This window comes from Macrosteles quadrilineatus, unplaced genomic scaffold, assembly GCF_028750875.1.
Source record: "Macrosteles quadrilineatus isolate MER2022 unplaced genomic scaffold, UCM_ALF_1.0 Scaffold_1__1_contigs__length_201487025, whole genome shotgun sequence".
Classification (NCBI taxonomy): Eukaryota; Metazoa; Arthropoda; class Insecta; order Hemiptera; family Cicadellidae; genus Macrosteles; species Macrosteles quadrilineatus.
Window position 1 is genome coordinate 155,830,893 of NW_026542594.1, and position 144,179 is coordinate 155,975,071.

The 144,179-nt window shown below is 35.7% G+C and overlaps 4 protein-coding genes and 1 pseudogene across 4 annotated transcripts; 2 read left to right on the forward strand and 3 right to left on the reverse strand.

Moving 5' to 3' along the window:
• Positions 1-7,939: 7,939 nt before the first annotated feature.
• On the reverse strand, positions 7,940-8,117 carry LOC128983780 (U2 spliceosomal RNA; annotated as a pseudogene).
• An 11,337-nt stretch (positions 8,118-19,454) lies between these two features.
• On the reverse strand, positions 19,455-35,277 carry LOC128988059 (uncharacterized). The gene is made up of 8 exons (XM_054409247.1): positions 35,076-35,277; positions 34,766-34,872; positions 33,841-34,056; positions 33,386-33,540; positions 32,292-32,457; positions 31,089-31,283; positions 27,285-27,496; positions 19,455-19,729 (listed from the first exon to the last, which is right to left on the reverse strand). Exons 2-8 carry the CDS (start codon positions 34,847-34,849, stop codon positions 19,510-19,512), a joined length of 1,248 nt encoding a protein of 415 aa, XP_054265222.1. The 5' UTR covers positions 34,850-34,872; positions 35,076-35,277; the 3' UTR covers positions 19,455-19,509.
• A 1,707-nt stretch (positions 35,278-36,984) lies between these two features.
• LOC129001839 (uncharacterized) lies at positions 36,985-37,557 on the forward strand. The gene has a single exon (XM_054429297.1). It carries the CDS (start codon positions 36,985-36,987, stop codon positions 37,555-37,557), a length of 573 nt encoding a protein of 190 aa, XP_054285272.1.
• Positions 37,558-41,199: 3,642 nt separating this feature from the next.
• Positions 41,200-42,732, forward strand: LOC129001850 (uncharacterized). The gene has a single exon (XM_054429309.1). It carries the CDS (start codon positions 41,200-41,202, stop codon positions 42,730-42,732), a length of 1,533 nt encoding a protein of 510 aa, XP_054285284.1.
• Positions 42,733-45,541: 2,809 nt separating this feature from the next.
• LOC128988067 (hexosaminidase D-like) lies at positions 45,542-68,832 on the reverse strand. The gene is made up of 7 exons (XM_054409260.1): positions 68,602-68,832; positions 68,107-68,264; positions 67,460-67,789; positions 51,640-51,888; positions 50,118-50,359; positions 49,343-49,646; positions 45,542-49,218 (listed from the first exon to the last, which is right to left on the reverse strand). Exons 1-7 carry the CDS (start codon positions 68,822-68,824, stop codon positions 48,871-48,873), a joined length of 1,854 nt encoding a protein of 617 aa, XP_054265235.1. The 5' UTR covers positions 68,825-68,832; the 3' UTR covers positions 45,542-48,870.
• Between the last annotated feature and the right edge of the window lie 75,347 nt (positions 68,833-144,179).

The window sequence follows — 144,179 nt, forward strand, 5'->3', positions numbered from 1 at the left end:
ATAACGTAACGTAACTTAAGTAATCCTATACTAATGACATTAACATATGGTTTGACAGTAATCAGCGCACTGTAACTGCTGCAACATGAATAAAACAGGATTCTGGTTTTCCAATAGTAAAATAAGTATATTTTCAGAGTTAAAAGTCAAAGGCGCATGATTTGCATCTTGTTGAACATATAATTATTAATTCTAATATTATTTTGAGATAGTGATATTTTGACATCTACATTAATGTTATCACAATATGAATATGTTAAATCAATTACATCAATATTATCATCGTGGACGAGGAACTAACGGAATATATTGATTATTGTTATTCTTATTACAAGCGAATCATCGGTCTCAAGTATGAGAGTTGGCTCTCGGCTTTTTAAATAATAATTGATAATTTTTTTACAATTTAAATTAATAATCATACCATTAATAAATCATGCTTCAGAAAACATGAGAAGTATTTTTGCAGTATTCAAAGTCTATGACGTATTTTTGCGCAGCTTTAAAAATCAAATACCGAAATGAAATCTACTCTTCCTGATGAGCGGATAGACCCAAAACTTCTTACGTCATAAAATCTAGACAACTAAAAAACTGTACACGTAGATTTAGATTAGTTTTAAGAATATTTGTTTTAGCATTTTTAAATCGGTAGGCATTTGAGAGCGTATACGGTAATCTATTACAGTAACCACTTAAGGGTAATATGTGTAAAGCTATGAAATCGAAATCTTTTGGTAGAATAATGATATCTAATTTGATTAGAATAAATGATTATACTTTGTAGTGTATTCATTGAACTAAAAATTAATATTGGACTACCTCAATTACAACTACGTTAAGTATTACGTGCAAGCCTTAGCTTTTTATAAGCCAATCATCGGTCTCAGGTAAGAGACACGACTCTCGGCTTTTTAAAAAATGTAACAATTAGATAGTGATGCGAGAAGAACGGTGAAAGTGTGCTGTTGTACGGAAGTCTAGTACGAGCTACCTGAAAATCACTGCGAGTGTTAAATTTGGCCGGGGCCACACTTGTAATTTTTAACCAGCGAGACTGTTTTTTCCGTTTTCACGTGCGACGCACGTGAAACAGTTTCCCCGTGGCCACACTCGTCTTACGAGATAGGTTTTTTGGGCAAATCAGTGAGACTGATAGAGCATGCCACACTGGCAATAAAAATCGTCCGTGTCCGTGATACTCACTCCCCCCCTTCCACGCTCTCTGTACAGGTTAAAACTAGAAACGTCCGTGGAAAAAGTTCAGCGAGATAAGATGAGTGTGTTCACTCCCATAAGCCGCAATGCCCCGCGACTAGTTTTACGTGCAACGCCCGTGGAACGTTAGTAGAGAATACACGTGCAATTCCGTTTGTCAGTCTCGCTGGTAAAACCAGTGAGACTGACAAACGCGTTCACGGACGTTTTTAATCTAGTGTGGCCTGCCCCATATACCGCAATGTATCTCTCAAACCCACGGGTAACGCCCGTGGAAAAAATTCAGCGAGATAAGATGAGTGTGGCCCCGGCCTTAACTGATTAAAATGTATCTTTGTCAAATACCAAGGCTTTAAATTTTAAAAAATATATATTTAAAACGAATAGCTGACTATTTTTTATCTGAATATATTTTGTTTCTAATTTTATTTCGGATCAAATTGTTAAAAATATTAGTAAATAAATAAACAACGGTGGATTAAGTATATCCGATTGCAGGGACATCTAGCGGTGACTCGGTCAACTGTTGCGAGCTACGTCGGTCGGTAGTGACATCTAGCGGTGTTTAACCGAACTATCTTATCTTTAGTTAGAATAATTTAGTTCTGAGTTTTTTTTTATTTAGAAGTTAGTTCTTTAGTTTAGAACTTATCTTTAGTTTACATTAGTTGAGGTAGTACTATCTAAAGTTATCAAAAATTTTCCCGTGGATATGATAGTTTGGGGATGATAATGTAACGGTTATGATAGCTTCCACCCAAAGCAACATTGGTTAGGCTATGTGTGTAAAACACGGATAAACCTGTACTCATTTACTAATTTGGTAATAGTAATAAGCAAGTGCTTAAAACGGTTATATATTCTCCAACCGCTTTCTCCCTACTAAAAGCTACACGTGCTCGAACTCGCCTATTCTGTCTAGCTGCTTGCTGTCACTACATTAGTACCCGGGGCACACCTCCTAATACAACACACCACTTTGTATTGTGTTGTGATTGAGCAAGTCATTAGAGATATTTTTAGTTGGACCGGCCCCCTCGCCTCTTTCTTGCATCATTCATGAGTTTTGTTATAGGTGACATGCCTTATAATTAAAATACTCCCACCACAGCAAACCTGCAAACTAAGCGAATTTCCATTTGGATGATTTGATTCTCCCTTAAATCTATTTTAATAACATTAGGTTTAACGAGGACCTAGGTTTGCTGCTACCCACGGGGCGGAGGGTGGTAAAGTTTTTTTAGTAAAATATTAATAGCTTAGTATAAAATAAGGTAATTGACGAGTTTTGATCACTATATATCCATAAATAAGCAAACTGTACCTAGTCTGGTAGATATAGGCCTTGAGATACAACAAATTCCGTCACCGTCGTTTTCCGTCGTTTTAATTTTAAGACTAATAAGGATGTGAATTTTCAAAACTATTACAGAAATTACAGGAAAATATTTAAAGCTGTTTGTGATAGAGCCCGGAAAATGTTAAACTGTAAGGTAATAACCACAGCTGAAAACAGGAGCCAAGCAGTGTGGACTGTTGTCAAGTCTGAACTTGACATCTGAGATCTAAAGATTTGGACTTCCCTGATTTGTGGTCAGGCTATTTCTAACTTTCTCAATGTCAAGTTTGCAAACACCTCTAAAGACATTAATTGCATACCCTGTTTAGATACTGCATCCAAGTTAGTGAATAATTTTATGATTAATCATAGAGTTAATTTCAAATTCAGACATGTATCTGTATCAGAAATTAAAACTACAATAAAAAAATAAAAAAATAAAAAATCAGTAGGATGGGATGGGATTTCAGTTGAAATAATAAAAAATATTATGCACTTTATAGCAGAGCCACTTTGTCTGATTTTAAACCAATGTTTTGATGAAGGAATTTTTCAATACCAATTAAAAAATGCTGAATTGAAACCACTTTTCAAAAAAGTTTCAGTAGAAAACCCAGAAAACTATCGTCCAGTTTCAATTTTACCAACTCTATCAAAGGTTTTTAAAAAAATAGCATATGAACAAATGTACTCTTTTTTTGAAAATAATAATTTGTTTACAGATAATCAATTTGGCTTTAGATTGGAAAAAAACACAATATCAGCTGTCTCTGATTTCATCGATCGTGTGTCGGGGGGCTTGGATGGATCTCAGAGTACTGCAGCAGTGTTCTGTGATCTGTCCAAGGCGTTCGATTGTGTGAGCCATGATGTATTAAGTAATAAACTGAAATATTATAACTTCTCTGATCTGGCACTGTCTTGGATACAATCTTATTTAAAAAAACAGGCAACAGAGTACTGTCATTAAGAAAAATGGTAAACATTTCATTTCAAAATGGCAAACCATCAATTGTGGTGTACCCCAAGGATCAATTTTAGGTCCCTTGTTATTTTTAATATTCATAAATGATGTTCCTAACAATGTATCATCAAACCTAATATTATATGCTGATGACACTTCAGCTATAGTAAAAGCAAATGATTTACATACTCTTAGATTAGAGCTTGATCGTTCCATTGTAGACTTAACTAGCTGGTTTGCGGCGAATGGTTTAAAACTTAACAATTCTAAAATACATATTATGCAATTCCAAACACTACAAAATAAGCAAAACATAATTTTTGAATTACCATATGAAAATGATATTTTAGCTTTTGTCGAACAAACAAAATTTTTAGACTTGGAAACATCACATTGAAATATTAGCTAAAAAATTACATACAGCTTGTTTCCAGATGTATGTTTTAAGAAACATAATAGATTCTAAAACAAAGGTCATAGTTTATTATGCCATATTTTTTTCCATTATGCAATATGGTATTGAGTTATGAGGCTCAACATCATATGCCTCAACTATTTTTAAGATACAAAAGAAGTTTTTAAGAATCTTATCATTTACACGCAAAAAAGTCATGTAAACCGCTTTTTGAAACATATGGAATGTTAACAATGCCTTCACTTTACATTTATAAAATTCTGGTATACTTCAACAGTAATGCACAATTATTTATAAACAATCAATTTATTCATCAATACCAAACACGTTCAAAAAATAATTTGCAGTATCCATAGACATCGGCTATGCCTGTATGAAAGATCGCCATACTACATGAGTCTGAGGCTTTACAACGGTCTACCTGCTCATTTTAAAAATATCAATAGCATTGTAAAGTTTAAGAAAGAATTAAAAACATTCCTTATAATACCCCCGCCGCAGCAAACCTGCAGACTAAGCGAATTTCCATTTGATTTACACTGAAATGTCTACTTAAAAATATAACATTTATTCCCGATTTAAATAGAATTAGTTTAAAAAGTACTTAGGTTTGCTGCATCAGGGAGGTAAAACTGTTTTTTTTATGTTAATAGTTAGTAAGAAATAAAAACATTTTTCAAATTTGATCAAAATATGTTCATAAACAAGCAAACTACAACAGTTTACTTATTCTCCATAAGAATAACATGAGAATTTTAAATTTACAATTTGTTGGAATTTTCTCCGTAACCATTAGACGCATAATAACGCTTCAATATACTAAATTATTTGTTTTTTTAAGCTCTACAAAATGGTTTGGAAAGAAATTGCTAAATTTTATGTTTTTTGGGTCAAAAATGTGAAAAACCTATTTTTACCCCATAAAACCCCCCGTAAACCCCCGTTCCCATGGTCCGATCATGCTGGATCGCGAACTCGTTCGAATAAACGTAGGTTTACACGTTTGTGCCGAATTTCATCAAAATCGGATCATTTTTGCTCGAGTTATCGTGCTAACGGACACACACACACACACACATATATATATTATATTTGTATTATATTATATCAAATTTATTGTTCCACCATTAGATACAGCACAAGAAAATAAACAATATATATATATATGAATTTGAACGGATGGTGTTTTTGGTCTCTAGGGACCTCGAAACGAAAAAAAATCGGTCCCGCGTCCAGGTCTTACCATGAGTACTACGGTAATAGCTTATTCCCTATATGGGAAATTCGCTAAAAAAGAAATATTATACAATAGAAGAGTATTTAAATTACTGTTTTTTAAAAAGTGACTGGTTTAATTTTAATCCTTAGTTTTAATTTTTATTTTTGTTAGCTAAGAAATGACAATGTCATCTGTTTCACCAGCTTTGCTGGAAATGTGAAATGTTTTATGACAATAAAGTGATATTATTATTATTATTATTATTATTCTAATAAAACATTTTTCAACGGTTTTTTGCAGTAACAGGTGTAGTAAGTGCCATAAACAGTCTACCAAAATCGGCCAACCAAAAGTTTAAAATTTCCAATGGTCGCCGTAAGGCCCTCAAATCTACAAGATGACTGTAATTTCGTTGATTTTTAGTTCAGAATTGACCAATTTCCACGAAAATTGGTAAAAAAGTGTAAAACTATATTTTCAACCTTCAATATATAAACCAGGTATTTACCCAAAGATGGAATTTTGGGGGTGTTGTGTGCTAAATAAAAAGGTTTTTTGAACTCAAAATAAGTTTTACAAATATTTTGTACAACTTTTATTATATTTGTATTATATTATATCAAATTTATTGTTCCACCATTAGATACAGCACAAGAAAATAAACAACTTATTATATTGAGTCAATTTGTTACAGAGATATTGAAAGTAAGAACTAGAGTATGTTTACTTGCTGAGATAAACTCAATGTTAATATTTAGAAAATAGGCATAAATATAAACATTAATTTTCACTAAACATATATGAATAAGACTAATTTTCTGTTTTCATATTTTTTTACTACTTATAATTCCCATTGAAGCTTACCATGGCAACAAACCTACGTATTCGGTTCCTCAATGTTAATCTTAAAGAGAATACGCAAAAATCTATTTCTTATTAGTCAGATGAATATAGGATATGGCTTTAGGAAAATTGCAAGACAACTTTTTGGACATACCACGAACAAAACAACCTGCACAGAAACGAAAAGATCACGTGGTTCGCGCCGGTAGGTGTGGCGTACAATTCAAACCTGCGCGGCTCGAAACGTCCCAGGGTTCTTTTGTTTCTGGTATTACTTTTTATATAGTATTATTTTGCAGTGTTGGGTGTGTGGAGTGAAATACCTACTAAAAGTTGCCAAAATCGACCCACGGGAAACCCTCTATATTTACGATTAAAAATGGTGGGTTTCCCAACATTCAACATATTTTGAAAAAAATATATACCACATGTATTATTTTTGCAAATTTTTCTAGATATTGACTTGGAACCAACACCGATATTTATTGTGTAGTTAGTACTTCATATCGATTGAGAATTTATGTTTAGCAGCCATCTTTGGTTGGCAAGCAGCTGTTTTGTTTTCTGGACTAAATCCTTGCGTGGGAAGGTCGTCAAAATATTGTAGTGGTAGTATGGCATAAAATGTTATTACAGCATTCCACAAATATTGGAACCGACTCAGTATTGATTATAAACTTAAACTCATAACGTAACGTAACTTAAAGAATCCTATACTAATGACATTAACATATGGTTTGACAGTAATCAGCGCACTGTAACTGCTGCAACATGAATAAAACAGGATTCTGGTTTTCCAATAGTAAAATAAGTCTATTTTCAGAGTTAAAAGTCAAAGGCGCATGATTTGCATCGCGTTGAACATATAATTATTAATTCTAATATTATTTTGAGATAGTGATATTTTGACATCTACATTAATGTTATCACAATATGAATATGTTAAATCAATTACATCAATATCATCATCGTGGACGAGGAACTCACGGAATATATTGATTGTTGTAATTCTGATTACAAGCCAATCATCGGTCTCAAGTATGAGAGTTGGCTCTCGGCTTTTTAAATAATAATTGATACAATTTTTACAATTTAAATTAATAATCATGCTTCAGAGAACATGAGAAGTATTTTTGCAGTATTCAAAGTCTATAACGTATTTTTGCGCAGCTTTAAAAATCAAATACCGAAATGAAATCTACTCTTCCTGATGAGCGGAAAGACCCAAAACTTCTTAAGTCATAAAATCTAGAGAACTAAAAAACTGTACCCGTAGATTAGTTTGAAGAATATTTGTTTAATAGCATTTTTAAATCGGTAGGTATTTGAGAGCGTACAATCTATTACAGTAACCGCTTAATACTGAAATGTTTTGGTAAAATAATTATTTCTAATTTGATTGAAACTAATTAGTTGCAGTATATTATATTCATTTAGATAATAAAAAATACCACCACGATTACAACTACGTGAAGTTTCGAAGAGCTGGCGCAAATAAGCCAATTATCGGTCTCAGGTAAGAAAAGAGACACGACTCTCGGCTTTTAAAAGAATGTAAGAACTTAAAATTGTGAATAAATCAGCTCAATTGGTGCTGTTCTACGGTAGTCTAGTACGAGCTACCTAAAAATTACTGCGAGTGTCAAATGATTAAAATGTGTCTTTGTCAAATACCAAGGCTTTAAATAAAAAAAGTATATTTAAAATGAATAGCTTAACATTTTTTATCTAAAAAGAATATTTTGTTTCTAATTTTGATTCGGATCAAATTGTTAAAAATATAAGGAAATAAATAAACAACGGTGGATTTAGTATATCCGATTGCAGGGACATCTAGCGGTGACTAGGTCAACTGTTGCGAGCTTCGTCAGTCCCCAGTCGGTAGTGACATCTAGCGGTATTTGGCCAAATTATTATCAAAACCTCTTGCTCTTGGTGAAGGTAAGGTGAACTGCTGGGTCAACCCGTGACAGAGGTAGAACAAGCTCCTACCTAACACTCCGTCGATTACCGGATTACCAACAATCAGTCAAACAAACTGGTCCCTCGATGAGGGACGTATCAGATGCTAAGCTGATAAGAACAGATTGAAAACTTTACCGCAACGATACGGTGTAAAGCCATTACATCGCCTTCGGTGGTATAGTGTTTAGTCGGATAGTGTACCGGGCCAATGAATACAGTATTCATTGACCGGGCTGACTAATTGATGGTAGCCGGATCGAATCCCACCGGTGCCACTAACTTATTGTCAAAGATTTAGATTAGAATGCGATTACTTTTTGTTACATTTTTTGTTAGAATTTGAGGCATTTATAATTTTATTAGATGAATTGAACAGAACAATTTTTTCGATTACCGGTAATAAACCTTCATTTGATTTTTTTCAATATCAGCAAGTTTGGTTAGGTTATAACAGTTTAATTAAATTTAATTTAAATTTAACCTACAAATGATACGTTTTGACAGTGACAGTGATAGAGATAACAATTTGCCGCTGCCGCAAACAGTTTGGCTATGCTGATGCGCCGATATGATTCGGAAGTGACCGGCATGGCGCGGTGGTTGGGGGGTGTTTAGATCGGGAAGGTCTCGTCCTCTTCCTTCTCAAAATTGTTGTGTAACTAAACTGGTGGGCGAACTGGCACTTGTTGCACACGAGAGAAATGGTTACGCACAAGCCGTAGGCGAGTGTGTAAAGTTTCTTGAGTGCAGTAAAGGCAGTTTGCACTCGCGTTACACATTATATTTTTCCTATACAGTTACTATCAATCATATAAAACATTAGGCTTTCAAATACTGTACAACACGTTTTTTTTTAGGTTAGGTTAAATTCAAAAACATTGAACGAAATGGGAAACGATGCACCAGCTGATCGTAGTCGTAGTATTTTTTTTATATTCTATTTTCAAGCTACAAGGAATACGTGCACAATAAAAGCCCGCTGTTAGCTGTTTTGTGTTGTTTGGTTGAAATACTGGTGTGCGTAAAAACTGTGTGACAAAGTAAAACGTGTGCGCCAAAGTAAGTAAATGCAGCAATTAGCACTATTAGCAGCTTTCTTTATCAGTGCAAGGGAGCTCACTTTGTCGGGCGACTGTAGAAAAAATAATGCAGTACAAAGCACATGAAACACAGAGAAACATGCTTCATTTAAAATAGGACCATTACTGTGTTAAATGGACTATAATTTACCTGTCAACCTGCGATAAAAAAATTAAAAAAAAAATTCATCCAAAAAACAGACGTTCTACTTATACTTCCCTCCCTCTTCTTCCTTAAAATTACTGGACTTGATTGTATATTCATCCAATAAACAGACGTTCTATTTATACTTCCCTCCCTCTTCTTCCTTAAATTACTTGATTGTAAGAACATTTTTACCGTGAATTATAAAGCTACATATTGTGTGATTCCAAATCAAATTACGATAAGATGTTATTTAATTATCAAATTCTTTGTGGTTATTTTTAAAAGATCAACTGATCATTATGATCAATATATGAAGAGGCTGAATCTTCTTTTAAGATCAATTTGGGATTTATTTTTTGTTTGGTAATCTCTTATCGTATGAATGCATATTTCACCCTATTCAAAGTGAGTGGTCAGATATAAAACAGGCTATTATTATTTAATAGGCGGAGTAAATTATGGTTTAATTAATAATAACTAGTGTCCCTGTTGCTCGAGTATTACAGGTGTTATTTTAAAACGAACTTCAACCAAGTCAGCAAATATTTGTAGCAAACTGTTTTATTAGCAAACTTATTGACTGTTTACAATTAACCTTATGCTCTTCTTCTCACTTTTGATTTCTGACAATAGCTGGAGTTTCATAATAATTTTTGTTTCCCATGTTAATCTTATGGAGAAATAAGAAACTTTAAAGGGCTCCAGGGCCTCACTCTCTTTATTTCCCTAAAAAGAAAGTTTCCTGCACAACTTCACGCTACGCTCTTTCCAATGACACCAAAAACATGACAATCGGTTCAGTAGTTTCGGAGGAGTAATTGTCACAAAAGATCTGCTTGCGTATTAAATAAGTACTAGAGTTCGCCCAGTGGTCGAAAATTCGACCAAAAATATGAAATGTGCAAACTTTATCATGACAAATTAAAGTATGTTTTGTCAAGGATGATAATCTGACGTATTTTGGCGAAATGTTTTCAACTTAACTAAACATTTCTAAAAATGCTCAGGCTATATAAGCTGTACAATGATTTTATTGACAAACAAACCATACAAAAGTAATTAATTGACATTTTAAATAATTTTACCATTTCCTTGTAATGAACAATTTATTGATACAAATAATAATTAAATAAATCTATAATGAATACATTGTATTATTTCAATTTTTGCACTATTTAAAACCGTACAATTTCAGTGTACACTATGTTTTTTGTAAAAGTTCTGTTGTCATTCGCTAAATTGCCTTGGCCACTGTTATTGGAAATATAAAACTTCAATCCACTGAATGATTTTACCCGACTGGAGGCAACATATAGCTGTCCATGTGCAAACACAGGTTGTCTTAGTAGGATACCAACGTTATCAAAGGTTTGGCCTTGAGATTTGTTGATCGTCATGGCAAAAGCGTGTATGACAGGGAATTGAGTCCTTTGAAAACTGAATGGCAACATGGTTCCTGAGTATGTAAGATTTAATCGAGGAATCAAAATACGACTACCTTTTGCTGTTCCAGATAAGACCTCGCAATCAATAGTATTTCTATGCATGGCTTTGATTCTCATCCTAGTTCCATTCACTAATGATTTTGATGTATTTAAATTTCGAATTAATAGGACAATGGCATTTATTTTCAATGACAATTTATGAGGTGGTAAACCACTGACATCTAAAGAATTTAAGAATTCGATAGGATAATTATTAACGTCATTCAATTCATCACTGATAATTTTGTCATAACTAAAATACGTGTTTTGTTCACCAGGTATTCTATTAAGAATTTCATTGTTGATCATGGAGCAAGAATCATTAGTGGGAGCCAATATAACGGAGTTCAACATCCTTACTGATAAAATATCATCTGCAATGTTTCCAAAAATGTCATCAATTATTTTTGTCTCTTCGCCAACTAATTTCTTTGGAATTTCAATAATATCTTCACCAAACTGTGGATATTGAGCTGCTTCTCCGTTGCCTATTGTTTTAAGGAATTCTACGAACTCTACTTCTTCTGGCAGTGCTCGCATATTTTGGGTTAATGTCAAGTGATGGAACTCAGGAAATACATTCCAACTAATAATGCAATTTTCTATTAGTGTTGAACGTGAACCATGGGGAATAACCGGTAAAATTTGACGGAAATCACCACATAAAAGTACTGTTTTGCCTCCAAATACTTTATTTTTCTCGTCTCCATTTATACTTAGATCTCTGAGCAATCTATCGATAACTTTTAGTGCTTGGAGTGGACACATAGATATTTCATCAATAATAATTAGGGAGGCTGCATTTAAGTATCGACCATGATCACTGTTTGGGGTAACATTAGCAACTGATGTTTCTAATAGTGGTATAGGCAGTTTGAAAACATTATGCAAAGTTCTTCCTCCAATAAGTAGCGTTGAAGCAATCCCACTGAATGCAGTAACAATACAACTAAGATTTAGTGAGCGAACTCTGTGAATAATAGTGGTTTGTGTGAACGTCTTGCCACAACCTGCATGAGCAGTCAAACAAAATACATTCGAACCTGTATCATGATGCTGAACTTCACGAATAACTAAATCAACAACATTGCGCTGTTCAGCAGTTGCAGATGCGTAAAGTTCACTAAATATTAATAGTTCATCGTGTGGGTCGAACATTTCGACTGCATCATCTTCAGGCAAGTGTATTGGGACTGGCAACCCAACGGAGGCACATGACATGTTATGTGATGATAAAATTTCTTCTATTTCTAAAAGCACTCTATTAAATGACGTATCTTCATCATATTCTCTTAGAAAGTCTTCACTGAGAAAGTTTTTGAACTCATTCCATAATGCTAATGCATTTGTAGGAACATTTAGCGCACAAATGAAGCCAAAGAGTTCACGTAATTTTCGTGGCATATTGAAGTCCTTAGCTTCATTTAAACATTCTCTCCACTCATTGTCATTCGAAGCTATACCACGAGCATGACACGCTTCGACAAAGGTGTTGTATACAATTCCATTGTAAGTCCTAACGTCTTCAAATGATTTTGGCCCTTTAACATGTAACAGAAGTATTCTCAAATGGAAAAGTTCAATGGCCTTTGGAGATACTGAGTACAATCGTGATATGACTTTATTACCTCCTATAAGTCTTTTCTTCCATTTTTTCTGAGTATCAACCCAAACATAATGCACAGGAATCTCAGTGTATTTGTAATCATTAGCTGACTCATCAGTTTGATTCAATTCAAAAAAAGCTAACAATTTAGTTTGTTTGATATTCTCAACTGCTTGACGCTCATGCCCTGGTCTGAAATATACAGTTTGCTGACGTGGCAAGTGAATATCAAGTCTATAAATTACGTGGGATTGAAAATGCATGGGTATTTCAAAAATTCGCCACACAGCTTCTGTTGAACCAACATATCGTCCATTTAAAAAGTCTTTAATTTCATCAATTTGAATATTCTGAGCCGCTTCGTTTGGTACTTGCCCTAATTCAACTGTTGCACAATCATAACCTTTATACACGTACTTGTAAATGTATTTTACACTTTTAACAGTAGTGCAAACCTCAACATTTATGTGGCAATTAAATTTTGCCAATAAATATGGGTTGTATGGCACAACAAATCTGTTATCAAGTGATGATCCTCTGACTTCAGCACTATCGCCACTGTCGCGTCTCCTGTACACAGGAAACCCTTTTGAAGACTCTCGAGTCGATTCATTGAATTCCTTTGGGAAATTCTTGGAACACTTCCCATCCCTCATACAAACGGCATTTATATTTAAATGACCACACGGTCCATGCATCATATGTTTTACAACATATTCACGCAATTTTGGTTGTGTTTCGATGTTTGGAAGCTCAGCCATTACAACTTTATCGATATCAGTTGCATTGATAATTCTGTCATTTTCTTCTAGAGTGAGCAAAATATGTGCATGGGGCAAGCCCCGTTTCTGAAATTCAACAGTATAGATTAATGCTTTGACTTTGCCAAATATTTCCTTCTGTGTGATGGCTGCAATTAGCTCCTTCAATTTAGCATTAAATACACGTACAACAATTTCTGGACGATAACTTGCCGATTCCGCTGTATCACCTAATATTCTTGTGATTTCCGGCCATTTCGGATTGCAAGTCATTGTGATGAATAAAGTAGGTTTGCCGTGAACTTGAACTATAGCCATCGCATCTAAATAGTTCTGGAACATATTTCTTGGGGACCCAATAAATGATGATGGCAAAATTACTCTCCGTCCTATATTCTGTGTATCATCACCACCGATGTTAGATTCCAAAAAATCTGTCACATTGTTAAACACGTCTGATCTTATAGTCTTCTGATTCTGCCTAATAAAGTGTAATCTGGTTCCTTCTACACGTACATACATATCAACAACCCATTGCAAAAATAATTTCTGTGATATGTGTAACCAACTAAAGTCATTTCGTATCGCTAGTCTATAACACGCATATTGCAGCATCGTGACCTTATTCCTGGGGGCTCTTGAAGTGGAAGCTACTACTTGGTTGTGGTGCGTCATATTGACGTGCCATCCAGAGTCTCCGTTTGGAAATAACATAGGGTATGCTAACGGATCTAATGATGCGTCTAAAACTGATACGGTGCGTATGTTACCATGTGTTTTAGAAAATGTAATAATGTTGCGATCAAAGGGTGGCTCACCATCGAGTGTACTGAAAATTACAGCTACGTCTGTTTGGACTGCATCATTGTATCGTCGAATATCTAATTCACGATTTACTTTGATCTGTAAACTAATTTCTTTACTTTCATTTCCAGGAAGGCTACAGTAGTTTTTCATTGTTTTAAATGAACGAACATAAGGGTTCACACGTTCCAATTCCAATTCAATTTCACGAATCAAGTGCCTATTGCATGAACTGTTTGACTGGTGACCAGCTCTATAATTTACCGCGGTGTCAACGTCATAAAAGTACAATTGAGCATACACAGGAGTATGGTTGTTTGAAGTCGTCATAGGTCCCGCCCTGTGGTAGAAAGTATCATGGATTTTAAAATGATATGGTCCATTCTGTGCATTATTTGCAATTTTAGCCTCAGAGCTTACCATTGCAAAAGATGAATTAAAACTTCGTATGTTTTTAAAAAAACTTACGGACCGTTCTTTTAAACCTCTGATTGCAGAAAAAAGGCCGTCAAAAAGTGTCTTGAAAAAACAATTTTGTGTCAAGGGCTGTAAAACAATTTTTCCTTTGTGGCAACATGATGTGAATGCCGCCGTATCACGTCGTGTGGCTTCAGACTGGAAGTGTTTCGCATGGCAAAATCTGCATTCTAGGTTCATAAATCCAATGTCTGAGCCACAGAACTCCCGAGGCACTTCTCTTAGGGCACATTTAAAACTGTCTGTCAAATTCGGTACATCTTGTTGATTGCCTCTCGTATTATAAAGACGGTTACGGTTCCTTCTTTCTACCCGGCCAGTTAATGTTCGCCGTAGAGGCATTTCAGAATTTGATAATTGAAAGTCACTTAAGTTTATAATTAAAAAACACAGTAAAATGATTGACATTTCCATAAACAGAAAGCAAGTATATAATAAACGATCATATCACACACAATACACAATCAGTGCAAAATCGGATTCACCACCACTGAAAACTAAATGTTTATGTTATTATTTTGATTTTATATTTTAGCTGATGATTGTTTTACAGCTGATATTATTAATGTACACACACAAACGTGGTTTGCAGTGCATTTCATACAGTACACATTTTACAGTATGCACTTGTAATATAGCTATGAATAATCGTAAGTCGAAAGCGAAAGAGCAAAACAATTATTAAAGAACATGTTTGCCTCATAATAATTGTCAACCATGTTTATTTATATATATATATGAAGTAAATTTTAATAATGTTCATTGAATACTGTACTCATATTTCAACCCACACTGTAAATAAAACATGTGATTGGCAATTCATCTATTTGTTTTGATTTTCTGTTTATATTTCGTTGTTATTTCGTCACCAGCATGACAACCCATAAAGCCCATGTTAATTTTATTCAAATTTCAAATTCATTTTTTGTGCTTATTTCTGAGCCTATTTTAATTTTTAAAGGGATTCTGCACACCTACAGAAAAATATCTTTCGAACGGTATGCGTAGATTTTTCCTGTGATGCACACGAGCTGAGAAAAAAGGTTTTAAAGAAACATGCTTGCCTATTAATATATAGATAGATAGATAAATATAGATGCAGTAAATATGATAACAAATTCTCTGAAACAAATTAAATAGGCTAATAAAAAGTACTTAGTAAATAATGTTTTCTTCTAAAAAATGGGTATTGCTTAGTAAGTATTACATCAAGGCTGTTAATAGATTAAACTAATGGTTTGAACGTTTACACCATTATTGTTTACCTATATGACATAACATATACAAATTTTATGAAAAAGATCATTGGCTTGCGGTCTCCAAGGCCCTCTTCACTCAGCAACCGCCGCACACGTTGCTCTTCGGATGCAGAGAGGAGTTCAATCAGTTTCTTCTTTAGATGTCCGTATTTGTCGCCTTGGGGAGGGTTTGTTATGGAGTAAAAATTTAAAAACGTACGTTTTCAGGAAAATCACTTTTAAAATTTTTTGTTCTGTTTTTTGAAACATTTTTATTTTTTTTATTTCATTGACATTTGACGTTTCATAAAATATCCATTGTAACGCAATGTCTTTGGTGATTTTTTATAGATAGAGCATCTTTGATGGAAAAACACGAAATTTTGTCACGACCATCACGGACATAAAACTGAATATTAAAAATAGTTAATATTATTTTTATAACTATGTTTTGCTATAAATTAGTTTACTTTTATGGCCATTATACAATAAACAGCTCACTAAGCTTTTGGTATATTTGGTCTTTCTAGAAACAAATATAAAAAACTAAAAAAAATTGATAAAAAGCCAATAAAATCTTTTAAGTTTGTATAACTCCGAAAAAACTTACATGAGACCCAAAAAATTGTTATTTTTTTTATAGAGGTGTGCTTCTTTTGTGTATAAAACATTGAAGTATGATGATATTTTAATTTTTTTAATTTTTATGATAGAAATCATCAACGTGATGGTCAGGGACAAGCGGTACGGTCGTGAATTGTCTGGAATAATCTAAATATTTCTAAACAATCCTTCAATTATACTGTTAATAAAAATATGTGTTTCAATTGAATTAAACTGTTCAATTCACAATGATATTTAAGTTATTGTCACGACCAAACACAGTATAATCCATAAGGCTGGATTGGTCGTGAAAAAACCCGCGATGGTCGTGAAACTTTGGTCGTGACATTATGTGTTATTTGGCTCGGTTCTGGCGGTAGCCCTGCACCTCATGTTCGAGGATACAAAGTGGTCTTCTAGGTTAATGTAGCAATTGCAATATCATATCAACAAAAATTAAAACCACGTCTACTTCATCAAATGACTACTTACTGTCATGGACACACCAAAGTTACAAAAAACACAAACTTACCTCTATTAATCTTGTAACTACTTTTTTCAACACAAAACGACCGGCACAACAAACTTGACATACACACCGAACTAGTCTCTAAAACGAACTGACGTAATCGACGCCAGGCTTGCCACTGTAGTGCTCCAAAGTTGCAAATTTTTCCCAAATGGTTGTGACGCCAAATCGAGGGACAGACTTATTTTGTCATGGTAGTCAGTTTGCAATGACAATAAAATTATAATATGCTCCTTTTTTGTAAGTTTAATAACTATTGATGACATAAAAATATGGCTTTATATATTTCGGCATGAATAATTAGTCTAAAAACAGTGTGAAAGTTGGAAAATGTACCCTAGGGACACGTCATGGTCGTGAATTTCGAGACTTTAAAAATACGAAAAAAATACCTAGAACCTATTTAAAACCAAATAAATGTGTGTAACATGTTGCCCCCGTCCCAAAATATATTAAAACACATAATAATAAACTACAAATCCAGTATCTACGAAGTAAAAGGCCAGGGACATGAAAACGTACGTTTTTAAATTTTCACTCTAGATGTCTTTGACTTCAGCAGCAATTCCTGTGTCCAATTGCGAGACCACGTAGTGAAATTTGGTATCGTCCTTGGTAATTCCAGATATAAGAAATTGCAAGTCAACTTGACAGAACCACAGACTTGGTCTTTCAGGCCAAAAGGGCAGAATAAGTTTGATGGCTACTCTGTTGACCGACATGTTTTGAGAAGTGTTGGGTTGTCCAATTCATTGACGCAGTTCTTCATTCGCAGTTCTAAGTTCGGCGAGTTGAGTCTGCAGGTCTTCTAATGACATCGTTCGTTGTTAGAGGAAATACAAAAGGTTTAAACTCTTCAAAGAAAATAGTCTTTAAATAACGGTTGTAGTCGGGGTCACCATTTTGGTCATGGTTGTTTGTGTATTTAAATAAATTACGACCAAATAAGTAAGAGAGAAAAGTATTTTTATAGAAGAGTTAAATTTGTACAAACTCTAGAAAAACAGTAACCAGAATAATCATAATGCGTTGCTATGTCAACATCAGCTGACGCTACAGACATTTGCAGACCAGGATGATCTGACTATGGGGACGGGATTTTATGGGGGTAAAAATTCTCATTCCATTCTCAATGTATAAGTAGTTTTTTTCTTATTTTCGACTATAAAAATTTATAATTTCCCAATTTCTCTCGAAACCATCTTGTAGAGCTAAAACACCAAACAATGTTTTGTACCTCTAATGGTTACGGAGAAAATTAAAAAATCCACAAAACATAATGGGTTTGGACCGCTTTCCCTTAAAGCATTATTTGATGTAGACTGTGCATTGACTCTACGACAGAAATGCTACTGGCGTCGACAAAAAGAAAAAAAATTACCATAAGAGGAGAATAAGTAAAGTTTTTTCTTATGGAGAACGGTTGTAGTTTGCTTGTTTATGGATATTCATATAAAACTTGGAAAATTGACATTTTATTAAAAAACCCACTATTTTACCTTCCCTGAAACAGCAAACCTAAACAGCTAAGTTTAGGTTGTTAAACCTAATTATTCAGCTGAGCAAGCCAATAGGTAGGTTTTTTCAGAAAACTGTCGCTTAATCGTTTTTGATATAGTTCACGTGTTGTTGTTGTCTCTTCTTTTTCTTGACCTTCAAATGTGTGTATGTCGGCATACCAAAATTTGTTAGTAATTAAAATTTCAACCGGTGTAGTATGTATCAAGAAAACTCTCCAATAAGCTAAAGGGTGTCAAATAGGAAGTTCAAGATAATGGAGTTTGGGATACGAAAGAACAGTGAGCTAAAACATCCAGATACTGTATAGGGGTGCTTTCCAAAAGTAAAAGCCTCCGATGGGCAGGCTATGCTTGCTGGGGAGAAGATACATAAACTTTTAAAAGCAGTGTATTTCAAGGAGTACCACAAGGTAGGCGACCTCTTGGAAGACTGAAGGAAGTGGAAAGACCAAGTAATGAAAGACATTATCAAAGAAATAGTTATGAAGAGGATTATGTATTTTAACTATGGTACCTGCTTGAAAATGAACCTTTAGGTTCGAAACCTGGGTCGCTGACCTATATTCCAGGATCACTGACAGTACTACAGGTATTTAACCTTTTTATCAAAGAAATAGGGGGTCATGTGACATTGGTTTACAAGATTATTTTCCCCATTAAAAATTCCAGAATTTGTCTTTATGCATGTTTTAAATAGCTGTTTTGAGTTATATTCAGTTTTAATTGACTTCTCGATTCCCGTACGTAGGTCGGGCAAACAGTTCTCAAAATACGTAAAACATAGTAGTTGTACCGAAAGTCACAATATTATGTACAGACAACAGAAATGGGACTGCGATGGTAGTCCTTGTCAGGTATACTGCCTTTTCAAATAATGTTTCTTGTGAAGTCACACTCACATGACAAATCTGGGTTGTACAGTATAATGGGATAACTTGCGGTATTTGACTATCAAGTGCATGGATTAGACTAAAATTTTTACTGTTTAATTGTTGGAATCCTTCAAGCTCGTATATCTTAATAAAATGGGCAATTTTCTTTTTGGATTATTCATAATCTATATCCTTACTCTAACAGATTACTGATAATGGTAGAGGTTATAGTCCTCGCCACCCTAACTTGAGACAGCCCAAGGCCGCACGCCGTATATCTAGTGCGGCCTTGGGCTGGGCTGCTTCAAGTTAGGGTGGCGAGGACTATAGTTTTGTAAACAGAAACTTGGGATAAGGCAAAGAACACGTTATGAAAAGTGTATTTCAAATAAAAATATCTAAAAGCTAATTGTACACAAACTTATTTATAAGTAACCCAGATCGACGAGTTCCTTGACAAGTTGAGTCATGCGGCGTTGGCACTCTGGGTTGTATTGGGAGCAGAACGGAGTGACAGACTCGTGCTCCTCTCCCTCCGCCTCATACAAGTCCGGAGCCAGCGCCGAGTCACACGTAGAGATGGGGATCATGTCTAGTGCAACTCCTAGACCATACAGGCTGTGGCGCTCAACCTCCTGCTGGATACTGCAACATAGAAAATAAACGTTATCAGCTATCTGACATTTTTTTACATTCTATTTCTTGCCGGTTAAGATTCATAGGAAAATCACCATCAAAAATAAAAATTTCCACAAAATAAAATATAAAATGCCTTGAGAAAAGTTACCATGAATTATTACCAACACACCAGTCGGACCACATGTGTGGTTTGTAGCTCTATACACATCTACACAGACATTAGTAGAACCCCGATTAAAAGTCACCCTTTTAACCATCCCTCTCTGTTATCCGTCACACTGTTACAGTACTTAGATTATTTAAATGTGATTTTATTTCATAGAACGAACATTGAACAAGTACAACATAAAAATAACAGTTCTGTATTAGTAATTCTTTTGTACAAGGTTCAAAACCTTTTAAATCAACCTACGTACAGGTTAATGCCAATGCCATAATTTCTGTTATCCCTCCATTCGCTTAACATTCCTGGTCCCGAGGGTGACGGTTGATAGAGGTTCTAATTTACTTCAAAAACAACTTTTTTGGGTTCAGGGGGGATTTAAAAAAATTTCCACACAAAACTCAAACTCGAGAAGTTTGACAAAAACAATACTCTCTGCAATAATAACTGATTTTCAAAGAAAACTTTTGAGGAAATTCCAAATTTTACTTACTTTTACCATTTACTATTATAATTGGATACTGAAGGAGACATCCCATCAATATGTACAAAATGATGACGATTTTTATTAAAAAAGAACATAGTTTTGAGAGCTGGGCACAAAATGTCCTAGTGTCTAAAATTCTAATTTCTACCTTATTTTTTGTTGCTGCCCAAGTTGATGGGTCATATAGCATTTGCTATAGCTCACAATAAGTAATTCCATTACCTAGTTAAAATTGGTGAAAATGTTTGTGTATTCTACAGAAATTAGTAATTTAGATCAGCATAATCTGCCGGATGGCTCACATGAACTACAAGAATTCAGATTAAAAATCTAGCGAAAGATTTAACATAGGAATGGAATGTCTAGTTCAGTTGCATCAGTAGTCAAAGCTTCTACTTGTTTAATTTGATAAAAAGTAAAAAGTATTTTTTAACATTCAAGTTGTTTCTCTTTATTCTATAACTGTTTACAATCAATATCATTGCTTAATTATTATTGACAACATATGTTAAACAAATTATTTTAAACAAAGACTTTTAAGTAAGTAATATACAAACATCTCCCTTTTTTAGCCGTCTTGACTGTCCTTCTTTTTTAACATAGATTTAATTTTTCTTATATGGTGTGTGTTTCTTCTTAAAACAACATTACTTTCTAATTTTACCAAATAAGAACGAGGTTCCGGTAATTTTTTAAAAATCACACCAGGATTCCAAAATTTGGTTTTAATATCCTGTACTAAAACCTCTTCTCCAACTTGGAATTCATCTTCTTTTTTCAAGGCTGATCTGTTATACATTTGTTCTTGATACCTTTTGCTTTCATTTATGCTTTCATGTACCTCAAAAGAAACTGTTTTAGGCTGTAAATAACTGTTTGGTATAGGTAGTTTTGATCTTATGTGTCTGCTGTTTAAAAGCTGAGAAGGTGAATAGTCCAGGTTTGCAACAGGTGAGTTTCTACAGGGTGAGTTTTAATTGTCCCCCCCCCCCAACTTTTTTCTATATTTTTTTAAATATCAATCCCAGACAACTTCCAAACATTGTTGGGTAGTAAGTACTTCATTTTGACAAGGTAGTCATTTCCGGCCGCCATCTTGGATCCGCCATATTGGATGCAAAATTTTTTTTTCAAATGTAAAGGTGGGGTTGTGACCCATTATTTCGAACTAAATTTTTACCCTGATTACAATGCCGCAAACCGTTTTTAGAAATCTTGATTCATTCTAAAGTTATGAGGGCTTTTTAAAACTTTATTTTTAGCCCATTTTTAACATTATGCATTTACAAACTAAGACCATAATCTCAAAATAGTGCTAGATAAAGATAAGTATACACTACCAGTAATTGTCGACCTATTTTCACTTGGTTATGACTGATGTATTTTTTTCGGCCGCCATCTTGGATCCACCATTTTGAAATGTGATAAATTATTTTAAATATGAAGGGGGTGTTGTGACCCATCATTTTGAACTACTTTTTTAAGCTAAACTCAATGCCGCAATCTATTTTTTGTTATCAAGTTTTATTTATGAAATATTGCATTTTTTTTGTTAAAAATGTCAATATTTCAAAATCAAAAAATGAAAATGAAAAACGAATCACGGAATTAAGTTTAGATTAAAAAAGTAGTTCGAAATGATGGGTCACAATACCCCCTTCATATTTAAAATAATTTATCACATTTCAAAATGGCGGATCCAAGATGGCGGCCGAAAAAAACACATCAGTCATAACCAAGTGAAAATAGGTCGACACTTACTGGTAGTGTATACTTATCTTTATCTAGCACTATTTTGAGATTATGGTCTTAGTTTGTAAATGCATAATGTTAAAATGGGCTAAAAATAATGTTTTAAAAAGCCCTCATAACTTTAGAATGAATCAAGATTTTTAAAAACGGTTTGCGGCATTGTAATCAGGGTAAAAATGTAGTTCGAAATAATGGGTCACAACTCCACCTTTACATTTGAAAAAAAAATTTTGCATCCAATATGGCGGATCCAAGATGGCGGCCGGAAATGACTACCTTGTCAAAATGAAGTACTTACTACCCAATAATGTTTGGAAGTGGTTTGGAATTGATATTTGAAAAAATGTAGAAAAAAGTTGGGGGGGGGGACAATTAAAACTCACCCTGTATAATTTAATAAGAAGAGTTCAAAATCCTGTTTACTTTCAGCACTCTTCTGTAACATTTTCTTTACAATTCCTACAGCCTTTTCTGCTAGTCCATTACTTTTTGGATAGTGAGGACTTGATGTGATTATTGTAAAATTCCAATTTATAGAAAACTGTTTCATTTCATAGCTATTAAATGGTTGATTATCAGCCACCAAATACATAGGGATCCCATTTCGACTAAATAGCTCTTTGAATTTACCAATTATTGTATTACTGTTTTTACTGTTCAACTTAAATACATCAATCCAACGTGAATAAAAGTCAACAGTTACAAGATAGTATTTACCTGCATATTCAGCAATATCAGCTCCAATCTTGATGAAGGGTATTTGAGGAACACTGTGAACTTTTAAAGGTTCATTCAATTTTGAACGTTGGTGTTTCATACATATAGAACATTGAGATACTGTATTTCTTATGTCTGATGACATTCCTGGCCAGTAAAAAAATAAATTGGCAGTTTTCAATATTTTAGTTGTTCCCAGATGAGTCTCATGCAGGTGTGACAGCATAAATTTCCTCAGTTTACTTGGTATTATAAGTTTGTCATTCAAATAGAGTAATCCATCTTGATGAGTTACATCATTTCTCATATTGAAATAAGTCTTTAGATCACCATCATTAACAGATTTTGGCCATTGGGTTTTACAAAATTGTATAACTTTGTTTAAAACATCATCATTTCTTGTTTCCTCTTTAAATTCCTCAAGTCTTCTATCACTAAACTTCACTTCAGAAGATTCAATACAGTGCACAATACCATCTAAGGGTTCATGCCATTCAACCTCATCTTTAATACCATTCCGAGATAAAAAATCTGCAATATGCATGTTTTTTCCTGGCAAATATTTTAGTTTAAAACTGTATATCATCAATTTAAGTCTGAGCCTTCTTATTCTGTTATTGACAATTTTAAACAATGGCTTATTAAAAATTGACAACAGAGGTAAATGGTCAGTAAAAATTGTTACATTTTCATTTCCATATATATAGTTGTGGTATTTCTTGCACGAAAAACAAATAGCTAATAATTCTTTTTCAATTTGAGCATAATTAACTTCTGCTGTGGTCAGACTTCTAGAAAAGTAACTAACAGGCCTGCCATTTTGCATGCAACAACACCCTACAGAATCCTGTGAAGCATCACATTGTATTTCAATAGGAAGAGATGGATCAAAATTCCCTAAGACCTGATTACTACAGAGTGATTGTTTGATTTTTTTAAGAGCATTAGAATGATGTTCATACCATTGCCAAGGAACATTCTTTTTTAGTAAATCTCTAAGAGGTGATGCTATTGAAGCCAAATTAGGGACGAAATTTCTGATGTAATTTACCATACCTAAAAATCTTTGTAATTCTACCTTAGATGTAGAAGTTTTAAAATTCTTTATTGCTTCAACTTTTGAAGGATCCGGTTGCATCCCTTGTTCACTGAATATAGCACCAATATACTTTACCTTATTAACACAGTATTGCATTTTACTATAGTTAAATCTAATATTATACTGTTTTGCTCTTTCCATTACCTGCTTTATAATTTTATCATTTTCCTCTTTAGTATCAGTAGCAATGCACAAATCATCAAAATAGATTGAAAGACCTTTAATATCTTTGAAATATTTGTGTACCAATCTTTGAAATATTTCAGGTACACAAGAGAGGCCAAAAGGTGCCCTCAAAAATCTGTAAGTTCCAAAGATTGTGCTGAATGAACACATTTTACTGGATTCTTCATCTAGTTTTATATGATAAAACCCGTCTTTCAAATCTAAAATTGTAAAGTATTTCTTATTACTTAAGTTTGGAGCCAAGTCCTCTAGCAAAGGAATTGCATACCTCTCTCTTATGATATATTTATTAAGTTGTGTAGGATCAATACAGATTCTTAAAGATCCATTTGGCTTTTCTAGTACTACAATATTATTGACCCATTCAACCGGCTCTTCAACTTGCTTAATAATTTCATTGTCAACCAGCGAATTTAATGCCTTTTCAAATTTATCTTTAATTTTGTATGGTATTCTTCTAGCAGAACTTACTTGTGGTACTGCATCTTCCTTTAATTTTATCTTACAAATGTCAGGGAAACAACCCACACCATCAAAAACATCTTTATAATTGTTATAAATTTTTAATTTTTCTTCATCTTCTTTTACTGATAAACCATTAGCAACAGTATCTACCTTCTTTATTAAATTTAAACTTAGACAAGATTTCAGCCCTAGGATTGGAGTACATTCTCCACTGACCACTACTAACTTTACAACATCCATTTTATTTTCTGTCTCAATCTGTGCATCTATGTATCCTACTGGATTTATTTGAAACCCCCCGAATGAAATTAGTTTGTTTAGGTTTTTCTTCATCCTATTTTGTAGTTTATTTAGTTTTACAAAGGAATATGGGACAATGTCTACTTCAGACCCAGTATCAAGTTTCATTCTTACATTGAACCCTTCAACTTTAACACTTTTATACCAAGCTTTTTCTTGATTCCCAATGGAATCAACTACACAAACTGTGTTAATCTCATAGCCTTGGCAATTATGCACAAAAGAACTACTACTTTGATCAGTTACTTCGTTACATTTCTCATTAGAAAGAATATTTAAGTTTGTCCTACACATACTTGCAAAATGATTTGACTTTTTGCATTTACTACAGATTTTACCCCAAGCTGGACATTGTTGTTTTCCATGACTACCACCACATCTGTAACATTTAAAACATCTTTTACCTGTTTGGTCCTCCTCCAACTTACGTGTCCCAGCAAAGGTTTTAGTTACTTGATGAACTTCTTTCTTCTCATCATGAATATTTGTAATTTGAAGTACCGGTACTTCTTTCTTCTCATTGATTTCATTCATATTTTGTTCAGTTAACTCCATCGTTTTGCAGGTTTCTATTACCTTTTCCAATTTTAGATCTTCTCTCAAAAGTTTTTCTTGGACATTTTTTGAACTTAATCCCAGTATTATCTGAGCTCTCAACAGTTTTTCCTCTTGTTCTTCAAATTTACATGGTTTGACTAAATTTTTTAGGTCCGAATAGAATTTATTAAATGGTTCATCTTGTTGCTGCTTTCTTTTGACAAACTTATAAATATCCATGATTTCATTCCTCCTTGGCGTGCAATACTTCTCTAGTGTCTCTAATATCGTTTTTACTGTTTCTGGTTCATCTTGTTTGAAATCTTTATAAATTTTCAATGCTTCTTTTCCTAGTAGGTTTTTAAGCCTTGCTGCTTGTATAGAGTTAGGTTTCTTTTCGGTTTCAGTGGCTATAAAATATATCTCCACTTCTTCTTTAAATGTCCTAAAATTTTCCTCCAAGTTGCCTTCAAGGCTTAGGATATCCGGTTTGTTAAATTCCATTTCTGTGTATATTCTTCTGATATAATTCTTAATCAAATCTTTACCGACTGCGCCATGTTTAATTTGATAAAAAGTAAAAAGTATTTTTTAACATTCAAGTTGTTTCTCTTTATTCTATAACTGTTTACAATCAATATCATTGCTTAATTATTATTGACAACATATGTTAAACAAATTATTTTAAACAAAGACTTTTAAGTAAGTAATATACAAACACTACTCAAGCTACATTTTAGGACAGATTTATATTTTCCTCCATGTTTCTACTCAACAAATTATTACAATCTTATTACAGATACCATATCCCTACACTACACTACACTGTCCCTACCCTATACTATTAATAACCGGCACAGGGTGGTTGTCATGGTAATGATAATGATTTTGATAATCATATTCCAAATTTTAGATGTCAGCCAATGGAAGAAAAAGAGATAATTGCCATCCCCCCCATCCCCCAAAATATTTTATATTTTATTAGCTTACATAAATACTATTAGCTTAAGCATATTTTAGAACTCAAATACGTATAAAAATACGTTTTTAGGCTTTAAATTCCACATTTTTTCTGGGGGATATTCCATACCCCCAGAGCCCCCGGTTGTCACCCCTCCCCCCACCTAAATGAAATCCTGGGACCGCCACTCTCCATATTTGATTAACTCAAAAATAAGTGGTCTAGTGGCTATGATGGGGTACCTGTCAAAAGTACTGTAACACAATTTGTTAGGGATCCACTCATCAAGCCTTTAATTAATTTAGTCAACACTTTGTTCATTTCAGGAAATTTTCCAAAGCAACTCAAAATTTCAAAAGTTGTACAGTACTATTCTTGAAAAAGGAAGATGACACAGAAATTCAAAAGTATCGTTCTATTTCTATTTTACCTTGATATCAAAATTTTTTTAAATGCCATGTTTTTAAGGGTGCGCTTTATCTGTCCGCCGCACGCTAATAGACGGGTTCAGGATCTCCGTCATTATTGGCTTGGTTCTTACCCGATTGAAAATATATTTATGTTAATTCATTCATTTCTTATTTTTGTAGGCTTGTATTGTTTAATTTTTTTGGAAATAGTAGAATTTTAAGTGGCAAGTGACTGGTAAATACTTCTTCACAAGTTTTTTTTATAAGGCACTAGCTGGCCCGACATACGTCGTCCTGTCCTAATGTGGTTTTATGTCAAATGCTCGTTCATTTTCAAGATGAGCTAACGAATTTAGTTAAAAAGATATCAAGCCGTTCCCAGACTTTTTGTCACCATGTATATAGAAGATTTTACACATATAAATGAATTTTTTAGGTGAATGTCACTTAGATTATGTGAATATTTAAGCGATGTTTAACTCACAGTTGGGGCAAAGAGCCTTCGTCACAGTAGGGGGCGCTACAAGAGTCACACCCCATTGAGGTGAGGGATGTAGACACAGCTGAGCAGTACTGAGCCATTAGATCGGAGGAGTGAGCTGTCCTTACGTCACTGTCCACACACGAGTACAGGAAGTTGACCAGGTCCAACGCAGGAGATCCGTATCTTGCACATTGAAAGTCCACAAAACATACCTTCAGCAATACAACATACAGTCAGTTCATGCTAGTACACTTATAGAGTGGATGATTCAGTGAAAGCCGCTAGGACTTTACTGAGAATTGAACAGTAGAACCACGGCCACCTTCAACTACAGGCTGCGGCCTGGTAGAATTGGCAAAGTCGAAGTAGGGTTGTTTAGTGACAGATGTCTCATTAGATAACATGGCAGACAGGTGACATCGGCTCATTAATTCACACTTTAATGAATTAAATTTAAAATTATGAACATAAATTTATTAAAATATTGAAATTAAACATACAGAATTTTAAACCGAAACAATATGAATTAGAAATATATATCTGTACATTTTAAGCGGAGTCAATATTGTCATAGTCCAGCAGTAACCAAGCTTTCATAAATACACAAATACCATTAGCTGCTCCCAGACAAAGCAGGTGTTACAACCCCTCTTGCGACGTTGCCACTTCAAAGGCCGCGGCCTGGAGTTAAAGACGGCCGTGGTAGAACTCAATCATAGTAATACCCTTAGAGACCTATATACTCATTTATAAACTAGTAGTACGCGTATTCTGCGCGTAACGGGATGAGTGAACGTGAGAGTACACCCGCACCTAGCCTACTTACCGGTGTCATTGGTGAACAGAACACAATGTAATTTGTATGGGCAAATCAACCAAATCTCAGTCGACAACAATCCTAACTTCTCGTTCATTAATAAACCAAAGTCATTGGTTGCAGATGCATTAATCTAACTGCCACCAACGGTTCCCACACACCGCACTGCTCGCCTTGACTACTTCCTTCACCACCTCCTACGTCTTGGACATGTTTCCCTCCCTTCCTATAGCATTTTAGTATTGCAGATACATTAATCTAACTGTCACAAAGGGTTCCGACATTCCGGACTTCTCGTCTCGACTACTTCCTTCATCACTTCCTACGTCGTAGTTCTGCTTCCCTCCCTTCTCATAGATTGTAGATACATTATTCTATCTGTCACAAAGGGTTCACACACTCCGGACTGCTTGCCTTAACTACTTCCTTCACCACTTCATTCGTCGTGGACCTGTTTCCCTCCCTTCCCATAGCCTTTTAGAATTGCAGATACATTAATCTAACTATCACAAAGGGTTCTCACACTCCGGACTGCTTGCCTTTACTACTTCGTTCGTCGTGGACCTGTTTCCCTCCCTTCCCATAGTTTGTTTTTATTGCAGATACATTAATCTAACTGTCACAAAGGGTTCCCACACTCCGGACTGCTCGCCTTGACTACTTTCTTCACCACTTCCTTCGTCGTGGACCTGTTTCCCTCCCTTCCCATAGCTTTTTTAGGTTTGCAGATACATTATTCTAACTGTCACTAAGGCTTCCCACACTCCGGACTGCTCGCCTTGACTACTTCTTTCACCACTTCCCACGTCGTGGGCCTGTTTCCCTCCCTTCTCATAGCTTTTTTAGAATTGCAGACACATTATTCTAACTGGCACTAAGGCTTCCCACACTCCGAACTGCTCGCCTTGACTACTTCCTTCACCACTTCCTACGTCCTGGGCCCGTTTCCTTCCCTTCCCATAGCATTTTGGTATTACAGATACATTAATTTAACTGTCACAAAGGGTTACACTCCACACTGCTCACCTTTACCACTTCCTTCACCACTCCCTACGTCGTGGACCTGTTTTCCTCCCTCGCATAGCATTATAGTATAAAAATAGACTAACATCTTTGACTGTCTAATAGTCAATGCCAACATTAAATTGAATAATATAAAAAGCTGCTTTGTTCTAAATACTGTACAGATATAAAATGTGAATTTTAATACTGAACATAAACTGTATATAACTGCGACTAATATTGTTAAGTTCAATTTAATATTCTGTTAGTTCTAAAATTATAAAGATATATGATATTCATAGACGTCAAACTGTTTACTCCATGAATGAAAGAGCTTAGAGTAAAAGTCGTTCTCTCTGTCTTAAGTAGAAAACAAAATTGTTGGTCACAAAACGTAAACAAATAAAAAGAAGAAGAAGGTAGCCTCTAATGTTATTCTTATGGGACAAATTTAAAAATTTATTTTTAGTGTTTTATAATTACTACTGAGCGGAATCGTCTAAAATTTTAATGGTGTCTTTACACTGGTGCCATAATTATTTGTGCAAAATTTGAACGCTGTAAGTGCAACGGTTCCTGAGTTTTAGGTGCGAAAACAGTCACACACACCCACAAGCGGACAACTAATCTCTGACTCCGCTATACACGATACATAGATTCGTTCACTTCGTTCACTCATCTACTATCTTGCTTTAGGAAACACTAGATGTGTGCCCGTTCTACGCACGGGGCTCTTATAGTAGTCAGTTGAAACCTTATATTAAGAACAGCAGCAGGTTTGCATATTTTCAGATATGCTGGCAAAACTATTATTATATATAAACCGATTTATATTTTCTTGATGATACCAAACTCGACTATACTTGCTGTTTGAAAATTTCAAGCTATTAGGACCCCCGCTACCCCTAAGGGCAAAATTTTCAAAACTGACCATAATTATTTTAGCCCTTCATATCCAAACAAGTTGCCGCAAACCGATTTCAAATATGTCAAATATTAAAAAAGTTAAGGGGGGTGCAAGTAAATTTTCAGCCACCCTCATTGTTATTTGGAATTGAAACGTTTTAGGGCGACATTTCGTTATTAGTGGGCCGATTTTGGTTTCCTTTATGTCAATTTTTATGTTTTGTCAAGACCTGTAAAATGATACTAAACTCGACTATAATTGTCGTTTGAACATTTTGAGCTACCCCTACCCCCGGACCCCTAAGGGCAAAATTTTCAAAATTGACCAAAATTATTATTGTAGCCCCTCAAACCTAAGAAGGTAAAAAACTAGCAAAGAAATAGAAACTAGCCGCAAACAGATTTCAAATAACTCAAATGGTTGAAGAGTTAAGGGGGGTGCAAGTTACTTTTCAGCCACCCTGTATTAAATACACAAGCAGTGCACTGCAATAGACTTGTTTTATTGCTCTGCCTAGCAACTATTTATTATTTTTTCTGCTCATTATATCTTCACATAACCTTAAAGTTAGTATTTAGTTGTGTTGACTATTAGTGTGCATTTATTGTATAAATTTTCTCAATTATGTATAGTGTGGTGAAAAATAGTGTTCGAGCCACGGCCAGAAAGGGCTTTGCTGCTCTCTATCGTTTTAAATTCTCTACTTTGTCTTGAACTTAAAAATGATCTCGAGCCAGTAAAATCTTATTTTCAGCCGTAGGTACGAATTATACTAATAAGACTAAGAGCTGGGATTGATTAGTTCTATAACCAGATTACTATTGTCCCTAGTTGTAAGATAATCTTTTTGTTTTTTAAGCCCTCGATTACTGATTATTTAAATTTTAAATCATTGTTAACAGAAGACAGATTTTTTCACGCCAATTTAGCTATTGAAATTTATAAGGAGTTGAGCCTGTTGACAGTCTTGCCTACTGATTCATTTTAAGATGCATATCTTTAGTAACTATTTTTTTGACACTTATGGAGTGTTTTAAATCCTGACGTCGTAGAAGAACTATTCAATGCTAGAACTCACCTCTTCAATCTCCCCACTGTCAGAGTATCTAAACATGATATTGTTGGTCCAAAAGTCACCATGAGTAAGCACAGCAAGAGGCTCCTTCGGTTGAGCAAATGTAGTCATCGTCTTGAAGAAAGTTTTTTCGTCAAGAAATTTCTTCAACTTGTTCAGGTAAGTAAGCTTTTCTGTATTTTCTAGGCCAGCATCTACCTATTTGTTTGCATGATATTTTTTAACAAAATTATAAGATTAAATTGCACATGTGTTATATTTTCAGGGCTCAAAAAGAAAAAAGAAGATATGGTCCAACTGGATTTTCTCAAAAGGTTTAATTGGTTATTGGATTGTAATACGTCTTGGTCGTTTTGAAGCGATTTAATGATTTTGTAAACACCTTTTTTATTCAGAAAATTGATAAGAAAAATGTTCAGATAAACTCTTTTGGCATAAAGGTTTATGCTTCTAAGTCAAAGGAGGTAGAAGTGGAAGGTGTACACAAAGATGTAGTACTTGATAAGTAGTGTCTATAGGTACTCCTTTTATCTATGGTAGAACCTCACTGATTCGAATTTCAGAGGAAAGACAATATATTTTGAATCACAGGAAGTTTGAAATATAGACAGTTTGAACTATAGGTCAGAATAAATAAAAATCAAATTATGGAGGTATCATTTTTATGTGTAGAGAGTTTGAGGGAACGGAGACTAATGAACATATTGTGGGAACATCAATAAGAGCGTCAGTTCATGTTTCAACAGGCGTATTTTTTGTTCTAAATTCGAATGACAGTGGCTTACAGTAACGCAGTTCGAATTGTAGAGGTTGACTTTGAATTTTTGAGGTAACAATTTGAATTATGGCAATTAAATTCTAATTGTAGAGGCTCAAGTATGTGGAAATTCCAATTGTAGCGGCTGCATTAAGCGTAAAAATCACTTTGAATTATCGGTATATTATTTTTTGAACTTTAGAGGTTTAGGGGTTTTGTGGGGAATAGACAAACATTACTAATTATAAAGGTTTTAGAATTATCGAGGTTCAAATTAGCGAGGTTCTACTGTATTTAGTGAAATTTTATGTTCAATATCTCAACATTCAAATTAAATTAATACTAATTGTAATAAAATATAATGTGATGTTTAAAACTGTTTACATTTTTTTTGGGTCTGGTCTGTGAACAGTGTATTCCTAAAATATTCAAGTTCAACTTATACTTACCATAGCTAGGGCATTTTTGATCAAGGTGCAGTAATAGTCATGATAGTACTCTTCGTTCTGATCAGTAAAAAATGTTTCTCGGATTTTCGATGCCACTTGCTCTTGAAACAATGTTGGCTCTTTACTTTTCATAGCAAGTGATAGAGCATGAAATCTTCCAATTTCTCTGAAATTATTTCGTTGTTTATTCAAATGATGAAATTTTAATGCAAAGTGAAACTATAAAATTGGATTGTATTGCTTTAATATAAATTGTATAACGGACCTCATTTTGACTTTAGATATACTATATACTGTAGCACTTAGCTTAGGGATGGGACCAGTGACTGCACTAACTCATATTCTACTTCTTCTAGTAACAAACCTACTTTGTATGGTCACGATTTAATATTAAAGTATAAAGTAAAGTAAGTTATAAAGTAAATACCTGATGGTATAGACTCTAACTGACTGATGTGGTCAGAGAAAGAAAGACAACCGTCTAAAATGACAACTTTTACTTTAGTCCCTAGTTAAGATTGGTTTACCATTTTCTAGATGATCAATGATCTCATTCTTTTGGTACAGAACAGAATTATAGCTTTTCATGTTATTGCACTGCATTATTTTAACATTAAATGACAATTTTCATGGACCGCAGAAGGCACACACATTGTCACTGATTTAATAAATCACATTTTCAACAATCCTAGTGCAGTTGCAACTAACAGTCAACTGCCACATACACATACACTGGACTGTGCATTAATGGCCTCATATTGAAATATCAAACATTGAATAATATATGGTTAAAGACAGCAGCTACCTTGCAGTATACCACTCTGCCTAAGAAATGGCTCCAATGCCTTAGTTTACCTGCACTCTGGGATTTAAATATGACATGAAACAACTGCTTCTCTGTTGAGTACTTAGGAGCAACAGCATTGTGAGAACAAATGTTCATTTTGGCGGGAGTACAGTAGGAAGGCTTTGAAATCGATAAATTAGCAATAATACCATATTTTCTTGGTTTGCACGTAAAGGACTGACAATCCCTGAACAAATCAAAACATAAATTTAGATTCTACTTTTATTACTTTAGGTATAACAGTTACCTGAAGACAGCCACACAATGTAGATAGTCAAGTCCCTCCTGCCTGTTGCCCATCACAAAGCCTCTCTCTCTGAGGTCCTCAAGGACCAGGACATCATTGTGAGCCAAGAAACACTTAGGCACCACCGTGAACGACTGGCTCCCTCCTGTACAGCTCTAGAAACAAATCAACTTTGTGATTCTCACTTCAAATTATTCTTACACCCACACAAATATTTAAAAAATCACTATCCTCTATAGGACTAAATTGAGTTAATAAGTTAATTTACAATCCCAATCTTAATGATAACCAGTGTTACAGATCCAAAACGATCACCATTGTAACATCTTTACATATATTACGTGAAAATATGTTAGATAGTGTTTGAAGACGTATTCCTTTTTTTGTATTCCTATAATAGCGCCTAAACGTAGAATTCCAACCAGAAAGTTATTAAATAGAACTTTAGAGCTAACCTGAAACTGCAGCAGAGCAGTGAGTGCCTCCTTGTAGAAGGAGACTTCGTTGAGGAAGAGTACATCTGAGCGGTATAACTCTCTATGGGCCAGACTGTCTGGCAGCTGCTTGTAAATAAGAGAGCGACTCCAAACTTCTGTGTCTTTACTGCCACAGACCAACACTCTGTACAGTGTAGACGTGTAGTTGTCTCCCCGACCTGCTGCGTGACTCACCTGTCAACAGACTACCGTGAATGACTCTGCAGCTACGAGTCTTTACATGATACGATGATACAGACTTCTGTAGAGTATAAAACATGTGGCAGGACTACCATCAATAAAATAACATCATTTCTTAGTTAATTAAAAATAAATGATTACTTAGAGACTAACCTGTGTCAATTCACACAAAATTGAATCTCAATTCCTCTATTCAAAGTACATTTTTTCAATTTATAGACTAACCATAATAAAACGAAAGTAATCAATCATTTTCATCGCCGTAAATTTAAGTTTACCATTAAAATTTCAAAATATCTTCTTTGAAAACTACATATCAAAAATTTGCCATTTTTTTGTTTAATGGCTTTTAACTATAGACAATTTACACATCTGGTCATCTAAATGCATGTTTTGATGCAGGCCCTGATGTATGATATCATAGTTGTTTTTTTTTATTATCCAAATTGGAGTGATTGTGTTCTTTATATTGTCAGTATTGCGGTATTGCTTGGTAAACAATTGTTCCAGGAAAAATGTTTGAATTTAAAGCTCACACTCCAGCATCTTAAATTGGGTGGTTTGTCAATCACTCTCAGATACCCATAGTCATCAGATTGCGATTCGAAAATGGTCATTCTTACAATTTAACCTATCTTTTGCACCATCAACTCTGTGCTAAGTTGTAAGAAGTAAAAATCATTAAGTATAGCTTTTTACTGACCTCAAATGATGACACAGTGACATCAGGGTCCATTTCTGATACAATATCTTGCAGGAACTGCAATGTAATCCGATGTCCGTCCATGGCATGCCAAACTCTTCTGTCACCTAAATATACATAGATTCAAGGCAAGTGTTGAAACTAAAAAAAATTAAACAATAGTGTTAAAAAAAGCTAATTACTGAAAACATTTGTGAACTAGAATTTAAGTAGTTAGAAGCTTCAAACTTTAATTCTAAATAGCTTGAACAACAACGTACAACAATGAACACAACATTGCATATCAACAGGATAGAGGCAGTCAACTCACCGATCAGTTTCAGTTGCAGGTGACTCGGTGAGAGTGATCCCCAGTGCTGCACAGAAGGGCACTCGGATACAGGAAGGCACCACTTAATCAAACTGAATAACGTTCAATGAAAACTGGATCATACAAACCTCTTGATACTAAGTACCTTTGGGCAATTTAAAAAAGGCAAAGCCTCTGTAATGGCTCAGTCATTGCTGATTTACCCTCCAAAATTGCATTAAACAAACATCCTAAACAAATCTTAACAAAATACTTTAAGACATTTTATCCTGTAGTATCTTTACTATTTAAACCATATAAAAATTTGAACGATTGATACACTTTCATCTTTTTACCTATTAATAAGTAAAAGAACGGTGTTAGCAGTCAAATAACTAATATCAGTACTGGTCAGTCTGAAATTTAGCATGTACAATTATTTTTGCTTTTTAAATAATGCTGAAAGACTCTTTTGAAGTAACTGAATAAACCTGAAAGTGAGAAGTGGGAGAAGTAGTTTAGTACTTGTTGAAGAAGACTTTGTTCAGAATGAGTAATAGTAAATCCGAGGTCTCCGAAAAAAAAACCAAAAAGGTTCATTGGTTGAGTGCATACAATCCAATTTACTTAGACACTATTATTAGTATAGATTGGTAACTGATACCGTAGTTTAAGGAAAAATTTTTGTAAAAATCCAATCAGAAAAATACAAATTTGCTTAGTCTGCAAGTATGCTGCAGAAGTATTATGTTTTTAAGGGTCAAACCCGGGAAACCCTAATTTTGAACTGATAGAATCCATGCTGATTAGTGATTATTAACTAAGTTGGTTAATTGGTTGGTGTGCCTAGGTGGAAGTTAGCTTAAATCTCCTTCAATTTGGCGGTACGGCAATGGAAAGGTAAAACACTTTGGAAGAAGAACGTCAGGAAAAAGATGGAATAGAAAGAGCTTGGACTGACTTAAACAATACTATTCATTCAGAAGTGTGAAGAAGAAGTCCGTGGAAAAAAGAAAAAGAAAAAAAGAGGCAATAAAAGTCTTGGTTTGACGAAGAACGCGACAAAGCAGTAACAGATAGAGGTGGAGCAAAAAGTGCATGGCTATATAACCAACAATAACAGACAAAAGGACATAATATGTGTGTCGTCAACATAGGGAAACTTTGAAACCCTAAGACAAAAAAAACTAAAATGGATAATACCCTAGAAAGGTATTGTCATACAGCATGACGCTAAGGGTATCAATACGTAAATTTGACGTACTGTCAGCCATTTACCATACACAAGCCGGCCATTTTACTATACACAAAAGGTATTGACACGTAAGTTTACTGTGGGGTGCCCGCTAGAAATCGGAAGAAAATCATGATCCTAAGCATAGGTTGATATGTACATCACATTAAAGGTATTTATTAGTAAAATACAATGCCAAAAATTTGAGCTCAAAATAACAGCTGGGTAAAAAATGGCAGCCATTCAAAGATTCAAAATGGCAGATAAAAGAAATATCTGAACGGGAGACGGACAGCGGCCCAGATCTTTGTTTGGGTTAATCCCCTGATTTATGGCCTGAGGGTAGTGGTCACCGGAGGAGGGATGGGGAAATTCTGAATCCCACCGGAGGCGTTAACTTTTTGTCAAGGATTTCGCTTAGAATGCGATTACTTCTTAACTGTACATCTTTTGTTAGAATTTATAATTTTATGATCAGTACTATTTTTCGATTAGTGTGATAGAAAATATTCCCAGCTGTTGTTGGACATTGTTATTTTATTTGTTTATGTTGAATGTTTGTAATCATTATTTCATTCTCTAGATTTAACTCTTACTTATGAATTCCATTACTTGAATTGTGTTAAATAAAGCCTACTCATTCAAGGCAAACAATCTTTATTCTTCAACAATTTATTTAACACAATATCTGCAATCATGGAAAAACATTTTGCTCCAGCAAAACTTTCAATAGATCCAAACTCTTCAACAGCAGCAATGGAATGGAATCACTGGCTCAGGACATTTACAAATTTTATTGAAGTGACAGAAGCAAATGAATCTGAGAAATTGAAACTTCTAATCAACTATGTGGTGCCTTCAGTATATACTTATATCAGTGAATGTTTGAATTTTAAAGATGCAATTGGTAATCTTCAAAATCTATATTGTAAGCCAGTGAACGAAGTATTTGCTCGCCATAAGTTATCTACTCGTCAGCAACAACCAGGAGAATCAGTTGACCAATATCTAGAAGCTTTAAAGATACTCAGCAAAGACTGCAATTTTAAAGCTACTTCTGCAGAAGAAAATAGAGATGACTGCATTAGAGATGCATTTGTAAATGGTCTGATTGCTCCACACATTCGCCAGAGACTGCTAGAGAACTTTAAGCTGCCTCTTCAAGATGCTTATGAACAGGCCCGTTGTTTGGAAAGTGCACAACAACAAGCCCTCCTATATCAACCCAGCTCAAATCTCAATTCAGTTTTAAAACAAGAAAACTCATGATGGGTAGCCTCTGGACCATACAGCAACAATAATAATGGTTTAGTTTACCTCTGTCAATATGGTCCTTGCGTAGTTTGTCACTACTGCAGTTTCGTGCTCGTGGAGCACATCATCAGGTGAAGGTCACAAAAAGTTAAAACATTTTCCTTACGTGAAGGTCGTCAATTAACACACCGAAAAAACACACAACACACGAACGGTACGAAAAAACATTTAACTTGGCCAATACATTAAAGACGTTACACACGGGGTCCGGCGCCGGTAGAAGGCAAGTCATGACTGACGTGTGTTGTAGTCGGTAGCCCCTCCGTCCTCACTTCTCTTATCAGAACCTTTTCTTTGGTCTTGTTCCAGGATGTGAATGGCGGTATTATAAATAATGTTTGACTGGAATGAGAGTTGTTCGTTTAAAATATGGTTTGGATGTACTTTAGCTGCTCGGTAAATCTCAAATTCTTCGATGGTGTCCATGTATTTACTTTTATGACAAGTATGCATTACTTCTAAATTTGTTTGTATATCAGTATAACTATGGTTTGAATCAATGATAAGGTTGGCAAAAGCTGATTTGGAGTTCTTTCTTGGTAAATGTTCCTTAAATCTAGTTGCAAAAGAGCGTGATGTTTGCCCAATATAAAAACTGGGGCAATCATTACATGTTATTTTATACACTCCAGTGTTGTTTAATTTATCGCTATTGTCAGTTTGTCTTTCTTTTAAATTACTGGACAGTTTGTTTGTGGTTTTGTAAGCAACTGTGATATTGTTTTTTGCTAATTCTTTTTTGAGAACATTATTAAGTACGATGCCATATTCTGCACTAACATATTTTTTGGGTTCTTTTGTATGTATCTGATTATCCTTTTTATTGTTTCTTTGTTTCCTAATCAGTTTGTCGATCAGGGCACTCTCATATCCGTTAGATACTGCAATGTATTTTAATATGTCTATTTCATTGTTGTAATTTTCTGGGCTTAGTGGTATGGAAAGCAGTCTATGGACATAGCTATTGTAGGCAGATAATTTATAATTATGGGGATGATGCGAAGTTGAATGAATTGTCTGGTCAGTGGTTGTAGGTTTCCGGTAAATTTTAAAATCAAACCTGTTGTTTGCTCTTGTGATGGTAACGTCCAGGAAATTTAATGTCTTATTTTTCTCAATTTCAACTGTGAATGTCAAGTTCTTGTGAAAAGTATTAAAGTATGTGCTTAGTAGCTTAATCTGCCTTTCATTACCCTGGAACACGATAAATGTATCGTCTACGTATCTGCTGTAATGGATGATTTTGCTCTTATAGCGATTTAAATCAGAGAATAGAAACTTGTTTTCAATTTTATTCAAAAACAGTTCTGACAGAACACTGGAAAGAGGCGACCCCATTGTCAGTCCCTCGTTTTGTTTGTAATATTTGTTATCAAACATAAAATAATTCTGTTTTAAAACACATCTTGTTAAGTTTATAAGTTCGTTTTTAGCCTCGTTGGACAATGTAGAGTGTGTATTTAAATTATCTTTCAATATATCTAACGTTTCGTCGATTGGTACGTTAGTAAATAAATTTACAACATCAAATGAAGCGAGTATATAGGATCCCTTTAGGTCAATGTTAGATATTTTATTTACCAAATCAATTGTATTCTTTACACTATGGTCATTTTCTAACTTGGTTTCCTTCCTAATAATCTTATCTAATTTCTGTGCAATTTTATATGCCGGTGACGGTCTATAATTAACTAAGGGCCTTATTGGGACGTTTTGTTTATGTATCTTTGGTAACCCGCGTAGAATTGGAGCTTGCGGTTTTGTCATTTTGTTTTGCATGATTTCCTCTTTAGACAAAAGGTTGGTACAGGATGAAATCATTTTATTTATATCCTTAGAATAAGATGCTGTGTATTGGCCAAGTTAAATGTTTTTTCGTACCGTTTGTGTGTTATGTGTTTTTTCGGTGTGTTAATTGACGACCTTCACGTAAGGAAAATGTTTTAACTTTTTGTGACCTTCACCTGATGATGTGCTCCACGAGCACGAAACTGCAGTAGTGACAAACTACACAAGGACCATATTGACAGAGGTAAACTAAACCATTATTATTAAGAAAACTCAATCGTTCAAGACGATGATACAAATAATCCAACCATAGCCGCTACTTCTGGGAGTAATAATAGATGTTTCTTCTGTGGATTCAATAGACATCCAAGAAATGACTGTCCCACAAGAAATTCTTACTGTAAAGGTTGTGGTAAAAAGGGTCACTTTGTTAAGGTATGTAAGTCTTCCTCTCAAATAGATAAATCAAGTTTTGGTCAAAACTCAAAAATTAAACATACAACTTCATCTGTCATAAGCCACATAAGTTGTTCTTCAAGTTATCCCCTAGGTCTTTCAAAAGCTATTGTCCCAGTTAATGTAAATGGTAAAGCAGCTCAAGCCCTAATTGACACTGGTAGTACCACTAGTTTCCTGAGTAGTGACTTAGTAAATCAGCTGAAAATAAAAACCTATCCTTCTAAAATCAGTCAAGTATCAATGGCGGCTTCTGAGTTAACTTCTTAAACTAAAGGTGAATGCAAAGTTAATTTGAAGATTCTTGGTAACTCATACAAAAATGTGATTTTGTGCATTTTACCCAACCTCTGTTGTGATTTGATAATAGGTCATGATTTACTCAGTCGCCATTCTAAATTAGAACTCACATTAGGCGGACCCGAATCTCCTCTTGCTATAGTATCTGTAGCTGCTGCAAATGTACCACAAGCTTCACTATTTGAGCATATTTCACATGATTGTCACCCTATTTCTGTGAAATCTCGCCGTCATACAGTAACAGATTATCAGTTTATTTCAGAAATAATTCGCTCACTATTGCATGAAGGGGTAATAGAACCAAGTATATCTCCATGGAGAGCTCAAGCTTTTGTTACCAGCTCCGAAAACCATAAGAAGCGTATGGTAATAGACTACTCTAACACTATAAACAGATTTACAAGTCTCGATGCTTATCCAATCCCAAATCTTGAAGAAATTGTCAATAAAGTTGCTAACTATGAAGTGTTTAGTGCCATTGATTTAAAAAGCGCTTACCATCAAATACCGATCAAGGCTGAAGATAAGCCTTTTACAGCTTTTGAAGCATGTGGTCAGCTGTATCAATTTACCAGAATTCCTTTTGGGGTGACAAATGGAGTTGCTGCATTCCAGAGAGTTATTGATGGCATAATCAGGGCAGAAAATCTTAATGACACATTTGCTTATTTAAATGACATAACAGTATGTGGTAAAACACAAGAGGAGCATGATAGGAACCTAAACAGGCTGATGAACGCTGCTAGCAAGTATAACTTGACTATTAATGAAAATAAATGTTCTTTTTCAATGAAATCTATTAGTCTCCTTGGATATACAATAAGCAACAAAACAATTAAGCCAGATTCTGATCGGCTTTTACCTCTAAAGAATTTCCCCTTGCCCACAAACGCATCATCCCTAAGAAGGGCAGTAGGAATGTTTTCCCATTTCTCAAGATATGTCCCATGATTTTCTGAAAAGATTAAAGTTCTGACAACCAGCTCTTTCCCTTTATCCGCAACGGCTATAAAGACATTTAATGAACTGAAACAAGAGATTGAAAATGCCTCAATGAATCCCATAAATCCTGATCTACCCTTCACTGTTGAGACTGATGCATCTGACACTGTAATAGCAGCAACACTGACCCAGGAAGGAAAACCTGTAGCCTTTTTCTCAAGAGGTCTGTCTCATAGTGAACTAAAGCACAGTTCGGTTGAAAAGGAAGCATATGCAATCGTGGAGTCAGTACGAAAATGGAGACACTATTTGCTAGGCAGACATTTCAAACTAATAACAGACCAGAAGTCTGTCTCTTTCATGTTCAACTCTAAGATATCGGGGAAAATTAAGAATGACAAAATCATGAGGTGGAGACTAGAACTATCAAGCTATAGTTATGATATTGTTTATAGACCTGGTAAACTGAATGTAGCTGCTGACTCTCTATCACGAGTGTGCTCGATGAGCGACAAAATGAACAGACTTCATCAATATCATGAAAAAATGTGTCATCCTGGTGAAACTCGTATGTATCATTGGATAAGAAGCAAAAATTTACCATACTCCCTTGATGAGGTAAGAAGAATGACTGCTTCCTGTAAGGTGTGTTCTGAAGTAAAACCAAGATTCTTCAAACATGATGGAAAATTAATAAAAGCAACATCACCGTTTGAACGTCTTAGCCTGGATTTTAAGGGTCCTCTTCCCTCTTCTACAAGAAATCGGTATATGCTAACAATCATTGACGAGTACTCACGATTTCCATTTGCGTACCCCTGTCCTGATATGTCCTCTTCGACTGTTATTTGCAAACTGAAACAGTTATTTTCATTGTTCGGTACTCCTAGCTACATTCACTCCGATCAGGGATCTTCTTTTCTTTCAAAAGAACTAAAGGAGTTTCTCGCTTTAAACGACATTGCTTCTAGTCGGACTACTGCTTACAACCCTCAGTGTAATGGCCAGGTTGAGAGATATAATGGTATAATCTGGAGAACAGTAGAACTTGCCCTTAAGAACTATCAACTTGACGTGACAAAGTGGGAATTAGTTCTGGATGAAGCTCTTCACTCTATCCGATCCTTGCTTTGTACTGCCACGAATTGTACGCCACATGAACGAATGTTTGGACATCCCAGAAGATCACAAAATGGTGTTTCCACACCAACCTGGTTGATGACTCCTGGAAAAGTGTTGATGAGACGTCCTATCAGAAACTCTAAGTATGAACCAATAGTGCAGGAGGTGACATTGCTGGAAGGAAACTCTGATTACGCTCATGTACGATTACCAGATGGGCGTGAGACAACAGTGTCTACACGCAACTTAGCTCCTTGTGGAAAACAAGCTGAGAGAACAGATTTTGATGATGAATCAACACCAGAGAACCACACAATGGAACTTAATAGCGATGTAAACTTAGTAGACGAGACCCAGGATGTGTCTCATCCCGATGCAGAGGTGATAGAAGAATCTGCAACTCAAGAGCCTCTACAAACCTTAAGGACTGATGAAACACAATCACAGAGACGAAGCTCAAGACAGAAGAAACTACCTTCTCACCTTAAAGACTTTAAATTATATTTGCGGGGAAGAATGTGATAGAAAATATTCCCAGCTGTTGTTGGACATTGTTATTTTATTTGTTTATGTTGAATGTTTGTAATCATTATTTCATTCTCTAGATTTAACTCTTACTTATGAATTCCATTACTTGAATTGTGTTAAATAAAGCCTACTCATTCAAGGCAAACAATCTTTATTCTTCAACAATTAGTAAACCTTTATTCGATTTTTTCATTATCAGCAAGTTTGGTTGGTTTGCTTAGGTTAGTATAGTTTAATTTTATAATTAAAAAATAAAAAACAAATTAAATTTTAGGTATTTGTAACTTTATTTTATGAACAGAACTATTTTTTTATTAGTAAACCTTCATTTGATTTTTCATTATCAGCAAGTTTGGTTAGGTTATGACAGTTAAATTAAATTTAAATTTAACCTACAAACGATACGTTTTGACAGCGACGGTAGAGCTAAAAATTTGCCTCGAACAGTTCGGCAATGCACGGTATGATGCGGAAGCGTTCGACACCAACCTAGAACTGACAGGTCAACCGACCGTGATTAAGAGGATTACAGCCTCGGTCATGTGCCTACACCCATTTGAACGGCTGCCATTTTTGACTTGGTTGTCCATTTGAGTTTGGGTTTGCGGCATTGTGTTTTACTAAATAAGACCTTTGATTTGATACCACACTTGACGTATGCTGCTTTTTGAAAATTTCGTCTTACTCCTTGTGGGCCGTCCCCCTTAAAAGGAAAAATATAATAATAGCTTGAAAGAGTAGACACTTATGGTTATCATTGATATACCAAGTCTTATTATTATTACTTTATCTATAAAGGTTAAAAATATATAACACCGTTCCGGGACTTTTCAATCACACTGTAGAAATTGACAAAGCAAATTTATGTAAAAAAATCAAAAAAATAAACATTTTGATCTAAATTTTAATTATTTTCTGGGAGTAACCTTAGGATCACGCTTTTTACTGAGGTTTATTTTGTAGACAATTAGAAAATTCAGATGGACTCCCATGGCTAACGGTAAGTAACATTTTATCTGTATTAGGATCATACCAGAACTTGAAACATTGTGTTGACTTACTGGTATCATTCTGAAGAAATTGTATAATCATTTAACAGCTATATCATCTGTCATTAAAATTAGCTAATCGTCTATTTTGCCTAAACAGTCATAAATGGTTTGATTTAATATTTGAAAAGAGTGAATATGATTATTCTAGTTGTTTTAACTCAAGTCCTTGTGATACAGCTCTATGAAATCTACCGGTTGTTTAAAAATAAATAGCAGGGTTTTAACTCTTGATAGGCTACTTTATGTCTTTTACATTAAACTTCCCGCTATATATGACACATCGTCACGTGGCACATTTTTATTTGGAGGCAGATTTGGCAGCCTTTATTGAGTATTTTCAAGAAATGGTTAATAGTAATGTAGGAAATGTTATTCCTCTTTCAGAATATTATCATCCATTTTGGTCGATTTCCTCACCAATTAAAAGTTATTTGCAAAAAAGTTAAGCAGCCTCCGAATTTATAGTGGTGAAAAAATACCAAGCTAGAGTTCTTTTGAAGCTTTGTACTAAATCTACAGTTCTACTGGATTGATTATGTTAATCAATGTGTCAATGGAAAGCCTAAACTCTTTGAGTTGCTTTTTCCATTTGATGTGTCATTTGGAAAAAAGTGCTAAAGCATTAAAACTTCGATATTTATTTTGAAACAACCGATGGCGATATATGAGGGCGAGGAGGGTCAGGGTGGTGTTGGACTTTGCCCTAGACACCACTGAGTGTAGCCTGCTATTGAATATTTTCTTTATACCTACCTTACTTCGCTATGGTAGACCTCAGATATCTTATATTGAGTAAGTTAGTTCTTAGAAGGCTTCCTCTTTCATTGAAATAATTAATTCATTATTTTAAAATTTATGCACAATTTTTTTAAACCATGATCAGATTATAACGGAACTATCAATCTGAATCTCCATATCCACACAAAACTCAAACATGTTGACAAAATCAATACTTTCTCCATATACTAAGAAAATGGGGGGAGAGTAAGACATACTTTTTTAGGTACCTCGCTGTAGCAGCAAACCTATGTACTCGTTAACCGTAACAATATTTAAATAAATTTTACATTTTTGAAGAAATATTTTTCTGAAAATCCAATCAGGCGGATGATTTGCTTGGTCATCTTAATATTGCAGCATCCCCACCCCATGCAACGATATCAATACAACATATTGATCATTGAAATGACCATTAAATGTTGATTAACTATTTCTCATAGGTTTTCTATGGCAGGGGTGTTTTATTTATAATTGTTTGAATTTCATGGATTTTGGATCTAAACGTATTTTACTTTTTGCAGTGTAAATAAAAATAGCACAGAGAACAGTTTTTCAAATATTCTTAAATATATAAATTTAAACATTAAAACCAATATTTTATAATGTTTTTATTTAAGAGGCCTTTTTGTCAGACACATAAAAAAAAAAATAAATAACGATGCCAGCTTAGCTGGCAAAATGCCCAAAATGAATCACAAAATAAAGAATTTACTAAATTCTTCATGAAGATTCTTAAACACGTTATTTACATTGTTAATAAAAAAAAGTGCTAGATATTTACACACTGCAGTATAAAACCTTTGTGTATGGACCAAATGAACAGTTTGAATGTAAGAATATTAATGCAGTAGAACCCCTGATGAACAGATGTTCATCATACTGCTTTATAAGAAAATAATATTGACATTTTTGTTAATCTTAAGGTTTCACAGTTTTAATTATCAAAATGGGTTGGAAAACACTAGATGACATTGTCTAATCTCATTTATTGTTAACTAAACATTGAGTTAAATGTCAACATATCAAGTGGAAAAATATCTACTGAAACACTGCAGAGAACACTCTTTTGATTGACTCAGTTTGAAGCTATCAACACTGGAAACATAACTTACAAAAAACGTATATAAAATATTAACCAAAGAACAATTTTTAAAAATATTAAGGGCGGTAAAATTAATTGTACACTACTGTATACTTAAAAAAACGCAATTACCCAATTGAATATAGCAAAAGAAAAACATTTAGGTTAGGCTAAATTTAAGTTTAATGTTTCTTTTGAGCCTATTCATGGGAGGGGATAGTTTACAACACATTAGGGATCATTTACATGACAATTCTTGTATATTGGAACAGCTGTATCTTTGCTTCCTTAGATGTCTGTATTTCAGAATATAATTTCTGAGTAAGTTTCAAATTTTTTTTTAACTGTAATATTTGTCTGAATCTTACATGATTATCTATATTATCAGTCTGTTTTGGTGGCTCAGACACTGGTGAGAACCCGTAAAACGAAGTATATTAATGTCGCCACTTAAAACATATTGGTACGGGTATTCTTTCAACAGTAGACTCCCTCTTATCTGGACTCCTCGGGACCGAGGCCAGTCCGGATAACGGTTTTTCCGGTTAAGCTGACATCCCAAAAAACTCGTTAAAACGGACCGTTTACTGTGATATTTGGCTTAAATTTAGGAGAGCATTGTATTTAGACATGTCATCACTGGTCTCAAATCTTTCCCACGAGAACAGTCGTTTCAGTACCGCTCATGACCAGCCAATATAGTCCGGTTAAACTAATGTGCTGATAAAAATTTTCCGGTCAAAGAGATGTCATTTCCGTCGAGTGTAGTCCAGTTAAACCGATGTCCGGTTAAAAGGTGTCCAGATAAGAGGGAGTCTACTGTACTGTGTACCTATATAAAAAAGGTATGTAATAAGGAGTCAGAAAGTTATATATAATTATGTCACTGTTTAAGTAACCCCTACCTAGAGATTAAATTATTGAGTTGACATTGTGTCATACTGTATTAAAATAAATGACATTACTTTATAACTCTCCGCAAGGAATGGGCCTTCACGAGACGTTTGTTGATAGCAAAAAACTGAGTGTACAAGCCACATCTTTGGGAAACATTCAGATAGTAAAGATGAACATAGATTTTATCAATTTGTCCAGAGAAAACATTCAGGAATATCATTAAACTAGTCATGATCAGCTTGCTTGTGGCAATATGTACATTAAAATTAGAATGTAACCTAATATACACAATCCATCTGTACATGTTATAATACAGCCGACCCTGGTCAGAATATAATAGAAATAGTATAAACGAAATTCACCATGACAGTAATTTAACATTAGTCCCTGAATTTTATTATTATGTGTTATAATAAAAATGCAGATCAATTAAGAAATCAGAATATTGGGTATTTATTTAACAATTATGTAGTCTACAGCGTTTTTAATTCAACTAAAACCAAAATGCACAGGTTGTATTGCATCAACATGACAAATGAATTACTTGGTAGGCCAAGTTGAAGGTTTCATTTATGTAACTGATTTTATTGGTAATTAGTAATTACCAGCAAATATTCATAGCAATTGATACTTTAAAAGAAACAAAAATAATCTTTGGTCCTGATAAGGCAAGGAAACAACTGTATTTTTACCTAGTGGTGACAAAACCATTACTCCAATATTGATTGATTTACTTAAAGTAATTCTACAATAATTCTATAGTATAATTCCATTTTGAGTAGGTTCAAGTACATTTTTTTATCAACACAATACTACTACAAAATAATGCTATCACTAAAATACATTATTTTAAATATACAAAATATAAAAACTTTCCTTGGCGGAAACTAAAGCGGTTAGTTTTTAATAACTTCAACTTAATAAAAATCACAGCCTCTTAAATAAAATATGTCTGCTTTTACAATATAAAAAGTATTTAAACATGGGTTCTTAAAATTATAATTATGTAGATTTCAAAGATATTAATTTTAACTAATGCTTGTTATAATTTTACAATCAAATACACTGAAACGTATTAAATAGTTGTATACAGTATAATTAATTATAATAGGCAAAAAAATGAGTTTACTTCTTGTCAATATTAAATTCGTAAATAAAAACAATAACTCATTTTGATTGATGGACAAGTAGTGTGTTAAAAAGAAACTATATATAGTAATATTTTTGAATGGTCTGTTCTCAGAATTATTATTGAATAAATTCAAATAAATATTATCCATCCAAACTCAACTCACAACAATGCTGGGCATAGAATTAATTATACGAAAGGCGTAGATTTTATGACTTACTATGGACTACATTATTACAGTACCAGAAATACTGATTATTACTTTGGCAACCATTTCTAGGGGTGGGGTGTCTCTTCTTAGCATTAATTGCAAAACTTATACATGTTTTAGCCCAAATTGTTTTATTACAGGGATACAGAGTTTTGATTTCAGGAGACAAGGTCTCATACTAAATATTTTGACTTATGTATTATGGGTAAATTATTTCTGTAAAAATACCCAGGTGAACGTGGTTGTGAAATATGGGCGTTGAACAAGTAAACATACATTACACAAATTCTAACAAAAACTGTAAAAACAAATTATACAGATTATATGAAAGCCCTAATTAACCAGACAAATTGTATACTGCAATAAACTTTAAAAACTCTGTATATGACATAATTCGAGGATACAATCCTTAAACTTGTATTTTTGTCAATGCACATTTCGTGTGTATTTTATAGTATACCCTACAAATAAGGTTTAAACTACAGTAAAACTAAAATGCCCTAAATGTAAAGTTAAAACCTGCATTATTAAATCACATTTCCAGAGAGCTGGAGATATCTACAATCACTTATGTATATCATCAATGTACAACACGTAGAATCGCCAAGTCACTACAAACAGTCATAGTTTCATGATCGTATGAAAAAGAAAGTAAAAAAATCTTAGTACCAAGTCAGTTTAGATTACCCTAATATTTACAGTTATAAATAAAACTAAACAGATCAGCCATGCAAGTCAGTAATAACATTATATCACATGTTTTTTTATCCTCAATGTTCAACCAAACTTTTTTCAAATTAGTGTCCCAGGCACACTTTACTATACAATACAAACTTTTGGATGAAAATAGACGTGATTATAATGTTGCTATAAATCAATCATATTTTGCCAATACGTACTGGCCACTATGTCACTTTGTATTTTCACAAGTTTTACATAATTAAGTATGAGTTTGTAGGAGGCGTTGACGCCATTAGTAAACTCATCCAGGCGGAGGGATGACATTGTCGGGCATGGGAACTCCCAATCTCTCTAGGTCCCGCAGAGGTGCGAACGGCCTCTTGGGCCACACTCGGAAGGACTTGAGCATCGTAGCATCTCGCTGCATCTCCTCCAGCTGCTGCACCATGGGGTACAGCTTCTGTTCGATCCACTCAGCGACTGTGTAGGCGTCGTACACCTCCGACAGCGCATCCTTGACTGAGCGGATCAGGGTGGTGAGAGAGTGGTACAGTCTCGGCTGGTCTGCCAACAACTCGTCTATCCTTAGAGGACTGGTGAAGTTGGTCCTCACGTTGTAAGCAGTCATCCAACCCTTGCTCTGTCTCACCTGTGCACAAATAAAACAAGTAAACATCAATAAAAAGCAAATACACATTCATAAAGTAAATTATTCCAGAAAATTCTACAGGAGCAGTGTATTGTCAGGGATATCCACATCACTCAAAACTCACCGAAACATAAAGTTCGTTGACTTCACGCTCCAGACCATTAAGCCTGTAGAGCAGCTTGAAGAAGCTGTGTCCGGGGAAAGCACAGCGTGAGAACTGGTCCCAGAGGAAGGGGTCGTTGTTGAGGTTGAGAAAGACACCTCGGTCCTGCTGAGGTTGCGGACCAAAGACTCCACAACTCAGCCCAGAGCTCAGTCTGGCCCGGAGACTTTGGTTGAAGTAGCCGTGACTGGTAGCCAACAGATTCACAGCCAGGGACGGCACAGCTGAGGGCATCAGCTCACACAGCACGGCAAAGTGGTCATACCTGCGCAGATAACAAAAGTTAAAAAATCTATAGGTTATTGAATGTCAATAACAATTAATAATAATCAATTTGTTAAAAATAATTTAAGAAACTGTTGCCATAAATTGTGTATAGTATTCTATTATTGTGGAAAGGATAAAGCCCGACCAAAGGACTTAATTTATATCTTGGTTTGGCAAGAAAATAGAATACCTAACTAACAATGCTGATAAATCAGTATAAAAAAACTAAATACAAAACCAGCACCCTTCTTTATATCTTAGCTCAATACAAGACCTGTTTTACAGATTTCTTCAAGCTAGGCCTGAAGGGTTGCAGCATTTTCACATAGATTGGTGATTGGGGGATTTGAGCCCTGGACTCCGGGGACCAAAGGCCTGCAATCTAAGCTTGCTCCTCTCTGTAAATATTTGATGAATACCAATAAAACAAAATATCTTAAGCCCAAGGCTAATGAAACAGAAAAAATACCTCTGCCAGCCGGTGACGGCAATCCCTTGGAATCCCCCCTTAAACTTTGGTCCCTCCGCAGCCATTACTTGCAGCCATCGCAGGTTGTTCTCCAAGTGACGTTTTACATTGGGAACATACAATGTCTCTCCAAACGCTCCCTTGAATGCACTTGCGGCCCAGACCCGTGGGAACATTGCTGCGTACTTCTCCCACACACTGGTCGGGACGAACCTGTACACATCCTCTGCGTACACCCACACCTGTACAAGGGGCAAGGTATATCATGTCAAGTTAAGTCAAGGAATTAGAAATATGTTATGAATTTATTAAGGGTGTTTTACTTTTATGTATTCAATTTTTGGAAGTTTTACCCAAAGTAAGTACCTACAATAAGTTTGAGTTTTCTTTTGTTTAAAACAGTGTCAGATCGGAGGGGAGTGGTTAAGAATGACAGTAATGCACAGCACAGCTAATCATAGAAAATTAAGGTAAATCCTCTACAATCTACACTTATATTTTATGTGATCGGTGAGGTATTGATCTATACGTTAATGTTCGTTCTAGAAAATACATCAAGAAACACATCTTTGATGGTGAGAAATGCAGTGGTGAGAGAGATATTTACATGGTATACTAGCTAGTATTGGGAACAAATGTTGTGTTTTGTGGGTTTTGTGGCCTCTGCAGACTTCCTGGCACATGATGGCCCCCAAGCCGAGCAAATCAAAAATATGAATAACTTGCAATTATTACCAGATTTTGTAAAAGAAAATAGTTCCTATTTTGAAATGGGTATACATGCTGATAATTGGTTATGATTAGTGTCCCAGGATCACTTGTTGAATAAAATTGTTTATATTACCTGTCCATCAATGACCCTATTATCGTCTTAGGCGACCTGTTTGGGATTAAAATCCCATCATCAGGCGGTTATAATGTCATATCACTCAAATTGTGTTTCGTGTTTTATGTGTGTGTTTTTGTGATTACCGAAGACCTCAATTTGAGTGATATGACATTTTAACCGCCTGATGAAGGGATTTTAATCCCGAAACCAGTCACCTAAGACGACAATAGGATCATTGGCGGAGAGGTAATACAGACCATTTTATGATAATTACTGTTATTGTTGCTCTTTGACTAAAAATATGACTAAAAAAAGCAAAAAGTGTAATAATTCTTTTAATTATTATGATCAGTTATAAACAATGTCTGTAGAACTTAAGTGCAAAAACAAATGTAAGAAAACTATTATGAGTGTGGCAACTATTCTAGATTCTGAGTGTGAAAAGCTGCCCAACAGCCAAGCAGAGATGAGAGAGACCAAAATACATAAACAAACGAAGCTTCAAGTTCAAGTTAACACTATACCTTCTAAATGATGAGATCATGTAATACACAATTTACTCTCAAAAAGGTATTTCCTTTAAAAATATAACTTAAAGAGGGGCCCCAAAACCATTATGCTAGGACACACCTGTATTGTTGGCACCAGCATAATCATTTGATGTAACCTACTAACAGTTTTGATTGTGCTTACCATTGGTTCTACAAGTTCGCCTATCTTGGACTGTTCCATGCTGATGGGAGGCAGGTGACGTAACATATCGTCCCACACCAGAGGCACGACATTGGTGTACTTGGACCTCACGTAGCGTGCGACCTTTGTCACGTGCGTCAGGAACAGATTGTCACGAGTCTGGGTGCGACAGCGAGAACATTCACCCATTTGGAAAACTTCATCACAGCCTATATGGATGAACCGAATGTTATTGTGTACAGCCATAACCTGTAAAAGAAACATTGTTAGTACATAATTATTTTGAGGCTCAATATAAATGTATTCTGAAATTATCTTTTTTATCACACATGAACAACATGTAAAAATTTTCAATATTGCATTCCCCAGTTTCACATTGAAAATGTTTTTTTTTTTTTCAGTGTAAACACTTATGTTTTTCCCAGTTTATTGAATTGTTAAAATGACAATTCGTGTTGAGGCTGTGACAAATCTGTTGATGGAGAGCTCTTCTGAATGCCCTATGCACCCAGAGGAGATAACTGCAAGTCAAGTCAATCAGTGAACAATCTGTATCAGCATTGCACTGAAGAGAAAACCCAACCAGGTCTCTCCAGTTGGACTTCAGACTTGCCAACTTAGTGTACACTTGTGAACAGAGGAACTGATTACTCTGTAGATTGTGCATTACAGAGAGGGGTAGACTATCAATGAAGCTTTGTGTTTGTGGCTGATAAACTGTAGTGAACAAACTATTTTGAAAATTGGTTTTGTGATTGGTCACCAGAGCTGCTTGATATAATATATATTTGTATGTTCATCGGACATGGAAAGATGGATAATGTTACATATGATTATGGCTTGAGAAAAGTCGAGCCATTCACTACAAATACGAGTCAGAGCCAGGACGGAAAATCTGGTACAATTACAAATTTTGGTTTGAGTGATCAACAAAACTACTGCATTCTCCAGCTAGATAAACCAGTGGACATTACTTGTGATACTCTAGGCTTTCGGCTATTATAAATTAAATTGTTGTTTCAAAATTGTTAACAAAGCTTTTGAGATAAAATTAAATTGTTTCCAAAAAACTTAGCTGTGCATTTACAAACACCATCTTGTCTACAAGTTGGTTGTTCCCTTGTTTTTCAACTTTAAAAGCCAAAGTTTGATAAAGCACTATGTAAAATCCTTATTTAGTCAATTTAATTCTATTCATTGGATTCACAAAATATCACATACTGATACCAAGTGTTTCACTCTAATCAAAGTTGTGCACTTGATTGGATAAGCGCATGAAGGCTTGATAAGAAATGACATCTAAGTAACATGTTCCCCGACATTCAATGCTTGTATACAGAGTGAAAGCTGAGAAGATACTTCATTAGTCTATTTAAGGTATAAAAAATACTCAACAAATTAATTGAAACTGACAAAAAATTTAAAATGATAAGAGCATGGAGTTTATTTCCATTACGTAAATATTAGACATGGTCACTATCACAGACCATTGCTTCCTTTCCTGTTAAGATAAAATTATCAGTTTAGGACAACAAGTACTGACTGGCAAACACTGATTGATATGGTACTTGCATAACATCATGGTGTCATAATTAGCCCTCGTGCTACTGCATTTGGAGTTTATAAAAGTACAAAATGAAAAAAATAATGAAAGTACTTATTTTATATTATAAGAATAAAATTACCAATCTAAGCTAATAAATAAAATATTACATTAAGCACAGAGTTTTGAATAACATTTCAAAGCAAAGAAAACTGCAAAATAAACATTCAATTTTAGACTTAGTGGCGATCCTTAACAAAGATAACTTGTTGTTACATTTAATTAAATAAGACATTTTCCTTGTTTCTTCAAAGGATCTCATTGTATCAAATTGCAAGAAACCAAGCGGTTTTTGTTACACAAAATGTTTTGTACTAAGAACCCTATCTTCCTTTATTTAATGTTTATATTTCCTTAGGATTATTATTATATTTTATATTCTACATCACTAAATTAAGTTGAATGGTGAAAATGATTTCAAATTATTAAGTGCTAGATTAAAAAAATTGTTTATCACATAGTTTGTTTTTTAAATAAAGAATCATATATACAGGGTGGTAAAAAAGTCCCTGGACAGTTAAATATTTTAAAAAATAATGAAGATAGAGCTACAATACTTGGTACAAAGTTACAGGGCATAAAACTCTATTTTAACACATATTCAGTGATCCAATAACTCTTCAGGAGGACGGCCCACAAGGAGTTGGAAGAAAATCTTAAATGGAAGCATAGGTCAATATGCACATCAAAGTAAAGGTCTTTTTTAGTAAAATACAATGCCGCAAACCGCACTTCAAAAGGTTGATCCTGCGCAAAATGGCAGATGTTCAAAGATTTCTTGAATCCGCCATTTTGAATCTTTGAACGACTGCCATTTTTTACTCAGGCATTTTTTTGAGCTTGAATTTACGGCATTGTAATCTACAAGTGAAGACCTTTAATTTTATGTGCATATCGACCTATTTTTACGTTAACAATTTTCTTCCGATTCCTAGGGCTGTGCCCCCTGAGGAGAAAGCGTATAATAGCAATGTTAATTAAATGAATCTTTGAACATCTGCCATTTTGCGCTGGATCAACCTTTTGAAGTGCGGTTTGCGGCATTGTATTCTATTAAAAATGACCTTTAATTTGATGTGCATATTGACCTATGCTTCCATTTAAGATTTTCTTCCGACTCCTTGTGGGCCGTCCCCCTGAAGAGTTATTGGATCACTGAATATGTGTTAAAATAGAGTTTTATGCCCTGTAACTTTGTACCAAGTATTGTAGCTCTATCTTCATTATTTTTTAAAATATTTAACTGTCCAGGGACTTTTTTACCACCCTGTATGTATAAGAATGTATATAAAGACATTGTTAAAGTTTCAAACAAAAAAGGCTGTAGACCTCTGTTCATAAGATTAGGTATTTTAGCTGTCAGGAGCCCGTACATATGTGAAATGGTTAAACTTCTAAATAACAATCTGCAGTTTTTAAAAGTTTAAATTTACTCATAAATATTTCACATGCCGGAAACAGTTATATTAATTCCCACCACATAGACTCACACTTTTTGAATATACAAAAAAAAAACATGAAAAAATGTTTACCAACCACCAAAAAATATACTCTTAAAAAACTGTAAAAATAAAAAAATTGAATGAACAATATCAGTTCTTTTTTTAAGCAAAATCAATGGATGACAGCCTACAATCAATTGTAAATAGGTATCTACTAATTCTACTAAGAAGCCATGACTTTTGGAAAATATCTCTAATATCCTTTGAAAATACTACACAATCTTTAAGAACACATTGTGTACATAATGTACAAACACAACTTGTAATGGTCTAATGGTAGAGGGGCAAATAATGACCAATAGCAGCCTACAACGGAGATAATATTGATGTTATTTTTAAAATTGTAAATGATTGAGCCAAATTGTGTATAGACATGCAATACTGCATTAAACACAGGCTGTGGCTTCCAGGTATCAGAGGAAGGCAAATTATCTCTAGATTTATGGCTTTTACAAGACTGGTGTTTTTATAAAGAGCTATGTTTTTATATTGCTTTGATCAAAGCCCAATCCATTTTTGATTTAGTTCTACCTTTTTTTATATTTCCTTCACTGCTTTAAGACAATAATCATATTCGTTATAATGTATAAAAGTTGTCAGCGGAAACATACTCATTAAGGATAAGTAAAGATTGCAAAATGCCTAATCAGAAGTGAAACTCAAAAAGAATTCCTTTGTCCCATTAACAGAGATAAATGTTATCTCCATTTTAAACCCTTATAATGACACAATCTAATATACTCTATTAACTGTGTGAATATTAATACTGTACAATATTTGGAAAAAACAAATAAGCTGAATGTGTAAGTCATACTTGAATGAGTCCTTAGTAATCAGTAGCAATGAACAGCCCCTTAATCATTTACTGCAATATGTTAATCTTCTTATACTTAAAAAAGTCAAATACCACCGACTCACTGATCACTATATCTCAAAAACTACAAGCCATAAAACTCAGGAATTGACATGGAGGTTCCAATCAACCTCTAGGTGTGCAATAATAACTTAAGTGTTTTCAAGAAATTGCATCAGGGCTCTGCCCGAATGGCTTTTAAACTTTTTTTATTTAAATTTTTGTGAGCGAAGCAACAACGGGTTTGCTAGTACTACATACTAAATCAGAATCTATGTGATATATGTCTGAATGTATGTACAAGCAATGTATTGATATATTGGAGGCATACAAGCTATGCATATTGTGTGCATTCACGATTCACATTGGCTGTGGACATGTCTAATATGCATACCTGAGCTGAACACTAATCAGGGCTTGGCAAACTCATCATCATGCATAACAACTAACATATACCCACACTACTGAATGGCTTTGACAGTGTTGCTGGGCTGTTTTAATGTAAGAGATATTACAATTAACTCATGATCCAAAGCAAACAAAATATTGCAAATAATAATGGAAATCCTCCACATAATAAAACAGAATCGCTCTGAGAAGTAGTAATGATGTTGAATTCATGTGGAACAAATGCATAATCAAAGAAACTTTTAGAATTTGTCATACCATCAAAGTATGCAATTTAGAAACAAAAAGGGAAAGAACCAAAGATGTAATAGTCAGTTTATCTTATGTTGGGGTTGAATGGAGTTTGCTAAGTTAAAATACAATTCTGAAACCCCAGTTAACCACAATATTAGATTGGCACATTCCTCCATAATTGTCTTACCACTTAACACACATAACTGGTTACACTAAATTTTCACTATAAACTGTAGGTCCCTTATTTGCCATTAGCTGTATGGGCTATTAATTAACAGCTGTGTCTAAGGAATATGTCGGCCTTAGTCACTAACAAGACTACAAGATCGCGCCACTCATCCTACACTCATCTCCATTCATACTTGGCTTAAAATACCTACTTTGTATGGTTGCCATTTCAAAGAAAAGTATTCAAGTATTAATTAAACTGCAATAATTCATCTTTATACTAAAAACAAGTTATTCAAAACAATAATAAGCTTACCATTATGATTATTACTGATGAAAGTAATACTCGATTCAGTAAAATTCAGATTGTAAATGAAGTTAATATAATGGTTGGAAGACAAGAGCCATGGCAGGTGTTGATAATCAGCCAATGGCACCAGCTGCTTCATCAATCATTCATGAACCATCCCTTTGTGTTAAGTTTTTTTAAACTTAGTAATATTTTGTCCAGACACATATTACTAGACATTACGGATTTGCCTGGTAATGCATTGGTATTTTATTAAAATTGCAACCAAAAACATAAAAAATAATATTTTTATCTATTAAATTTTTAAAATATAGAATTACAGTATACGTAAGTTTCCATTTTGAATGGAAGAATCACTAATTTCACTTCTGAGATAAAGTAGTTTCTTTCAAAATGTTGAGGGCTCGTACCAATCCTTCTTGCATGCTAGCAATACACCTTAATAGTTAACTTTTGCTCTTAACAGATGTATTGAAATAATAATATAAATGTAATTTTAGGCTAAGCTATCAAAACTACTCCACATTCTATTAGGCAACAAAAATGTTCTATAAATAACTCAGCAAGTCTGCCAATGGTTTGTGGTAGCGCATCTATTCTGTGATGAGAAACTATTCTCAAATAAAATATGACTATTAAAAGATAATTTTAAAAAGTAATAACACATTTCTATTGTACATTACTACAATACACTGAGTTAGACAACCCAACTGTGACTGTTTTAATGTGTAATATGAGTATCAGGGAATATATAGCTTGGCTGAAACACAGAAGTAATCAAATCACACTTTATCTGTACAAATCACATTATGATGTACCATTGTTGTTTGAGAACATATTGTGTTTGTTCAGTTATTGTGTTGTTAATAACTGTTGCATTTAACTAAGTATAGTCTTTGACTTTGACTATGCATAATACTAAACTGGACATGCCATTCCCCCACTATAATTAATCTAACAAAAAACCACTAAGTGGTAATACTTTCCCCGCCAAGTCAGCAATCCAAAAAAGATAATAAATCATTGTTTTTTTCCGCCAAGAAAAACAATGTAATGTATGGCTTGTTAAATACTTCAAAACATCAATGGCATCTTTGCAATGGCAAAAGTTTACTGTTAATTTATTTTCTGTAGTAAAATTACATCATTTTGTTGGTTTCTACTTTTATTTTTTATTTTTAAAATCACCAAGTTTGGCACCTTGGCGGCAGACTTTTGCTTGGTTTTTTCATTAAAGTTACGTTTGAGGATAATTTCATAAATCAACTTCTCTAATTAATTAGTCCAACTAACTAAGTATAATAATTTCGAGGTAATCAGTAAATATAAAACCATCATTATTATGATTTTATGAAATGTGGCTCAAATAAGGTCTTTTTTTAAAAATAAGCTATCACCTAGCAATGTACTAATGGGAGAGATACTTGCTCAATGAAACTAATTTTATGGTATTTTTTAAAGTGATCGAGCAAAAGTCTGCCGCCAAGTTGCCAAACTTGGTGATTTAAAAATAAAAAATAAAAGTAGAAACCAACAAAATGATGTAATTTTACTACAGAAAATAAATTAACAGTAAACTTTTGCCATTGCAAAGATGCCATTGATGTTTTGAAGTATTTAACAAGCCATACATTACATTGTTTTTCTTGGCGGAAAAAAACAATGATTTATTATCTTTTTTGGATTGCTGACTTGGCGGGGAAAGTATTACCACTTAGTGGTTTTTTGTTAGATTTTATTTATTTTTGTAGAAAATTAACAGTTAAAATAAAAATTCTATTTTCTTTGAAAAAAAAAATTAAAATAAATTTTATTAGTAACAAAGTAATAACTGCTGCCTCTACTGTTCTGTTAATAACAGCATGTACAGATTCTTTGAACCAATGGGCCATCTTTGGTTTGATATTTGTTCATCATTGGCTGTTGTCCAACCTGAAGCTGTCTTCATGGTACAAGTGTAATGGCCTCGTGATATTGTATCTCCGTGATGAAAGATTGCTGCTGTAGGTCTGTATGTTTTAGTACCTATAGTCACTTGAGCACTTGGGACTCCTGCTATGTTTGTTGTGGTAATCTTTTGTAAGTTGTTGTTGAATATTAAAAACTGTAAGAGAACACAGCGGTTTGACTTCGTGACGTGTACTTTGCCCAGGCTCGATCCTCGTTGGCCGCATTCAGCATTACTGCACACATAATCCAACAAGGGCTCCCAGTGGTCGTTCATCGTAAGGCTTAACAGATTTCGTAGTGTTACTTTACCAGCCACCACGGGGATTCTGATTATATTGCCTGTCTCCTCTTGCCCTGTGAATGTGTAATGACAGTGCTGGCATTTTGTGGTTTTCACCGTGCTGTATGAGATGGCTTCTATAATGCCCTTGTTGGTCTCCAATAAGTCCAGCAAGAACAAAGCACAGTCTTGCTGCTCTGTCAGGGTATATGTATTGTTGTTAGGGAGGTTTCTTAAAATCACTGTATCTAAAACAACCTCCGAGGGAGACACTTCGTAATCATGAAGATGTTGTTTTAACTGAGGACAAATTAGTTCCGAGTTCTTTATTATCTCTCTGATGTACGGAACAGAATACAGCATCTGAACTGCAACATTCGCATAACATGACACACGATCATTGTTCTTAAACCCTCTTAATGCTAAGCTAAAGTTGACTGAACTCTCGATCTTCCGGTAGTCTTTGCAGAGGGTACTGGTTTTGTACTCTCATCCTGCACTTTTTCGACATTTTTGGTCTGGCATCACTTCCTGTCTCTCACATAAGGAGCCGAAGAGGAGTCACAACTTGTGTTGTAAAGTGGAAGATCAGATTTGTACTTCTGCCTTAGTCTGTTGTATTCGAGAATGGCGGATTTCTGAGGCTTCACATCTCTTGGGTTAAAGTTAATAAGATGAAGCCCTTCTAATGAAGTCACTCGTGACAAGGCAACATATGATTGGCCACATGTAAATATGGACTCCCCAATATCAATTATTACGCTATTTAAGCTGAGGCCCTGGCATTTGTGAATTGTAACCGCATAGGACATTGATATCGGGAATTGCTCTCGATACACAAATGCGTTATCCATCACTTGAAACTTGACGTTTACTCGCTGTAGGTGATGGGTAATGCCACAATCAAAGTTAATTGTCACTGAGTCTACATCATCAGAATTGTCTGTATTAAACCTCAACCCCGTTACTGTTCCTATGGCGGAGTTAACTAGCCCCACAGTGACATCAATGTTTCTGCGCAACATAACTTTAGCACCAACCTTAATAGGAATAATTTTCTCCATACCAGCCGTTCTGCTGCAGTCAGAGTTGTAAGATGACAGTATCTTTTTAACTTTGTTTTGTTGACGAGGTAGACAGTCAACTGAGTCTTTTGCAACCAAGTTAACGACAGGACCGCTTATTCTATTGACCATTTCATCATTTATTATGGAGCATTGGTAACCAGTTGAACAAAGGCACACAGAATTGTTGGGTAAAGCAGACAAGTAATCTCCTAGTAGAGAAAGGTTTTCCGAAGCAGTTTTTCCATTAAGATGTATTTTCTTGCTTTCAATTAGACGGATGTCCTCAACGGTCATATTGCCTACTCTGACTTTGCTTAACACATCAGCAAACTTAGAATCTTGAGCTTGTCGCATGTTTGTAGTAAGTTCATCATAAGAGAACTGTTCAGACCAGATGTTAACACAAGACAGAGAGCCAACAAAAGAACTAAGTTTGCCACTGTCAAGTTCAATGAATGGGGAGTCTTCATGTACTGGTGGAAGTTGCAAAAGGTCTCCAAAGAGCAGTATATGTTTTTTACCAAACCAGCCGTTACTTTGGTCTGAGGTGTTGAATATTTCACACAATCTGAGATTTATGTACATCAATGTTAGATTAGAGACCATGGACACTTCGTCTATTATGAAGAGCACCACATCTTTCAGGTTGGATCTCAACATTTTTAAAACATCATCAGTAAGAGCTTTGTACTTTGGAGTTTTTCCATGCTCAACTGGCAGCTGAAACACTTTGTAGATCGTAGAACCATTGATGTTGTAAGCACTTAGTCCTGTGGGAGCTGATATTGATGTGGAGGCTTGAAGACATTTTTTAGTCCAAGAGCTGATAGTTTTGATGAGAAAACTCTTACCAGTACCTCCCACACCACTTACAAAATGTCTCAGATATTTATCTGTCCCATCAGAGTTTGCAACAGCTCGTTTGACATAATCAAACACTCTCTTTTGGTCATCGTTGAGTTTTTGGTATTTTGTCTCAAACGGCTCGTCATTGGGAGCCCAATTGCTGTCCCTGGCAGGCTGGGATGCGGGTACAGGTTCATTAAAGGGCTGAAAGGCTATATTGGATGGATCAGCAACCTCTCCTTCTTCTGCATTGATCTCTTCAACTCGGTTTTGAATTTTGTCTCTTGCATTCTCCGATGCCGCAATTATGTCTTTTAAACGTTTGTCATATTTGAAGGCTTGAGTGAGAAGTGTCTGCTTGGCCATAAAAGCATCTGTGTATGTTTCATGAGACTCTTTCAGCTCATCAGTTGATCTCCAACAAAGAAACATAAGAAGTAATGCATGGTAGTATTTTTCAGGATCCTGAGTGGGGCTGTACTTATAGTGATTCAGTAAGCATGGTCTGACTCTTTTAGTGAGGAATTTGCCTGAATTCAACTTATGCACTTCACGGTCGCCTTTAGGTGGTTGAGCAGCTATATCGTACCATCTCACAAAGTCGTATAAGTTCATATCTTCAAGTTCATCTGGTCTAGTTGGGTAGTGGTCGTCAACCCACGACTCGTAGAATATGTTCGTCGAACTTGGGTCCATATTTCGTATCTTGTCGATTTTTTGTAGTCTTTTGCGTCTGGTCATGCCTACATCTAACCATCTTATTGTTGTCTCCGGGTCCGTGCCGTACAATGGAATGCCCAACAGTGTGTCACTGGCTTCTAAAGAACCACACTCACGGTTGTTTAAAGCTCTAAGGCCAACGTTAAACAGTCTACTAGCTAATGATTTTGTAGAATTAATCTCTGTAAAAACTTGTCCAGCATGACTTTGTTCACTTTTGGTAGTGTACTTTGTGACATACCAATGTAGGATAGAAGTGCTTTCACCTACATACTGGATGTCCACGTTTCCATTCCAAGCTAGCAACACGGCCGGGTTGTAGTCATTGACAAAGCTTTCTCTTGGTGTTCTGGGTAGGTCATAAAGACGTGACTTAGACTTGAGAGCTTTTCTGCCAGCTACAGACTCGACAACGTCACGCAGAACAAGATTCCCTGTGATAGGCCGGGGAAACCCGAAACGACAAGCCTTACGAAACCCGGTTTTGGTTTTCTTTGTCCGCATACAGTACGAGTTGTGGTGATGCATTTGGTAACTTGTAACTCTGTTGTTGAGAGTAGGGGAAACGGATGCATTTGGAACCTTGCAAGTAATGTACTTAAGGATAAAGTCGGCTACTTCTGCGTTGCTGGACGTCCCCATTACAGGAGCATTTTCAACCCACAGAAGAAGATGGAAATGTTGGAGACCTCTGCTTTGGTATTCTCGCCTGTAGAAGTAGTGACTTACTTTTCCTAAAGGAGCAGCATCAGAGACAATAAAATCCAACATTGCCTTGAACTTTATATGGATAAACCTTGACGCACTGATAGGATCCATAGCCACAAGTTCACTAGTTTGTTTTTTTTCTGCGCCTGGAACACTCCGGTTTACTTCCCTAATGAACAATGCCATGTCATCCCAGTTCCAATCGCTTGGGCTTATGGTTAAAAACCATGTAGCTGGTCCATAATGCTGGGCCATGCAATTGACATCATTTCTAGGCTGTATCCAGTACTGGCTAGTGTTCCTGAGTTTGGAGAATACTGATGTCAGGTTCCCCTCTAATTCTCCCGATGCAAGGTTGTTCAAACAGTCTCTAGCACTAAGAGAGCCACTGAATCCAGTGACGTTGAGCTTGTGAAATACTCCTTGTCTTAACTGCCGAAGGTTTGCATCGTGCAGCAAATAAAAAAGGTAGCCTACTGCTGATTCAGTCTGAACTGAGAATGCTTTGAAAGCAACCGACATTTGATAAATTCAGCAGAATTGAGTTTGGTTTCTCTGGAATGAAACTGGCCAAATTTACCTTCGGGATACAAATCAGGGAAACAAAGCACGTCAATCTCTTTGTTTTCATGACTAATCGGAGGTTCATTCACTTTCAGCATCTTATAGAGCTCGGTGTCATCACTATAAGATTTTGACTCATGAAGAGCGTGGATTGTATAGTGAGACTCTTCTGAATCCCATTCCTCGTGAGTTACCTGAGTTAATATAGCACGTCTATGTAGTATTTCCTGAGGTGGCAGTTCGTTTTGATGGGTAGATTGAAACAAATTTGTGTCATCATTAAGGTTGAAGAGTCCTTCTGGATCTGTAGGTAGTACGATGCTACCATAATGAGCGTTGTTTTTCTTTAAGAAAATTAAGGCTGCGTGTACCTTATCCACACTAACCAACATTTGCCAAACTTTCTTTGCTTTGGTCGGTACCCCTCTGACCAAAACGTACAGCTCGTGGTTTGGATTCAGAGGGTCACTTGGTTTGGGCAATTTTTGCAGGGTTTCTTGAAGGGGTAGTGGCAAATGAAAACTTCTTCCAACGACTTTAGAAATTTGTTGCTGAGCTCGACTTGTTCTTTTCCCAACTGTGTTCATTTTTGTAACAACCTGAAATGCTTTGGCTCTCTGAATTAAAACTTTTTCATAACTGTTAAGGCAAGTTAGCTCTTTCGGCTGCGCACAAACATAGAGATCGTTAAGAATGCAAGTAGGAGGCATCTGACCTTTCCTTAGTTTTTCGAGGCAGCCCCGACAAATCCATCCTGTTTTGCACTCTTCTTTCTTTATGTCTTTTATTCTTTTCCATATGTGTCCTACAATTTGATTTTTTAGGTTTTTCAAAAGGCTTACTTGCTGCTTACTAAACAACTTATCGCATGAGACACAGGGAAACACTGGCGTTTCAGAAGAACGCTTCTCCAATGCCTCAAATGCTTTTTGATATTTTTCGAACAACTGAGACTCAGATTCAGGGACCTTGCTTTCACTTGTGTCATCTGTAAGAAAGGCTTTTGTTTGCTCTTTAAATTCCCTTTCTATCGAAAACAACACGTTCACCTGCACGTTAAGAATACCATTTTTAATTAGCATAATCTTCTTAGTTATTTTCAACAGTCGGTAAATTTTGGAGACAAGACTACGAATTGCAGGAAAGTGAGGATAGATTGTTCTCAGAAAAGGAAGTTTCGAAACACATGCTCCTGAGTAACAGTCCAAAGAGTGAGGATGAACACCTACACGAGATGATACACCACTTTGACATGAGTGCTCTCCCATGCTGACAATAAGCTTAGAACCTTTAGTGAGAGAGCTGGCAACTATTTCATTGTAAAGAGATTTAAGTTGCTCTAAGTGGTCAGGCTCAATGAAGCACATATCTGAGTTGCATTTCCACTGTTTCTTTGGAGAACTATGAGCTGTGCTGGGCTCATTACCAACAGTTATTTGTTTACCAGGAAACACTCTATACGTAAACTCCCACAAATAAGGCTCCGACGTGGAAACATGAAGACTGTGCCCACACAACGCCTCAACATTGTCTTCAAACGTGCTTGTTGCAGATAGCTTAGCAAGAGACTCTTTAGCACGATTTTGCAGGCTAACAAATAGCTTAAGGAAATTGTTTTTGTAATTTTTATAAGCATGCAACACCCATTTCAAGAGCTCTTTAGCCCTTAGCAACCTTTTAGTATAACCTTGCTCAAGTATTTTCTTTGCTATAAGTCTGGCTATTTTCTCACAATTTATTTTCCCCAAGAAAATATGTGAAGCTGCAACAGTTTTTTTAATTTTCCTTTTTGCATTTTGTAATGATTTTCTTTTCCCATCAGATCTATTTCTAAAAAAAAAGCGTCTGCTTTGATAGGCTGCACACTTTCGCACCCTTTCGTGAAAAACCTTAAGTTTATATCGCAAGCGAAAGTGGCCAGGGTGTTTTGCACAAAGTACTTTGTAACGTCTCCTGCGATTAGATTGTTTCATTTCTTGTTTTGCACCGTAGTTTAAACGTTGTTTAGCTTTATAATATTCTGGATCAGTAGAGTATTTCTGACGCACTCTAGCCTTGTGTGGCTCAGGATCAGTAGAATACTGCTGACGCTTCCTAGTCTTGTGTGGCTCAGGATCAGTAGAATACTGCTGACGCTTCCTAGCCTTGTGTGGCTCAGGATCAGTAGAATACTGCTGACGCACTCTAGTCTTGTGTGGCTCAGGATCAGTAGAATACTGCTGACGCTTCCTAGCCTTGTGTGGCTCAGGATTAGCAGAATATTGCTGCCGCAACCTAGCTCTGTGAGGTTCAGGATTAGCACTGTACTGCACACTTTTTCTTAACCTCTTAGTTTCAATATTAGCTAGATAACGTTTTCTGGCTTTGGATTTTTCTCCTTTAACATGTTCAAGGTACCAAGCTTTAGAAGTAGAACTCTTATTAGTGGATTGTATGCTAGCTTCTTCTGTTTTTCTTTTTTTTATAGCAGGGGCGTTTTCTAAATACCATTCTTGTTTTCTTTTTCTTGCCAGTCTTTCTTTAGAAGGCATACTGATGTTAGATTAGAAAGAAAGTAAATGCAATTAAAACATGGACGTGGTATCTTACCAAATGATCCTAAGAAATGTTCTCAATCATCTCAATGTTCTTGAACTAGATCTCTTCACTAAACATAAACAATGCTGCTCTTTTTGTAAAAATAAACAAGACATCAAATTTTTTTTATTTACAGCTGGTAATTAAAAATGGTTATAAATAGTTTGGGTGAAATATATAGACCACGGCACAACTACATCTCATTTCATTTCAATAATATTGTTTGTGTAGAACTAAATTCTACATTTTTTGGTCTTATCTGCTATAAACCAATTAAAAACTTTTTGACACACCTACCAAAATTACTATTTAACAAAAATTGCTACGTTGGAAGTTTTTGAAAACATGTGTTAAACGTATAGTCAACAGGGTGGTTGTTTCTATTTATGATTTTGTCAAGAATATGTTTATTTTAAACTAAACACACACTTTGAAACTGTATAATCTAGTCATCATCCATTAATATAGGTTCTGTGTCTGGGGCTGTAAATTCAGCAATGTTCATCTTGAACAACATAAAATGCGTTGGTGTTACATAAGTGTTCTGATAATTAAACCCGTATATCTAAAGACTAGTGTAAATTGAGCCCTTATTATAGAAGTAAAAATGTAATCAAACAGTTTAGGTTTGTTGGAAATAGCATAAGGCAAAACGAATATTGAAAAACTAATTAATCCTATATTTACATTTTAATTGCTGGTTTAACATACGTAAAGTGACTTTCCCGATTCTTTTATTTGTTTTAGTGTATCAAAACATAAAACAAACCTTAGTACTAGTACTAAGTTTCAAGTTACTAGGTTTCATATGTTTTGATAAGTAGTATTAAACTGTTAAAAATGACGAACTGCTGTACCAGTGTACCATCGGTACACTGCATTTTTCAATGGAAAGTATCGGGGAATATCACTGCTCTAAGTAATTTTATATAGTAAGTAGTTCAAATCATTCGGTATACCTGAAAAAATACTTTATGAAAGTTTTAAAATAATTTTTCAGCTGTTCCTATGAATTTCTCTAACATTTAAATTAATTGAGATTTAATCGCAGCTGGTCCTTCTTTTGTTTTGATTTTAATCCCATGTTATTTAAATGGGCCAAAATCGTACTTTGAGGGCTTGCCAAGGGTTTATGGTTCAACTCACCGACTTGAGACCCTCAAAAGGCACATCTACACGTTAAGGGCTTTCAAACAACATAAAGAACATTAAAATTGAGCCAGTGGTTTGGGCTGTAGGTCCGTCAACATTCAAGGAGAAGGAGAAGGAGGAGAAGGAGAACACGGAAAATTTGTGAATTTTCAAACTAGTTTTTCTTGGCTCAAACACAACAGTTTTTTAAATTCTTTTTTTTATTTTGTTGAGGATGAGTGCCCCTATCCAATAGATGAACAATTATTTTAATAGCTTTTGTTTCTTCAGAGCTATAGACGAGTGAAAAAGCCACTTTGTCACGTCAAGTATATATACACTGCAGCAGCTGTGTACCGCTGGGGGACTTGGCGGGGCGGAACGCTGCCGCGTTCCTTAATTGTTCTTTGTTGTGTGTAGCAGAAACATTGTAGCAGATGTACACATGTTTGGACATTTTTATGTCCATTTTTCTATTATTTGTTTATATAATTTTAGTTTTCATTTCATGTCTTACTTTACGTTTAATAAATCCTAACTCTAGGTAATTATATTATTCATCAATCTACGACGCTATATTGTACATTCTCATTGACATTTCTAAGTTAAAGTGTACTGTATCCAGTTTTTTTAATGAAAATGAACAAGGTTGTATTGAGCCTTAGACGAAGTGAACTGCTTCTGTAGTCAATTGTTTTGTGACGGTGTACTAACTCTTCAACCAAGCCAAACTAAAAGGTTAACTTATCGTAAACTTGTATATTTTAAGCTATTATAGTGTATGAATTTAAGAGAGAAAATAGAATTTTGACTGTAGCTCAATCTGTGAGTGGCTTATACATATACAACTAAGCCCTATTTTAAATATAGATTTCTGAAAGTCAATAGTATTCAGTCACCTGATCAATCATGTGATAAACAAAATCAACTGAAGCGTTCAGAGACGGACAGAGGGCCTGAGGAGAATCTGGTACTTCCCGCAGACCGGAGAACTCTTTGTGCTTGAGTGCAAACTCAACATGTCCAAAGGTTTGGACCAGTGGAATGATCTCAAGGTGGACGGATCTTGCAGCCTCCACGATCTCATCGACATCGCGACGTGTGTAGGCGTTGGTGGCAGCGAGGGGAGACAGGGTGTCGGACCAGGGGAACATATCCTCCCACTCCAGCAACACACCCGTGGCACCCATCTCTCTGGCCAGGGCCAACAACCGCTTGAGGTACGACACCTGCAGACACGCAACTGGGTAAACATACTGGACAGGAATCATATCACTAGGAAGGAGGGATATTAAACATTGACAAAATTTTTTTTCTGAAAATGCTAGAAATTCTATTGATGTAAAACATTTTAAGTGCGATCGAAGATAAAAGTGTTTGTTTAATTAATTGGCTCTGTAGGATTTGTCTGTTTGTCTTTGTATCCAGAGTATTCATGATTTTGTAATGTTTGTATTTCTGAAATGTTAACTGAAGTGTCAAAGTAAATTGCTTGAAATCATTTGTTATTATTAGGATCACTAAGGCAAAGTACAATGTAAGGTACCTTGGGAGGAGCTCCCTTGAGGTCCAGGTGTATCAGTCTCTGCGGAGGAACATAGTTGAACTTTGCATCCAAGCCTGAGTATATGAGGTTATTGCCATAACTGATGTCTCCATTGGCAGAGTCCACCAGCTCTGCACCCTCCATCCTCAAGGCTGCCCCTGTATCAGCACTTTATTATAATCAACCACGTCCACAATGTCACTGTATATGACAATGACATACAGCTAAGGTCCTTATTAAACAGGATGAATCACACAGAATCAAATCATTCTAAATTGTACAATTTCTTTCTTTCGACTAATCATAAAGCTATGTCCATGCCGGGACATTTGTTTGTGAATCATGTTTACTGACTGTTTCCCAAATAAATGGCATTTGCCAGCGGGGTAATTGAACTAATTTAAACGGTTTGTAAATTTGTATGTTGCCTAACATTCAAATGTTGAGAAACTTTGGTTTTTAAAAATAAAATAATTAAAATGTGTAGAAAGGTACCTGTGACAGGCAAGTTTGCCACAAACTGCACACTGTTGGCATGGGCGTCATTGCCCAAGTCATCCATCTGGGGGGCTGGAGGAACGTCTACCACCTCCTTGGCAACATTGTACTGTAGACACAGTACTATCAGTGCCAGTGCCATGGCCGCCCCTAGTAGTGTGGACTTGCGCCTCCATACTGTCAGCCTCAGCCGTCCAGCGTACGACCCTGCCAGCTTCATCTCAGTGTGCCTCTGTAACATACATAGTACTATCAGTGCCAGTGCCATGGCCGCCCCTAGTAGTGTGGACTTGCGCCTCCATACTGTCAGCCTCAGCCGTCCAGCGTACGACCCTGCCAGCTTCATCTCAGTGTGCCTCTGTAACATACATAGTACTATCAGTGCCAGTGCCATGGCCGCCCCTAGTAGTGTGGACTTGCGCCTCCATACTGTCAGCCTCAGCCGTCCAGCGTACGACCCTGCCAGCTTCATCTCAGTGTGCCTCTGTAACATACATAGTACTATCAGTGCCAGTGCCATGGCCGCCCCTAGTAGTGTGGACTTGCGCCTCCATACTGTCAGCCTCAGCCGTCCAGCGTACGACCCTGCCAGCTTCATCTCAGTGTGCCTCTGTAACATACATAGTACTATCAGTGCCAGTGCCATGGCCGCCCCTAGTAGTGTGGACTTGCGCCTCCATACTGTCAGCCTCAGCCGTCCAGCGTACGACCCTGCCAGCTTCATCTCAGTGTGCCTCTGTAACATACATAGTACTATCAGTGCCAGTGCCATGGCCGCCCCTAGTAGTGTGGACTTGCGCCTCCATACTGTCAGCCTCAGCCGTCCAGCGTACGACCCTGCCAGCTTCATCTCAGTGTGCCTCTGTAACATACATAGTACTATCAGTGCCAGTGCCATGGCCGCTCCTAGTAGTGTGGACTTGCGCCTCCATACTGTCAGCCTCAGGCGTCCAGCGTACGACCCTGCCAGCTTCATCTCAGTGTGCCTCTGTAACATACACAGTACTATCAGTGCCAGTGCCATGGCCGCTCCTAGTAGTGTGGACTTGCGCCTCCATACTGTCAGCCTCAGCCGTCCAGCGTACGACCCTGCCAGCTTCATCTCAGTGTGCCTCTGTAACATACACAGTACTATCAGTGCCAGTGCCATGGCCGCCCCTAGTAGTGTGGACTTGCGCCTCCATACTGTCAGCCTCAGCCGTCCAGCGTACGACCCTGCCAGCTTCATCTCAGTGTGCCTCTGTAACATACATAGTACTATCAGTGCCAGTGCCATGGCCGCTCCTAGTAGTGTGGACTTGCGCCTCCATACTGTCAGCCTCAGCCGTCCAGCGTACGACCCTGCCAGCTTCATCTCAGTGTGCCTCTGTAACATACATAGTACTATCAGTGCCAGTGCCATGGCCGCCCCTAGTAGTGTGGACTTGCGCCTCCATACTGTCAGCCTCAGCCGTCCAGCGTACGACCCTGCCAGCTTCATCTCAGTGTGCCTCTGTAACATACACAGTACTATCAGTGCCAGTGCCATGGCCGCCCCTAGTAGTGTGGACTTGCGCCTCCATACTGTCAGCCTCAGCCGTCCAGCGTACGACCCTGCCAGCTTCATCTCAGTGTGCCTCTGTAACATACACAGTACTATCAGTGCCAGTGCCATGGCCGCCCCTAGTAGTGTGGACTTGCGCCTCCATACTGTCAGCCTCAGCCGTCCAGCGTACGACCCTGCCAGCTTCATCTCAGTGTGCCTCTGTAACATACACAGTACTATCAGTGCCAGTGCCATGGCCGCCCCTAGTAGTGTGGACTTGCGCCTCCATACTGTCAGCCTCAGCCGTCCAGCGTACGACCCTGCCAGCTTCATCTCAGTGTGCCTCTGTAACATACACAGTACTATCAGTGCCAGTGCCATGGCCGCTCCTAGTAGTGTGGACTTGCGCCTCCATACTGTCAGCCTCAGCCGTCCAGCGTACGACCCTGCCAGCTTCATCTCAGTGTGCCTCTGTAACATACACAGTACTATCAGTGCCAGTGCCATGGCCGCCCCTAGTAGTGTGGACTTGCGCCTCCATACTGTCAGCCTCAGCCGTCCAGCGTACGACCCTGCCAGCTTCATCTCAGTGTGCCTCTGTAACATACACAGTACTATCAGTGCCAGTGCCATGGCCGCTCCTAGTAGTGTGGACTTGCGCCTCCATACTGTCAGCCTCAGCCGTCCAGCGTACGACCCTGCCAGCTTCATCTCAGTGTGCCTCTGTAACATACACAGTACTATCAGTGCCAGTGCCATGGCCGCCCCTAGTAGTGTGGACTTGCGCCTCCATACTGTCAGCCTCAGCCGTCCAGCGTACGACCCTGCCAGCTTCATCTCAGTGTGCCTCTGTAACATACATAGTACTATCAGTGCCAGTGCCATGGCCGCTCCTAGTAGTGTGGACTTGCGCCTCCATACTGTCAGCCTCAGCCGTCCAGCGTACGACCCTGCCAGCTTCATCTCAGTGTGCCTCTGTAACATACATAGTACTATCAGTGCCAGTGCCATGGCCGCCCCTAGTAGTGTGGACTTGCGCCTCCATACTGTCAGCCTCAGCCGTCCAGCGTACGACCCTGCCAGCTTCATCTCAGTGTGCCTCTGTAACATACATAGTACTATCAGTGCCAGTGCCATGGCCGCTCCTAGTAGTGTGGACTTGCGCCTCCATACTGTCAGCCTCAGCCGTCCAGCGTACGACCCTGCCAGCTTCATCTCAGTGTGCCTCTGTAACATACATAGTACTATCAGTGCCAGTGCCATGGCCGCCCCTAGTAGTGTGGACTTGCGCCTCCATACTGTCAGCCTCAGCCGTCCAGCGTACGACCCTGCCAGCTTCATCTCAGTGTGCCTCTGTAACATACATAGTACTATCAGTGCCAGTGCCATGGCCGCTCCTAGTAGTGTGGACTTGCGCCTCCATACTGTCAGCCTCAGCCGTCCAGCGTACGACCCTGCCAGCTTCATCTCAGTGTGCCTCTGTAACATACACAGTACTATCAGTGCCAGTGCCATGGCCGCTCCTAGTAGTGTGGACTTGCGCCTCCATACTGTCAGCCTCAGCCGTCCAGCGTACGACCCTGCCAGCTTCATCTCAGTGTGCCTCTGTAACATACACAGTACTATCAGTGCCAGTGCCATGGCCGCCCCTAGTAGTGTGGACTTGCGCCTCCATACTGTCAGCCTCAGCCGTCCAGCGTACGACCCTGCCAGCTTCATCTCAGTGTGCCTCTGTAACATACACAGTACTATCAGTGCCAGTGCCATGGCCGCCCCTAGTAGTGTGGACTTGCGCCTCCATACTGTCAGCCTCAGCCGTCCAGCGTACGACCCTGCCAGCTTCATCTCAGTGTGCCTCTGTAACATACATAGTACTATCAGTGCCAGTGCCATGGCCGCCCCTAGTAGTGTGGACTTGCGCCTCCATACTGTCAGCCTCAGCCGTCCAGCGTACGACCCTGCCAGCTTCATCTCAGTGTGCCTCTGCAACATACACAGTGCTATGTATAGTTCAAGTTGACATTGCCTAGGGCTCAGATACGGCAGTATTTCATGTAACAACTGGCACTGTACCAAAATTTAAGTAACATAAAACTGTAACGGGTGGCGTCGTCCTGTAATTCAGCTACTAGGAGGTTAGAATTGTGGTATAGGCATGAACTGTGGATGCGACACTCCCAGGTGTGGATTAACGTCCGCACGAGTGAGTACTACAACTATCCGCAGAACTATCCTGAAAATTAGACCAATTCGTGTATACCATGGCAAAAATGTGGTTCGGATTATAAACTGTAGGTCCCTTAGTTGCCATTAATAGCTGTATGGGCTATTAATTAACAGATGTGTCTAAGCATAGACAAAAAGAATTAAATATAGACTGTCAGCTATGCTGCGGTTACCATAGGTTCTGGCGCACACCACTGGGAGCGCCATGTAACTACGTAACAACACGGCGCTCCTAGTGGTGTACGCCAGAACCTATTGTAACCATGGTTACCGCAGCACGGCTGATAGTCTATATTTATTTCTTTTTGTCTATGGTCTAAGGTATAAGTCGGCCTTAGTTACTAACAAGACTACAAGATCGTGCCTCTCATACTACACTCATCTCCATTCATACTTGGCTTAAAATACCTACTTTGTATGGTCGCCATTTCATTGAAAAAGTATTAAAGTATTAAAAGTATATTTATTGATCAATAACAATTGTTAATTTTTTGGGGATTCAGTGACCTTTGCAAGTTTTTAATTTATTATGAAAAACTTATTTTCCGTGGTTGGTAATCTGTGCAAATAGATTTGTGACACAAATCCAGCAACAAAACTTATGATTAGCTCTTTCACACGATGTTCCTTTTTAATCATAACTCAAGTGTGCTTAATCAAACCCCTTTAATTGATTAGGCATTTCATTAGGTTCCTGTACTTAAACCACTTTTCAAACAGTATACAAATCTTACAAGTAACCCCTTTGTAAAAATTACGCAATATCAATGTATCATTATTTAATATTGTACAAGCATGATTTCAGTTGTTGCGTGTGTAATGTAGTCATAGGCCATAGTGAGGTTATGACATCGAAGACAACTGGACCACATGACGTCACTGCATCTATCTTGAGGCCTACTGTTTTTAGGTTGACATTGTCTAATTGCACTTTTATTAAGCGTAGTATTTATCAATTTTAAATCGTCATTTAGCAGATACGGTACTCAAGAAAGGATTGTACTAATATTTCTTGGTAGGGTTATTCATTTTGTTTTATAATAAACAGTTTGACATTGACATTGGTTTTACAGTTTTATTCATATAGAGTAGAGATCAAAATGAATTGGGCAAGTATTTTATAGTTATTGAACAAAAGATATTCACAAATTTTTAAAGATAGTTTAGGATTGCAATACTTAACTCATGAGACTATAAGAATGTTATCCGTGAAAATATAAATTACATATGAGCCATTGGTTGGATGAACCCTTGTATAACAAATAGGAAGCTATTTAAACTTTGCTTTCCAATAGTTAGTATTTGTATCTGTTTTTTCCCGAGAAAATTGACAGACCGCAAAGCCTCAACACGGGACGACAATGGAAACTGGACAGCCGAAACTGATGTAAACCATAAATCAAGACCAAACCTTGCCTCTGTTAACAATTCCACCTCAAGAAAACAAGCAAATGATGTCTTGAAAGTTTATTGGAGGAATGCAAATAATTCAATAGTTATTTGTGTAACTAGTGTGCGAAGTGGTTTTTTGCACTTGCGTTACATATTATATTTTTCCAACAGTTGCTATAAATCATTTTAATAGTCTTTCAAACACTACACAACATAGGTTAGGTTAAATCCAAGCGTGGAATGAAATGGGGAACGCTGCATCACTTAATCGTAATCGTAGTATAAAAGTGTTACCAACTTATTTTTCAAGCGTACACGTATTAGGTGCCTACTAAAAGCACGCGGTTTTGTGTTGTATGGTTGGAATATTGGAGTGCGGCAAAGGTGTGTAAATGCAGCAGTTAGCAACTTTGCGTGCTATAATCGAGTATTTCTGTGCATTTATTTTATTTAAACACATTTAGCAGATTACATTGCAATACAAAACAATCCCACAAAATGTTAGTATTAAAAAAAGAAGAAAAAAAACAGGTAAATAAATCTTGTGTTTCTTAGGTATCTTATGTTTTAGTATAGTGTTTTATAGTAAATTAAATAAATGTATGATGAAAATTCAAACGGTCTTAAATGAAGGCATTTGTAAATGTAAAGAAAGAGTGCACAACCAAAACGTAAAGTTTTAAGCACAGTTAACAAAAGTAGCTTAACAATAAAGGAATGTGCACACTTACATGGACGGGTTATTTGTTTAATTAAGGTTGGCTAATGAGTTTTGTAACTCTGTAATGAACATGGCGTCGCTCACATCCACATGTGAGACGAGTTACCAAACGAAAGGTGGCTCAATCTGAGGAATTCTGGGATTCAAAACTTTGGAAATTGGTAATTTGGAATAATGTTTATCAAAGTTAGGTGTACAGATCAATCCATATACGTGGGTAAAATGTATGTTCCGCGACCCAATTTATCCCATTTCAAAAAATATTTTTTGTACTTAGCACCAAAGTTTTATAATCTACTTCCAAACTATATTAAAGAGTGTAAAAACAAGAACCAATTCAATAAAATGATACGTAACTACTTACTTAACCATAATGACATTAATCAATTTTTTACTACTCTAATATAAAGGGCATAGTGTTTCCTTTGATAGTTATAGTCTTAGTTATAGTTTGTTAAACAATGCCTAATACTTAATAAGACGTAAGAATTAAGGAAGTTAATATTGTTTCATGTGAAGAAGCCACGTTTATGTTATTTGTAAATATTGTGTAGTATAACTGTGGTACTGATCCGGCCAGGCATCTCTACCCTACTATCTACTATACTGAGTTTGTGTAAGATTCAAATATACAGGGTGAGATTTTTAAAGTGATCCAATAGCTAACTTTTTAATTACAGGACTTAGCACCTCACTTTAAATTTGAAACTTGCTCAGTTTTAAGTTTCACTCAAGAATACGATTTCAGATTTTTTCATTGTGGCCGCCATTTTCCAATATGGCTGCCAACTTTAAAATTTCTTATGGAACACCCTGTATTTTATTTTGTTTTTAGATTTTACTCTAAAAAATAAAACATTTTTGTTCTTGACATTTTTTCAATATCTCTAATAGTTAAGGAGCTACGAGGACAAATTGTTAAGTATTAACAGTAACAACACTTAAAACTAAAATTGTTTTAAAACATGCTTTAGAATTCATGCAACTTTGTATGAAAACTTTAAGTCCTCGTAGCTCCTTAACCGTTAGAGATATTGAAAAAATCTCAAGAACAAAAATGTTTTATTTTTTAGAGTAAAATCTAAAAACAAAATAATATACAGGGTGTTCCATAAGAAATTTTAAATTTGGCAGCCATATTGGAAAATGGCGGCCACAATGAAAAAATCTGAAATCGTATTCTTGAGTGAAACTTAAAATTGAGCAAGTTTCAAATTTAAAGTGTGGTGCTAAGTCGTGTAATTAAAAAGTTAGCTATTGGATCACTTTAAAAAACTCACCCTGTAGATCCCGCACAGGTTTATAACCTCAGGGCTTTATTGCTCTATGATTCTCTTTATTATATTTCCATGTTTTGTAAACAGTTAAGCTTAAAAAATTTTGTGTAAGTTAATAGGCATATTTGTATAAATACTATAACCAGAATTGTGTTCAATAGCCTACTATTGTGATTGTTTACAACAACTGTATATTATGTACATTGAGCAATAAAGAATTTTTCTATTCTATTCTATTCTTATTCATATATAAATCCCAAAGTACCCATGCACTTTTGAGAAAACACAAGTCACACCCACATAAAACATATACTTAAAATGTTCGTCAACTTTAAGGTCGTACTTTAAGGTTACTTTAAGGTCGTAATTCCTTTCTAAAGGGAATTTTCCGTATACCTAATGTGTTCCATATACCTAACAAACAGCCAGATAAATTTTACTCTGAAGCAGTAGTGTTGACTTGCAGTATAGTATAGGCCTACTCAACAGTTTGGTTTACCCATTTTATCACAACCTCAAGATCCAATTCCAGTCTAGTGCATCTAATGCATTAAGTCCCGGTTGCAGCAGAGTCCCGGAAACTAGCATAAAAGGTAATGTGATCCGGAGTTCTATAAAAGTGCCGGTTTTGATGAGCTTGTGTTACTCATAAATTTAATGAGAATCAATAAAAGAGTTATTGCCGATACAGTACTTATTGGGGAGAGAAGCAATGAATCTTCCATCCTAAAACGTTTATCAGCGATATTCTCATTATAAAAACAACACACACACAACCAATCTTTGTATTAGGCCCTACACTCAACTTTGACGTTCTGAAAAAGATTAAAATATCCTGAGGTTTTAGCACCATCCTACTTTAACCGCTGTATGATAGTTACGTTAGTTATTGTGCATTTAATATTTTACCTTTCTGTTCACAGTAAATCAGATTAACATCGGACAACTAGTTGAAACACTCTATAAAGTTGATCATTATATTTGAGTGAACTGAATACACATGTTTTAATTTACTTTTTTTACTTATGGCATCTAGTCTCTAGTTAAAGTGTCCTTATACTAGCTGGTAGAGTTTATTATTTGTTACAATTAGCTAACTTTGAGGGTTCGTGGAAATGGCAAAGAGGAAATAAAAATAAAATTGAACCCTTGTCATGAAGTGTACTGACCGAGCGAGTTTAATACGAGACAGACATCGTGTCGTTCACGCTGTCGATTTTTCAATGTCAAATTAACAACCACTGGTGCCGATGACAAGTGTCCATGTAAGTTACTGAATCGAATAAAATTGGAATTGTATGGCATCTGAAAATAACAACTGTTAAAGTTTATGCACTTAAGTAACATCTAAGCAACAAATAATGAGTTACATATTCAATTTATGAAATAATAAAGTAGGAAAAGCGTAAACAATGAATTTATTTATCCTTTCATTATCACCATCACAGTGAGTTCCACAGCAATTTGAAATACAGTACACTAAACTAGTACAGTATTACTTGGTACCGAAATAGCACCTAGAATACTAGCGCCTATATTAATATTGTAAAAAAAAAAAAAAAAAAAAAAAAAAAAAAAAAAAAAAAAAAAAAACGCTGGCTGATGTAGGTTTTACCGGTAACACTAATGCAAATAATCACAATTTCATCGTTTAAGTTTATTGTGTTGTAGATTTGGATTAGAGATTCACCTACCTCACCGGATTGGAATAGGTAAACACAGCGAACATTTTGGAACAAAGAATCTTTCCTATATTTGTAAAATTCCTTGGTATTATGTATGAGTTGAGTTATATTTCAATTTCACACTACCATTGATTAATGATTAGGTGTAATTAGTGTCATTGCAGCAATGATTGGACAGGGTATAAAAACTTGCGATACACCAACAAGAAATAAAGTAAATCGAAACCAAATGACGTCTTATTTCATTTTGAACATTAGATTATCAGATTAGTATGCAGCCACTGAAGCTTCTTGTAATGGTGGTAACTTATTATCTGGATAATAAAGTCATTTCATTGTTGTTTTTTATCTCGAACAGTAGGTTAAAATAGACATAATAGAAAATACTGTATTTCGGAGGGTAAAAATACGGGTTTACATTAAGCCTAGGATTTATAACTGATACGCATGATTGACAGTTTAAACAAAACTGCATTATGTGCATTACTGTACACGGTTTATTGGGATGGTTGACTCGTCATTAATATTTTAAATTTGATTAAGAACTTTTAGATGTATCCAAGTTGATCGTAAGTTGAAATACAAAGTTTGTTCCCAAACCCCTTTGGAAGTTCATTGTCTGGGGAAACTTGGGTAACCTAAGTTATAATTAAATCAGAGGTTAGCCGAATAATAATTTGATCAGGTAACCGTGTAAAAATGTTATTATGTCATGTGTTGTGTTGTGTATGACGTACGGTACGTAACTTTTCTGATATGAAAACGAATCAATTGTTACTTACCATAGACACTACTGACGCTACACTTACTTTAATGTTATGTGAGAACAGAGCACTAGCCGATTAATTAAGTGCATAGTAGTATGTCATATAATATGTGTAGCACTATATTATAATTTTTATAATTTTAAAACACCACAGAAGATCAACTCTTCATTAAATAATCTTACTCAAACAATCAACCTAAAGTTACCTTACGTATTGTTCGAACTTCGGCGGTTTATTATTGGAGATTACCGTATTACGATAAGAATTTACTGAGTTAATTTTGGAAGCCAACAAACAGTTTCATAGCTTCATTCGGGCGAAGCTTAAGTGGTTTATCACTGCAGTAACTCTTAATGGGATCCGGTAGTAAACAGACACCTTGATACTAACTACTTCCTCACGAGTATATACAGTATCCGGCATTAAACAGACACCTTGATACTAACTATTTCCTCCCTAGTATATACAGTATCCGGCAGTAAACAGACACCTTGATACTAACTACTTCCTCCCGAGTATATACAGAATCCGGCAGTAAACAGACACCTTGATACTAACTATTTCCTCCCTAGTATATACAGTATCCGACATTAAACAGACACCTTGATACTAACTACTTCCTCCCTAGTATATACAGTATCCGGCAGTAAACAGACACCTTGATACTAACTACTTCCTCCCTAGTATATACAGTATCCGACATTAAACAGACACCTTGATACTAACTACTTCATCCCGAGTATATACAAAATCCAGCAGTAAACAGACACCGTGATACTAACTACTTCCTCCCGAGTATATACAGAATCCGGCAGTAAACAGACACCTTGATAATAACTATTTCCTCCCTAGTATATACAGTATCCGACATTAAACAGACACCTTGATACTAACTACTTCCTCCCTAGTATATACAGTATCCGGCAGTAAACAGACACCTTGATACTAACTACTTCCTCCCTAGTATATACAGTATCCGACATTAAACAGACACCTTGATACTAACTACTTCATCCCGAGTATATACAGAATCCGGCAGTAAACAGACACCTTGATACTAACTACTTTCTCACTAGTATATACAGTATCCGGCAGTAAATAGACACCTTGATACTAACTACTTCCTCCCTAGTATATACAGAATCCGGCAGTAAATAGACACCTTGATACTAACTACTTCCTCCCTAGTATATACAGAATCCGGCAGTAAACAGACACCTTGATAACAACTACTTCCTCCCTAGTATATACAGAATCCGGCAGTAAACAGACACCTTGATACTAACTACTTTCTCCCTAGTATATACAGTATCCGGCAGTAAACAAACACCTTGATACTAACTACTTCCTCCCTAGTATATACAGTGTCCGGCAGTAAACAGACACCTTGATAACAACTACTTCCTCCCTATACAGTGTCCGGCAGTAAACAGACACCTTGATAACAACTACTTCCTCACGAGTATATACAGTCTCCGACATTACACAGACACCTTGATACTAACTATTTCCTCCCTAGTGTATACAGTATCCGGCAGTAAACAGACACCTTGATACTAACTACTTCCTCCCTAGTATATACAGTATCCGGCAGTAAACAGACACCGTGATACTAACTACTTCCTCCCTAGTATATACAGTATCCGGCAGTAAACAGACACCTTGATAACAACTACTTCCTTACGAGTATATACAGTATCCGACATTAAACAGACACCATGATACTAACTATTTCCTCCCTAGTGTATACAGTATCCGGCAGTAAACAGACACCTTGATACTAACTACTTCCTCCCGAGTATATACAGAATCCAGCAGTAAACAGACACCTTGATACTAACTACTTCCTCCCTAGTATATACAGTATCCGGTAGTAAACAGACACCTTGATACTAACTACTTCCTCCCTAGTATATACAGTATCCGGCAGTAAACAGACACCTTGATACTAACTACTTCCTCCCGAGTATATACAGTATCCGGCAGTAAACAGACACCTTGATACTAACTACTTCCTCCCTAGTATATACAGTATCCGGCAGTAAACAGACACCTTGATACTAACTACTTCCTCCCGAGTATATACAGTATCCGGCAGTAAACAGAAACCTTGATACTAACTACTTCCTCCCGAGTATATACAGTATTTGGCAGTAAACAGACACCTTGATACTAACTACTTCCTCCCGAGTATATACAGTATCTGGCAGTAAACAGACACCTTGATACTAACTACTTCCTCCCTAGTATATACAGTATCCGGCAGTAAACAGACACCTTGATACTAACTACTTCCTCCCGAGTATATACAGTATCCGGCAGTAAACAGAAACCTTGATACTAACTACTTCCTCCCGAGTATATACAGTATTTGGCAGTAAACAGACACCTTGATACTAACTAATTTCTCCCGAGTATATACAGTATGAAGCAGCAGAGATCGCCTCTTTGCTTTGCCAACAGTTTTGTAGTACTGTAATTAAAAGATGCAGAAGCAAACATGTGAGCATCAGAGTGTAGTAGCCCTACGTAAGTTTTTATAAAAAAAAGATAGCCATGGTTTATAGCTATGGCGTGTGGTGTTGTGTACATTGAAACACACGTTGGACGAAAAATATAATTTTTATTAGAATGATTGTAATCAGAATATAACGTTATGACCTTGGGATGGTAGGTTACGCACCGTGATCCCTTCGACAATGAACTACTCTTGAACATTAAGATCAATAACATAATTATTTTGCAAACAAATTACCTAAAAGAAGATATTATTGTCACTGTCATTTAGATTTAGACCACTACTTAGTTATCGTATAGAAAAATGCTATGTTTAAAACCCTCAGAGGACAAATACAAAACATTATGATTTTTACTTTCTCCCCCTATACCATAGTATATGGAGAAAGTATTGTTTTCGTCAAAATTTTCGAGTTTGAGTTTTGAGTGGATATATCCGTTTTGGGTCCCCCTGGACCCAAAAAAGTGGTTTTCAAAGTGATGTCTGTGTGTGTGTGTGTGTGTGTGTGTGTGTGTGTGTGTGTCAGTGTGTCTGTGTGTCTGTGTGTCTGGATGTGTACAGAGCTAGGGACTACACCTGTGGTCCGATTTCGATGAAATTTGGTATGTAGGTTCTAATCCATGGTATCTCCAGGCGTTTTTTTCATTTTTTTGAAATTTTGATTTTTAATGGGGATTTTCCCATAAAAACCCATAAAAACCGGAAAAATCAGATTTTCTCGAAAATGGCCCGAACGATTTTGATAAAAATGTAGTATGCTGTGGCCCTTTAAATTCTGAACAAAATGGTACAAATCCCATTTCTGTAAAAATTACGGTTCAAAAGTTATGGTAAATTATGTTATTTTCCTATAAAAACTCCATAAAATAACGAAAAATAGGATTTTAGAAAAAAATCCGGTTTTATTTTAACATAGTATGTTATATTCCTTAAAATTTTGATAGTTTTTTCATTTTAAAAATTTTTTTATTTTTAATGGGAATTTTCCCATGAAACCCCATAAAAAAGCGGAAAAATAGGATTTTCCCAAAAACGGCCCGAACGATTTTGATAAACATTTTGTATGTTATAGTCCTTTATATTCTTAACAAAATGGTACAAATCCCATTTCTGTAAAAATTATGGTTCAAAAGTTATTTTAAATTATGTTATTTTCCCATAAAACCCCATAAAATCACGGAAAAATCCGATTTTCACAAAAATGGCCCGAAAGATTTTGATAAAAATTTAGTATGTAGTCCTTTAAATTGTGAACAAAATTGTATAAATCCCATTTCCGTATATTTACTCTCACCGCTTACACATGATAAAGGTTGTTGACAAACTAATGGGAGAAAGTATGTGTCAGAATGCTGATACCGTTTATTTAGTATGAAATACATCAAATTCATTAAGTATTTACTCTGAGGTAGAACATACTCAACATAATAACCTATTTACCTAACGAATTCCGATTGTATGATTAGTTCCGGAGTATACGGAGTTAGTGTTAGAGGTCGCTTTTAATAGGTAGTATTCTGATTTGCTGACTGAGTTGTGTTCACCAATCGAATGTTCCCCTTAATTCAACTCACAAACCGTGTATTTTATCAGAGCAGCCAACACTCATTGCCTAGCCTGGCAAACACACCACTTGTATCTAACACATGACGTCAACTACGCCACGTTTGAGACCGTCCTGTGATCCCATATTCCCTGTGATGTTCCTGTCTGTGTTGTATAGACGGGTCTGATCCTGCAGTCTGCTGTCTAGTTCCCGATGGATTAACGAGTACCACGTGACGCATGCATTATCAACGAAGGTCCGATTTGTATGCAGGTTCAGTGTTTGACTTGGCAATCAATTCACCTCACCGGACTACGGGCTGCTCACTACACGTGACACGCGCACTCGCACACTCGCGCACTCGCACACTCGCGCACTCGCGCTGGGTATATCACTGTCGTAGAACATGTACCTTTTGATTTTGTGCTACCCATATGTATTTGTTCTTAAGTAAATTAATAATTTGGTGTAAGTTTTTGTAGGAAAATCTTTGAAAAAGAAAGAGAAATATACTTCTGTTTTACTTATTACTACATTACTTGACGCACATGTTACGGTATCTCAGTTAACGGTATCTCAACATAAGGCAACGGTTTTTAATAAATACATTTATATGTCCCATTTCATTGGTTTTACCTGGTATTACATGTAAAATGAATTGAATTACATAATTATTTTTCTGAAAAATGTAGCCATAGTCGTGATTTTTGTACATTAGATGCACAAGATAATTTTAAAATAGGCTGTTTTATATTTGTGCTTATCAATATTTAGACCGCCTTATTACAATTTACTTGTAAGTTATAAACCAAATTATTCGTAAGACTACAAAATAAATAACGCATACGTGTTGTGCTTTCTAAGTAGGCCTGACATGATTTTATTAACTGTTTTATTTCTACTTCCAGAAGTTTCAAATACTCAATTTGTTTTTCTATAACATACTACGAACATTACTATTCGATCTTAGGAGCATTTTCGACGATCCGTAATGCAATACAAGTGAATAAAGAAGTAAAATACAACACAATTTTCTTTGCAGAAATATTTATTTTTACCTAAGTGGAACCGAATGAACAAAACTTTTCTGGAACATAAAAATCACGAAAGTTGTCAAAAAGTAAGTTATTTCCCACTCAATACCAGTAATGGTTCGGTGGAAGTGACAGCTCCCATTGTGGTTGGTTGATTGTAAAAGCAATGCTGTACACTGACTTGAGGCATTGCAAATAGTCCGGAATCGATAAGCACTACCCACATCGAGGAAAGCTTGGGATAGGGAAGTTTAACATGGCGGATTAGGTAAAAACACTCTTACTACACTTGTAATGTAAATAGCTATTACTTGAGAGAATGAATAAATGGTACTGGTTTAGTGACTGAATTTTTCATCAACACCAAAAAGTAAATTAACAGATTCGGCGCTCTCATACATGATTTATTTGCAACACAAGTTTGTTAATTAAGGTCGGTAATGAGTTTTGTAACTCAATCATGAACTAATCGCCTGAACTGAGTGACAAGTAATGATTTATGAGTATATAACTGACAGTTTGATATCAATCATCTTCAATATGATAATCTAATATTTGGGGAACTATGTAAAATGTGCTTTATAGTTCCTTGACGCAACATATAACCGTCCAAGTGTAGTACGCCGAGCTACAGTACAGATCTCTGAATCACAGAACGGCAACAATCATTTCATAAACTACGAACTAAATTACAATCTTAAATAACACTGCACTAAGAGTAACTTACATTTAGTCCGTAACGAAAGTTCGTATGACAAACGATGAAACACGAAAGTAAGAAAACATACAAAGGATACGTTTGAAGGTTTTTTCTAGTAATCGTGCGTTTGAAGCTACTAACTGCATGTCGAGCTTCATTAAATCAATTCAAACTAGAAACCAGCTACGTGAATATTCATGGAAAACGTGATGAACCGTGATGACGTCACACTGTGACACGTGACTTGTCTACGTGACGGACGGTCACGTGACTGTCAGTAAAGTCACGCTACACGTTTGTATTGCATAACGTTTGCAGAAATCCGCATCTTAATTTGTCATTTTAAACTTCTTGATTATGTTTGTGGAATAATGTATTAAAGATTTGCGAACTTTGTTTTAGTTCCCTAAAATGTTTAATTTAATAAAATATTAAATATACCAATAAAACAAAAATATTGGTCAAATTGTAGACAAACAACAACGCTAGACGAGGAAGATTCAGTACAGCATATCGATGAAGGAAGTTATAAAAGTGTTTCTTGATGTAAAATCGATGACTTTATATTATCATTTTCCGTGCTAGATTCCCTGTTACGAAATATTTCAATTCCAAGATAAGGTGACAAGGTAAATATTCACGAGACAATTAAATGTTGAGGAGGATGAAGCTGAACGACTGGATGACTCATGATGAAACACAATAGACTGAGCAGCCTAGCGATTAGCTTACTGATGCGAAGGAACAATACCTGTACAATGATGGGCCCGGACTGAAGTAATAATGGTCCTCTAGGACTGGTGACTTCATGGTCGGGAGTAGTAACCTCTAGATCTGCATAATATGATCTCATGGACTAGGATTAGCAAGGTCAGGGCCGTCAAGTATGACTTTTTATGAACCTATAGGGTGACTTCCAGTGAGCGGCGGGTGGGTTAAGCGGCGACTCTCAGGTAGGTGAGGGTCAGTGGTCAGAAGTGATCCGGTTTACAACCCTCCCTGTGAGCGGCGGATTCTTGTGTCACCCTCTTCCTCAACCTTTGCTTACACACGTTACTGGACATACGTTGTGTATGGGTGGTTTTGTAACACGTTTCTCACTTAACGTTTCATACTTAATTTGGCATTCACCTCACCACTGGAACATAAAATAGGCACGCCATATACTATTTTGTGCCATGAACCAAGAAAAAACTATATTCTATCAAAACTTCGCTAAAGTTGTCAAGGCCTTCGTGTATTTAGTCTTCAAATCGTAAAGATGTGAGTTACGATTCAACAAAGGACCAGCCTTCTATAGGTCGGTGGTTACCTCCTGTGAGCGGCAGATTCTTTCTCAACCTTCTTGCACTTGCACACGTTACCACTGTCACTATTATTGTGTATCGGTGGCTTTATTTCATACAATTTTCTAAACATCGTATTAAGGAATTCGGACTCTGACAAGTGACGCACCAGAACCCTCAACGAAATAAGACGAAGATCTAAATAGGTTAGGTACGTGGTTAGGTTAGGTTAGGCACGTGTATGACTTTTATTAATAATATCATCAACAAACCTGATAAAATGCAATTCATAGAGGGTGACACAAGAATCCGCCGCTCACAGGAGGCACAGTAACCACATATAGAAGGTTGGTCCTTTGTTTAACTCACATTAATATTTTTCAACGAAATGGCCACCATACAAAGTAGGAATACCAAATACAAAGCCAAGTATGGATGCTAAATACATGATGAAGGCTTTGACAACTTTAAGAAGTTGCCATATTAAATAGCTTTTACTTGGTTCATCAAAATAGTATATTTACTACACATGACGTGCCTATTTCTATGCTCCAGTGGTGAGGCGAATGTCAGATTAAGTATGTTGGGAAACGTGTAAAAGGTTCCGTGACTATTCACACTATTCGCTGTTCCGATCCGTTGCGCCGCTGTAACCAATGGTGAAATATGACCTTGCAGGTAGCGTGGGGAGAGTGGGTATTGTGCGGGGGATTAGGACTGACGTTCTTATAAATATTTATGAACATCATGAAACAGAGGCGACACGGCTGTAGTCATAAAGAGATCCGTGGCATTGGCGTAATCTGACGAGTGACAGGAGGAGAGTCTCTGTCACACTTTCACTTGACGTAAATGTAACGGAAACGGAAACCTGTAGTTCACACAACTCGCATGTACACTCAATGTCTACGGATATTGTAGGAAGTTAGCAGAATAGCTCAGAATTAACAGTTACAAGTCAAGTGGAATATTTAAAACATTCACGGATGATAAGTTTCAAATATATTTGGGTTGTAGAGTAGGCCTACTTGGATTTACCCTAAATTAATACTAAATACAGTTAAATTGGACCTCTAAGTACCCGAGCAATGGACTCAACAAATGCAGGCTGTTGGAAGCTGCTTAACATCATAAGTGCAAAACGATTGGTCCTAAAGGTGGAAGGGTGGAAGGTCTCCGTTGATTCTCTTCTCAATTGTGGAAGCAAATTGACATCGAGTAGGGTCTGGCAGAGGGATTAGAAAAAAATGTTCGATAATGGTACAATTTTTACCATTGCTGCAAATACAAAACGTTATCACTAAATCCTTTAAATTAACTAAATGGTTTAACTGTAATTGACTCAATTGAGGCTCCCATTGCATACAATACTGTTATTTATCTCCCTCATGCAATCAAAATAATCGCTTACCGTGTCCAAAATATTTCAAATATCTCCCATAGCCTGTAAGTAAAGCTGGACCCAGTATATTATGTAGATTTTAATATATTTGGTTATACTAATTTGAAATAACAACTTCGCCAATATTTCTGAATTTTTAATTTTACTGAGGCCTTTCGCCAGCTATGCCAGATCATCAGACACATCACAAAAATATTTGGTTATTTTCATTCGTGTTATTGCATAAGATGTGTTGTGTCTCACACTGCGATGAAGTAATGTTAAAATACCCCCGCCGCAGCAAACCTGACGCCTAAGCGAATTTCCATTTGGCTGAATTGATTTTCAATTGATCTATTTAAATAACATTAGGTTTAACGAGTACCTAGGTTTGCTGCTACAAGGAAACTAATAAAGTGTGTGTTTTAAGTAAAATAATTATTGCTTATATTATTATTGCTCAGATTTATAATATTAGTAAGATATACATATATAAAAATTTGAACGAATGGTGTTTTTGGCCTCTGGGGACATCAAAATGAAAAAGTAAATCGGTCCCGGGCCTAAGTCTTACCATGAGACCTACGGTAATAGCTACTTCCCTATAGGGAAAGTACTTATATTTGATAAAATATAATTTACTATAATCGACTGAGATATTGAGAGCATTAAAATTGCATGCATTTATAAATGTAACGTAATAAGATTGTATTGCAAAGTGTTATAGCTTTGGCTATTAATACAACTTCGGTATCCAATAGTCAATGGTTATAGAATATTTTGTAACGGAAGTCCGGTTCTTAGAACTAAAAACATTAAAATTTAACTTGACAAGCTTCCTGTCATCCTGTCCCTCGGAGACACTGCTTGAGGCAACTCTGCATCCGCCAATCATGGAAAGGCTGGGACAAACTGACATCCACGCACTTTGAACAGTCGAACATCAAGTCCAAGTCCACACGGACTGTCTAGACTAATGCGAGCCGATGACAGTGAAAATCATCAAAGAAACTAGGGATCGATCGCGCCTTGGGACTCTTGGGAGTCCACGTTCGGACGGGAATGTGTGTGATTGTGATCGTTTTTAATGGCCTATCCCCTTCAGTTGCCTTTTAGATAACATTTTATATTTTTCCTAGCTGTGTGCCCGTTCTACGCACGGGGATCTTTTTGCGATTTAATTTGATTTGACAAGTTTTGGAAAGAAAGCGTTGTAACATAACAGCCCATCAATTACAAATTTCAACTTGAGAAACTACTAATACGAGTTTGTACTCAAGTGCTTTGGGAAATTTAGTGTCCTGTTCATCATTTAGTTAAAAATATTCACTGAAATTAAGTAAACTACTACTTGCTGACAATATCAAACGTATACAATAACAAAAGGTCCAAATTTATATTTTATTCCATTAAGAAGTAATTTATTTGATTGAAACCCGAAATGGCTTTTCCATGAGGTGATTTACTAATGATTGAATCAGGCCGCGGGAAGTTAGAGTTACCCGCCAAATTGCAAAGTAATAAAGTCAGCGGCCATGACCGTGGCCAGTCACCGAAACTAAGCCCGAGGAAACCTCTCGTCGGTGCCTGGGGTGTCATTAGCCTGTGAGACACCATCCGTGAAATATAGCTCATATCAAGATAAATTAACCCGTGCTTCGCAGCGAGAAGAGGATGCGGAAGAGAATAATGTGGTTTTTCAGACCTGGTGTATGAAATTGTTACACATTAATACGTCATTTTAGAAAAGAAACTTTATTTTACTTCGAACTTAGTGTGGTGAAATTATTTTCTTTGAATTGAGGGAAGGAGTTTAAATTTCCCTGGCAACCTAGTACGGTACGGTTTAAGTAGGCCTTGCATGTTTGAAAATACTATTACTTGATTTAATTTGAATCATGTTAAGTACTTAGGTTTAAACCCCTACTTATTTTTAAGGCCAACATATCGAAAGAATATAACAACATGACGGAGTGTAACAATAAAATCAATATTAGATTGATGTTTCACAAGATAACGACATCTTACTCAAATTCTTCAATTACAGTCAAGCCTATTTACTTGTAGCTCGTTATACCATAGAAAACTGTAAGCAAAATTCCACAAGTTCAGTTTTAATTTATTATTTTAATTAATACATAACCGTAATACTAAATAGCTCATAAATTTCCCCAATAACAAACACAAATTTGAGTGGATAGCTTTAGTAATATAAGAGTTTTTGAAGATTTATTTTTTTCATTTTTCCCTAGAAATGAATGAAATTTATAGAATTTTACCTTAACCACACAAAAAGGTTAAAAAGTTAGTTCTTATATTTTACAGATTTTACTGTTATCACGGATATGAAGGAGGACATCGGTTAAATAAATAAATAGTTGTACACATGGATAAACATGCTGGGAAAGCTTCTGTGGAACGGTTCGTGCACATTTCATGGACAGCAGGAAATCGGAAACGCACGATTCGGTTGGTATCCATTACCCCGTTTAGTGAATAATTTACTTTAACTTGTAAATCGATACGGTGTCGTTCTGCTAAAGGTCTCTCTGAATACAATTACTCTAATACCATCATCATAAAGCCTCATGATGTGAAACAGATGTTTCGTTACATAAAGATTACACAATTTGTAAGACTATAAATTTAATTTGATAGGTGTGCAATTTACAGAAAATGTTTTAGTTAACCTACATTGGCATTGTCATACGAGTATCTATTTCTAATAATTCATTATGTGAAGCTCTGTAATATATTTAACACTCTAGTCTATATTAAACTCTTCATTATATTTTTCGTTCAACAATTTTATAAAAGATTCCAGTATTATTAGTGCCATTGTATTGAGCTTATCCCACAAAGTTTTCCTCATCTCAAACACAAATGTTTGAACTGAAATTAATCAAAGAACCCGTTTTTTACTAACTACAATTAACTTAAAAATAAGCTCTAGTCAGATATTTAAATATTTAATTGAGTAAAAAAATTTTTTTAAAATCAATGGGAATGTTTGGAAAGATCGCTTTTGTTATTTATATATTAAAAATTAGTAAACCTTTCATATTTTACATTCTATACACAAATGAGGGCAATACTTAACCAGCTTTATATTAATACGCCTCGTTGCAAGTTTTTTTACTCTGTCAACATCAATAATGAACTACTTTTTAACCGACTTCTCCACTACCAACAAAAGGAGAAGGTTCTCAATTTGTTTGTGGCGATGTTTTTTTTTCTATGTATGTTCACCAATTTCTCTGTGATTCTTTTACCGATCAGTGTGGTTCCACCACCAAAATAACCAGGAGAGTTTCTATTTGGTACCTTATATATTATGTTTAAGTATAATATTTGTTTCGGTGAAAAATTCTGAAAACCTTAAATATTCAACATTTATTTTGTTTACATTTGTGCAGAGAAGGCAATAAATAATAATAACATTCCTACAGCTGTTAGTTGAAACCATTTAAATGAAGCTACAGACAATTCTTCATGAAACAGTTGCTTCATATTGATCAATAAACTATTTCTTGCCATGGAGCCTAAATGAATTACATTGAGAAAAATGCATTTTGTTTTGGTTACTATAAAAAATGTATTTTAACGTTTGACCTGATTTGTGTATACAGTAATTCTGTTTTTAGTATTGAATATTCTGACTTACAAAAACATATATGTTTCAGTGAATAGCTGTATGACATTGACAAATAAAGGTGTATTGTGAAAACCAAAGCATTCGTAAAACAGTTCTAAATATAAATTAAATGCAATTATTCCTTACATGACCTAAGAAGTGTGACAGTGCCTAATCGTCAATTGTCTTAAAAGTGTTAAATATTTTAATTACTAAACATGCATTTGCAGATGTGGAATGTTTATTGATATTCTCTACCCAGTTACTATATCATATTAATACTATTATGCCTGCTTCGGAAAGTCCTAGAGGAAGATGATTTGCAATTTCGACTAGGCTATATCTTGATCAAACAAAACCACCTACATGGCTTGCACTACTTTTAGCTGAACCAATCTTTCATATACATATTTCATTTGCAGATGTGGAATGTTTATTAATATTCTCTACCCAGTTACTATAACATATCAATACTATTATGCCTGCTTCGGAAAGTCCTAGAGGAAGATGATTTGCAATTTTGACTAGGCTATATCTTGAGCAAACAAAAGCCCCTACATGACTTACACCACCTTTAGCTGAACCAATCTTTCATATAATATTTTCCAAAGGTACTATACGTGTTAACGACCAATTTTCCATTTTTCAGAGATTTTTTAGTGCTGGTGGCTGAGGAATAACTTTCATATTGTTCCAAAAGGCTTGAGACGTTACTGTATTTCTTTTTATAATGTAGAAGTACACCGATTGCAGGAAACGATGATGTCTGACATTTCAATGTATCTAGAAAAGACAATTAGTTTTTCATTAGGCCTAATGTAATGGACAACTCTTTCTTTCTAAGGAATATCTAAAAATGTTTATTTTCATACCCATTGATTATGTAACCTGAACAGGTGACTCAAGCAGTTTTAAAATAATGATTGTTCTGTGGAACTTTTGATTGTTTCAAACAGTTTTGCTTATCAAAAAACCTCAAGTAATTAATATATAAAAAAATTATACAGTCACTAAAAATCATGAAATAATTTATTTTTGTAAAAAATACAACCGACTTCAAAACGCTCTGAAAAGAATGAAATAATTTTAGTAAAGTAAACTTTTGTATTAGGCAAGCTCACGTATTTCAAGTCGGCGCGGCTCAAACTACAAATATGATTGAAATTAAATATTGTGTGTGTGTTTTGAAAATCAATAAATTGTAGCTGGATAACATAAATATATAAAAAACATACTGAACTGATTTGATTCTATATTAAAGGAAATATTTTCTTGTATTTTATGTTTACTTCAGAATAAATGCATTATGAAAATAACACACACAAATGTTCTATATGAATAGGAAAATAATTTAGTTTGATATTATGATAGGGAAAAGAAGCTAGTTTAGTATTAAAACGTTACTTTTCCAAGTTAGAAACATTTAAATGCGTTATAATCTTTTTAAAGATACTCGTTAATACAAATATAATGCCGATCTCTGATTACGGTAATAAAATAACACTTAACGCATAACTATGAAAAATACATGCAGATTAACACCTTTAGTTATAGATAGTCACCTGCAATATGGACACCCTCTTTCAATTTTGTATCAAAAATCATCATAGAGCCGCGCCGACTTAAAATACGTGAGCTTGCCTAATACAAAAGTTTACTTTATTAAAATTATTTCATTCTTTTTAGAGCGTTTTGAAGTCGGTTGTATTTTTTACAAAAATAAATTATTTATATACAACTTTATTATAGATTGCTTAGCAAGCATATTATAGATTTAATGTAAACCACAGGGTTCACGGTATTTAAAATGTCAAAATTGCTACTGTATTATATAAAATATTCCTTTTTTATGGATGGTATCTCGATAGTTTATTGAAAACTGTCCCAAGCAACAGTAAAGCACAAGTCTGTTAGGCAGACCAGGCTGGTGTTCAGCAAAAGGCGGGAGTGTAGCAGACGACAACTCTGGGACGATCAGCTGTCGAACACAGATGATTGATTGCTTGTTATATTTCCTTTGCTCTCTTTGCGATTGCCATCCTTTTTGTGCCCAAGTTGATATGTAAATTTAATAATGCAAAGGTGAATTTAGGGAAGATATTTATTTTCTGAGTACAAAATGAACGTATGATGATATAGCTATTTACTGCTTGTTCTAGTATCACGAACGGCTTGCAGTTTTACCCGCCATGTAGGTTTGTCAGTAAAACTATTACACATATTTTTTTTTTATTAACTTTATCAAAATAAAAATAACAAATTAACTTATAGAGGAATGCTTTGTACATAAAGCTATGTTGTGTAATGACTATATCTGAATAGGGTAGAAATGTTTAAGGATATCATTTTACTTACTTGTAAATACCCTACTACGTAAACAAGGCTACTTTCTTGATATATTCTTGTCCATAAAATAAATCAAACATCTCAAAATCAGCTAATTATAAAATAAATAACAAGTTTAACAGTCCAGATTTAAATTGAATAAATACCAAGGTCATACCTCTAACTTATACCGTTGACTGTACAAAGCTTATATTATCACAATAATATGACGTTCGAGTTAAAACTTGAACAATTTAGAGCTAGTCAACGATACAGCATCATATATAGAAGCATGGAACTGTTACTAACTGTCCTGGGACAATATCATCCGCGCTAGTCTGTGGCGACATGTAGGTAATAAGACTAAATGGCGCTTGTAGTGTTGTATGCAATGTTCTCATACTGCTGCAGTGATGTCTTAATACTGCACGGAGCAATATCATTTGTGATGTCAGCAGTATTAAATGTGTTTAGTGATATCGCTAATGAATTATGATAATCACTGATTATAATATTATATTCAATAGTGATTGTTTAATCTGGCTAAAACATGTAACAATATTAGTGCAGCACAATGTTTAACACGGTTACTGATTAATAGGGATTGTTAATATTTATTTATCCGTGGGTTATTTAAATTGCATCAATAGCTTATCTAACACGACGTGAAACCTTGTCAACTATTTAATTAAATGTTTACAAAAGGTAGATAGAATCATGATGTATTCATGTGAAAATTTGCGACGTGTTAAGAGCTCGTAAAGCCCGATGTTAAGGATTAGTTGATGGTAAACAATTTGTAGATCGAAATCAAACGCTTTCAGCCTAATTAACAACCAACAGCCCAATAATATTGTATAGTGTGCTGTGTGAAGGAGGTGGGCTGCTGTAGTGTGAAAGAGAGAGCTTATGCATTCAGATTCGCCATCACTGCGCTAAGCTGAGCAGTGCTGTGCTGAGATGTGAGATGCCGAGGTGCAATAATATTGTATAGTGTGCTGTGTGAATGAGGTGGGCTGCTGTAGTGTGAAAGAGAGAGCTTATGCATTCAGATTCGCCATCACTGCGCTAAGCTGAGCTGTGCTGAGACGTGAGATGCTGAGGTGCAATAATATTGTATAGTGTGCTGTGTGAAGGATGTGGGCTGCTGTAGTGTGAAAGAGAGAGCTTATGCATTCAGATTCGCCATCACTGCGCTAAGCTGAGCTGTGCTGATATGTGAGATGCTGAGGTGCAATAATATTGTATAGTGTGCTGTGTGAAGGAGGTGGGCTGCTGTAGTGTGAAAGAGAGAGCTTATGCATTCAGATTCGCCATCACTGCGCTAAGCTGAGCTGTGCTGATATGTGAGATGCTGAGGTGCAATATTGTGTAGTGTGCTGTGTGAAGGATGTGGGCTGCTGTAGTGTGAAAGAGAGAGCTTATGCATTCAGATTCGCCATCACTGCGCTAAGCTGAGCTGTGCTGATATGTGAGATGCTGAGGTGCAATATTGTGTAGTGTGCTGTGTGAAGGAGGTGGGCTGCTGTAGTGTGAAAGAGAGAGCTTATGCATTCAGATTCGCCATCACTGCGCTAAGCTGAGCTGTGCTGATATGTGAGATGCTGAGGTGCAATATTGTGTAGTGTGCTGTGTGAAGGATGTGGGCTGCTGTAGTGTGAAAGAGAGAGCTTATGCATTCAGATTCGCCATCACTGCGCTAAGCTGAGCTGTGCTGATATGTGAGATGCTGAGGTGCAATATTGTGTAGTGTGCTGTGTGAAGGAGGTGGGCTGCTGTAGTGTGAAAGAGAGAGCTTATGCATTCAGATTCGCCATCACTGCGCTAAGCTGAGCTGTGCTGATATGTGAGATGCTGAGGTGCAATATTGTGTAGTGTGCTGTGTGAAGGAGGTGGGCTGCTGTAGTGTGAAAGAGAGAGCTTATGCATTCAGATTCGCCTCCACTGCGCTAAGCTGAGCTGTGCTGATATGTGAGATGCTGAGGTGCAATATTGTATAGTGTGCTGTGTGAAGGAGGTGGGCTGCTGTAGTGTGAAAGAGAGAGCTTATGCATTCAGATTCGCCTCCACTGCGCTAAGCTGAGCTGTGCTGATATGTGAGATGCTGAGGTGCAATATTGTATAGTGTGCTGTGTGAAGGAGGTGGGCTGCTGTAGTGTGAAAGAGAGAGCTTATGCATTCAGATTCGCCTCCACTGCGCTAAGCTGAGCTGTGCTGAGATGTGAGATGCTGAGGTGCAATATTGTATAGTGTGCTGTGTGAAGGATGTGGGCTGCTGTAGTGTGAAAGAGAGAGCTTATGCATTCAGATTCGCCTCCACTGCGCTAAGCTGAGCTGTGCTGAGATGTGAGATGCTGAGGTGCAATATTGTATAGTGTGCTGTGTGAAGGAGGTGGGATGCTGTAGTGTGAAAGAGAGAGCTTATGCATTCAGATTCGCCTCCACTGCGCTAAGCTGAGCTGTGCTGAGATGTGAGATGCTGAGGTGCAATATTGTATAGTGTGCTGTGTGAAGGAGGTGGGCTGCTGTAGTGTGAAAGAGAGAGCTTATGCATTCAGATTCGCCTCCACTGCGCTAAGCTGGGCTGTGCTGAGATGTGAGATGTTGAGATGCTGAGATGCAAGGTCGTTCAGCTTCTGCATGCTGAGCCAGCACGACACTCTACTCCTCAGCACTGAGCACTCTGAATATCTATGAGGCTGCGATTGATTACCTCTCTTCTCCCTCCACACACCAAAATCTGGACTCCTAATTTTTCACCATCAATGAAGTGAATAAACCTCAGTCTCAATAACAATGATGGTAGCTTTATATTCGGCAATGAATCATCTAAAAAGGTTTTTACAGTGAGAGAAACAAAAGCAACTGTATTTATGTGCGGGAGAAAGAACGAATGCGTCAAAATAATCGAGTTAATTATAACTCACGGAACACACGGTTTGATAAATTACTAGTTTCAATGCGACGCAGAACTAATTAATATTTGGAATGGAAATATGATAAACAATAATTGTGGTCCGGATTTATTCGTGGGGTGTATCTCATTTGTGTTCTCAATTAATCGTATCATACCTTAGTCGTACATTAATTCGTCTATGCATTTTTTTTTAGTAGAATTGAGGGAAAACTGGTGTATTTTTAACCTCTTTAGAAGTTGTAAACTAGAAAAGTAGACAATATTCCTCACAGAACAAGTTATAATTAAGGAGAATACGGTAATAGAACAAAAACATCGTATGTGGAACCTTTCCAAATAACTATTAAATTAGGGGAAATGTATAAGGGAAATATAAAACATACATCGTAGCAAGTGATGCAAGCAAGGGTGCATTCGTTAAGACGGTGACACACTATCGATCTTTTCCCCGAACAAGACCCCGAACCGAGCAGGGAGAAGGGAGAAGGGAGGTCGAAGGGAGGATGTTCGATAGTGTGTCACGGGTCCGTACACCGATCAAGACGCCGAACAAGACATCAGGCCGAGCAGGGAGACGAGCGCTCTGGAGGCGGTTTTTTGGCGAAAGATCAAAGAAAAGATCGGTCCGATGTACGGTCCGATGTACGATAGTGTGTCACGGTACATTTTTGCCCCGTACATCGTCGCGAGCGCCGCACCGAGCGGCCGCCTGCGCTAGCATTGATAGTTCTGATTTAATATTGCAATTAAACTCTTTAATTGGTAAAATAAATAAATGTTGGGTAATATGTTGCCGTTATATATTATAATCATTTAAGATGTAATGTTTGTGGTTTGTTTGGTCAAGGTTGAAAGTGTAGAAACCGTTAAATCAATTATATCAATAATATTAAGGTTGAATTAAGTAATTGATGTTGACTTAAATTCTTTCAAAAATAATATAAACATTAAATATTATTAAAGGCAATTAAAATTATCATTCTGTAACGTTATTTCAATGAATAAAACCAATAGAAATCAATAGGATATAACCTCTTCCACGGCACTGCCTCCGCGCTCTCACTCGCACACACTCTCTATCTCTCTCCAAACTTCCTTTTGCCGCGCTCGGTAGAATTCGTCTGGTCTTGGTCATGTTCGGGGAAATGTTCGGAGTAAAATTTTGCTGATATTTATCTCCCTTCTCCCTTCTCCCTGCTCGGTTCGGGGTCTTGATCGGGGAAAAGATCGATAGTGTGTCACCGCCTTTAGACATGAGTTCTTGAGGCTCTAGCATGTTTAAGTCAGCGGTTCCTTACATGGACGGCAAGGTTAGGTCTACTTTTTGTGGTGCTTCCAACAATGCAACCGCCTAGTGGTCATACATTTTTATCAACCTCTCCATACCAGATCTAATAAAAACACACATAGGTTTTAAATACTAACCAATGGTAAAAGATTTAAGGTTCAGATAAAACACTTAAAACCAAGTAGGCCTACTAAAAATTTACTCCTATATGCGTAAAACATGTTTTTCCAATCGATAGAAGTGAGGTGTATTTATTTTATTGATTTGTGTTTGTTTTCTGTCGTGTATTAAAGATCGATTATTATTAATTAATTCATTGAGGGGCGAGCATATAAATCATTACAACCCCCGTCAAAGTATGGAAATTATTTGGCTGAAATATTATTTCCAAATCTAATAATAGTTTATCAATAAAACAAATTAACAGGAAAAACGAGTAGCTGTTGGGATAAATTCACATAACGTATTTGTATTTGATTTTCACGTTGTACACATTGTGATTTTACACTCTATTTCCCTCTCTTCATACTGTACCAAGTATTGTATGGGGGTTTTCTTCAATATGAAATCCTTTTTTTAATATATAAAAATTAATACTTCTATTTTGATTGTATCGTGATCTTAAATTTTATAATCTATTTAATTGACTTGATACTAACTGATTTTGCATTCTTAAATATTTTTAAATTTATCCAATAAAGTCTAAAATGTTATTTTAACAAAGTGGTTTAACTTACTTAACATTGTTAGATTATAATAATCATCTTTCACTTATCCATCACGATAGAAAGCGTTATTAACACCGTTTCCAATTGTGTACTGGTAGTATTTTATCAAAATTTATTCTTCTCTCGATTTGTTATTTCTCCAACGATTCTCCAAATATGAAATGAATTTGCTTAAAGTTTAGACAAAAAAGTGAGTACAATTAATACGAATCATATATGCTACATCTGAGAATTCCAGGGTAGGTATCGGTTTTATTTAAAGGCGGTTATTTTGGAGCATTAAGATAAACTATCGCGCTACTTCTCGGCTTTTCACAGCTGCGATAAACTTTGATCTTTTAAATAAACTTGGGTAAACAAAGTCTGGTTCGGTGGATAGAATGAGTTGTTTACGTTGTCTGTTCAGTACACTCGATAAACTCGAGTTCCGCACGACGAGTAAACACCATCTCACTAGCCTATCTATAGTCAACACCGACCACATTATTATCCTACTGCTGGTTATCTTACTCGAAATCGACACCCCTGGAGGTAAGCATATTACATCTTGTATCTATAAGAATTAGTTTTCTAGCTTTCGGGATAATAAGGTGGAATTAGAATCGATTTTGACATTTTTTTACATTTCAAAGTAGCTGGGTAGTGGAGGTTATAGTGATTAGTGATAGTTTAGTAGGTAATCAAAATGTCGGTGGTTCGACCCTGACAGAAGTCAGTAGCTTTATGACGGTTCGGAACTGTACACAGATGTTTTTGTTCATAGGGGGTTTTAAAATCATCTTGGCTAATGAAACAGCTGATCCTAGTCAGAAAAAACTAGGCTAAACAGTCTCACTCAGCTCTAAACTTTCAGTTTATAATCTGCAACAATGTGTGCGTTGCTGATTCGCAAATTGAATTAACAAATCAATTGAATCGTATAGCATGATTAACACTTTAAGACAACGTTTCAGACTTTAACATTAAAAAGATTTGAGTTAGATAATAAGTCATGGAGTGAATAAATTGCAAACAAAAATGAAAAACTATCCCTTTGATTTGTATTCGCTTTGCAAACTCAAGTAGAGCCAGATGTACTAAGTATGAATGTGGCCAAAGTCAGCAAGGTTTGCATTCAGCAGGGACCATTACCGGCAAAGACCAAACATTTCTATATTTACTTTCCTCGGTTTATTTTCAGACGAGCTTTTCAGGGTTTAAGAGCAAAACCTTTCACTAATTTCTTAGAATGTCAGTAAAACTTGTAAATGGGAAGGGACATTTTATTTTCACATAATTATGCAATATATTATGAATCCCGTGTATTATGAATACCGTAGTACGATTCATAAATTGGTACGGTTCCGTATACTGTAGATAAATGGATTTGGACAAAATTATAATTCTAATATTACTAGCAAACAATTGTGGAAGTTATTCGATGGAGAAATATTTATTTGCCATATAGTTTGCCAACTTTATCAAAAAAGTAGTTATTTTCCAATTAGTATCTTGGCGTCAAGTTAAACCTGACGATTTAATTAAATTAAGTTTGTTTATGCTCTACAAAGGTAATATTAATTTATAATTTCGAATGAGTAATTTGCCTGCGGCTGCGGCGAATTGAATATGATATGAATGTAACTGTATGCCTGCATGACATTATTTGATTTATTCAATTAATAAGGATTTTCTTACAAGTATCTATTAATTCGGCTGTCTAATCATTTACATTAAGCTGCATATTTAAATAGCAAAATAAACTAATTTAACAGTTAAAATTTAAAAAATGTAGACGTTTTATTAACTGTATATGTGCAGAATCCCTTTATAAATTAAATCAGGCTCAAAAATAAACACAAAAAAATCTATTAAAAATTAAAAAAAAATTAACATGTGCCTTATGGGTTGCCATGCTGGTGACGAAATAGAAAAAAATCTAAAGAACGGTGAAAATATAGATATTTGCAAAATACTAATTTTTGTCCAGTTTTCGACCACAAGCTACCTCTAGTTAAAAGTAAAAAAATATTTTTATTACATTCATTTTCCGTCATCTAGCCAGACAGTTATTGTAAAAGTTATATTTACATCTTAATTTAAACGTTTATAGAGATATTTTTCAAAAATATTTTATAAAAATGTTTGATATGTTGGACAAGCTTGTCAAAAAGACAGTAATTGTTTGATCAGTAAACGGATCAGCAATTGCTGTAAAAGGCGTATTTAAGTATTGATTTTTACACAAGAGTTATCCTGCTCGTCTTCTCTGATGTCCAAACGTGTAAACAGACACCTTTATGAGACTACCATTTCTGTAGCCGAAGCTATAATTATGAACAGTATTTTGCAATTTATTAAACGCAAATAATTGCCTATGTTTGAGGCTCCATTTAGTGCATTATGTACCATTTACAGCTGCCAAAAGTGAATAAACATTATGTTCAAACAACTTTCCATTGTGTTAATACAAATAATGGTTTAAGTTATTTTTTTGGAAACCGACGTAAAATTACAGTTTCGACTTTAAAAATACCTTAGTGACAAAGTGCAGTTCCAGGCCTGGAGTGTGTCAATGGCATACCTGTAACAAAAACACAATGTAAACGTATAAACAGAATACTATCACTGTGAGTTGATAAATATTAAACATTATTTGTCAAAATGTATTATTATCAAAACAATTTTGAATGATTTCACTGTTAAATGTAAAAAAGCTAAATTATGAAACATTTTTTTAGTATAATCAATAATAATATTACATTAAGAACATTATTCAACATATTTTTACTGTAATGTAGGTTATACATCAGAGTAATAAAACAAAAATTTTGTTTTATTACTCTGAGGTTATACTAATAATCATCGTAGTTTAATGTCACCTTATCCAACTAAACAATTAACTTAATAATTGGTGAAGTGGTTATAGTGCTCGCCTTCAAATCTAAAGGTCGCTGGTTCGATTCCAAGCGAGGTCAGACTCAGATGGAATTTGTCATTTGGCGATCAATTAATGATGTTCTTTAACAACAGGTCCACATTGTAATAAGACCAAGACCAAAATAAGACCAAGATTGGACCATCCCTTACAAAACACGTTAAAAATCCCACTGGCGAAGATAGACCCAGTAAAAATCACGGTTTATCAGGTCTGCGTAGTATCATAAGCAACATCTATTCGGGTCTGAGTAAAAGATAGGCTTATTAATGTCTAAATTTAGGTATTGTCAAATTATAATTTAAAAAAACTCATATGCTGTAGAAAGGTTGTATTAGTAGTTTTAAAATATTTGATGTGTTGAGCCATAAATATAACTGTTAGTTAACTCTAACTGTATACTGTACAATCAACATGTTGTGGATATAAAATCAATACCTAATGAATTCTTGAAAAATTACAACTTTCAATTTGCAGTTGCAGGATGATTCTCACATGTAACATCTGATTGCAGCGTTAAAAGTTGCAATAAATCCTGGGTCACGAGGTAAACAAGAGTTAACACGAACGACTTGAAACACGCGATGAACGTGATACTGTAGCGAGAATCTGAAGTGGACTGGTGAATGTTGTATGGCAATCAGGAGAGGCGTCAATAATAGCAGGAGTGAAGTAGGTAACCAATGCAAGCGTTACCACCGATTCAAAATTCACCTGCAAGATGAATTCGAACATAGTTTATCATGCTCACTAGATTATCAGAGTAATTCATAATGGATTATCAATTTATATTGCTCTTGAGATTCATTCATCTATTACGTCTCTTTTACTTCGAAGTTACAACTCTCGACAACAAAAACGAGAAGGTACGAAAATATAATTATAACTTTATAGGTTCCTCTTCCTTCTCCTCCTATTTTGAACTACAACCCCGATTTGAATGTGATATAATAATTTGATTAAGTTTAGAAATAGTAGTTGTTCATCACTAGGAGGGAAAGTGGCTCTTTTTGGTACGTAATTGTCGGAAATACAATTAAGTACCAAAAGGGCACTTTCAATCCATGTGATGAACAACTATTTTCATCATACTGTGGAAATAACCTTATAATCGTTACAACATTAGAACATACAATTTGAGGTCATATAAATTCGTCGTCAATGTTTACATTTCTGTTGTTTACAAACATAACTTTAAATCTCCTGTATTTGGCAGCGTTTTCATAATGCATTTATAAAATTTTGAAGTTAGCGAACCGGAAAATTTGCCTTTTGTTTTATTCTGTTCCCTATTTGAAGTTACCCCAAAACTAAGATTTTGCAGACGATTTAGAGAACTAAAACTGCTGTTTTCCTGACAGTATGATGCAAAAGATTCAACTCATAGCAGCATAACAATAATTCTTTTACAATATGTATACAACGTGTTAGTTCAATTTGGTGACACCCTTGAAACCAAGTCTTTAAAGTGCATTTTCAGTCTAGAATGGCGTAATCCAATGAGTCGTTTATTATTCAAGAAGCAGTGGCGGTTTCATTAGAGCACCTTTAGAAAGGAAAGCGCCTGAAGGAAGCGCCTCACTTCTCAATTCTCTAAACATCCCTGAAACGAAGCTCTCAGCTGACGATTAATCTTGAAATTAATCAGGGTTTCCATTTTTAAGATATGAAATCACAAGGGAAAGCCTTGGGGTATTTGCTAATGTATATTGGACACTAATTATTATTTTACAATTTACAAAAAATATCTGTAAATACACAAACACGAGTTTTATAATATTAGCTTTCTAAATATTCTACACAAACACGAGTTTTATAATATTAGCTTTCTAAATATTCTAGGTTGACGGACATTTTGTTTATACAATACCATTAAAAAATATAAATTGAAGGTAACCGCAATCGTATATAAAACAATAAGTTTCATTGCTTGAGTAACCCCGTACGGTAAGTAAAAATTGCTTCTTATATCCTAATAGAAGATTTAGGGCGAAAACAATAGTAAACGAATACGACAACATTTACTTCAAATAATATTTTAAGAGATAGTTGTGTGATAGCGTAGCCTACTGATTGTCAAACATTATTTCTGTGGAGAGGCGGCGAGGAGGAGAACCTACATGGGATATACATTAACTCTCTCCAGAAACTGACCAGTCCATCAGGCTACGATGTGGAAATAACATTACATCATTGAGTTAGCGCTCTAGAGTACTTGTAAAATTGTCAACAAAATGTAATACATTGATTATAAAATACTCAAACTAACATATTCCATTACTTTTTTTACTGCACAACTTTTCCCGTTAACTATTTTAACACTCGTAATGACATTTTGTAAATGAGTTATGTTTGTCATAATTCTATCCTCATGAGAGATTACAGAAACACTGATATATCTTGTAATGCAAACCTTCGTACGTACTACCACAATACTACTAACTGTTGTATCCCGTTTAGTAAATAAATCTGTAAATAAATTTAGTTAAGAAAAATAATACATGCAGTTTTAAATATTTAATGTGTACATTTATTGGTTTCTTTATTTAGTTGATGCTTACAACCAAGTTTTATTGAATAATGTATATTTATTTTTCTTAAACATATCTGTTGAATAGAAGTTAAAGACCGTGTCATTATAAGTTTTGGAATAATGTTTCAGGAGATAAATAATCATATTGTGTAATTATTTCTTTCGTAATAGTCCTACAAAAACGGTTGCGGCAGTAGCCTATGTAACAATGCTCAAACTTTTCCTGCGATTTCACAAAAAGATAATTGCAGTCTTATTTAAGTAGTCACTTTGTCTAAATACAAAGCAATTTACATCGCCCGAGCACCTGGTTACTCACAGACACACTAAACATTTAACTGGTCGCTTACCAAATGCCACTTTAACTAATTACCTACCCATTTCCATAACACAGGCACCTGGTCGCTTACACACTAAACATTCATTTGTTTGCTTGCCAAACGTCACTTTAACTACTGTAGAAGCTTGCACATACATTGGTCAAGCACCTGCTTGCTTATCAAACACAATAAGCATTCATTTGTTTGCTTGCCAAACGTCGCTTTAACTACTGTAGAAGCTTGCTCATACATTGGTCAAGCACCTGCTTGCTTATCAAACACACTAAGCATTCATTTGTTTGCTTGCCAAACGTCGCTTTAACTACTGTAGAAGCTTGCTCATACATTGGTCAAGCACCTGCTTGCTTATCAAACACACTAAGGATTCATGTGTTTGCTAATCCTTTTGCACATATATTGGTCAAGCACCTGCTTGCTTATCAAACACACTAAGCATTTATTTGTTTGCTTGCCAAACGTCGCTGTAGAAGCTTGCTCATACGTTGGTCATGCACCTGCTTGCTTATCAAACACACTAAGCATTCATTTGTTTGCTTGCCAAACGTCGCTTTAACTACTGTAGAAGCTTGCTCATACATTGGTCAAGCACCTGCTTGCTTATCAAACACACTAAGCATTCATTTGTTTGCTAATCAAAGGCTGCTTTAACTAGAAGCTTGTTCATACATTGGTCAAGCACCTGCTTGCTTATCAAACACACTAAGCATTCATTTGTTTGCTTGCCAAACGTCGCTTTAACTACTGTAGAAGCTTGCTCATACATTGGTCAAGCACCTGCTTGCTTATCAAACACACTAAGCATTCATTTGTTTGCTTGCCAAACGTCACTTTAACTACTGTAGAAGCTTGCTCATACATTGGTCAAGCACCTGCTTGCTTATCAAACACACTAAGGATTCATTTGTTTGCTAATCAAAGGCTGCTTTAACTAGAAGCTTGCTCATACATTGGTCGAGCACCTGCTTGCTTGTGAAACAAACTAAGCATTCATTTGTTTGCTAATCAAAGGCTGCTTTAACTAGAAGCTTGCTCATACATTAGTCAAGCACCTGCTTGCTTATCAAACACACTAAGCATTCATGTGTTTGCTAATCAAAGGCTGCTTTAACTAGAATCTTGTTCATACATTGGTCAAGCACCTGCTTGATTATCAAACACACTAAGGATTCATTTGTTTGCTAATCAAAGGCTGCTTTAACTAGAAGCTTGTTCATACATTGGTCATGCAACTGCTTGCTTATCAAACACACTAAGCATTCATGTGTTTGCTAATCAAAGGCTGCTTTAACTAGAAGCTTGCACATACATTGGTCAAGTCCCTGCTTGCTTATCAAACACACTAAGGATTCATGTGTTTGCTTGCCAAACGTCACTTTAACTACTGTAGAAGCTTGCTCATACATTGGTCAAGCACCTGCTTGCTTATCAAACACACTAAGGATTCATTTGTTTGCTAATCAAAGGCTGCTTTAACTAGAAGCTTGCTCATACATTGGTCGAGCACCTGCTTGCTTGTGAAACAAACTAAGCATTCATTTGTTTGCTAATCAAAGGCTGCTTTAACTAGAAGCTTGCTCATACATTAGTCAAGCACCTGCTTGCTTATCAAACACACTAAGCATTCATGTGTTTGCTAATCAAAGGCTGCTTTAACTAGAATCTTGTTCATACATTGGTCAAGCACCTGCTTGATTATCAAACACACTAAGGATTCATTTGTTTGCTAATCAAAGGCTGCTTTAACTAGAAGCTTGTTCATACATTGGTCATGCAACTGCTTGCTTATCAAACACACTAAGCATTCATGTGTTTTCTAATCAAAGGCTGCTTTAACTAGAAGCTTGCACATACATTGGTCAAGCCCCTGCTTGCTTATCAAACACACTAAGGATTCATGTGTTTGCTTGCCAAACGTCACTTTAACTACTGTAGAAGCTTGCTCATACATTGGTCAAGCACCTGCTTGCTTATCAAACACACTAAGCATCCATTTGTTTGCTTGCCAAACGTCACTTTAACTACTGTAGCAGTTTGCTAATACATCGGTCAGGCACCTGCTTGCTTATCAAACACGCTAAGGATTCATGTGTTTGCTAATCAAAGGCTGTTTTAACCAGAAGCTTGCACATACATTGGTCAAGCACCTGTGCTTGCTTATCAAACACACTAAGGATTCATGTGTTTGCTAATCAAAGGCTGCTTTAACTAGAAGCTTGCACATACATTGGTCAAGCACCTGCTTGCTTATCAAACATACTAAGCATTCATGTGTTTGCTAATCAAAGGCTGCTTTAACTAAAAGCTTGCTCATACATTGGTCAAGCATCTTCTTGCTTATCAAACATACTAAGCATTCATGTGTTTGCTTATCAAACACACTAAGCATTCATGTGTTTGCTAATCAAAGGCTGCTTTAACTAGAGGCTTGCACATATATTTGTCAAGCAGATTCATACATACGAAATTTTGTTCATTTTATGGAAATAAAACATTTGAGCGACTCCATCTACGCTACAAACGTTGCATTTAATTTATAAGACAAGTGAAAAATAAATTTTCTTTTTTATACCAACTCTACAATGAATGTTGAGGAAGGTAGACTTTAATTTGTTTTCCACCACATATTAGTGGTTTTCAATTGGAAGTAATTAATTACAGACCACAATTACTACCAGTCGCAGTTGAATAAAAGCAATAACAACGATATTATAGACTGACAAGGGGAAATATTTCAGTAACCCTTTGTGTAAGAGATGAAATAGGCTGGAAAATGACTTCAGACTTCAATTGACTCGCACAATGAGATACACCTCGCATACAAAATGACGATCATATTGCAATATTTGTCATACGGTACCAACCCAATTTGTTTTCTAAATTAAAATTACAAATTTATTTCGTAGTTTAAAATTCTTTGAAATAATCATACTTAACAACCACAAACATACAATATTACAGATTGTATACAACTTGATCAGACGTGTATATCTAAAATGAACTTGATAGGCATTTAAGTTAATTTTTACTAAAACCATTGTTGGAAGACTGTCTATGTTAAATTCCAGAGTACGTAAACATAGGCTTATTCTGAACTAATGCAAGTTATCTAACAATTAATTAACAAGCAATGATATGTTATTTGAGATGAATTAACTCTATAAATTTAGATTTTTGAAACTTAAAAAAATAATACAATAAAAATCTACTGGATCATTGTAGTTATGAAATAGGCGTTTGTTATGGTAGGTTATCTGAATAATGAATAAATGTTGTTCTTAAGTTAAAGTTGTTATGTGTTTATATTATTCTAGTAAATTTTCCAAAAAGGGCTTATATCAATGTGTATGTAAATAGTGATGTACACATAAAAATAGCCTTTCTTTAAAAAGTTAATGTTAAATGTTAATGACAAATTTAAAAAGACGAGGAGAAATTTGTGCAGTAATTACAAAGTACTAAAAGAACAAACAAAAACTTAGTTTCCTTAACTGTAGAAAAGCACAGAGAATTCCAGGAAATCACATTTTAATGTTTTATAAATGACAGTCCTCATCCTACGAACGATGTAACTGCCTACACTTCTCTGGTCATTTAAATGTTGTGTTTACTTCTTGTACACAGTAAGCCACATTATATAAACTACGAAGAGGGAAATATTTATATGTATCGTTGTGTGCAATTGTTTAGTGATATTTTTTAAATACATGGAAAATTCAGTAGGTTCACTTTTTGTAAGGTTTATTAGCGTAAAAATAGCTGAAACATTTTCTACGGTTTTACTGTGAATTGGTGTAAATAATGTTATCAGGGCTTCCACGCCACGACCATTAACAAAACATGTAACAAAAAAAGGTTACTTTAAGAAAGGTTTAAAATTTTTTTTAAAATACTAAAACGGTATCTTTGTGATTGCTCCCTCGTCGCAGTTTGTTATTCTGTGACACGAAGGTTCAACAAAGGATCGCGGAGACACACAACACACAGATGACAAAAGAATATGTAATCTTTGTGAGCTCAAAGGCAGACATATTGTACACAATAAGCAGGTCATTGACAAAGGCCCGGATCACTGGAGAGTTTAGTTTTCCTCGATATACGACAAAAATGTCGATCTTCTTTGAAGGATCACTAGAATATTGATTTTGAAAGCATTATAAATACACTGAATCATTTATCATGTAATTTACCAAAGAGTCGTGTGGGGCAAACAACTCAACACCAAGATAACATGATCGTTCAACGCGTTTCTATAACAAGAAATCAATCAAAAAGTGAAAATAAAATGTAAACTAATGTGGTGGCTTAATACAAAATTTTCACACGAGAAGTGGCTGCATTTATTCAACAAATGTGCCAAATAATATAGAATCGTTGGTTATATGTGTTGAATTTATGAGACATGAGAGCTAAAATAGTATTTGATTTCAGGTACAAGTAGACGTGTTAATAAAATTTAAAAATCCTTACTGTATTTTCCCTTTCGGAAATCGCAGCATTAAACACAGCTTGATATCACTGTCATTGTCACCATTAGGCTACATGCATAAATAGATGTGCCATGTATGTAGCACACCCGCGTCCTGTCACGCGCACGCGCCATGGCGGGAAGTAGGGCGGGAGAAAGTGCGCCAGGATGACAGCCACTTGCGTCCTTTGTTTACTTCAGCCTTGCCATACAACTCCCATTGTTCTGAAAGTACGTTTTTATAAGTAGTTTTAGTATATTTATGTAAGGACTTTCGCTTTATACATTTTTTAATGCTACTTTTCTGTAAGACCGGCCCATTAGAAAAATTTGATTTGAAAAGGGTTTTTTTAAGTTTTTCAATGTAGCAAGTATAGTTACTTAGGTTAGTCAATTTGGTGTATTTTTGAGATTAAGACCCCGATTTGCAATGATTAAAAATACCTTATATCTGAAAATAGGGCAGATTGACATTAACACAGCTCCACTCTGAATCTAAAACATTCTTTGGAATAATCAAGGTTTTCCGGCTCTAGACCAAACATAGCTTCAATGTTGGTGGTAACAGTATTGTCAGCTGACTACTGGCTGGCTGCCACGGCCTGACAGATATAGAGGAACTCCTCATCACAACACTACACATGGCTAGCGTGGCTGAGAGTGTACGACTACATAATAACTGGACCATCACAGCTGGTTCACTGGTTGAAACATACAACCGAGACTACAACTACAAACTGTGAGAATCCCATTGACACGTAAAAACTGTTTACAACAAAAACTGTTTTCTCAAATTGTGTTGATCGTAATAGTAAATCATGTCACTGTAGTCCGAAAATATTGTGTTTTAGTGACTGTTTCAAACAGTACTTCAGCATGTGGACATGTATATTTACATAAAAACAAAGGTGTCCATGTTTTTTTTTATTTGATCATTTTAAAAAATGAGGTACTGAAAAATCTTTTACCAGCCAGATATGGCACGTTCTAACGGTCCTCGAAAATAATGAAATAATGCTAACCTACAATATTGTTAACATTGCCTCAACTGCTGCCGAAATGATAATGTAGATATCGCGGTGATTTTCACCATAGTGATTAACCACAATTATCCTAAAGGAGAACAATTATTATAACAATCGCGATATTTGGCCGGCGCTGTTCTACAGATATGATGATGGTTATAAACTGGGAATTAAAACTGCAGTCTAGACTGTATAGAAAAATACCCCCGTCGCAGCAAACCTGCCGACTAAGCGAATTTCCATTTGCCTGAATTGATTTTCAATTGAATGTATTTAATTAACATTAGGTTTGATGAGTACCTAGGCTTGGTGCTACAGGGAGGGTAAAAAAGTGTGTTTTTGGTAAAATATGAATAACTTTGTATAAAATAAATAAATTTACCAAGTTTGATTAAAATATATCCATAAACAAGCAAACTACAACATTTTACAATATTCTCCATAAGAATAACATGGGAATTTTAAAAAAACATTTTTTGAATTTTCTCCGTAACCAGTAATTGTACAAAAACACTTGGATATACTGAATTATTTCTTTTTTTAAGCTCTTTAAAAAGGTCTGGAGAGAAATTGGGAAATTTTGTGTTTAGAGGGTAAAAAATTAGAAAAACCAATTTTTACCCCATAAAACCCCCCGCGTAAAACCCTGTTCCCATGGTCCGATCATGCTGGTTCGCGAACTCATTCAAGTTTATCCCGCCTTACACCTTCAAACCAAATTTCATCAAAATCGGACAAAAATTACTCAAGTTATCGTGTTTACGGACACATATATATATAAATCTATATATATATATGTGTGTATATATATATATACATATATATGTGTGTATATATATACATATACATATATATGTATATATATATATATATATACATATATAAAAATTTGAACGAATGGTGTTTTTGGCCTCTGGGGACATCAAAATGAAAAAGTAAATCGGTCCCGGGCCACCATGCCACCTACGGTAATAGCTACTTCCCTATAGGGAAATTCGCTAACAAGTCAAAGTTAACATGCATTGTAACATCAGAACATTTTTCTATATAAATGTATCGTTGAAATTCGTAGGAGAGTGACTCCGAGATGTTGATGTGCAGTAATGGAATTTAAAATTATTGATCGAGAAACCTCATTCACTAAGAGGTGATCTTCAAAATAACATGTTATCTGTTCGAAAAACGTAATACACATTCGTTTGTTCCACTTTTTAACAAAAATCGTATATTCTAAGTTGACACATGAAATTCGCTGTTACTTAAATAAAAAATTACTTAATGTACAGACATAATCAAAAGGTGACTAATACAATTTGTACAACTAGCTTGGATATAAACTACAAAGTACATGAGGCGAATGAGATACATTGTACGGACCCTTAACTTTCCGCAATTGACATGAGGGTGAGGGAGACCCGGAGCCAGGCGAAGACAGACACTATCACCCCTCACATGCGATGTGGCGATTACTGTGGTAAACTTTAAAATACTTGTCTGTGTGGTTTATGATCTTAACATTGTAAGTTATTGGCGACGTCAATTTGGAAAATACGATAGAAATGAAATTTAAAATAATATTAAAAGGCGTTCGTAAAACTATTTTCTTGTAGTGGGCCTTAAATGTCGCAGAGGCCGTATCTGTAGCAGAGAATAGCGTTAAGTTACGGAAGATTTGTGTGACACATCTAAAGCTGCATATCTGTATCAGAGAAAAGTGGCGGGCGAGTTATCTTATCTGACACATCTAAACCTGCGTATCTGTATCAGAGAACAACGTAAAGTGACGGAAGAGTTATCTAACACATCTAAAGCTTCGTATCTGTATCAGAGAACAACGCAAAGTGGCGGGAGAGTTATCTGACACATCTAAAGCTTCGTATCTGTATCAGGGAACAACGCAAAGTGACGGAAGAGTAATCTGACACATCAAAAGCTGCATATCTGCATCAGAGAACAACGTTAAGTGACGGAAGAGTTATCTGACACATCTAAAGCTGCGTATCCGTATCAGAGAGCAACGTGAAGTTGCGGAAGAGTTATCCGACACATCTAAAGCTGCGTATCTGCAGCAGAGAACAACGTAAAGTGACGGACGAGTTATCCGACACATCTAAAGCTGCGTATCTGCAGCAGAGAACAACGTAAAGTGACGGACGAGTTGTCTGACACATCTTAAACAGCGTATTTGTATCAGAGAATAACAGACAAGTGACCTACGAGATATCTGACACATCTATACCTGCGTATCTGTATCAGAGAAAAACGTAAATTGACCAACGAGTTGTCTGACACATCTTAAACAGCGTATCTGTATCAGAGAATAACAGACAAGTGACCTACGAGTTATCTGACACATCTATAGCTGCGTATCTGTATCAGAGAACAACGTAAAGTGACAGCCGAGTTATCTGACACATCTATAGCTGCGTATCTGTATCAGAGAACAACGTAAAGTGACAGCCGAGTTAACTGACACATCTATAGCTGCGTATCTGTATCAGAGAACAACGTAAAGTGACAGACGAGTTATCTGACATATCTAAAGCTGCATATCTGTAGCTAAAGAGACGGACCTATTCACACTTGACAACGTGATTTCCCTTGGCTGTCACAGTTGTCTTTTACGCTTTGCCAGGAGCCAGACAAGATTACAAAAACTGTTTCTCACTGATACATACGTCGTTTGATTGTGTCTACCCTTATTTTACTTTGCTTATTTTGCTTTTTCAGAGCAATGTTACTGAGGCAATGTTTGCTTTATCTACTTCACAAAATCCTTGTCATAAATATGTTTTCCATTAAAGGAATATCTTCACAGACTTAACTTTTTGCCTGTCTCGTATTAATTATTTCCCATGAGATAAACAGATAAACTTTTGACAATCACCCACCGTTCGAGCGGGATTCCTGGATTTATTAGAATAGAGATTTTCTTCATATTATCTAAGATAGAAAATGACTAAATCGTAAATTGTTTTTACGGAATCCGTAAATGAAAATAGATAATGTATGTGATTTAAGATTGTATATAGGTTAGTAACGAAGCTTTTTTAGGTTGTCATATTGTGATATGATGACCTGTACGTTATAGGCTATATTTTAAGGAAAGTTTAAAACATATATTAAAGAAGTAAACAGGTCCATAGATTGGTCTACTTCTTTAATCTGTGGTTTTATAGGGATGTCTCTAAATAATTTAGTTATAAACTCACAAAGTCAAACAAGGTTTGAAAGTTTTAAAAATTGATAAGGTAGTTAAGATTGAGGATCAAATAAAGCAAATACATTAGTTTCATGCATTATTAAACATACTCCTAGGTGTGACCTATACTAATAGCATTGACTATGAATCCTTAAGCTAATAGGTAGCATAAGTAGGTTAGTCTATGCTATTGCGGTAATTGTAAAGCGATTTGCCGATTTGCCCATGCTATGAGCGAGTTAACGAGGTTACAGTTGTAGTACTGTAGTCTGAGCTCAGTGTATAAAATTATCTACATAGTATACTAATGTAGGGTTACGCACAGTCCTAGATATACAGTATACTGCAATTCTATAAAATCTGTAATAATATGATGATAATGTAATATAATATAGAAAATAATCTGTATATCTTGCCAATGCACTGTACTAAACTGCTACTGGTGTGTGTCTCTGGTGTGTCTACTGTGTAACTTGTACTGTGTTACACTTTATCGCTTAGTTAGGCATAAGGAATTAACGATCTATAGTAGATTTACCCTTAAAAGCGAATATTGGTCGGCACAGACAATTAATGTAGCACCCATCTCATACACTTTCAAAAATAAGATAACTTATGACAATAAAAAATATTTTATTTCCTAAACCAGCGGTTTTTAATCGACCAAGATATCACCACAGTAAAATTAAACTACGATTCTATGATAGAACTGTGACTAAACTAACAGGGGAAGACTACCATAACATCTGAAAATGGTAGGTCTAAGTACAAAGAGGAACATTCAGTTATAAACACACACAGTGTAGAGGTGGAAGGTTGGAAGGTGGAAGTGATGACATTCTAATGTGTCTCACAGCCGCGCTCTGGCAGAAAGGGAAATCGATTTTTAAATGTCAGCAGTAGTGTAAATAGCTACAAATCCCACGGATCGGACCGGCGACCTGGGTCGGTTCCAGAGACTCTTTTGAAGCGTAAAGCTTGCTGGTCGATTATTAAAGCCTCAAGTTTTAGACTTTCCATCATTCGATAAAATATGAATAATAAATATTATTTGACCAAGTAGAAACATAAAAAATTACCATCCTTTTACAAACACATCGAGTACATAAAAATACTAAACTTATAAAAGAATCAATTTATAAAAAGGTTCATGTTATTCAAGCTGTAAATTGATAAACGGTCTGATAAAAACCTTTGACCAAGGATAGACACTCGATTTCCAAGTTAAAGTTATGGCCAGTTTTTAATTGAAATGAATTTAGTTTAGTTATTGAGCCCCAAAAAAATCAGCCTTGATTTCTGTCAAACGAATACGGTAACTTGTTATCTGATCTAACCTGAAAGGGCGACTATAGCAAAATCTGTGTCATATCGATAGTCACAGTTACGAAAACCGAGGTAGAAATATAATTTAGACTTAACACTTTCTGATGAGAGTGGCTTCTTCATAACTATATTATTTTTTTACAAAAATTGACTATAGCTCATCGTTATAGAAACTTTAGTATCAACAATCAATGTTACGATACATAAGTAACTTTACAGTAAAACATATATTCATTACATAGAATATATAACGTCTATTAGGTCATGTCTATTGGGTAAATATTATGTGTATTACTCGTTATTGATAAACATTTTATAGCATTGCATTTGCATATGATATATTATGTGGTTTGAGTTATAATCTGCCATAGACAGTTCGTTATCCGTACACAGTCCATAAAAAATACGGGATAGCAAAAAAGCAATGTTTTCCTCGTGGCTATCCTTGTTCACTGCCCATATGGCCCCAGAGTGCAATGTTCGCAGACTCCGCGACCGGAACATTCAGAATTGTCCTCAATACTTACTTTCTCTTGTCCATCCTTAGACAACTCTGTATAGTATTGTGATCAATCGCAACGTACGTTTAGAAGTTGAATTCAACATCCTGACATTTTGGGGGCTGAATTTTAAACACAATAAAGTAAAAATCTGTTAAAAATAACTTGACGTGGAGGGAAGAATTAATAAAGGGATTTGAATAGAGGGGAGACGTGTGTTTGTAAAATAGTACGCTTCTAACAAATATACGGTCAACATATGAAAAATAAGTTTCCATTCTCGAGACATTTAAAGAGTGTTCAACTATTTTGCTACTTGGAAGTGTAATTATACCAAATCTGCTGAAGCTGATCGATAATGTATAAAAGTTTTCACAAAACCCCTTACAAAGCGACATTGTACCAGGTATCGCAATTGAGTGATTTATGTGTAACACAAACAAAAGCAAATACTGTGTCCGTGCAGTATAGATTGTGATGGTGATGGTAGGTACCAGTCTGGTACAGACCGGTCATACCAGTCCCCGGTAGCGACGATCTGGTTGGCTCTTTGTATCAATCACAATCACACATCAGAACCAACACAACTGGTTTGTCTCAGACATACCCGACTAGACTGTGCGTCTACCACAGTGCGGCCATCTCAGGTTGTAAGGTGGTCTGTAATGATTATAAATATAGGATTAGAAATCAGTAGGATATGCTAAAGTGAATAGAACGAGAAGAAATAATTAATTAAGAAATAATTAGAGGAATCAGCAAAAATATAAATAAATAGTTGCTAGGCAACGGTGACAATAACACAATTCTATATTGCAATGCTATGGATTTTGATTGTGTATTTAAAACGCATTCATGTTCTAAGTAAGTAAGCGGACAGCTGATTTTGCGGCCCCGGCCTGTAAAAACCTGCTCGGTCCCCAAATTGGCGACAGCTGGCATGGCCAGCAAAACGTAACTTTCAGCCACCAATTAACGTATGTAATACAGCCAAAAACATCATAGTGTGGTGAAATAGTACATTTCGTATAAATATTATAATCGTGATCCATAGTGTAAAGGAATTTACCCAGCAGTGTGAGGTCTTTTGTATGGAATAGAGATGAAACCATTACTATATTCAAAACCAATAATGTCAATAAAGAATTTTATGAAGTGTGTGTACTTGGGTGGTATTAGAACGTATAACATACGATTTTAAGTGAACTTTTTAATGTACGGTTTTAACTTACGATTTGAATATACCAGTGAGTCAAAATAGAGAATCTGACAGTTTACAAATTAATAAACTATGAGCTAGCAGTAAGAGATTCTATGCAAAATAATCACTCGCTACAATACCACGGACGAAATACTACACAGTATAAACGAAAAGTATGCTTTATTTCGTTTGAACTACGTGAATAAATAATTCTAACGTATTATAATTGAATTTATGTTTCGAGTCAGCCTCTGTGGGAGATGTTGCTAAGGAACAAAACAAACTCATTTTAATTATTGTTTATTTAAGACGAGCGTTTTCTAACAGTCTATATAGTACTAAGAAATGCTTGACCAATAGTCAATTTTATTTTTTATTTGTATGTTCAAAAATTAGATGGCACAGGTGTTAATAATGTTTAAAACAAGTATAAAACATAAAGTAACCAAGGGTATGCTAAAGGAAAATTAACAAAATTGTAAACTTAAATGTTAAATGATTGTAAAAAATAACAAAACGAAAAAACTCATGCAGCATTAAGTAATATCAATATATCAACAACTACCAAAGAGTGAATTTATGAATAGAAATATTATAACAGTCGCGTGTGACGAAGTGCCAATTTAAAACACACGAAGGGGCGTTATTGTTATTCATTGCAAGCCACAAACAAGATAGAGATCAGCTGTAGTAAAATATATCTGACAGCCAAATAGATTATTGGTTCCAGAGATGTGTATGTATACGTTACTCGCTTGGTGTGGAACAAAGCCAAGCGACTGCGGTTGTGTTATATTTATGTGACTTCGATAAACTATTATCAATTCAGTTCTGGACTATCACACAATACAGATCTACGGTGCATTACTTGTAAACATATGATGCACGTATCTGATTATTCGTGTAACTTACAGAGGTAAGATAGAATCTGCTTTATTCACTCATAACTCTCGTGTTATGTGCCTGGGACCATGTGTTATTATGTTGAAAAAAGTAAACTCCAAGTTTAATCTTTTGAGGAAGGTCGTACGGTCGTACCCAACTGTTGGGGACAGATGCAAGGTGTATATGTAAGTAAATCGGGGGTTCCATGTCAGTTCCCATTGGTTCAACACCTACTGTATGTTTATTCGAAATTCAGGTATATTTTAATCCAAAACCCAAGTCAATTAGTATAAATAGCTTATAATATTACGCGTCTAAACACTTAGAATTTCGTAAGATATACAGGATGATTGATATAAGTGTGCCAGCTATTTTATTCGAAAGTTATAAGAGATACAACAAAATGTTAAATTGTAACTGCCTTGGACGTTATATTTAAAAAAAATTTGGTCAAGTTCAAAAAATAATTTTAGCCTCCATTTTTCCAATATGGCAACCAACTTTTATTTTTCTTATGGAAGACCCTATACTTTATGATTGTTTTAGAAAGTAAATACAATTTGAAAACGTTTTTATTCTTGGTATTGTTTCTCTAAAACTAATCGTTTAGGAGCTACGGCGTGTTAAAATTAAGAAAAAATGACTTGCGGCGTATATTCTGCATCGAGTAGCTCCTAAACGTATACGTTTAGAGCGAAAATGCAAAGGGTAAAAAAGTCTTCAAATTGCATCTAGATTCTAAAAATACCATAACACACATAAAAATATATTGGGAAATTTGAAAATAGGAAACCCGTGTGTGTTATGGTATTTTTAGGATCTAGATGCAATTTTATGACGTTTTTACTCTTTGGATTTTCGCTCCAAACGTACTCGTTTAGGAGCTAAATGGTGCAGAATGTACACTGCAAGTAATTTTTTCTTAGTTTTAACACGCCTTAAATCCTAAACGAGTAGTTTTAGAGAAAAAGTGCCGGAAATAAAAAGGTTTTTACATTGTATTTACTTTCTAAAACAATCATAAAATATAGGATCTCCCGTAAGAAAAATCTAAGTTGGCGGCCATACTGGGAAATTGGCGGCTAAAATTATTTTTTTAACTTGACCAAAATCTTTCAAATAAAAAATCCAAGGCAGTTACTATTTAACATTTTGTTATATCTCTTATAACTTTCGAATAAAATAGCTGGCACACTTATATCAATCACCCTATGCGTGTACATATAATATCTTTTAAGAGAGATATTTTTTTAAATATGATATGAAACATTGCATTTCTTAGCATTATCGGTTTTTGGCCAATATTTACTTAACTGCCGACTGACTCCACGTACAACGCACAGGCTAAAATTTAACGGATTAGTCTAGAAACGTTAGGTTTAGTACTTAGGTTTCAATGTACTTTCTCTACTTCTCTTGAGAGATTCCATTTTATTCTGCTGCACAAATAGCAGTTATCAAATAAAGGTAGTCTCACTTTCACACATTTTTTGTATACTGTACTGACATTGTTGTCAATCCAAATGAGAATTTGTAGCTCCTATGCTGTAATCTGGTTAAATATACACTCTACTGTGTTTTTATTTTGGGTGGATCCTCAAATATTTACAGCTGTTCTGCAATAAATACCAAAAGAGTAGGATTAGCTTGTGTAGTTTAGAGGGGATGCAATTATGTTCTAAATACAAGCTCTTGAATAGAGGATTATGTTGACAGCACACTAAATAGGAATTAAATATCCCAAAAAATGAATATAAGCTGAAATAGATCTTGAGTTTAGATTTTTCTTCTTGTACTTAGCTCTTAATTTTGTTGTGTATGCCTATAATGATCACTGTTGCTCGATAGTTATTAATCTCTTTTGTACCACATTGTGTGGCGCGAACGTCATCGGCACTTGTTATGAAGAGAGACAAAAGCAATTTCAAATTCCGCAAATACCGACGCTTGTCATGTGAGTGGGTCGGATGAATGCAATGAACGCGGTGGCGATGTTTTAATATTCCTTTTGTGACCGTGGCGTCAAATTGCAAACATATCTATATAACAGTAAACAGTTTAAAAATGTTTCCCTTTACAGTTCTAAAATATTTGTAATATTTGAGTATGCACCACGTATATTGGAAAAGAAACGGCAATGATCATGAACATAAACCAATTACGTCACTGACCCAAATCTTATATCTTTGACTATTGATATAACTTTTACCAACAACTTTAACATATAGTTTTGAATTTTTTTTATAGTTCCATTAAAAAAAAAAAACATGTCTACTTCCGGGCCAGAGACGTAATTTCTTTATGTTTTTATTCATACCGCTTCTGTTCTATCCGTGGTATAAATGTATACAACATTGTCATAAAAACCGTACAGTATTGCCTAGGCTTTAATACGGAAGGGTGGTCTAATTGTAGAGCACGAGCTTCATTCATTGAAGTTGCGGGTTCAAATTCCGCCATTGGTCAATTAATTATCTATCTGACAATTCCGCTCTGAAAGCTGGCCTAAAGTAATGTGTGCCGTTCCGGGATAAGAGCCTAACGTCACACCATGTTAAGGCGAATAAAACACGTGTTGGCTACTAACAAATATTTTCAAATAACATGGAGCTACTTACGGCTTAACACGCCACTGCGACACCAAGTGAACAGCTGACTCAGGGGGTCTAATCCTGATCCGTGGAGCTGACACTACACATCACACCCTCTATCCGGTTACATCCACACAGAGGCTCTACAAGAGCTATCATCAGCCCTCGCCGTAGGCTTCCCTCCTCCACCCCCACCCCCTCACTTACCGGTGATCCTTCAATCCGACGTAGAATTAGTAACCCTAAATAGCCCGCTGTTATAAATTAATTCGGAGTTTCCACGGTACCATAAAATCGATCGATCGATCGGGCGAGCATGCGTAAACAATTAGTTCATATAATCGTAATAGTACGTGAATACACAAATTTCTTCGGGTAAATCTTACAATTATTGTCCTATCGTATACTGTATGAATAAAAGTAAAAATTAGGAAAAATCTCACCATCGAAAGAATTAAAGAAAAACTCATGATAGAAATACAACATGGTTATATCAGCTATTTCTGCTATAGATTTAATATACAAATAGAACTATATTCCGGAGTCAACAGGATTGCAATTGAGACTAGTAGTCATTCCGCAACTTTGATGTCTTGGGGGAAATCAAACTTGCCTCAAAGGTAAATTCTGAGGATCGCTTAACAACCCTTGTCAGACAGTTAAGTGCAAACCACGACCATCAAGCGCGGAATCACATCTTGTTTTACAAAGTTATTTAGATTTTGACATACATTTATCGTAAAATATAGCATCTTGTTTTAATATTTTACATACATTATTAAGTATACTTGATTATATATAACAAGCAGGAAGCATGCGTTATTGCAAATGTTCCTAAAGAATGTATAACATAGGTATCCAGGGTAGGTAGGTACAAGTACTCAGTGAGAATAATTTTTTCGTTTGACTCTTAACATAAAATTTTAATTATTTTTAATCTTTTTGGATAAAGCTCAATAACGCAACTATTATTTCGGTTAGTTTGTAGGTATGCTTCAAAGGTGGTACAGTATGTTAATTGTATGTATAATACGAATTGCATTATACTAATTCAATTCGTATTTGATACTTGTTTAATACACACTCAATTAACACCGTGCCAAGAAAGCTCATCTTATAAATAATGCACGGTATGAATGTAAATTTAAATATCCCATCCAACACTATGCTTTAATAGAATGTTGATTTTATGAATATTAAACAATAATTAATGGAATATTTTTATTAAGGTTCTACTTTTGAACATAGGTTTGAGGGTTTAATTTAGGGACAGTTTTTTTATGAATAACTAGAAAATGTGATTTTTATGTTCTTCATGAATAGTGTTAATCCGTAATTAAATCAACATGCACAAAATAAACTATAGCATAAATAAAATAGCATAAACTACCATAAACACTTCCTCATCCAATTGACTACAATTTGATTATAGCACTCGTCATAATGGCGATTTAGGAAAATTATTCCATATCTTAAAAAATAAACGGCAACTATTTTCTGGGAAAATATCTTGTAGAGCTCCACACGAACGATTGGCAAGAAACTCTAAAATGATTTCAACCAAACGAAATTTAACAAACTGTGGACTTAAAGGCGTTGCTCGGGTCGGCTGAGTTAACATGAAACACATTAAAATGTAATTACCCAGCTGCCTGCTTCGCACTGTGGATACAGTTCTGGTAAACATCATCTACTGGCTGCACCATGTTAGCTCACTGTAGTTGGATATGATACTGAGAGCAGTTAGGTTCGCTTGTGGAACCTAATAAAATATAATCCAGAGTGAATGAGAAATCGACCCGTCTAAGGTAAGTTTACAGGGAATGAACAGTAGGAATATTTAATATCTAATAAGTCAACTTTTTCACGAAAGCCTTTCCTACGTCTTGATATACAGGTTTGTAAACTGGTAGGTACCATAAAAAAGGTTCTATGTGTCAAAATATAATACTACAGTACTACCAAATTAATAAAATGGAATCAATTTTAGACGAAAAAATAATCCGTAAATATTCAAAAAATCTTCTAATAAGCTTTTTTTGGAACCCACCCTCATACAAGAAATACTAACAATTATTAACAATTTACTGATAATAAATACTGATATTAAGCCAAAAACACGAAAGTGTTTATTTTAGTAAATAATAATGCCACAGGATCCATTTTAACTTAAATAAACATAATTACTTAAATTGACCAATAAAATATCCTTAACTTATTTAGGATCAAGTTTTGTATAAACATCAAATTCGATTGTTTATTAGGTACACATAGCAGCCAAATATAGGTGAAGAATTACCCCAAACTGTACAAACTAAAAATTAGTACAGTATATTGAACAAAATTGAAGTTATTATTAATCCAAGTTGTATTTCATGTGAGATGACATAAAACTCCCAACAATCCAATTCTGTGGTTGAGCAAAGAAGTGATATTAAAATTCAAAATTTTATAAATTAAATAACCTAACGTCAGTCGTAAGGAAATGTGGACCAAAATCAGCTGATGTACCCAGCCTGGCTAGTGGCGAATAATGACGACGGATGACCTCAACTGTAGACAAACCATCGCAGGTAGATTAAACCATCCATCCACCTAAACGACACATTGCCTAGCATGCGTTTGTTGGTTATTGTGTGGATAACCAACTGTACTCAGTTTAACATAAACAACTTTTCATGATTTATGAAAATTGTTTACAAAGTTAGATCCACCATAAACCATGTTAGAAGTTACGCACTTCCGTGAATTCCCACCCTCCAGTCCGCCAGGGAAATCAACATCAGCAACCGAGTTTGTTTATCTACACATGCAACTGAGGATACATTTGTTTATGTGTCTTTGTGGATCTTGTCAACATATAGACGTTCTGTATGTGGCATCTGGCGAATCAATTGGGACATCTTTGAAATCAAACCTGAATGTTAAATGTAAAAAACCCTGTCATATGTAAGACTCTAACTTTACTTAAGACTCACCATTTGTCTTAATGCTGTACTGTACAGTGAACTGGATAAAATCATGATGACGATTTTGTTTTTTTAAACCAAGAAAGTTTCAAGTTGAATTTCATAAATGAGGTAACGATTACCAATACGTTATTCAAAACATAGAGTAGTGTTATCTTATGGACCTTTCTCTGTCTGTAGCACAAGAGTATGTTGTGATCAATCGCATTTATAAAACTTGTATTAAAATACTGTTAACAATTACAGTTGAGTAAAAAGTCGTTCGTTTCAAATACGATAATTTGGATTCAAATAGGTACTGAGCTTGGACAGTAAGGGTAAATCTGTTACGGTTTGATACAATCTTAGTGTAAAAACATACAGACAGCGTAGCGTAGCGCAGCGTAGCGCAGCGCAGCGCATGTTTTAAATCAAAACCGTGCATTGAAATGAGGTATGACATACTAGTAGCGTATTTCGGCGTAGCGTAGCGCAGCGCAGCGCAGCGTACGACCGAGGAACAAACTATTTTGTTTTTCTCAGAGCGTATTGGAGCGCATTCGACTGCAGACACGCTTAAGAGTCAATTCTAGTCTCTTTTCTGCACCAATTGGTCCCCTTCAATTAGTTGTAAGCTTCTCTCAATCATCCTTCACCAAACTAAATATGTAATCGAACGTTGTAATCGACATTCTTGCATAATTCTTAAACCGAGACTCGTGTTTTTTAAGGATTGGAAGATGTATTCACCATGCCTGTTCCTGCCTTTACACACTTCATGGGGTCGCCGGAATTTTATCCCCCTGGAATTTTACCCCCTGGGCAAAGCTGACTTCACTATGACGTAGTAACCTGAGTGGCCAAAAGTTTTACCGGAATTTTACCCCCGCGGATTTTGATGTCTAATGAAAATAGTCAGAGCGTGATTAATTCAATTAGCGATAAAAACCGGAATTTTACCCCCTGCCTATATAACTAGTGTTTAGACAACTGAAATGTACGGGCCGGATTTTTACCCTCCGGAATTTTACCCCCGGAATTTTACCCCCGGAATTTTACCCCCGGATTTTTACCCCCCGGAATTTTACCCCCTGGCCGATTTTAGAAATTGAATGATTGGTTTTCTCATTTCTGTTTTTAATTAATTGTAAACATTTCATTATTTAGTGGCCTATCTTTATTTATTTATTTTGTAATCTCATTCAGTTGATTGTATATACGTCATATTAACCAAAAGTTGGCTTCAAAGATCGAATCCTAATACTTGAATCTCAAAATTAAAATTAAAAACATGTTCGATTAGTTAATATCACAAATAAATTAAGATAGGCTACTTAATAATAAAATGTTTACTATTAAATTAAAACAGAATGAAGATAATTAATCATTCTCACTAATTTTTATATCTAGCCAGGGGGTAAAATTCCGGGGGTAAAATTCCGGGGGTAAAATTCTGGGGGGTAAAAATCCGGGCCGTACACTCTAGGTTTTTATAATTTGATGTGTTCTGATTAAATTCACAACCGTGAAAATATATGGTTAATTCCGCGTTTAATCCATCGAGCTGATGTCGCGAAACTCAAAAGTTCATTTTACCCCCTGGTTTGTGACGTCACGTTTGCCCAGGGGGTAAAATTCCAGGGGGATAAAAATCCGCTACCCCACTTCATGCACCCCAACACTTCTCCTACTGATCAAAAACTGCCACCTTAAGGTATTTTCGACAAAACTAATACGAGCCGTCTTCGACAGAGCCATCTTCTATACTGATGTACCCTATTAGGACCGTCTACAACCTATGTTGCGCTACGCTACGCTGCGCTCTCTGTGTGTATTGGACTACGCTGCGCTCCTATACGCTACGCTGCGCTGCGCTACGTTGCGCTACGCTACGCTGTCTGTATGTTTCTACACTAAAAAACATACAGACAGCGTAGCGTAGCGCAGCGTAGCGCAGCGCAGCGCATGTTTTAAATCAAAACCGTGCATTGAAATGAGGTATGACATACTAGTAGCGTATTTCGGCGTAGCGTAGCGCAGCGCAGCGCAGCGTACGACCGAGGAACAAACTATTTTGTTTTTCTCAGAGCGTATTGGAGCGCATTCGACTGCAGACACGCTTAAGAGTCAATTCTAGTCTCTTTTCTGCACCAATTGTTCCCCTTCAATTAGTTGTAAGCGTCTCTCAATCATCCTTCACCAAACTAAATATGTGATCGAACGTTGTAGTCGACATTCTTGCATAATTCTTAAACCGAGACTCGTGTTTTTTAAGGATTGGAAATAAGATGTATTCACCATGCCTGTTCCTGCCTTTACACACTTCATGGGGTCGCCGGAATTTTATCCCCCTGGAATTTTACCCCCTGGGCAAAGCTGACGTCACTATGACCTAGTAACCTGGGGGGCCAAAAGTTTGTTCGCAGCCGGAATTTTACCCCCGCGGATTTCGAAGTCTAATGAAAATAGTCAGAGCGTGATTAATTCAATTAGCGATAAAAACCGGAATTTTACCCCCTGTCCATATAACTAGTGTTTAGACAACTGAAATGTACGGGCCGGATTTTTACCCTCCGGAATTTTACCCCCCGGAATTTTACCCCCGGATTTTTACCACCCGGAATTTTACCCCCTGGCCGATTTTATAAATTGAATGATTGGTTTTCTTATTTCTGTTTTTAATTAATTGTAAACATTTCATTATTTAGTGGCCTGTCTTTATTTATTTATTTTGTAATCTCATTCAGTTGATTGTATATACGTCATATTAACCAAAATTTGGCTTCAAAGATCGAATCCTAATACTTGAATCTCAAAATTAAAATTAAAAACATGTTCGATTAGTTAATGTCACAAATAAATTAAGATAGGCTACTTAATAATAAAATGTTTACTATTAAATTAAAACAGAATGAAGATAATTAATCATTCTCACTAATTTTTATATCTAGCCAGGGGGTAAAATTCCGGGGATAAAATTCCGGGGGGTAAAATTCCGGGGGTAAAATTCCGGGGGGTAAAAAGACCCCGGATCAACCATTCGTACACTCTAGGTTTTTATAATTTGATGTGTTCTGATTAAATTCACAACCGTGAAAATATAAGTTTAATTCCGCGTTTAATCCATCGAGCTGATGTCGCGAAACTCAAAAGTTCGCGGCCGGAATTTTACCCCCTGGTTTGTGACGTCACGTTTGCCCAGGGGCTAAAATTCCAGGGGGATAAAAATCCGCTACCCCACTTCATGCACCCCGACACTTCTCCTACTGATCAAAAACTGCCACCTTAAGGTATTTTCGACAAAACTGATACGAGCCGTCTTCGACAGAGCCATCTTCTATACTGATGTACCGGGTACACTATTAAGACCGTCTACAACCTATGTTGCGCTACGCTACGCTGCGCTCTCTGTGTGTATTGGACTACGCTGCGCTCCTATACGCTACGCTGCGCTGCGCTACGTTGCGCTACGCTACGCTGTCTGTATGTTTCTACACTAAAGAGGTGTGTACTGATCTCCTTCACAAGCGCACACTCGGCCTAACGTCACTGCTGCCGACCGATATAATAACCATGAAACACACGGTATACAAGAACCACCATGAATGCACTCATCATGTTTGGGGGGTTGTTAGACGAGTCTACAAACTAGGTATAAGCAGTCAAAAGTGACCAAGGCAAAACGTGATGCAACCTTAATAGCATTATATTCTATTACAAATAACACTTAGCTAGAAATTACAATTGGTTGAATATGAAAAGTATTTGCATTATGAAATAAATTCACTATTAAAGTAGTAAATGGAGGACATTGCCTAATACCGTTTAATCGTATTACGTTAATCCATGCAAGGAGAGTTAACCACGGAAACCGAAATGTCAGCGGTTTGTACCAATATACCTCTGGAGAGGCAATGTCGCATAAAGGTCGAACCTTCAAATAGAATTTAAATAGAAATTCCTAATAAAATGGATGAACAGGGGAAAAATACAAGATTTATTGGAACAGAAAATAATGCTAACCCATACCCCCGTATAATAAATACATTAATAAAAAGGTAACTGAATTGCACACTCAACATTTTCACTGCTTACTTTGCACATTACGTAAAACCTTTTAACAAAACATAGTCTCCAAGAGTGGAAGTTAATTCTGTCTTGAAACTTTTGGTATAAAACCCAATACTCGAGATAACGTGATATCTGTGCGACGAGAAGTGACTATCGACACAAGATGCCCCAAGTATTTCAGTTGCATTATTGGTACTACTGTATATTTATAAAAATACATGTGCTACAATAAGTACTTTTTTAATTGCAAGCCCTGCTGCAACTTATGGTCAATAATGTAAGTTATTAATGTCAGATTTATATTAATTTTGGAAATAGTAATTGGTTTATTACAAGGAGCATTGTTTACTTGATACATTTAAGACTGTGTTTAAACTGGGCAGCGTGATATTTTTTTAAAATATGATTGTAACTTTTCATTTGTGGGGACAAAATAAAAACCAATATTTTGTTTCTTTATTGGACATTGTGTTTTTCGTTTTTTGGTTTGGTACAGTACTCACATTATTTAAACATTGAAATGTGGTATTTCCTTTATTGTGCCTCCCTATTCGCTACGTTTTTTCTCACGATTTAGTTTAAATGATTTTACCAACCAATTGAAGAAAATCAATGTAAGTGGGGTGTGAATAGTAGCAATAATTTATGTTAAATCGCGTCTAATATAAAAAAAGTGTGATGCTTATAAGACGTAGGAATTTCTATAATCATTTGATCAACCATTATCATGAAGCATAAACAAACGATAAATACGAATGAAAATAAATATGAACGTTAAAATCAATATTTTCTCTACTAAATATTATTAGACGAATTGATTGTACTTTAAAATAGTTCTAATTATAACAAATTGGTTTTAAAAGGTTTCATTACCAGGAGTTGGCGCCAGTATGAGTCACTTTAGACTGAAAGCATTACTGTACGAATATCGCTAAATTGAACGCCAAAAAGGCAAAAGCAGTTCACTGAAGCGGGTGAAAATTGTATTACCTCTATGTGGGACGAGGCTTAAACTGGGCAATTACATTTTAATGTGTTCCACGTTCCACGTGAGCTGCACCGTTCAGCGGAAACGGGAGCTTCACTGAGCTTCACTAAGTTCCAGTGAGCTTCACGAGCTTCATGAGCTTCACCACACTATCTCGGCTGTGAACCGTTCAAACAAACCATGTGAACTCACGATATGAACCTCAGCAAACAATCCTACTCAAACATGAACAAAATAAACAGTCATGTGTGCTAATATAAACCATCCCAGCTGGTTTGCACACATATACAGGTGTACAATGTCGAGTGTCCAACATTGTTTGTATTAGAAAACTGCATGAAATCATATAAAAAATGAAACTTTATTTAACTTATGACTTGCTTGTAAAACTTTAAAAAATACAATACCTACTGTTTTTGTTTGTGTTTTTACAAATATAAATTCAATCATATGTTAATTTACAAACAGTCTGTTAGGAGATTGAACATGCCGCCCACCTTGAAAGTACCACTTTCAACAAAATACAAAAAATAAACTATTTACAAAAAATGTCTTATTGATTGTCTTTGGCCTTTTCAATTTTCAATTGGTAATACACACAGGCGATTTACAGATCTCTTGAATGTTCCTGTAGAGGTTCGCACTGTAGCCACTCTAGTTTTTCCATCAAGTCCAGGATGCACATCTTCAACAATAGCAGTAATCCATTTTAAAGGTGGTAGATTGTCATCTTTGATTATGACTAGTTGACCAGGTTTGATATTATTGGCAGTCGTGAACCACTTTTGCCTTTGTTGTAATTGAGAGAGGTATTCCTTGGACCAACGGCGCCAGAAGTGTTGCATAAGCTGTTGTAATCGTTGCCACTGTGATGGACGATTTTCTGGCTTAAATGTATAATCTGGATCTGGTAAACTTGTAAGTGCTTTCCCAATTAAGAAGTGACCAGGTGTTAGAGGAAGGGGATCTTTAGGATCATATGACAGAGGAGTTATAGGTCTTGAATTCAGGCACGCCTCTATCATTGTAAGCACAGTATACATGTCTTCAAATGTGAGATTGGCGTTTCCCACAACCTTCCTTAAATGCTGCTTTACGGACTTAACTGCGGATTCCCAAAGCCCTCCAAAATGGGGTGAATTTGGAGGCGAGAAATGCCATTTGATGCCTTGAAAAGATGTAGCATTTATGATTTGTTCTTGATGATCATTACTTTTAAGAAGGGAGTAAAGTTCCTTTATTTCGTTATTGGCTCCAACAAAGTTTGTTCCGTTATCGGAATATATGTGGTTACATAAGCCTCTTCGAGATGTAAAGCGCTTGAATGCTGCTAAAAAGCCGTCAGTTGTTAAGTTGGATACTAATTCCAAATGAATAGCCTTTGTGGTAAAGCAAACAAAGACTGCAATGTAGCCCTTAATTAATGAAAACTTTCGAAGGCGGTTTGACCGTAAATATATCGGTCCGCAATAATCAACTCCTGTAATCTCAAAAGGCTGTGATGGATTCGTTCGATGTGCAGGTAAGTTTCCCATTTCAGGTTGTGTGCATTTCGGCTTTGTTTTAAAACATGGTATGCACTTATGGATGATTTTCCTTATAATGTTCTTGGCATTTAGTGGCCAATATTGTTGTCTTATGATGTATAGAAGTGTTTGAGGACCCACATGGAGATTGCGAATATGTTCATTTTCAATTATTAAATGAGTGAAATAGGATTTAGCAGGCAATACAATTTGGTGTTTTTGACTTTGATCTAACTTTGCGTTGGCTAGTCGACCGCCTACTCGAATGATTCCTTCATCATCCTTAAATGGATGAAGTGTTATTAGTTTGCTTTTCTTGTGAATTTGTTTTGAGTTTGACAATGATTGTAGTTCTTGAGGAAAGAAACGTTTCTGTTCATGTTTTATCCAATGCTTAAGACTGTGGTTTAATTCATCGTGTGTTAGAGGTCCTGCAATCTTTGAATCTTGAGTTTTACAATTTTTTATAAATCTCAAACAATATGCGGTGACACGAATCAGTTTCTGTAACTTGGAAAACTTCTTCAGTATATAGTCATTATCTGTTTGTTTTTCATTTGATTGAACTATTGCAGCAGAAACTGTGGACTTTCTTCTTTCTGGAATGTCAGTTGAAGGTGTTATGGAAGTAATTGGCCAGTTGCAAGGTTCTAACGATAACCAATATGGCCCTGAATTCCACAAATCAGATCTTATGATTTCGTCGACTGTTAAACCTCTGGATACGAGATCTGCGGGGTTGTCTTGACTTGGCACATGTCTCCAATCTTTATAATCACTTAGATCCTGGATCTTTGCAATACGATTTGCAATGAATGTTTTCCAGCATGCTGCTTCTGCATTTAACCAGGATAAAACAATTGTAGAGTCCGTCCAGTATGTAACCCTTTCAATATGTTTGTTGATAAGAGCGGTTTTGACATTTGACATTAACTCAGTTAGGAGTAGAGCTCCACATAATTCCAATCTTGGAAGTGACTGTGTTTTCAGTGGTGTTACACGAGATTTTGAACAGAGAAGAGTAGTTTTAGCAGTTCCATCGCTTAGTTCGTGTCTCAAGTAAATTGCTGCTCCATATGCCTTTTCAGAAGCATCTGAAAAACCATGAAGTTCAAAAGTTCCCTCTGTTTGGATCATTCTTACACATCTTGATACATTAAAATTGCTGAGCAAAGTTAAATCCTGTTTGAATTGTAGCCATCTCTTGTGTAATTGTTCTGGGAGTCCATCGTCCCATTTCATATTTTGTTTCCAAAGGTCTTGCATGAGTATTTTAGCATTTATTATAATTGGAGAAATGATTCCTAAAGGATCAAACAGTTTTGCTATGTCTGAGAGCACAGTTCGCTTTGTTACACTTGTAGAAGCTGCCTTATTGTCTGTTGATAACATGTACTTGTACTTTATTTTGTCAGATTCTGCATCCCAAAAAATGCCTAAGGTCTTGATTGAGCTATCATTAGAGTTGGGAAGTTTATGTGCTTTTCTTTCCACCATATCATCTGGAAGCTCTGCTAAAAGTGCGTTACTGTTGCTGTTAAACTTTCGCAAATTGAAGCCACCACACTTTAACATACCGACCAGTTGATCTCTTAATACCCTTGCTTCATTAATGTCGTCTGTTCCTGTCAATACATCATCCACATAAAAGTCTTTCATCACTACATTGGAAGCTTGAGGATATTGTGATCTTTCATCTTGAGCCAATTGTTGAATAGTTTTGATTGCTAAGTAAGGAGCACATGCTGTTCCATACGTAACTGTATTGAGCCTGTAAATGAGGACAGGTTTTGAGTTGTCTTCTCTCCAAAGGATTCTTAGCATGTCTCGTTGACTTGGATGGATCCAGATTTGTCGATACATCTTCTCTATGTCTGCTGTCAGAACGTAAGTGTGAATCCTGAATCTCAATAGGATAGAAAATAAATCATCTTGAAGAGTCGGACCAACCATAAGCGAGTCATTCAGAGATATCCCTGTTGTAGTTTTTGCTGAAGCATCGAAAACTACTCTTAATTTAGTTGTTGAACTGGCTTCCTTAATAACTGGATGGTGGGGTAAATAATACACTGGTTTGTCAGTTTCATTTGCAGTAACCTTTTCCATGTGTCCAAGTTCCTTATATTCATGCATGAAGGATTTGTATTGTTTTTGCAGTTCACTGTTATTTTTTAATCGTCTTTCAACTTGATAAAATCGTTTGATTGCTAATTCTTTGGAATCTCCTAGGGAATTTGGATCTTGCTTCAGAGGCATTTTGACAGTGTAGCGCCCATCATCGCCTCTTTGAACTGAATTGTCATACATTTCTTCACATAGTTTATTTTCTGATGTCATTGTCGCCTTTTTTATAGGTTCTTCTTCAATTTTCCAGAATGCTTGAATATTCTTATCAAGGCTTTCCAGTGTAGTTAGATGACAAGACGTTTCAGTTGATGACTTTTGATGGTGTACTTTGCCTCCAACTATCCAGCCGAGCTTTGTGTTCTGAAGTACTGGTGAATTTTGATTCTTTATCCTTCCATCTTCCAAAAGATCAAAGAAAAACTCTTGCCCTAACAAAATATCAACTTTAGATGGTTTGCAGAATGTGGGATCTGCCAAAGTGATATTTCCAGGGATATCCCATTGACTTGTATTAACAGTGTGTGTTGGAAGTAACCCTGTTATTTTAGGAAGAACCAAAAATGTTGCAGTTGCTTTGTAATTAGAATTTCTTGACTGAAATGTTGCTTGTACCTTGTTTGTAGTTTTAGTTGTTCCTTCGTTAATACCTGTTACTAATACATTTGAATTTTCTTTCTTTAGTTTTAACCTTTGGCAGAGATTTTCTGTCATGAAGTTAGATTGGCTGCCATTGTCTAAGAATGCCCTGCACGTGTATTTAATTCCACTCGGACTTATAACATCCATCAATGCTGTAGATAATAAAACCTCTCCACCTTGGAAATTAGTACTTAGACTTGTTGTAGTAGTACTGGTATTTAATGCGTCATCACTACTTCCCTGCTTGTTGTTAAATGTAGCAGTTTTCTTTGGTTGTAATGATTTAAGCCTTGGGTCTGATGTGTTGTAATGAAGTGCAGTGTTGTGTTTCTTATTACAATGCTTACATCCTCTAGAATTGCAATGTTCTACGCGATGGCCCGGTTTTAAGCAATTAAAACAGAGTTTTGCTGCTGTCAATTTGCTTAATCGTTCTTCATGAGAAGCCTTAATAAGTTCGCTGCATTGATACACAGGATGGTTTCCATCGCATATGAGGCAGATGGATTCTTTGACAGAAACATATGTTTTCGTGTTTGATTTATGAGGATGAGCCAAGTGTTGTCTTGGATGGGCAGGTTTGTTATGGAGTTGAAATGACGTTGAGTTAGTGTGAACAATGCTGTGGTTGACGTTTTCTAACATTTGACATCTTTTTTGTAAACAGTCTGTAAGTTCCTTTAAAGAAGGAAGTTTATTTGGTAGGGTTGAAAGTTCCCACTCCTTATGTGTGGATGTGTCAAGCTTTGTAGTTATGAGATGGACAATGAATGGATCATTTTCATTAATCTTTATCTGTAACCCTTCTAAAGCCCTGATGTGAGTTAGAGTGCTATTTAGTAGGTGCCTTAAGCTTGTTGGGTTGTCCCTTTGTACGAGAGAAAGCTCAAAGAGTGATCTTACATGTTGCTGTACGATAAGCCTAATGTTTTGGAACTGATCTTTAAGTAAGCTTAAAGCTACGTTGTAGTTAGAAGCTAATAGCTCTAAGTTCTTTATTACATTAGCTGCATCACCAGTGAGTGCAGCTTTTAGGTAATGCAACTTTTGGACATCATTTAAACTTTCATTTTTGTCAATTAATGCTGAAAAGGAATCAAAGAAGGGCATCCATTCATCAAACTTCCCAGAAAAGCTTGGTAGATTTATGGTTGGTAGTCGAACTGAAATGGACGAGTCTGAGGACTGTGTACTGTTATTTGAATTAGAATTGTGATTAACAACTACGTCATTTTGTGGTGGTGGACACGTGTGTTGTTCAATAAAGTTAGCTATTTCTGCACAAAGCACAAAATATTGCTGTTCAAACTCATCCCTTTCAGCTTCATGATTCAATTCTGAATCTGAATCAATATCTTCAATCTTAGATTGCACATTTTCAAATTCTACCCAACTTCTTTCTACCTTTTGTAGCCTAAGTTGTAATTCCTTTACATGCTGACTTCCTAAACATTTATCAAAAAAGTTTTTACATCTTGTAAGTTTAGCCTTAATATTACTTCTAGCTTTCACTAATTGTTGTAACTGATCTTGCTTTGGCATGGCTTGTTAATGTTCAATAAAACTTGAATGAATGTACAACTGAATAAATATTGCAAAGTTTGTAAGTAATTTAAATTTACCTTAAGGTCGTGGTTTTATCCGGCTCGAAGGACCAAAATGTACAATGTCGAGTGTCCAACATTGTTTGTATTAGAAAACTGCATGAAATCATATAAAAAATGAAACTTTATTTAACTTATGACTTGCTTGTAAAACTTTAAAAAATACAATACCTACTGTTTTTGTTTGTGTTTTTACAAATATAAATTCAATCATATGTTAATTTACAAACAGTCTGTTAGGAGATTGAACAACAGGCATAGATTAAACAAAGCGGTCATACGATTTCGCCAGTAGATCACCAACTCATATTTCAAAATATATCAATTTAACAAATTTAATCGATGGAAAATAAAACTAACTACACATTTACTCTATTCAAGAAACGGCACAACGGTTATAAAATTTTGAACAAATAAACACTTAAGGTTCTAACTTGTGTACTAACATTAGCTTCAATGGAATCCTCAAATCATAGACAAAGAGTTGTCTATGCTCAAATATAACTTAAGTAGATTGAAATCCCTTTTATAGGAACCAAAACTGAGCAATAAATAAGGTACCAATAAACTAAACAACATTTAAAAATGCCAAACTTTAAACCACTTCAGGCACATGCAGAATTATTTGTTTATTATTCAGTTGTCGTCTACTAATATAACTATTTCTCTAATTTAGTTCCCTGTTTTTAAAAAGTTTACAACTAAATGTATGCACCTTATTATCATATTAATTTTGTAAACAAAGTGGACACGTTATTTTTAATAATGAATATTCAGACGAAAAAGTGAAATTAGGTCATGACAATTGTTCCGAACTATGGCAGCAGCCATAGGGACATTGCAACGAAGATGTCAGATTAACAACATCACAGATGCAACACATAATAATACCGGAATTTCTTCTCCCATGACTTTTAAGTACATAGAGACCTCGCTTTGTCTTTACTGAGTCATAAAGACCATCGTCGGTGGTTCACTACAAAACCTGTCGTATCTATATTGATAGTATGACAATGTCAACAAATTGCTAACAATAATACAACGAAACGGAGCTAAATAATACGAGTAATTTAATTTAAATTTAATCTGCTACATTTCAACAGAGCGTTTGACCTCAATGATGGTGCTATAGTATCCTCTGGGGCGGTGATGTAATTAACATAGTTTTGATGTAGAGTATTAAGTTATTCTTTGGCTTATAAAAGTAAAGAAGCACACTTATCCAATTAATTATTATGTCATAAGGATGAGCGTAATATACCAGTGCTTTTGAAATAAAACAATAAGTTTAGTTTTAATAGCTGGACATTTTTATCAACATGCGTTTCATTAAAAAATTGTAATACTGAGTATGGGATTTTTGAGCCCAATTTTTAATACACAAGCATGTAGAAATAAGAGAGGTATTCACTTGTCACTACTCTACACCTAGAGAAGTTTTAATTCCACGTGGAAGTAATTAGTTGAGAGGAAGCAGCATTTGCAAATGGCGCAGCTGGCCGAGGTAATCCACTCCTGGGTAATTGTTAATTTGACGGCCCGGCGACAATTGATGTTGATTGCTGTGAAACTGCCTCGCTGGCCTGTGAAACTCTCCTCGCTCTTGGGGCAAACGACGAGACACACTTTAACGTACGATTTGTTATATTATCAAAAGTCTAGCTATCGACCAAAGGATGTTATTGAAACATGTTGGCCACTTTCGTGATTATTTGGAACGTAGGCTACTATTAGTAATTCCTCGATAAAGAGCGAGCATGTTTACAATGGTAGAGGGCAAGGCTTCGGTCTCTTCATGTTCAAATACAGGATCAATAGGCCAATAGCTTTAAGTTATCTGAAAACTCCCCCAACTACGCGATCGCCTAGATCCAGCCTGAGGTATTGTATAAAGCAGGGCCGGCAGCGTTTCAGGATGTGAAGGTTGGGCAAAAAATGCTATAAGTTTCATTGTAAATAAGGGGCTGTCAGCCTCTTTCAACCTCGCATTTTCCCGTCCACATAGGATATGGGCATGGGTGGAGCGTATACATCGAAGAAAAGAGTGATCCGGTACAGTACAAGGGTGAATTGTACTGATGAAAAGTAGTGGTAGGTCCCAGAATCCGAACGCACGACTTGAGCTACTGAGCAAGACCCCACTACACTACCCAGAATGCCAACCGCATGGTAAAAAGCATTTAAGTGTTTTGAGAGAGCTTTGCCTGTCAATCCGTGGAGACAGGCAAAGCTCTCTCAAAACGCTTAATGCTTTTTGTTTTTAGTCTTCACAGGAGGTCAGTAATCAGCTGTGATTGCTGTATCCAGGTTTAATCACCGTGGTAATGTGCTGTAGGTCACGGACGTCCACATAGCATGTGACACGTACACAGAACAGCTGGGGTGATTACATCACAGACAGACCACGAGCAATTAATTACTAGGTTTATATGACAACATGTTTCATTTAATATTTAAGCCCGGATTTAGTTGCGCTATTCAACTAATTAACCACCGACTCGGTTTAAGCATTATTATATTACAAACAGTTTGAAACCTGCCAAGCTAGAAAAGATTTAAACAAAAACTAAAATAAACTTACGTTAATACTAAAGGAAGCGCATCAACTTCATAAAATAGACGTCTCTCTGAAGAGCTTTGTCGTAATGTAGTTGGCGATTACTGTACCTGTAAAAATATTTTATATTAAAATTGTTCTCTCAATAATGTATTCACTTAATCTATTATCAGCAGTATTAAGCTACCAGGCAAAGTTTGGATATAGAAATGGTTGTAACGAGAAACGGTATTATATAGAGCTAAAGAGTAATGAAAACACCTATTATAAACTACTAGGTGAAACCCGTCGAAATCGACGGTTACTTTCAAGGCTTACGCTAATTCATCTTACTGCGATAAATTGAGTGAAATTATAAATATTTAGAGCATTTAGCATTGTTTAAAGATTAATAAGCATAAAAACAATAATGATATTAATTGGGTTAGTTACAAAATATGGTTGATCAGTTAATGAATAAAATATTTCCCATACTGTGCGTCATCGGAGTTGTTAGTATGCTATCTAGTATCTCTTCCTTTGGAAGAGCCTTTGAATAGTTTTCAAATCGTATTGGTGGATCTTTTGTAGTTTAACACTTCAGTGGTTTCATCAGTATAATGCAGATTAATCTACGATTTTATTTTAAAATAATCTGTTTGTTGGGAAGACACGTTCTAACTTCAAAGGGAGGTATATTCGTTACAGTGTAAGTTTGATTTTTCCTTCGTTACGTCGCGTCAGTTCATATCGTACTTCTGTGCCAATGAATAACCCTCTAGCACAGTTTTGAGAAATTGGTTGTGGGGTTACTGTTAAAGCTGGAATTCCTTGACATGGTTTGATTTTTCCTTCGTCACGTCGCGTCAGTTCATATCGTACTTCTGTGCCAATGAATAACCCTCTAGCACAGTTTTGAGAAATTGGTTGTGGGGTTACTGTTACAGCTGGAATTCCTTGACATGGGGGATGTCAGTTAAAATTAAAATTTAACATACAATTAACGTAATCAAATTTCATAAAATATTTATTTCAGTACAAGAATCGACTGATGAATGCAAATTATGAATATAACCCTTTAGAAAGTTACCAGGCGAGTTATACTTCTGAAGGAAATCTTAATTCTGTTTGATGAAGCCAGCAAAGGAATAATTTAGTAAAGGCGCTTTAGCCATGTTTGTGCTGAACGTCTATACCGAGAAGTTTGTATAATTTTCTATTGATAAACTTAGTCAAACATACTTTATATTTAATATAATAAGTAGGAAAATAGAACAATCTTAAACCTAATAGCGATCAACATAAGTCTTTAACATTCTATATTGCGACTAAATTAAATACAACATAACATCCCTATAGTAAGAAGAACCTGTAGGAATATACAATTATAACTTGTATATACAAGTATAAAGGAGCACTACATCATAAAACTATATAACTATTTTAGTACACAATTTTGTATTTAATATAAAATTATGCCTACTGAAGCATAATCTGTTTTCAAATTTGTTTGTTGAAAAAAAATCAAAAGAAAAACATCTCGAAACATCTGATAATTTTATTTTGCAAACTTAAATAAGTTTAGGTTGTGTTTGAAAGCAAAATACTTTACAGTCAGTATAGCAAGGAATTGCACGATTACTTGTACGGATCCTCCCCTCAGCGAGCCCGTGACTAGTGACTAGTGAGTGTACTGTATTGTTAGTTCAATACACGCACACACATTACGGTGGGAAAGTGAGTCCGGAGAGTGTGTTGAATAAAAAATAAACCACATTAGTACACAGGACAGGGCTGCAGGCATTTCACCACCACCACCACCACCGGTGGGCCTAGCGTCAATTGGGTGGGGGGGGGGGGGTGTGAATAAACGAGTGTAGGACTTTCGGCCTGGGGTGATTATGAGAAACTTACCCTCCGCAACAAACAATAGGGAACGTGGGTAGCTCTGAGTCTGCTGTCCCCAAAAGATTCCCTATAGGTAAATTGAAAAGATTTTGTGGGTAAGAGGGAAGTAGGGAAGGGGTGATATGGGGTTTTTGACACAGCAAGCTGGCCAAAAACTATGAATAGGATTAGGTACGGTACTTCCAAGAAGGACCTGAGCCCCAGAGCACTCCAGAGCAAGAGCAGGTATTAGATGGATTTAAATCTAAGTTTAGGCTATAGTTTAGTTACAAACACCGTGCTAAAAGTTGTATATTTAAACAGTTTTTAACCAATTTTAACGACGATTTGACGACATATGTGTCACCTCAGTTCAAGATACAAAAACAGTGGATCATAATATTAGTTATAGATATTATAGTTTTGTATATACATTATAGCTTTTATAGATAGGCTACTGCAGAAGGTGGGGCCACCATCCGCCTATTGTCACTATAGCTTTCATAAATCACAAACGTTGACGAATTAGTCTCACTTAATATGATTTCAAGGCTTGTTTACAAGAATCCATCCACTCAATAGTACAAAAATATTATCCATACAACAGTATATTATATTATTACAGTGATACAATCAAATTTTATGTAAACGGTTAAGGCCATTTACCAAATAAAAATATAGGCATATGGCATATCAAAATGAAGCTTAGAGTGTGTAGATTTTGCCGAAAAGTATTGATATGGACGAACTCCCTAAGGGCTCTGCCCCACAGGCTGATTTTCAAAAGGCTACGCCTTGCATGTTTTGGAAGTTATTATTTGATTAATTTAGTGAACAACAGCTGGCCAATGCAATCGACAATATAGTTTTCCTACAGTTACCTAACAATGTACATGTTCTCTCACTGATTTGAGAAAGCAAAGTGGCCAATTCGCTCACCAGTGTTAACATTGTCTCACTCTAATTACTTTGTCTCACTCCAGATTTGCAACGTGAAGGCACGAAATAGTGAGCGCGTAACATGCAGGCAACGTCGTATGAGCGCGAAATACGTTGGCAGCACTGGCTGTAAATCAGCTGGTCAGCTGTTGTACTGTTGTATTTGTCACTTCACGTTAAATGTTATATTAAAAGTTCACTTCTGTGTAAAAATAGGTTATGTTTCTTCACCAATTTATTTGTTTTATGGTAACTGTAGGAAAAGTATAATGTGCAACTCGAGTTCAAAGTACAATTGCCTCACTCGAGAAACCATTCCTCACTCGCCTACGGCTCGTGAGTAAGGATTTCTCTCGAGTGAGTCAATTGCTCACTTTTCTCACTAGTTGCACAAATAACTATTGTTTGCTTACATTTTTGTTTACTTATTTTATTATTTACTTTTACGTTCTTAAAAGAGTCGCGGTGAATGGACAGTGAAGCTATTTATAGCTGTTTGTTACAAGTGAGTAACTAAAGGTGTTCGAACCATGATGACTATGAGATTAACAAACCATGTATGTTGTTCGTTCCAAGAGGTTGTCACCGATCTTTAACAGATCGCAATTTCATTGAAAAGTATTAGAGATGTCGTGAAAGAGAGCTGCGTGTTCAGGTACAACCTCGGCCAACCTTAGGACGTAAGGTATGAAGGTTCCACTGCCTTTAACATCCTTTCACATGAAAATTTCTCGAACTTGGGCCCTTTAAATGAAATATAAAGTCAAAGTTGATTAAATTAATTTAATGGTGGTTTCTGTTCACCCGTGAATTCACGGGTAGAACCTCTTGTTTCAGTTTAAAGTGTGAATTGTAGTTTAACAGCTGAATGTACATTCGCAGTACATTCATTCAGATAATTTAAACAAGAGACGTAGTATAAAAATAATGATAGGCCTACTTTAATTAAATTACAGTATGGTGTAAGGTAAACAAAAAACTGCTGTGTTTAAAATAATGTTTACCTAAAAAAACTTCTAGTGTCCTATTTACAAGCAAATACAAAGTGAAAGTAAATAACAATTTGTTATGTAAAAACCAGATAAACACTAAGTATAAAATACGAAATTAAAAACTAAACCAATGTAACAAGAGACAAGTATGTTATAAAAATGCGTTTAAAATATAATCCTATATATTAATTAACAGTCTGGTGTATTGGTACAACAAAATATTAAAATTAAACTTGTAACTGCAGTGTTTAAATGATCAATTACTACAAAAAGGCTTCTAGTGATGTAGATATTTACAATCAATAAAAGAAATTTACAGTTTGTTATATACAAAATCAGAAAATTCAGTTGGATGGAATTAAATGCCCCTATGCATTTCATTCAACAATTAATTAATGTAATTTGCAATTTAATAATTGGAACACACAATTCAACATTGTGCATTTCCAACAAAAATTATGTTGGATGGAATTAAATGTACTGTTGTTATTAGGTGAAATAACACAGAACAAGTAAGTATCAAAATTAAACTTTTACGGCCAAAATTTAGCGTACGCAGCCAACGAAATAAAGAATTCAAGTTAAAATTACTACAAGTATTTTGCATTTAAAGGTTTCGTAATACAGTAAAGTTAAATAGACACCTTCTAGTGATGAAATGCACTATTTTGTATTGTTTTACTACCTTACACAAACATCTGTTACTTTTATATTTAGTGTTCGCGGCCAACGAAATAAAGAATTCAAGTTCAAATTACTACAAGTATTTTACATATAAATGTTTCGTAATACAGTACTGTTAAATAGGTACCCTCTAGTGATGAAATGCACTATTTTTTATTGTTTAACTACTGTACACGAACATCTGTTACATATTTAGCGTTCGCGGCCTAAGAAATAATGAATTCAAGTTCAAATAACTGCAAGTATTTTACATTTAAATTTGTCATAATACAGTACTAAAAACCACTATCATATACAGCATTAAAAGAAGCATAAAAGATTTATTATATGTAGTAAGAATTTGTGTATTTTTAATCTAAAATTTTGAAACAAAAATAGGTTTATTTGGGGCGGATATCCACCACCCGTAGACACCATCACTTTCTGAGTCGTTAATGCCAAAGATTACAGCAGTATTCTAATTCAATAGTAATGTATTTCCTAGAAGGTTGGCTCCAATGCTATTTGCCCTGTTTCCTGTGTCGACGACCCTGTCCACCACCCCACAGGTATTTCCGGGAGATTCCTGGGATTTAGTGGGTAAAGCGCAAGCTCAGGTCAGGTACCTACTCCCGAGAAACCTACCCTTTACACCACATAATAGGGGCAGCCCAGGCCGAGTCAGGGGCAGCGCAGGCCGAAAGTCCGTTTCCCTGAATAAACGACGCGTGTGAACACTGAACAAATTAAAACACTCATTGTTCTATTTACAAACACCCAGCGGCCAGTCGGCTCTAACAGCTTAACTGTTGTAGCGAGCCTGTGCCATTGGCCACAGGAAATCTGTATAAATTCACATTTTGCTATACAAATTAACATAGTAGCTTTACTTTTTGTTCGTTAGGTAATTTTTTTCATTTCACTGAAGTTTAAAAGACCTATAAGGGAAATAAATAAAAACCATTGAGTATTTACATGTAGCCGACAATGTTTGTACAATATTGAAAGGCAAATATCTTTACATTTCATTTTTATTTTTATTGTATCATATGCCCAAGGTTTGCTATTATACAAATATTGTTAATCAAATAAACTGCATCTTGACAAGTTTCAATTGCCGATGCTGACAAACAGTTTTACTATTATGACCCCAATTTTGGTATTAAGAGTTTTCATGAGAATCAAATCAGACGTCAAGATGTATGTTTGTATCGGTAGATAATTAATTAATATACCGAAGTTGACTGTTGAACTAATTAATATAGATCTAATTAAGCAACGACCTCACAATGGTGATACGAGTATCAACTGTTTTGGTCAGGCATAATATTGAGAGTAAAAAGGAATATTACATCAGGTCAATATTATACCACAACAATGTACTCATCGTAGTCCTTTTTATGTAGCATTCGTTTGATCATGCTCGCATATTATGTGAAAATTCAAAGACAAAAGGAATTTTGAATCAAGTCAACAGTAAGAGTTGTTCCATGATATCATTGTAGTTCTTAGAATGTTTATATCATATTGTGATTAATAGAACACATACTAAGACTGTAAGACAAATGGAATGTTATATCAGGTCTGCATGTCAATGGCATGATCCAACATTTGTATTGCTGTTTATTTACTGTAGATTATTGGTATTGCCAATTGACTGTTGCATATAGGACCGCTTAAATGGAGATACCACCATAAATTAAAGGGCTACTCCTTTAATCCATGATCCCACTAACTCAGAGGAACTATGTAGGGTGTTCTGTTCATAAAATATTTCATAACTCAAATCGTAAATTAATGTGTATGAATGTGCATGAATCCTAACAAATTTAAAATGGCCATTTTAACCAGCGAGCAGCAGTATTTCACAACAATGACAAACGTTGTGGCAGCGAGGTGTAGCGGTATAGCCGCGGCTTTATATCGTGTGTGTGTCATGTGATAAATCACAAAGCCATCCGTCACGTCGCCGGCTCACGGACGAGGGAGTTGTACTGACAATACAACCAGTGTAGTGTGTACCTGGCTTCAAACCGGTCAAAAAACGTTTAAAATAGTTTTCATAAATATGTTTTGCTGTTAAATAAAAACATGAAAATCAGGTCTACTAAAAAGGTTTGATGCAACGATCACACAAGACCAATCGTTGGTTTGGTGGAATATAGAAACACATCATTTAACACGATTAGGCTGTAACGAATCAGCGTAGCTGTTAAAATTCGTCCCTAAATAAATCTTGAAACCCTTTCTAACTGGTAAAATTGCAACACAAATCGGTTTCGCGTAGCTGTAAATCGTGTGACAAGTATTTTTCACTGTGATGGAATAACGGTCATTTTTTTATTGATTACAGGTCCTTCCCACGATGAAATATCAGCTAAGTTTGCATTCGTGGATATATCAAATAGATGCAATGGAATGGCAGGAGAGTTATGATAAGTGATTCTAAAAAAAATATATGACTCTCTTCACTACAATGCATTAATGATAGTGGGGTTAGGATTCGTGTGGTTAAAAATCAAATGACATGTACTCGTTGTAATGGAATAAGAGCGGAGTTAGGATTCGTGTAGTCATAAATCATAGGACACGTCCTTTCTGTAATGAAATGGCAGCGTGATTTGTGTACCTATAAATCTGCTGACACGTACTTGCTGCAATCAAATGTAGCACACAGTTAAATTTGAGGTTTGTCAAGAAACGTTTATTATTTTGAACACCATATGATCACTTTTTTACCACACTAGGACACTATAAATGTTTATTCGGAGACTTTTTTGCCGCAATGGTTATTGATCTTTGACGTAAGGTTTTGTAGGTAGAGACGAAAAGCCTGAAAACTTCTGATTGAGAATTATCTTTTTGTCTTTAGTTTACGTAAGCTCAACTAGAAAAAACACTTTCCTTACTTTTAACCCTTATAAACAATTCTATTTACGTCAACTACACATTATCGATTACAAGATTATCTAGATAGTTGACAGAGAGCAGTCATATCCTCAATGAAAAAACAAACACGTTAAACTCTATACTTAGTAGTACTGTAATACTGTTTGTGAGTTTGGTTAAATCGCGTGTTAAACAGAAGAAGTTTTGTTACAGCAAAATATATTCTCGGTACAATATACCAAATATAATATTCTCAAAATATTGCATTTTCTCGGTTTCTAAGCTTATAATTTTGGCTTATATTACCTAGTAAGGAGTAAAATATTCGAATATGAGGCAAGTGTCGATCCTTTAAAATATGAGCTCTCTTTATATATGAGAAAACATTTAGTAACATCACGCCTTAAAGTGAACCATACTATTTCCATTGATTAGAACGATTGATTGACCAGGCCACCGTACAAGAAAGTGGAGAGTTGGAGGCCGTGGTTGTTTGGCGCACGAAGACATAATAAACCAATCCTTGCAAGCTATAATTAAACATTCTGTTGGAATGTAATTGGATGGAATTAGACAATCCTACGGCCTTGACAGGATCCATCGGGCACGCCCGTTACGTCTGTAGTCCAAACAACGACCAAACACAGCGTCTTTGTTTCAGAGTAACTAATAACACTGTTTTAGCATGTACAAAACTATGTTGTTTGTCATAGAAGGATATCAAACTAATGATCATACATGATACAAGTGATCAGGCGGACGTATTAAGAACGTTCCACTTACATTACGATAACACTATTCTGCTTCTACTGTGATTATACACGACGATCACTCATTATTTACACAATTGAATGAAAGTGTCTCTAAGTTTTTAGCCGCAGCATTAAACCATAATACCATATCCATGTCTATCATATCACCATGGACCTGATAGTTAAAGTGTGTGTTTACATTTTTAGAACATTATTGAAGAATTGAAGATTGCAGGGGCCTTTATGATTGGTTAATCGTTCGAGTAGAAGTTGTATGGCATTCTGATTTATTTATACTAGACCTATTATTTATTATACTAATACTGTAAAAACATTAATGATGATTATTTACATAATAATTGTAATAAATATTTATCGTGTTTACAATAACGTAGTTTGTATCTCATAATGCCAGGAAAAGTGCTTGACATGTTTAAACCTTTCTGATCTGCAATGGAAGTGCACGACGCTACTAAGCAGCAAGTTTATGAGCCAGGATTAGAAGTTAAGTTTGCGATAATCCACCCTGCGCCGGATTAAAACAACTGCACTAAGTAGAGGATAAACTCTGGCTAGAAGTGGAGTCTAACACGCAGAGAACTCGGCTTATCATGCGGGAGAAGAATAAACAGTAAAACACAAATCCTTTTGTATTAGTAAATGAGACGTATCCGTCAGCATCGTCCTTAGCCAAATCAATGCATCTTCTCTCTGTACCCAACAATAGAGCTATCAAATGAGGCAGTCTTCTATCCTGCGGCAAATACTCTATTGCTCAAAATAATTTCCATGGTCTTTTATAACCTTAGTATGAATAATATTTTACAAGAAAAGGGTCCCTGAAATTTTCTAGATCTCATATTTAAATAGGTTGAACAATTTGTTTGATTAGAAATACAAGAGACAAAAACCACCTCTTTACACCTGTTGATGTACATTTCTTACCTATTATCACTTTAGCGAATTCCATCATATCTTCAATTTCTGGGTTGAAAAGCACACATTTTGAACTACCTGTATTAACGGAACACCCACATGGGTGCAAAACAATTAGTATTTTAGGCACGTTTCTACAATG

Bases quoted from the DNA above. Each gene is read 5' to 3' on its own strand.
- LOC128988059 (XM_054409247.1), bottom strand. From the start codon at position 34,849: ATGGACGGACATCGGATTACATTGCAGTTCCTGCAAGATATTGTATCA. The intron at 34,057-34,765 runs GTCAGTAAAAAG...GTCTGTTGACAG, and splicing joins TCACTGTGTCATCATTTGAG to GTGAGTCACGCAGCAGGTCG. The intron at 31,284-32,291 runs GTAAGTATAAGT...GCAAACAAATAG, and splicing joins TCAAAAATGCCCTAGCTATG to GTAGATGCTGGCCTAGAAAA.
- LOC129001839 (XM_054429297.1), top strand. From the start codon at position 36,985: ATGGAAAAACATTTTGCTCCAGCAAAACTTTCAATAGATCCAAACTCT.
- LOC129001850 (XM_054429309.1), top strand. From the start codon at position 41,200: ATGAATCCCATAAATCCTGATCTACCCTTCACTGTTGAGACTGATGCA.
- LOC128988067 (XM_054409260.1), bottom strand. From the start codon at position 68,824: ATGAAGCTGGCAGGGTCGTACGCTGGACGGCTGAGGCTGACAGTATGG. The intron at 51,889-67,459 runs GTGACTGAATAC...TTTCTTTTACAG, and splicing joins TTTATCACATGATTGATCAG to GTTATGGCTGTACACAATAA. The intron at 49,219-49,342 runs GTGAGTTTTGAG...ATTTGTGCACAG, and splicing joins TCAACGAACTTTATGTTTCG to GTGAGACAGAGCAAGGGTTG.